This window comes from Mytilus edulis, chromosome 12, assembly GCF_963676685.1.
Source record: "Mytilus edulis chromosome 12, xbMytEdul2.2, whole genome shotgun sequence".
In the NCBI taxonomy this organism is placed as follows: domain Eukaryota; kingdom Metazoa; phylum Mollusca; class Bivalvia; order Mytilida; family Mytilidae; genus Mytilus; species Mytilus edulis.
Genome location: NC_092355.1, coordinates 46060391 through 46204569, shown reverse-complemented (window position 1 = coordinate 46204569; position 144179 = coordinate 46060391). Strand labels below are relative to the sequence as shown.

General features: G+C 33.2%; 2 protein-coding genes and 1 long non-coding RNA gene across 4 annotated transcripts; 1 reads left to right on the top strand and 2 right to left on the bottom strand.

The window, feature by feature from the left end:
- The first annotated feature begins 25490 nt into the window (after nucleotides 1–25490).
- On the top strand, nucleotides 25491–34692 carry LOC139498597 (uncharacterized). The gene is made up of 3 exons (XM_071287058.1): nucleotides 25491–26206; nucleotides 27774–27932; nucleotides 33786–34692. Exons 1-3 carry the CDS (start codon nucleotides 25786–25788, stop codon nucleotides 33950–33952), a joined length of 747 nt encoding a protein of 248 aa, XP_071143159.1. The 5' UTR covers nucleotides 25491–25785; the 3' UTR covers nucleotides 33953–34692.
- An 8758-nt stretch (nucleotides 34693–43450) lies between these two features.
- On the bottom strand, nucleotides 43451–49267 carry LOC139498596 (uncharacterized). Its single transcript, XR_011657970.1, has 3 exons — nucleotides 48820–49267; nucleotides 46252–46410; nucleotides 43451–44761 (listed from the first exon to the last, which is right to left on the bottom strand). It is a non-coding gene; the product is annotated as an uncharacterized lncRNA (long non-coding RNA).
- A 29461-nt stretch (nucleotides 49268–78728) lies between these two features.
- On the bottom strand, nucleotides 78729–143383 carry LOC139498595 (prolyl 4-hydroxylase subunit alpha-1-like). 2 transcript variants are annotated; one of them, XM_071287056.1, is made up of 12 exons: nucleotides 143047–143383; nucleotides 132275–132441; nucleotides 119658–119995; nucleotides 118913–118964; nucleotides 117275–117408; nucleotides 114143–114307; nucleotides 93689–93759; nucleotides 88570–88735; nucleotides 85797–85883; nucleotides 85485–85553; nucleotides 79998–80094; nucleotides 78729–79037 (listed from the first exon to the last, which is right to left on the bottom strand). In XM_071287056.1, exons 1-12 carry the CDS (start codon nucleotides 143232–143234, stop codon nucleotides 78973–78975), a joined length of 1599 nt encoding a protein of 532 aa, XP_071143157.1. In that variant the 5' UTR covers nucleotides 143235–143383; the 3' UTR covers nucleotides 78729–78972. The 2 variants fall into 2 exon arrangements, with proteins under 2 accessions (XP_071143157.1, XP_071143156.1); XM_071287055.1 differs by lacking the exon at nucleotides 93689–93759 and adding an exon at nucleotides 104638–104714 and having other exon boundaries at nucleotides 143047–143353.
- Between the last annotated feature and the right edge of the window lie 796 nt (nucleotides 143384–144179).

Genomic DNA, 144179 nt, shown 5'->3' with positions numbered 1-144179 from the left:
ACAACAAATACTATAGTCATGGCGTTACAACAAATACTATAGTCATGGCGTTACAACAAATACTATAGTCATGGCGTTACAACAAATACTATAGTCATGGCGTTACAACAAATACTATAGTCATGGTGTTACAACAAATACTATAGTCATGGTGTCATGGCGTTACAACAAATACTATAGTCATGGCGTTACAACAAATACTATAGTCATGGCGTTACAACTAATACTATAGTCATGGCGTTACAACAAATAGTCATGGCGTTACAACAAATACTATAGTCATGGCGTTACAACAAATACTATAGTCATGGCGTTACAACAAATACTATAGTCATGGCGTTACAACAAATACTATAGTCATGGCGTTACAACAAATACTATAGTCATGGCGTTACAACAAATACTATAGTCATGGTGTTACAACAAATACTATAGTCATGGTGTTACAACTAATACTATAGTCATGGTGTTACAACTAATACTATAGTCATGGCGTTACAACAAATACTATAGTCATGGCGTTACAACAAATGCTATAGTCATGGCGTTACAACAAATGCTATAGTCATGGCGTTACAACAAATGCTATAGTCATGGCGTTACAACAAATGCTATAGTCATGGCATTACAACAAATGCTATAGTCATGGCGTTACAACAAATGCTATAGTCATGGCGTTACAACAAATGCTATAGTCATGGCGTTACAACAAATGCTATAGTCATGGCGTTACAACAAATGCTATAGTCATGGCGTTACAACAAATGCTATAGTCATGGCGTTACAACAAATGCTATAGTCATGGCGTTACAACAAATGCTATAGTCATGGCGTTACAACAAATGCTATAGTCATGGTGTTACAACAAATACTATAGTCATGGTGTTACAACAAATGCTATAGTCATGGTGTTACAACAAATGCTATAGTCATGGTGTTACAACAAATACTATACTCCAAATGCTATAGTCATGGCGTTACAACAAATGCTATAGTCATGGTGTTACAACAAATACTATAGTCATGGTGTTACAACAAATGCTATAGTCATGGTGTTACAACAAATACTATAGTCAACAAATACTATAGTCATGGTGTTACAACAAATACTATAGTCATGGTGTTACAACTAATACTATAGTCATGGCGTTACAACTAATACTATAGTCATGGCGTTACAACTAATACTATAGTCATGGCGTTACAACAAATACTATAGTCATGGTGTTACAACAAATACTATAGTCATGGCGTTACAACAAATACTATAGTCATGGCGTTACAACAAATACTATAGTCATGGCGTTACAACAAATACTATAGTCATGGCGTTACAACAAATACTATAGTCATGGCGTTACAACAAATACTATAGTCATGGCGTTACAACAAATACTATAGTCATGGCGTTACAACAAATACTATAGTCATGGCGTTACAACAAATACTATAGTCATGGTGTTACAACTAATACTATAGTCATGGCGTTACAACTAATACTATAGTCATGGTGTTACAACTAATACTATAGTCATGGTGTTACAACTAATACTATAGTCATGGTGTTACAACTAATACTATAGTCATGGTGTTACAACTAATACTATAGTCATGGTGTTACAACTAATACTATAGTCATGGTGTTACAACTAATACTATAGTCATGGTGTTACAACTAATACTATAGTCATGGTGTTACAACTAATACTATAGTCATGGCGTTACATTTGTATTCTCCATTTCTTGTCTCTCTCGTATAGATATCTATAATTGTTGAACAATCAATTGAATTTATTAATCGATTAAAAATATAAAATCATATTTTAATAAAAAAAAATCTTTTAAATAATTTCAACCAAAGCATGGGAGTCAAGGGCATGTGGAAAGTTTTTAGAAACAATTTTATATTATTCTCCTACTTTGTATAAGCTTGCCCTAAAAATAGCCTGATACAAATTTTGAGTGTGTAGCCACTCCAAATTAAAGATGGCTAACACCACTAGACACAGTTTAAAATAAAACTAGAGGATATATCATTACCATTACTCATTACTCAGTCACGTCTCAGTCATTACAGCTGAACGGACGTGCTGGGTCAGCTCTCCTTTACCCACTATCTTCGAGGAGGGTTTACTGATAGATGGATCAACGACTTACCACTTTAGATTACAGAAACCAATCCAACGCTGTACAGAGTCGGAATACGCCAGACCCATTATGGATGGGGAAGTGTTATGTCGGCTGACGTCCGAGGGTGTTGAATAATGGACCATCATTTCACTGTCTCACGACTTTGGTCCTGATAATACTACGTCCGAGACTCATCATCTATCAGTACTGACTACTCAATCATCGAGGTCATCTGGCCCTGAAAGCAGCCGTTGTGAAGTAAAGAAACATAAAAATAGTACAACAAAAAAAAACTTGAGAAAACCGACATGGCGTCCTCGCTGTTCCTGACCCACCGCAGAAAATATGTAAAAACTCACTAAACGCCTTCGGGCACCGAGTCGACCGTGCGAGGTCTGATAAGCCAGTCAAGGTGGTTAAACACTTCCATCATCATGGGATATACATAAACAAAGCTTTTTCTCATAAGATGTTTTGCATATTTAAACACAGTGTATCTGGGATGATCCTACATGTGATTTTGATATTTTGAATACCACACTAATTCTACAACAGTGGAGCATAAATCCATGCATACTAGAAACATACAGTTTTTCAATAACAAGATCGCACAATAAAATCCAAAGTGTGCGCCTAAGATATTCCTCTTCTTATTTTATGTTCTGGTGTGTTTTAATGTGTATCCAAAAAGATAAATTGTAACTAGAGTGCAATAGTAGTTCACCTTGGCTGTATTTGACAAAACCTATCTGAATTATGGTTTCTCAATGCTCTTCGGATTGGTAATTTATTTGGCATTTTACCATTTTGATTTGAGTAATTTGAAGACGAAAATATAAAATTAGGTTTAACAGCTGCTGAAATTTCCATTGACAAATACACATTTAAAGTTTAAAAAGACAGAATTTGTTCTTCCTTAAGCTCCAGTCCCACTAGACCACGATCGCACCACGCTCACTGCGATCTAAATTAAATTCAGATCGTGGTGAGGTCGCGGTATGAGCGGCATGAACATACAAATTTCCGTTGCTTTCACGATGCTACTACGTCCTCATTACGCTTCTACAACGATACCGCTACGATTTTACGACATTCTCACTGCGCTTATTCTGCGACCTCACTACGCTTATCAAGATCTTTCTACGCTCATCACGTTCTTACTACGACCATACCACGAGTTAACCGATTGCAACACGATCTTACCACGCTTCTACTGCGATTATAGCACGTTCTTACCACGATTATACTTCGTTCATACCGCGATCTTTCTACGTTTTCAGCAATAACGTCAACATCGTGTTCCATATTATTAATACAGTTCCATTCCTTCTATTTCTGATTAATACGTAGATTTCTCTGAAACAAAACAGCCATGCCATCAAAATCTACTAGAACACGTGGGCGTGGTGGTAGGAGTTGATGATAGGCAAATTGAGCTCTGATAGTAACGAATCCTGATCCAGCAGAGATGTCGGACCGACCAATCCAACCTAAATTACAACCTATTGCTGGTCCATCAAGCTCAAATGACGATAATTTAGTGAACGAAAGCAGAGATGACACAGATGTGTCAATAGATATAGGGAGATGTGGTATGAGTGCCAATGAGACAATTCTCCATCCAAGTCACAATTTATAAAAGTAAACCATTATAGGTCAAGGTACGGTCTTCAACATGGAGCCTAGGCTCACATCGAACAGCAAGCTATATAATACCCCAGTCCCACTAGGCCACGATCGCACTACGATCTGTGAAAAAAATGCAAATTTTGTTGATCGCGGTACGATCGTGTAGGTCGCAGTAAGGTCGTACCACGGTCGTGGTGGGGTCTTCAAGATCGCGAAGAGCGTGACCAACTTTGAACATGTTCAAAACAATCGTGGTGCGGTCGTGGCGAAATTAGGTCGTAGTAGAAGCGTAGTGAGGGCGCACTAAGATCGTAGTAAGATCGCGAAGGTCGCTGTACAATCGTAGCGAGAGCGTAGCGAAAGCGTGATTCTATTCGGAGAGATTGCGCTACGATCTCACAACGTTATTACGACCTTACTACGACCATCAAGTTCTCACCGCGACCCAACTATGCTTCAACTACGACTTTACCACGTTTAGATCACGCTGTTCACGACCATAGTACGATTCTAGCACGCCCTTGCCGTCCTCATCACGCTCTTCTCACAACCTTACAACGTTCACACTACGACCATCATTTTTATTGTCATTTTCACATAAAATATATAAAAAAAACTCCCTAGATTTTGTTTGTCTGAATGTATTCATCCATTTGCTCTAACGGCTCAACCATGCTTCTCGTTTTTATATAGATTAGACCGTTGTTTTTTCCCGTTTAAATGGTTTAACATTAGTATTTTTGGGGCCCTTTATAGTGTGCTGTTCAGTGTGAGCCAAGGCTCCGTATTGAAGGCCGTACCTTGGCCTATAATGGTTTATTTTTATAGATTTTTACGTTGATGGAGAGTTGTCTCATTGACACTCATACCACATCTTCCTATATACATTGACACATCTGTGTCATCTCTGCTATCGTTCACTAAAATATCGTCATTTGAGCAATAGGTGTGATTTAGGTTTGATTGGTCGTCGTTCCGACATCTCTTCATGACAAGTATTATACTACTTATGTGTATAGTATTAGTTTAATTGAAGTCTGGAGCTGGCATGTCAGTTAACTGCTAGTAGTCTGTTGTTATTTATGTATTATTATCATTTTGTTTATTTTCTTTAGTCACATCTTCTCACATCAGACTCGGACTTCTCTTGAACTGAATTTTAATGTGCGTATTGTTATGCGTTTGCTTTTCTTCATTGGCTAGAGGTATAGGGAGAGGGTTGAGATCTCACATGTTTAACCCCACTATTTTTGCGCCTGTCCCAAGTCATGAGCCTCTGGCCTTTGTTAGTCTTGTACTATTTTTAATTTTAGTTTCTTGAGTACTATTTGGAGTTTAGTATGGCGTTCATACTTTGCTCCCTCTGCCTCTACATCAACCCTACCACCACGCCCACGTGTTCTAGTAGATGTTGGTGGCATGACTGTATTGTTTCCGAGAAATCTCCGTTTTAATCAGAAATAGAAGGAATGGAACTATATTGATATGAAACACGATATTGACGGTATTGCTGAGAACGTAGTAAGATCGCGGTATGAACGTAGTATAATCGTGGTAAGAACGTGCTATAATCGCAGTATGATCGTGTTGCAATCGGATATGGTCGTAGTGAGAACGTTCAGAGCGTAGAAAGATCTTTATAAGCGTAGTGAGGTCGCAGAATAAGCGCGGTGAGAACGTGGTTTTAATCGTAGCGGGATCGTTGTAGAAGCGTGATTAGGACGTAGTAGCATCGTGAAAGCAACGAAAATTAACATTTTCATGCCGCTCATACCGCTACCTCACCACGATCTGAATTTAATTTAGATCGCGGTGAGCGTGGTGCGATCGTGGTCTAGTGGGACTGGGGCTTAAAGGACCCCAAAAAATTACTGGTGTAAAACCATTCAAACGGGAAAACCAACGGTCTAATCTATATAAAAACGAGAAGCATGGTTGAGCCGTTAGACAAAATGGACAAGAAGTACTAATTACATACAGAGAAACAAAACCTGGAGTGATTTGATATATTTTATGTGAAAATGACAATGAGAATGATGGTCGTAGTATGAACGTAGTGAGGTCGTAAGAAGAGCCTGATGAGGACGGCAAGGGCGTGCTAGAATCGTACTGTGGTCTTGAATAGCGTGGTGTAAACGTGGTGACGCAACGTTAGATATTGGTACTACCTCGAAAAATGGCGTTCAGGAAATATTTGACGGGAAATTTTTATAGAAATGCTGAAATAAGTATTTCAAATTATACATGAAAATAAAGATTGATTCTTAAATTTTCACATTATGATAGAGAATGAATAAAAATATAATATTCATAGGCTTAGGAAGACATAGATTATCCGAAAAAGGTTTACTTAGCGTTGTCCCATGTTCGAAAGATAAAACTCGAATAATTCCCGAAATGTTCACGCAAATTTTCGAAATTTTGCATAAACATTCTATGACGTGATATATTTCAGTATTGGTTAACATGGCTGTCTCCATTTAAAATTTTCATACATATTTTCAAAAGAATATGATGTACGGAAATGTCCCTTCGAAAATTTAATTTGGAAACTTGAAACATTTTCAGTTCAAAAATAAAATTTTGACAGATAATTCTTTAAATTGTAAGTACGATCGTTTTGTACTAAGTGTTAGCTCATAAAATTCGAATTGAAAAATAAATTGAGCTACGTATTCAATTCAAAACAATAGATTTGCAATGTCTTGCGGAAATGTCCGAGTGAAACTGTCATGCCTTCACAAAACTTTTACGGCCAAAAAAACAAAGATTTGATTTCGTGAAGATTATTTTTCGGCTTTGATAACTATACCAATAAAAAGTACTTTTAAAGTTAAAGTTGGTACACCAAAAAGCATTAAGATTACAGGGTTATCTATAAAAAATACGGATTAATGAAAATGTCTTGCAAGTTTGTCCGTTATCATAATTTGACGTCGCAACAAGCGTAATATGCTAGGGACGGCATGAACTGCATTCGCGTGCTCCTTCCTCCACTAAATATAAATGTCCTGCTTTCAACAAAACGAAATGATGCACACATTACAAAAATACACATCTATAAGACGATCAAAAAGTAAGAAAACTTCAGTATCATAAGTATAAGCTATTGTATGTCACTGCTTGAATAAAATCATACTCGGGTTGAATATATAATGCAGCAATATTCCTCCAAAAACACATATATTACTAGCAGTAAAATTGAATATCCTATGTTAATTATAAAATCATATTTGATTATATTCTCACGGCATTTAAATACTTGTGTGTTATACTTTGCATTTCGGCGCGGGACGTTTGCGCTTTTTCATAGGACATTTGCGCTTTTATTTTTGGACACTTGCGCTTCAAATCATAGGACATTTGAGCTTTTTAAAAATGGACATTTGCGCTTTTTACATAGGACATTTGCGCTTTTGCAGTATTCGGTTTTTATGACTATCCTCCTCTTTTATCCGGGCAGTTGACCTGGCAGAGTTAAAAGTTTAAAAATCATTTTATAGCACATTTCTTAGCACATTGATATATGTTAAAAAGTTTATATACAGCTAAAACTTGTAAAAGAAAACATTCTAAAGACATGAAAACACGCTTGACTTAAAAAAAAATAGCTCTTGTTATCTGTTTTGACTGGTATTTCGCCCATATTTTTCAAATAAATGATCATGTTTCTCAATTCTGGAGTGACTGTTCACTAATATAACAAATCGTAATGTAATTCACCGACAGTGAATATTTATTTGAACAATAATACTTGATATATTTATATATATATAAATGAATAAATGATTTGGAAAATACATTGAAGGTATAAAAAGTCATGAGAATTCCGAATGCAATTAGGTTATATCCGGGCACTCTGGTTCTAAACTTTGGTTCCATCTGGGTATTCTGGTTCTGAACATTGGTTCTTTGGTTCGGAACCATGGTAACTGGTTCAACATCCGGGTTGTTTGGTTAAGGCAACCCAACTTCTTGGTTCTATCTGGGTTCTATTCTAGATCGTTCTAATGTTCCCGTTGAACATAACAGAAGATAACAGAAGATAACCGCAAGTCTCCGATTAATAAAAAGGTAAAGTAGGTCAAAGACGCTATAATAATTTTATAACATTAAACATTTTAGCATCGACGGTAAAGGATCTTCTCATTTTAAATATTTTGATAAGAAAACTAGATAAAAATAAAGCATCGTATAGATTTTAAAAACAAACCGAAGTATACAGTACATCGAACATCCTTTTATTTTTTTATTTCCAATAATTACAACATATACATGACATACATACAATATAATACATATAAGATAAATACAATGTCATTTTTATAAATAAATCTTAATTGGAAATATTTTACATTTTCTATTGAAAAGATAAAGAAATAAAAAATTAAAAAATTAAAAATAAATAAATAAATAAATAACGAAGGAAAAACAAAACATAAAAAACAAAAACAAAACACAAAAGGATTATCCAGTTACATCCCTATCTATATTTTAAATATCAAATAATTATGTTGAACAAAAATTGAAAATTTACGAGACATATTTCTTTCGTAACAGCTATCAACACTGATCAAGTACATAACACGACAATAATATTTTCTTTAAAAAAGATTATAATTAAGTAGTCATAATTTATTGTAACAACAACAAAAAAGACATTAGCTGGTATTCAATAACAGTTTTTCAAAAACATTCCATACATTGTCAAATTCAGTTATCTTTTTATTTTTTACAGCTATCATACTCTCTAATTTATACATATCTTTCAGTTTTATTATAATTGCTTGCAATGAGAGATTCTTTTTAAAGCATCTAGAATTATACACATATTGTTTAATATAAAGAAAAATCATGTTATATGGGTTGTTGGGAAATATCTTGGATAAGTCTCCAAAAAGAAAGTTTAATTTATTTATTGGGAGACTTATTCCACCGGAAAGGAACCAGTTATCAACATCCTGTAGAAAAAATCTTGTACAGTATTGCAATTCCAAAATAGATGTTCTATAGACTCATTATCTGATTTACGAAATGTACATAAAGGATCATCAGTCAATTTTATTTTAACTAAATACTGATTTGTGGCAATAATGCAATGGTTAATCCTATATTGCAACCACTGTAATTTACTATTTTTAGTAACAGCAAAAGGCAGTCTGAAAATCTTTTTCCAGTTCAGATTCTGTTCACCTAAAATTTTAACCCACTTAAGCTGTCCAGTAGGAATAACATTATTTCTTGTCAGTACAGAATACATATCTTTTGATCCTTTACAATGTTTTAAAAATATTTGTAGACATGATGGTATAAAAGGACAAACTAATTTGTAAGATCCTTTAGGGAAAGATTTTGATGCCTCTTTCACTGCCGAAATAACACTGTAAAATTTAAGAAAATCTGTGTTAATGTTATATTTTTGCTTAAATTGGTCAAATGAAATATACGATCCATTTTCGTCAACTATATCATTTACAAATCTAATACCACTATTGGACCATTCTTGATAAATTACTGATTTATGACCAATCTTAATATTATTATTCAGCCATAGTGGATTTGATAAAAATGAATCATAAGTAAAATTTCTTTCTTTTTGAATAATCATTTCCCAGGATCTTAGTACATCTTTCCAAAAATGATTGTTAACTGTCATATACAGTTGTCTAATATAATCAACACCACAACTAAACAACTTTCTTTTATCTATATTTGACATGAAAATATTTTGCCATTTACTATCTCTCTGCAAAAGCCTCCTAATCCATGTTGATTTAAGTGCTGTAATGAACATATTCAAATCAAGCATTTTCAAACCTCCCTCCAAATAATCTTTGATTAGAATATCCTTCTTAACTCTATGTATAGGTGAGTTCCATATGTATGAATAAATAAGTTCATTTATTCTCTTAATAATATCATCTGAAGGATTTGGCAGAGAGATAATGAGATGGTTTACAATAGGCAGGACTAGAGTTTTAATCACAGTTATTCTACCTATAACAGTTAGATTCCTTTTAGACCATTGATTTAAAGTATTTTTAATCTGTACAATTCTTTCAGAATAATTTATCTTAACAATTTTTTCAAGATCTACATCAAAATTGATTCCTAGTAATTTATACGAAGTTTCACCCCAGGACAGATTTCTGTTAGGGCATAAAGTATCTGTACTATATTTTTTGCTCCCAAACCAAATAACTTGTGTTTTTGTGAAGTTAATATTCAGTCCAGATATTTTTGCAAACCAGTCTAATTCTAATAATGATTCTTGTAAAGATTTTTCACTCCCATCCAAAATCAAAGAGGTGTCATCAGCAAACTGTGACAATTTATGCTCAACCCGTGTGACCTCTATACCACTAATGTCACTATTTCCCCTTATTTTCAATGCCAGAATCTCAACACATAAAATAAAAAGATATGGAGACAGGGGGTCCCCTTGTCTACAACCTCTTCCTATTGTAAAAAAATCTGAAAGGTTCCCCCCCTGGATGACAGCAGAGTTGATATTATTGTAAAAAACTTTAACCCAATTGATGATAGAATCGCCAAAATTGAAAAATTTCAAAACATTTATCAAAAAGTCCCATGATATTGAATCGAAAGCTTTTTCGAAATCAATCAAAAGTAATAACCCTGGTATTTCATGTTCCTCTGTGTACTGTAATATATCATAAATGAGTCTTATATTTTCCCCAATATACCTTCCACTAATAAAACCAGTCTGATCAAAATTTATCAATTTATCAAGGACACTCTTAAATCTGTTTGCAATAGCTGCTGATCCAATTTTATACACAATATTCAGTAAAGATATAGGGCGCCAGTTTTTTAAAAAGTGGCGGGGTTTATTCCCTTTTGGTAAACAAGTAATAATCCCTTGTTTTTGTGTAACAGATAGTTTCCCTGTTTTTGCACCATAATTTAAAGAATTTACAATAAAAATTTGAAGATCCTTCCAAAAAAATTTATAGAACTCTGCTGAAAAACCATCCGTTCCAGGAGTTTTGTTGTTTTTCATTTTTTTCAATGCTTCTCCGGCTTCTTTAACAGTAATTATACCTTCCAAGCTTTCTTTTTCCTGAGACGAAAGTATAGAAACACTTAAATTTTTTAAGTCTTTTTTAAGATCACTTAAAGTACTTTTAGTATCCCTTTTTTTATAAAGATTGTCATAAAAATATTTAACTTCATTCAAAATATCTTTTTGTTTTGTTATAATTTCCCCATTTTCTTTCTCTACTTTGGGAATAATTTTGCTCATAAAATTTCGTGATTCTAAGCCACAGAAATAATTAGTAGGTTTTTCCCCTTCCTGTATCCATTGGACACGGGATCTTACTAATTTCCCATCCTTTTATTTGATTCAGTCGTTTTGTTTTGTTTTGTTTTTCTTTTACTCATCCCTTATTTACGTAAATATGTCTAGACAGTGGCGGATCCAGAACTTTTCTTAAGGGGGGCCCGCTCCAGTCATACTTCAATGATTCCCTATATAATCAACCAAATCCCCCCCCTGGATCCGCCTATGCTAGAAGTTTTAAAACCACCCAATTAGGACATGTTGTTTATATGGCTAACGATATGTGCATCTAACCACTTGACCAGTTGACGACTTGCATATATATTTGATTGCACATTGATTATCAAGTTCGACTGAATTTTATTTAATGGCTTTTTAATAATGTCAGATTTGAAAGAAATACATGTGAAGTATATGTAACAAATCTTTTTGTTCAAAACAGAATGTTAAAAGACATATAAAGGAAAGCGATGATCAATGAGTTGGTAAGCTTTAATTAGTTGGAAAAAAAGTTATAAAATATAATAAAATGTATAATTATGTACAATAAAGGAGTAGGTTCAGTAAGGCCCCTTTTTGGCCCCAAAATATAACAGTTTTACAAAACTGTTAAAGTGTATATCTTTAGTTATACATTGGAAAGTAAAATGCTTCTGCTACATACATATGGGCTGTTTTTGACAATACAATGCACAAATATTGTGTACTAGCATCATTAAGTCATGCTAAATTACTGAAATCTTCCCAATTTTAGCATTTTAGTTAAATTTTAGACGGTTTCCGTGTTAAATGAAAGTGGCCGCATTCGTGGTCATTCTTAATATTGAAATATAAGTTGTATTTTATGATAATACATAACATATATAAAGGTTGTGGATGAACACGGATGCGGCCACTTTCATTTTTGACATTTTTGGGCATATTTGATAGATAATTCATATTTCAGCAAGAATCGGAGCGTTTTTAATGAGTAAATCAGTTAAAATCTTTCCCATAAACTTATTGAATCAACTGAAATAGACACTTAAGTGTTTAAAAAGTGTATAAAATCTTTCGTCAGATGAACTTGAAATTTGAGGCCAAAATCAGCCCTTACCGGACCTACTCCTTTGTCAAATTTGATACTCGTTCAGTCATTGTGAAGGGCATGCATATACTCATTCGGCCAAAAATAAAGAAATCAAAATTAAGATTGAATATTTTTATAATAAAATAATGTGTACATGTGTTAATGACAGTGCTAGTGGGATGTGTATCACCAGCACAATAGTCAGAACTTCTGCGTTGGCGCCATGATTAAGGGGCATAAAAAATTACACTAGCCCGTCTGTCCCGAACGTCCCATAAATACGGGTTCCGCTCTCCTATCTTTAGTTTGCCTCAACCAAATACTACGAAACTTATACACAATATACATGATACATAAAAGAAGCTGGTGCATGAGTGCCAATGTGAACTCTCCACAAGAGACTAAATGACACAGAAATTAACAATTATACAATGTAGCCTAGGTCTTCAACAATGAGCAAGGTTCATACCGCAAAGTCAGCTATTAAAGGCACCGACATGACAATGTAAAACAATTCAAACATGAAAATAAACGGTCTAATTTATGTACAAAAAAAACAAGATAGGCACGTGCATATAAAATAAGGCAGGGTTAAACATGTTAGCGGGATCCTAGCCCTCCCCCTTATGGTGGCATGAGTGCCAATGAGAACTCTCCACAAAAGACCAGATGACACAAACACTAACAACTATAGGTCATAAACAGCTTTCAACAATGAGAAAAGTCAATACCGCATATAGTCAGCAATAAAAGGCACTGAAATGACATTGTAAAACAATATTCAAACGAGAAAATAAACAAACAAATTTATGTACAAAAAATGAAGGAAAAACAAGTATGTAACACATAAAAAACGACATTCATTGAATTACAGGCTCCTGACTTACCACAGGCACAAACATACCGGATAAGGCGGGGTTGAACATGTAAGCGGGATCCCCACCTCAAAACAATTTGAAATTTTTAAGTGTCACTTTTAACGTTCAAAAACCTTTAAAAACATATGAAGTGCTGACTCTTTCGTTTCTTTCTCTTAAATAAGTCTGACTCAATCAAATGTTAGGAACCTTATACGCGATTCACATTACCCCATAACACAGATCTATTAAGTTCGATATTGGGTCTCGATGGCGTCACTGTTCATGAGTTTTTAGATGTAAAAAGTTGTGGTACGAGTACAAATGATACAAATGTCAACCCGGATCCTTGAGATAAGAAAACTGCTAAATCTATTGTTTCCGTTCTTTAACTTTAATTTGCCTCAACCAAATGTTTTGAAACTTAGTCACAATGCTTATGGTCACAAAACGGTCAAAATTACGCGAATCCTGCATCTATATGTGGAAGTTTACTCATTTTTTTCACAAGCAGGGGCATCTGTGGTTAATGGACACATTCTACATTTTTTCAGTAATCAGCTTATTTACTTCTATTGAAATCTTCTTTAAATAGACATCACTTGCACATTTTTTTCAGAATCTCGGTGCAGATTGGTATTACAGTGATATTTCAAGTTAAATGTGACCAACTTAACAAAGTGTTTCACTAGATTGAGCTCTCTGTCTAAGTGTACTTTAAAGGTTCTTAGCATTGAGTTCAGTTTATTGATATGCGTATACCTTCTGTGTGAATTTTTATGATGTAAAAGCAGACTATCCATACCTACATGTCCATGAAATGAAATGTAAGGTAAAATGATTGAAACATTTTGCATTATCTATCACAACTGGCAGCACACGATGCTACTGAAGCAGTAAATTTTCTTTCTTGATATTCACGGAAATTAAAGGATCTAGTTTCATCTGAACCAGACATTCTTACAAATTGAGAATGGAAATGTGGAATGTGTAAAAGAGACAGTTATCATGTCAAAAGAGCAGAAAGCAGTCAAAGGCCACTAATTGGTCCTAATAGCTGACTATGCGGTATGGGATTTGCTCATTGTTGAAGGCCGTACGGTGACCTATCCTATAGTTGTTAATGTCTGTGTCATTTTGGTCTTTTTGTGGATAGTTGTCTCATTGGCAATCATACCACATCTTCTTTTTTATATCTTCAACAAAGCGAGAAAATCCCTCGCCCAGAGGCGGGATTCAGATGGCCCTTAACAAAATGTGTTCCAGTTCAAACTCCAAATAATAAAATAAACTTACAATTAAAACATACAAGACTAACAAAAACCAGAGACTCCTGACTTGCCGTCAAGGTAATCATACCAGAAGACACATTCAATATGCAAAGGTCAAGAGTCAGAAAGTCATAGTCTGGTCAAGAGATCCTTGTCAAAAAAAACACAAAGCGGATTTTGAGAAAAGGGTCATCGTGGTACACAAAACTAACAATATATCTATATATCTAATATATCTAAGAAGATGTGGTACGAGTGCCAATCATACAGTTAATTCTCCATTTAATTCAAACAAAATATACAAGTTTTACATTGAGGGCAAAGGTCAAGCTCTTGCACTAAAGCTCATCATGGTACACGTAACAATGTCTTATGTCATGATGCACTGCACATGCAAAATAACTAAAAAATCCTAGGGCAGAGACAGAAACACAAGACATATAACTAAACTCAATGGAATGGTACATGTATTCCAGGTCACTACAATTGCCTTCAACACAGAATATAAACTCTCGCAACAATGCAAAGTTAATCCCGTCTTTCACTAAAGTTTGAGCAGGATTCTTTGCAACGATTATCTTACCACATACAATTTAGAATCAAGTCGTGCAGTTATGTCAATAAATTAAAACGGTAAGATTAGACATTAAAACACTAAAAACTAGGGTTTACCATTAATTTTTAACCCAACCACATGATAGTACTATGGTAAACTTATGGAAACACATGATACAGACGAGTCATGAAATTGAATATTTGAAATAGTACGACCAGAACAATTCAAGACAAAGTTGTAAACAAAAGAAAGTAATGATACATATCGAATTTTTAATCCCAATGCACAAATTATGAACCGTAGTTTTCATTCAATTTATTTATCTAAAATGTACGCTTGGGTTTAACAATGGAAAATAACACTGTATATTTATATAAACGACCAATCTTGTTATATATAAATATACTAAATAAATAAATGATTTGGAAAATACATTGAAGGTATAAAAAGTCATGAGAATTCCGAATGCAATTATGTTATATCCGGGCACTCTGGTTCTAAACCTTGGTTCCATCTGGGTTTTCTGGTTCTGAACCTTGGTTCTTTGGTTCGAAACCATGGTAACTGGTTCAACATCCGGGTTGTTTGGTTAAGGCAACCCAACTTCTTGGTTCCATCTGGGTTCTATTCTAGATCATTCTTATGTTCCCGTTGAACATAACAGAAGATAACCGCAAGTCTCCGAATAAAAAGGTAAAGTAGGTCAAAGACGCTAAAATTATTTTATAACATTAAACATTTTAGCATCGACGGTAAAGGAAGCCATAAGGTATTTATCTTCTCATTTTAATTATTTTGATAAGGAAACTAGATAAAAATAAAGCATCGTATAGATTTTTTAAAACAAACCGAAGTATACAGTACACCGTCCGAACATCCTTTAATTTAATTCAGTCGTTTTGTTTTCTTTATTTTTTCCTTTACTCATCCCTTATTTACGTAAATATGTCTAGACAGTGGCGTATCCAGAACTTTTCCTAAGGGGGCCCCGCGCCAGTCATGCTTCAATGATTCCCTATATAATCAACCAAATTTTTCCCACGAAAAAAGGGGGGGCGCCTCCCCCCTGGATCCGTCTATGCTAGAAGTTTTAAAACCACGCAATTAGGACATGTTGTTTATATGGCTAACGATATGTACATTTAGCCACTCTTGCATATATATTTGATTGCATATTTATTATCAAGTTCGACTGAATTTTATTTAATGGCTTTTTAATAATGTCAGATTTGAAAGAAATACATGTGGAGAATATGTAACAAATCTTTTTGTTCAAAACAGAATGTTAAAAGACATATAAAGGAAAGTGATGATTAATAAGTTGGTAAGCTTTAATTAGTTGGAAAAAAGTTATAAAATATAGTAAAATGTATAATTATGTACAATAAATATGTCAAATTTGATACCCATTCAGTCATTGTGAAGGGCATGCATATAATCATTTGGCCAAAAATAAAGAAATTTAAAATAAGATTGAATATTTTTATAATAAAATTATGTGTACATGTGTTAATGACAGTGCTAGTGGGATATGTATCACCAGCACAATAGTCAGAACTTCTGTGTTGGTGCCATGATTTAGGGGCATAAAGAGTAACACTAGTCCGTATGTCCCGAACGTCTCATAAAAAACGGGTTCCGCTCTCCTAATTTTAGTTTGTCTCAACCAAATACTACAAAACTTATACACACTATATAAAAGAAGCTGGTGCATGAGAGCCAATGAGAACTCTCCACAAGAGACTAAATGACACAGAAATTAACAATTATTCGATGTAGCCTAGGTCACCACACGGTCTTCAACAAATGAGCAAGGTTAATACCGCAAAGTCAGCTATTAAAGTCACCGACATGACAATGTAAAACAATTCAAACGAGAAAACAAACGGTCTAATTTATGTACAAAAAATAAACGAAAAACAAGATAGGCACAAGCATATAAAATAAGACGGGGTTAAACATGTTAGCGGGATCCCAACCCTCCCCCTTATGTGGCATGAGTGCCAATGAAAACTTCCACAAACGACCAGATGACACAAACACTAACAACTATAGGTCATATTCAGCTTTCAACAATGAGCAAAGTCAATACCGTATATAGTCAGCAATAAAGGCACTGCAATGACATTGTAAAACAATATTCAAACGAGAAAATAAAAGAACAAATTTATGTGCAAAAAATGAACGAAAAACAAGTGTGTAACACTTAAAAAACGACATTCACTGAATTACAGACTCCTGACTTACCACAGGCACATACATCCCGAATAAGGCGGGGTTGAACATGTAAGCAGGATCCCCACCTCAACACAATATCAAATTTAAAATTTTTAAGTGTCACTTTAACCGTTCAAGAGTTATCATGTCCCTTTAAAAACATAAGAAGTGCTGACTCTTTTGTTTCCTTTCTCTTAAATAAGTCTTACTCAATCAAATGTTAGGAACCTTATACGCGATTCACATTACCCCATAACACAGATCTATTAAGTTCGATATTGGGTCCCGATGGCGTCACTGTTCATGAGTTTTTAGATGTAAAAAGTTGTGGTACGAGTACCAATGATACAAATGTCAACCCGGAGCCTTGAGATAGGAAAACTGCTAAATCTATTGTTTCCGTTCTTTAGTTTTAATTTGCCTCAACCAAATGTTTTGAAACTTATTCACAATGCTTATGGTCACAAAACGGTCAAAATTACGCGAATCCTGCATCTATATGCGGAAGTTTACTCATGTTTTTCACAAGCAGGGCCATTTGTGGTTAATAGACATATTCTACATTTATTTCAGTAATCAGCTTATTTACTTCCATTGAATTCTTCTTTAAATAGACTGAACTTGCACATTTTTTCAGGATCTCGGTGCAGTTTGGTAACAGACAGTGATATTTCAAGTTAAATGTGACCAACTTAAAAAAGTGTTTCACTAGATTGAGCTCTCTGTCTAAATGTACTTTAAAGGTTCTTAGCATTGAGTTCAGTTTATTGTTATGCGTATACTTCTGTGTGAATTTTTATGATGTAAAAGCAGACTATCCATACCTACATGTCCATGAAATGAAATCTAAGGTAAAATGATTGAAACATTTTGCATCATCTATCACACGATGCTACTGAAGCAGTAAATTGTCTCACTTGATATTCACTAAAATTAAAGGATTTAGTTTCATCTGAACCAATTGAAGCATTCTTAAAAATTTAGAATGGAAATGTGGAATGTGTAAGAGACAGTAACCATGTCAAAAGAGCAGAAACCAGTCAAAGGCCACTAATGGGTCCTCATAGCTTACTATGCGGTATGGGCTTTGCTCATTGTTGAAGGCCGTAAGGTGACCTATAGTTGTTAATGTTTGTGTCATTTTGGTCTTTTGTGGATAGTTGTCTCATTGGCAATCATACCACATCTTTTTTTTTATATCTTCAACAAAGCGAGAAAATCCCTCGCCCATAGTTCAGATGGCCCTTAACAGTACCAATTCAAACTCCAAATCATAAACTAAACTTACAATTAAAAACATACAAGACAAACAAAAACCAGAGACTCCTGACTTGACGTCAAGGTAATCATAGTACCAAGAGACACATTCAATATGCAAAGATCAAGAGTCAAATAGTCATAGTCTGGTCAAGAGATCCTTGTCAAAAAAACAAACACAAAGCGGATTTTGAGAAAAGGGTCATCGTGGTACACAAAACTAACAATATATCTATATATCTATATATCTAATATATCTAAGAAGATGTGGTACGAGTGCCAATCATACCGTTAATTCTCCATTTAATTCAAACAAAATATACAAGTTTTACATTGAGGGCAAAGGTCAAGCTCACATGAAGTTTCTCGTGCCAATAGACTCATCATCTTATGACAATAAAATTGAGAATGGAAATGGGGAATGTGTCAAAGAGACAACAACCCGACCAAAATAAAAAAACACAACAGCAGAAGGTCACCAACAGGTCTTTAATGTAGCGAGAAATTCCCGCACCCGGAGGCGTCCTTCAGCTGGCCCCTAAACAAATATATACTAGTTCAGTGATAATGAACGCCATACTAATTTCCAAATTGTACACAAGAAACTAAAATTTAAATAATACAAGACTAACAAAGGCCAGAGGCTCCTGACTTGGGACAGGCGCAAAAAATGCGGCGGGGTTAAACATGTTTGTGAGATCTCAACCCTCCCCCTATACCTCTAACCAGTGTAGAAAAGTAAAAGCATAACAATACGCACATTAAAATTCAGTTCAAGAGAAGTCCGAGTCTGATGTCAGAAGATGTAACCAAAGAAAATAAACAAAATGACAATAATACATAAATAACAACAGACTACTAGCAGTTAACTGACATGCCAGCTCCAGACTTCAATTAAACTGACTGAAAGATTATGATTTCATCATATGAACATCAGGCACAATCCTTCCCGTAAGGGGTTTAGTATCATACCATCATAACATATATGAGAAGAACTAATACATCTACATGCCACATGTTCAGAAGCAAGGTCAATTGAAAATTATATTTTGAGGTCAAGGTAATATACCGAGGAACACACTGCAACATGATGACACACCCAACGTGCATACATGTAGGTCAGGAGTCAAAGTCTGATCAAATGTTCCATTTTAAAAAATACACACAGCAGTCTTGCACGAAAGCTCATCATGGTACACGTAACAATGTCTTATGTCATGATGCACTACACATGCAAAATATTGAAAACCTAGGACAGAGACAGAAACACAAGACATATAACTAAACTCAATTGAATGGTACTTGTATTGCAGGTCACTACAATTGCATTCAACAAAGAATATAAATTCTCGCAACAATGCAAAGTTAAACCCGTCTTTCACTAAAGTTTGAGCAGGATTCTTTGCAATATATGCTTGCGTTAAACAATGGAAATTAACACTGTATATTTATATAAACTATCAATCTTGTAATAATAATAAATAAATATCAAGTTACATTTAATTCTCATTTTTAAACCTATTTTTCTTGAATTTAAAAGCAACAAAAGCTTCTGAAAAAATGACAATGATGATCAAACAACATTCAAACATGTAGATAAAGTTATTGAGACAAAAAGAGCTGACAAACATGAAACCATAATCAGTGAAACAATTATTCATTATTATGCATTTGAAATTCACCTAACCAATAACCAATGAAAATTCCGCAATATTGTCTCAAAAAGCTGAATAAACTATTTTTTCGTAAAGCATTTCTAGCTGTGTGATACGAAAAATGTATCTTTTTGCGAGAAATAGATAACATGCCTCACAATAAAAATAAAACATATTTTCTAAATTAATTAAACAACCCATTAAGGGACCACATCAACAGATTAATGTAGGATAAACATGTAATTCACAGTGTTGGGTGGGGGTCACACAGATCTATTTCGTCTACCTAATACTCAAGTTAATACAAACAGAGGACACCATTTATCGATGAGGAACCCTCAATGGTTACTGGGAAATGCACATATGGTCACTCGTGGTCTCCTCCCAGCAGGCAGTTAAATCATTACCAGAGTGTGACACCAGTTTAGATGGATTGCATGTGCATATATGTAGCCTTGTCAAGTTAAAATCTATATATGATATCTTGCGTAAAGAGATTGGCATGCTATCTACACACTACGAACCCTTGCTACAACTCTTAGAATGAACCGCATGTTGTGCGCAAGTCTTAGTTTATTGTTCCTGTCCAAATTATCCTCCTATTCTAGAGGCAGTCACAATTTACAGTTTTTGTGAGGGTTCCGCGTAAGAAGCTTCTGTCCAAGTTTGGTAAAAATCCCGGATAGTTAAACATGTTTTATGAGATCTCAACCCCCCCCCCCCCCCATCTATACCACTAGGCGGTGTAGAAAAATACAAACACACAAAATTAACCACAGTAAAACTCAGTTTAAAAGAAGTCCGAGTACGATGCTAATTAGAATAGGTAACAAAAGAAACTAAACATAATGACAAAGTTACATGCAATACCATGCAATGCGTATCTAATAACTTTAATAAAAAGTAATGACAACTTTATGCCATATTTATATACCGCTTCGGCTTTCCAAAAGTAAGTTCCACTCAAAGGTTGAAACGAACAGCATTCTTTTAAAATTCAAATCACATTTGTAGAACTATAAACAGATAATAACTTGATTAGTTTGTCAAATTAAACTAAAACGTTTTAAAAAGTTCAGCCGTCTTTTTGTCTGATGTCTGTGCCATTGGTTTGTTTTTGGTGTATTCAAATCTAATTCTATGATAAAAAAATTCAAAATTAAATATTATCTAGTTTTGTCTTTCTGAAGCCTTTTACGAACCGTTGTTAAATATTGCTCTGTTCAAAATTATAAAATATTTCAATATAATGATTGATCGTTTAGTTTTGCCTATAATTGTATTTTATACACATGTGGTTTTTGAAGGTGAAGACTTGGAAAATTATTTTCTGTAATATGATGCAAAGTACTTTGTTGAATGTGAACTGAAATTACATGGAGATATATGTACTTTTAGCTTACACAATGCTGTCTTTGGTTTACCGATGTGATTGTTCCTTTCTCTATTTTGATTATTCCCTCCAGATAGCTTTTACTATTTGCTTAAGTACTTTAGTATGTAAATGCCTTCTAAATTTCCTTTGAACTTCCAAAATTAATTTGATTTGATCGAGATAGAAAAAGTGAACCTTATTTTGCTCTGCAGTTGTAAGGTATAAAACACATTACAAAGTAACTTGATAACATCTGCGATTCGATCTTTAAATCGGCTTCAATTAAATCAAACCACCTTAAAAGATGTATACGTGTTATTACCTTTATTGTTTGCATATGAGATCAATCGGTGTTTGTTATTAGGAAAATAATCGTCATAAAAGATATCAATGGGTGGGGGATTTAAAAGGCAATATGCACAAAATCTTGTTTGGTTATAACTGCGTCACAACTACAATTGTTGAATTCATAATGTATGAGCTTTATCATTTTTAAAACTTGAGTGACGCACATATATGTGAAAACACCATAAAATAGATAATTAGGTAGGTTTGCGAAAAGAAAGATTTTTTTTATAGAATTTCTCTCTTTGTACGGTTAGACGATCAGAAGTGGTAAAAGTTTCATGTTAGACAGCTGTAGGGACATAAGCGCTATTATAAAATGCACATAATAAACATTGATTTTATAGTATTTGTCTCGCCTGCAACGGAAAACACATAATGCGAGACACGAACACGTAGCTAACAATCCGGCGGCAGAGGCAACTATTTGTATACAGATTTATATTTCAGATTTTTTTACAGATACCTTATGCTACGATGTTTTTGTCTGTCATTTGTCCATTGTCCTTGTTGTATTGGTCAATTGTGCATTCTAATGCAACAACGTTTGTAACGTTCAATTTGATTGGATAACGTCACTTTCTTACATGGCATCAATTGGCATCAATTGACAATTGATGCTATGGGAAGTACGCGCAAGCGCAGACGGCATATGACAGATTTTAAATACATTTTTTAACGTTGTTTTCTGTCAGTTTCATTAGAATGGAGATAACAATATTGTATTTAAGCTCCGACGGCATCAATTTTGGATTTGATGCTCGCAAATACCCGTTTACTGTCTCCGCTAACGCGTCGCCAGTAAACTTAATTTGCGACCATCAAATCCCCAATTGATGCCGTCGGAGCTTAAAATACAATACAGTTATCTCCTAAATATAATAATCTAGCAGTTATTTATCGATTGTTTGGGGTTTCATCGTACAAACTTAGAACACGTGCAGTTTGTACATTCTTTGTATAGTTTATTCATCTTCATATAAACCTGAATCAATACGCCAATATAAGGTGCTAGATTCTAAATATTGCTTTGAAATTCACAAAAACTCTTTACATCTTACAACTTGAATTCATTTTTATTTGAATGCTTTTACTTTCTACTGTATTGCCCTTCATAACAAACATTCGATTTTCTAACTACATTTTAAAATACGATTATGAAAATCAGTATGTATAGACCTAAATGATACAAAAACTTTCTTCGTTTATTAATATTAGGATGATCTTATTGAGTAACGGATGTAGATTACATGTACTTTAAACATATAAACTTATTTCAATAGAGACGGCACGTTTTTCTGGTATATCGTTTGTCCATAACATAAGCTTGACGTCTTGAAAGCTGAATAAAATGGCAACAAATCAAGGTAATGACAATAATCAGTTTAATCGCTACATTAGTTAGTGGCCTGAATTATTGTACTATGATATCCAGTGCAAGGGAATTGAAACTGATATTCTAGTTTTGATCTACCATTGAAATCATATTTTTGTTTCCCGAATCAAGGATTTTAGTCAAATCCTTACATGAATTAAGAAATAACATGGGGTTCAGCTTGAAATAACAGGGGGTTCAGCTTGAAATAACAGGGGGTTCAGCTTGAAATAACAGGGGTTCAGCTTGAAATAACAGGGGGTTTCAGCTTGAAATAACAAGGGGTTCAGCTTGAAATAACAGGGGGTTCAGCTTGAAATAACAAGGGGTTCAGCTTGAAATAACAGGGGGTTCAGCTTGAAATAACAGGGGGTTCAGCTTGAAATAACAAGGGGTTCAGCTTGAAATAACAGGGGGTTCAGCTTGAAATAACAGGGGGTTCAGCTTGAAATAACAAGGGGTTCAGCTTGAAATAATAGGGGGTTCAGCTTGAAATGGTTTAGCTTGGAAATGAAGGGAAATCATTAAATAACAGGGGGTTCAGCTTGAAAATGAAGGGAAATCATTAAAAAAATATGATAATTCGTTTGAAGACATAACAATAATTTTATTCTCACAATATCTATATCATGTCGCGGTTTTTGGACATTCATGCCTATGTACAATATCTTTATAATTTTAATCGCATTTATCATGCATTATATAAATCCCACATAGTGGAGAGGTTGATAGAGCAGATTCAGATGCTACTTCGATAAAACATTGACAGCCAAGTAATAAAATCTGAATCAACACGTACAACTTAAGCATTGTCTTCAATACATTGAAGTTAATCCAATTCATTGTCCTTTAAATTATCGATTTTTGATTGGTCTGGACGAGAGGGTGACATTAAAAAAAAATATATCTTGCTCAGCTATGGGATAGAGTAAATGTCGCCCTCGAGCTCGTATTAGCCAATTAAAATCTGGCATTTTAACATGAAGTATAATAATACCAAATAACGCACATTTAGTTTGCCCCAGTGACTTAATTTTAAAGGCTTGGCTGAATATTTTTCAATTTTTTTTTTCCTTTCTTGATCTACTCTTGTGTAGCTTAGTGTTGACAGCAGTAATGGTGTGTTTGTGTGAGATATAAGTTAGTAGACAAACAAAAGGAGGTACTTGTATTTGGACTTTGCTTTCTTATTTACGCAAAATCTTTAAATTCATGTTTCTTAAGTATGCAATATAATGATTAATAATAACATTAAATCTTCACTGTCTGTTTATTTAACTACTATAAATTTTCCAGAACAAAAGTCGTGATTCAATAGTCAATAGTGTACTTACGAATAATTGCAAAATAAATATTGAGTGAAGAATTCTGTTTGGGAGGAAGAAACTTGTTTCATTATCACTGATTCCTTCTATACAATGAACTTCTTCTATATGCTCTTTAAAATATCAAAAAGAAGATGTGGTATGATTGCCAATGAGACAACTATCCACAAAAGTCCAAAATGACACAGACATTAACAACTATAGGTCACCGTACGGTGGTGTACGCATGGGTTTGTTGCCTTTTTTTAGTTCAAACACTTAATCTCTTGAACGAATAGAGTAGCAACCATCTTTATATATGTGTTATCGACATAAACTTATTGTTTTACTACTTAGGTTGATTGGTCATTTTATTAATGCCTCACTTGAAGTCAATATGTTTTAAAGTTTGATTCAGTACATCGCAAGAATCTAACACAGTTCGCATAAGTGACTATGGTCTTGAAATAGAAAATGGTAGTTACATTAAAATTCCCCGAGAACATGTGCATACCTACAAATTCATCGAAGATGAATCTATTTTAATTCTGAATTTTAAGGTTAACCAGAACATCGGACAAAATCAACTTAAGATATACAACTAGTTGATGAACATTCCATTCATTTCCCTGATGAACAGAAATTGTTTTATATATTTAACCACGCCTTCTTTTGACACATTGAAATTATGGTCTTCCAGATCACTAGAACTGCGCATAGGCATAGGTTTCATCGTAACATGGCTATTGAATATTGTTATACTATTATTGTAAATCTATCACATATCTTTGTTTCTGTTTCGTTGTTATTTTGTTTATGTTTCATGACAATAAAGTTGATATGAAATAACTTGAATTATTATATTATCAAAAATTGATCAAAAATCTTTAATTTTGTTATTTTCACGAAATCATTTTAAACTGATTTTGATAACATTATGTTAAAGTTTGACATTCATTTATTTTGATGTTTAAATAATACATTCATACTCGAAATGAATGGAGTTCATTCTGTGACGCATATGAATCATAGCTTTACTATATCTTTTGATGAATGTAATGAATAGGAACTATTATATTCAATACATTTCACTGTTCACTTTACTGAATAAACTGTAGTATGAAAGGATAGGTAAAACGAAAAATGTTTTGAATACTCACACGACCACTAACAAGTAAAATCTAATTTGATTTATTTATCCTCTTTGGAGATACATTTTCACGTTACCTTTAATAACCAATCGATAAATATTTCCAAAACCTATTATGATTATCCAATATTGAATAAAAGTTTGGTTCTATTTCTTATTATAATTGCTTCCAAATGGAGAAATTGCACCGATATTACTGTTGATATGAATTCTACTATGTTCCATCGGCACTCTGTGTGAAAACGTGTACAGTCTTAATTTAGCGAAAGGAATAGTCCGAAGAGAAAGAATGTCAAAAAACAGAATTGGACAGAATTCAATGGAAACAATCTGGCAGAAATCTCGATGGAGGGAAGCGGTGGATAAGCTTAAAAATAGTAGCTTCACCAATTTCAGTCTTAAAAACGGTTATCCGACACAACCACCATCATATCGTGAATACGATTCCCCATCATTGCCACATCAAAGGGAAGACGACAGTCAATTGTTAAATACTAACAAAAGAATGAAGGATGTAAGTTGCTGTTTAAAAGCTACAAACTATATCATAGGGATATTCCTATTGATATCGCTTATCCTGTCTACTGTTGGTACAACAACGTCATATTGGCTCGATACTGGTACCCTTAATGTTGGATTATTCAAGGTCTGTACAAAATCTTCAACCTGTGACCCTGTTTCATCCTTTACGGAATCTGCGTTCGCAACAAGTAAGTTTCATGATACAATTCATTTCTAAGTTATATATAAGTTGTTTCGTATAAAAAGGATGAAAACATGATCCATACGAGTGTCAACAAATTCGAGATCTCATTTAAACACAACGCAAATTTTGCTTATGTCATCGAGCTGACGAACAAACAAATCAAAATATAGAATAAACAAAAAAGTAACGAGATGCGTTGGTGTCAAGGAGACTCAATATTTAATATGAAACAGATGCTACCTAATAAGCTTCATATTTTGTTGGTGCATTTGTGTTCGATTTAAAATCTCGAAAAATGTACTAAGGTAGCAATACATAGTTAGTAATTTAGTTTCGCATTATGGCCATGGTGAAAATTTTAAATAGGAAAGTTTTTGTACAATAAAATTGATTTTTTAGATAATTGAAGAATAATAAAGCCTTCTAAATGGGTTTATATGAACATTTATATTGTTTTAAATAGCATGTTTCATAGGTCATTTTTCTGTTTGACAGTCCGTATTTTCCTATCCGTACCGCCCCTAGGTCCAGAAATTATTGTAATGTTTTTCAACAAAGATTTGACGCTCGATCTTTTCCATTCAATTTTATGGAAAAACGAGCAGAAATGCTTTTTTTTTATTGAACCTCTTTATAGATATAAGTCTATGATTTCAGGAAAGGTTTCCCTCTATTAGATTGAAATTTTTCTTTGACCAAATTTTGAAGACTTTTGTGACATGGTCACACCCCCACCCCACCCCAATTTTTGCAATATTTTGTTTTCAAATAAATGCAGATTGTTGCCTTGGTTACACCAAAAAAAAAGATTATATTTCACCATTATAACTATTGGAAATCAAATCTATGGAAGATTCTCTTTCCATAAATATAAACATGCATAACACAAATAGTAAGCCTTATTTGTCAGAGAGGAAGGGAAAGAGGGTGTCTAAAAATTATGAGTGTCAAGTTTTTTCCTAACTGTTACCTAAAACTGAAAAGGGAATTATAAGCCAGCTTGTTGTTAACATGAGAGAGGGATAATAAGTCATACTACTGGCGAGTTAGTAAGTTATGGCGTACTGAATTATAATCCTGGTACCTTTGATAACTATTTATGATGATGAACACAAACTAAAATATTTTTTCTCTTCATTGATAGGAATAGAAACGGTTTTTGGAAGGCCATATAATTTACCTCAATTTAGAATAGACTCTTAAATTTTTATATATATATTTTTTTATTTGAACGATTGATTGGAAAAGATCGTGCATTTTTACATGAGAGGTCTTTAACTATTGGTTTCCAAATCTGATCTGGTGTGGTTGATGACAAGGTCAAGTTTGATATGGACGATTTTCTTTTATGCCGTGAAGAAGTTATGCTCCTTGAATGATTGGGAAATGACATTTTGACAGCCTCTTATTTAGAATTTTCAATATGTATTGTACATTCCTCGCAGATGCAACGAATCTGAATTTAAAGTTAAAATATTACATTAATTTTGTACTGAACAGGAAAGCAATTAATGCAAGTTGACGAAAAGCAAACAACAAGAAATGCTAGTTTTTATTCCATTTCATTACAGCGCCTAACACATGGAGAATAGTAACTGGTTTGGACATATCAGGATGTTGTATGTTGCTGCTGTGTCTTATATTCTATTGTATATTTGTTCATTGCACTGTTTTGGATTATCGGAAAGTCAGTTGTGGTGTATTATTGTGTATATTTGTGATGCTGAGTGGTAAGTAAAAACGAATAATGTTTACTTATCAAATAATACGAGAAAAAATAGAAACACTTTCCTCTTAGATTAATGCATGTTTGACGAACGAAAAGATAGCAAATAAAATTCATTTGTAACATATAGAATATTAGTTACATACAGAACATGTAATAAGAGAACACTGGTACAATTGAATACCATCTGTTAAGAGTCTTGGTTACTTGGTAAAGTCTCAATCCATGACCATGTGTGTGCAGCTGATAAGTTTCATTTGAACTAATTGGTTAATGCATATACATAGTAACATTCTTCGTTTCCCACTATCAAACACTTGTATGGTCTGTTTCAAATGTACCCACTTTCGTAAAATATTTGGAACTGTAGACGTTTTATTTACACAAACTTACATTGCCTCTATTCCAACAGTTCTAATACTAACCATTTGAAAGCCCTTTCGTTTTCTTAGCAAATGACGATCTTTCCAAGTCTTTTGTTTAACCATACAAACATCGAATGAAGCCGTATTCCGAATGTGCCTGTAGAATATTCAGATATGTTCCGAAAGGTTGCAATTAGGAAAGACTACAAAAGCCACTAATGTATGTGAGTTAACAACAACAAAGGTTCACGCTTAATATATTTCATAGGAATATTATTTATATGAAACCAGCTTTCATATTACCCTTTTAATTGACTACATTGTACATTGAACAGTAGTAGTTTCGCCCCGTTTCGCCAACATGATTTATTAAAGTGTAAACCTAGAAATTTTCCGGGTTTTCCTAAATTGCAGATTATGGGAAGAACAATAGATATTGCAAAGTATGTTGTTTTAGTCATTAGAGTCTAATTAGGTGACAGGTGACTTAACATGTGGAAATTAAAGAAAAATCATTATTTAAATAAAATTTATATAAAAAAAAATGTAGTGTTTTGTTGTTGTTTGATAAACAAACGGTTTAAAAGAAAATGTAGTTAAAGCATTTAATAGTAACCAACACTTTCAACTTTAGCTTCAACGATTTAATTAATTTCATTATTTAAATAAAAAATTTAAATAAAAAAGAATGTCCTAGAACAACAAATCATTAAGAAGAAGGATGGCATAGTAAACTGAAGAATTAGTCAATGCACCTCACCAGAGATCTTCAGAATGATAAAGTTGTTGAGACAAGAAGAACGCGCTCTGACACTCATCAATACTCTTATTGATGATCTGTTTTACTATGATATTATTACGTGAGTATTTCTGTATTGGCCTGAGGCGAAGCCGAAGGCCAATACAGCTGGCCGAGGACCAATAACAAGGCCAATACAGAAATACACGTAATAGTATCTTTATTAATTAACTACAGTGTTACAATAATTTTTTTTAATTTCATTTCACAAGAGATAAACATTTTTATCTTGAAGTGGAACTATCCAAATCTCAGTTCCTTCTTAATAAGATGCAATATTTAATGATGATCTTCTTCTTCTTCTTCTTCCAATACAGTGCAGTCCTCTAGTTGAGTATTATCGCACTATTGCCCATGCTGGGTGTGACAACAAAGGTGCAAGAAAATATTTACAGGTGCAAGTTAAAAACAGTCTGATGGTGCGATTAAGGGATACTGCAGCTCAGTACCCCTTGCTTGAAAGCATTTAGTGAGGTACTGTCCACCAAAGGTTGTGGGAGGCTGTTCCATATCCTTATGCTGTCTGGGAAGAAGGAATGCCTGTAAGTTGAAGTTCTGGCATACGGTACGAGAAATCGTGTTGTGTGTCCTCTTGCTACGGATGATGTAGTGTGTAGCTCTTGCGTTGGTATTGCTACGAGGCCATTTACTATTCTGTACATCATTACTGCTTTGCAGTTGGCCCTCCTCTCGGCTAGTGGTTGCCACTGTAGAGTTTTTGGCATTGATGTTACACTGCTGGTTTGTTGGTAGTTGTTCAATACAAACCGGGCTGATCTTCTTTGCACACTTTCTAATTTCTGTATGTTAAGGTTAGTGAACGGGTCCCAGACTGAGCATGCATACTCAAGCAATGGTCTTACTAGCGTTGTGTAGCATATAGCTTTTGTTTGTTGGGGACAGTGCTGAAGATTTCTTTGGAGTCAACCAGTTCTAAATTGTGCCCATGAATGTTGTAGCTTGTTAGATGTGGTTTGCGCTTGTTGGTAACGCGTAGCAGTTGGCATTTGCTGGGATGGAATTCCATTTGCCAATCAGATTCCCACCTGAGCAAGTTGTTCATGTCTTCTTGCAGTAGCTTCGAGTCTGCATCATTTTGGATCCTTCTGTACAGTACGCAGTCATCAGCAAAATTGATCTGGTTCCGTTTCCATTTGTCTTCAGCATTTTCTCATCTGATGATTGTTTTACCCTTTCCAGTCACTATAAAGTGTTACAACTTAAATTTAGACGCAACACATAAATAGTAATTGAAAAGGTACTGTCATTGCATGTGTTATACAGAAACAAATTGAATAAATGTTTTTAAAAAATAATGAAGGAGTTGAAAATGATGAAACTATCCATAAGCCAAATTACCACAGAACGAAGATTTGCACAATTGCAAAATGCCTGGTTCGGGTTTAAAATTAATGTCAGTTTACAAACATGAGAAGCGAAAATATACAGAAAATCGATTTGTACCATCGTAAAATTATGAGGTCTTCAAGATATGAACTTTGTGATACTCGTTCCCCAAACCTGAAATAATTCCATCGTCTGCTTTCAAAATGCTTTTTAAATGAACGTTACCGTCTTTTGCCTGAAATAGATGCCATACTGAAAGTTTCAGCATGTTTATGGTGAGTAAATGAAAACTGCATCTTCCAAACAACAGTTTACTAAACAGTTTGTGTTTATCGTGATTTTCGATCTAAAAACTAGAGGCGTCCCGAAATCCTGTATTGGCCGGATCAGAACTCGGCCGATACAGAAAAAAATCTGTATTGGCCGAGTTATTCTGTATTGGCCGAGTTGACACCTTATATTGCATAGGCAGTTTTCATCATATTAAGTCCGATAACAATGTAGTTAATTAATTGTTAATAGTTGTTTTTGGTTTTGAACTTGCTGTTAGTAACTGCGAGGGATCTCAGATCTGTACTTAGTATCAATTTTTCGTGGGGATGTATAAGTACAAGTCCACATCAACTGTTTTTGTAAGATGCATTTCTATTCCATTCCATCTGATAAGTTTAGCCTTTTTCAACTGAGTTTTATAGTTTGTTCATATGTTGACTGTACTGTTTAATCCAGTAATAAAGAAAAAAAAGTTTTACAAGTCAAACACGTGCTTATGATTGACGACATACGCAATCAGTATCCCCCTTTTTTTAAACGAGAACCAAATAAGACGTTAATCTGAACATTATTCATGCAGTATAACACGACCACAGCAATTATCGCTAATATCGTTACAAGTTTAAAAGTCAATACATGAATATTAACTGCAACTTGATAATATCTGAAGATTTTTTTTTATCGTAATTCCGAATTCCTTCCGTAGTTTACAATGAAATTGATACATCCAGTCTTCCAAAAATCACTTGTCTCAGATATTTTCCCCATATATACCTTAATATAACGTTTTTTTTTAATTAACTACACTGTTATTTGACTTAATAGCATATATTTCAGGCTTAAGACGGTCACATTCATTTAAATAGCATTTTGAAAGCAGACGATGGAATTGACTCAGGTTTTGGGGACGAGTACGGAGTAGATCATCACAAAGTTCATTTCTTGACGACCTGATATTTAATTTCACGATGGTACATAATTTCACTGTTTACTTTTGCTTCTGCTTCTCATGTTTTGTTAACTGTCATTCAATTTTAATCCCGAACCAGGCATATGCATTCTGTGATTGTGCAAATCTGCGTTCTTTGGTAATTTGCCCCCTATGGATAGTTGTATCATTTTGAACTCCAACATTTTTTTTTTTAAATATTTCAATTTGTTTCTTCATAACACATGCAATGGCAGTACCTTTCCAATTACTATTTATGTGTTGCGTCTAAATTTAAGTTGTAACACTTTATAGTGACTGAAACATTCATCCGATAAGAAAATGCTGAAGACGCATGGAAAAGGCACCAGATCATTTGATATTGCATCTTATAAAAAGAAACTGAGATTCGATACATGTACATTTTGTAGTTCCACTTCAAGGTAAAAATGTTTATCTCTTGTAATATGAAATAAAAAAAAAAGTGTATCACTGTAGTTAATTAATAAAGTTACCATTACGTGTATTACTGTATTGGCCTTCGGCTTCGCCTCAGGCCAATACAGAAATACTTACGTAATAATGTCATATTATTATACCTCAGTTATCATTTCCTATAATATGAGGCAGGCATTACCTGTGAAAGGGGACGAAGTCTGTATGATATTTAACTTCAAGATCTGTTAAAAAAAGAAACGGAAATACCGTAACGCTTCCTGTTTTGGTTCTATTATAAGGGATTTTAGTTGTGACGTTATTTAAGTAATGACGTTATAGTCAATGTAAACAAAGAAATGCTATCATCAGGTAAAGTTTTTCATATTAAAGAAATATTAAAAATGAAATTGGTATTGTGTTCCTTCCTATATATTTTACTAGACTGAAAAATATATATTTTACTCAAAGTCTCTTGATAAACGAGACCGAAAGAAGGAAGTAGATTTCAGCGCAAATGCGGGAAAATAAAAAAAAGTCTGAAGAAAAAAAGATAACGATTTTGCATTCATTAGTAGATTTAACGTAAGAATGATTTTTTGAAGGAAATTTTTTTTTTTTTTTTTTACCACCGTAATAGGGGAGCATCGTCCCCTTATAAATTAAGTTCACAATATTTTGACTGTTTTTGTCAAATTGCAAGCGTTGAACTATTGGACCGGTCAATAGTTTCCAACTATTGGACTTCTATTAAACTATTTGCCCGCAAGCGTCATTATATTTCGTGGAATTCCCAAAGAGCTACGGGATTGTAAGATTTTCAAAATACCGCGGGAGTAACGATGTTGCGTTTTACCTATTCAATATAGGGTTGACAGCAGTGTAAGGCGTAGCCTTATTTTTCTATAATAATTATGGACAACGTTATGGTTGGGTTTCTGTTTATTTTATAGTTCGATAGTTGAGTTATCACAGCCATTTGTTGTCTGTGTCCATATAATTAAAGACTTACTAACTGGATATTTTTGGAATAGTAAGTTTATTGTCCCCTCAGCTTCGCCTCATAACTATGATGCTGCAAATCGTAGATTCCAGTTTTGACCTTGACAGTGAAAAATAAATATCCAACCGATTTTTAAGCCCTATTCAATTACCAATTTAGCTAGTAAACGAAATGGGAACCACAAGGACAGCACGCCATTTCTTGGAGCAATACAGGCTTGCCATTGGAATTGCTACAATGACAATTAATAAAAATATTTGTTATTCTTTATCATGTATATTAAAATAAATAAAATAAGCAATATATCAGCCTGTTCACCATTCCTTACATGGAAATGAACGAATAAAATGTTTTTTATTAAGGATTTTCTTTTCCCAGGAGTAGATTATTTACTGCACAACTTTTTTGGAATTTTGGGTCCTCAATGCTCTTCAACTTTGTACTTGTTTGGATTTTCAATTGTTTTGATATGAGCGTCACTGATGAGTCTTATGTCATGGTGAAAGTTCCTCTATCTTTCAATTTTTATCCATGGAGATCCATTTCAAAATTAAAGGAAAAAATACTATTTGTGTAACTGTTTTGTTACATTCTATTTTATCAATTGTTTTTAGGGTGTTAAAAGTTGTAATAAACAATTCCGGTCCCCAAGATTTATCGTCTTTTTATGCAGCCTTTATGTAGACTTGTACTTTTTATCTTTTCAGCTGGAGCAATTCTAAGTGGAATGGCAGTTATGGTGTTGTACTATTTTGACATTGATAAAACATACTCATTGGACTGGTCTTTCTATGTAGCGGCGTCTGGTGGTGGCCTTGCTTTCATAACTTTCTGTATTATGATTGTTTATATATTTGTACTGGCGTTAGAATGATATTTCCTTAAAAGATCATATTATGGTATACCATTAATTGATCATCAATTCTATGTTTAATAATACTAAAACAAAAATGATATTCAATCTTTACAACATTAAAGTTCAAACTGGAGCGACGAAAAACAGCACATAACTCTTTTTATGTTGATGAATATGATTGTCCTTGATTATTTGTCTCGAAAGTAATGAATATAACTTAACCCCCTTTATGACAAATATGTATCTTGTCTATATCTTACATCCCTTTTACACTCACTCAAAACCACCAATGAAGTTGTTCCAATCACGACAACCTAATTGATATCTCATGCAAAAGAAACCAATTCTTTTCAAATATTTATAATGACCCTGTAGTGAAAAAGTAATCCCCGCCATAAAAACAAAACAAACCTATTCGTTTCACATTGCGATCTAGTTTAGCCCCTGTCAAAGAATTGGGAAACTAGATCATACCTTCATGTACTCTCCCAGTCTATTCTTACAATTTGCGTCCTGATTCCAGAGTCGGATAACTTCGATTGAAAACCCAACATATTTACTCACTTAACATGTATCCATTTCAAATTGATTAACAAATCAATTAAGCACGAGTAAACGAAATGGGAACCACAAGGACAGCACGCCATTTCTGGGAGCAATACAGGCTTGCCATTGGAGTTGCTACAAATGACAATTAATAAAAATATTTGTTATTCTTTATCATGTATATCAAAATAAATAAAATAAGCAATATATCAGCCTGTTCACCATTCCTTACATGGACATGAACGAATAAAATGTTTTTTTTTATTAAGGATTTTCTTTTCCCAGGAGTAGTTTACCTTAGCCGGTTTTTAGCACAACTTTTTGGAATTTTTCGAAAAATTCAAAGTTTTGTAAACAGGAAATTTATAAAAATTACCACATTATTGATATTCATGTCAACACCGAAATGTTGACTACTGGGCTGGTGATACCCTCGGGGACGAAACGTCCATCAGCAGTGGCATCGACCCAGTAGTGTAGATAGTTATCAAAGGTACCAGGATTATAATTTAGTACGCCAGACGCGAGTTTCGTCTACATAAGACTCATCAGTGACGCTCATACCAAAATATTTATAAAGCCAAACAAGTACAAAATTGAAGAGCATTTAGGATCCAAAATTCCAAAACGTTGTGCCAAATACGGCTCAGGTAATCTATGTCTGGGATAAAAAAATCCTTAGTTTCTTTCGAAAAATTCAAAGTTTTGTAAACAGGAAATTTATAAAAATGACCACATTATTGATATTCAGGTCAACACCGAAATGTTGACGAAACGTCCACCAGCAGTGGCATCGAATAACACAAATTACTTTCTCGAAGGTGACGGCGGGTCAATTGATAGAAATATAGAATTGCTACAACAAAATACATGCACGTGTCATTGATGGATACCTCATAGCCTTTGTTTTTCTATTATGCATAAATACAATTTAAAAGTTTCAGGCTAGCTGTAGGATCATCAACACTTATATAAGCTATACTATTGATTATTTATACACAATAATTGTTTGTCTAAATGTCATTTGTAATTAAATATCTAAACGTCTTAATCAAAAGTAAAATAACCGAGGGAAATTCAAAACGGAAATTAAATTGAGAACGGAAATGGGGAATGTGTCAAAGCGACAATAACCCGACCAAAGAGAAGACAACAGCCGAAGGCCACAAATGAGTCTTCAATGTAGCGAGAAAATCCCGCACCTGAATTCGTCCTTCAGCTGGCCCCTTAACAAATATGTATACTAGTTCAGTGATAATGGACGTCATACTAAACTCCGAATTATACACAAGAAACTAAAAATCACAAACCTAACAAAGGCCAGAGGCGCCTGTCTTGGGACATGTGCAAAATTGCGGCGGGGTTAAACATGTTTATGAGATCTCAACCCTCCCCGATATCTCCAGCCAATGCATAGAAAAGTAAACGCATAACAATACGCACATTGAAATTCAGTTCAAGAGAAGTCTGAGTCCGATGTCAGAAGATGTAACAAAAGAAAATAAACAAAATGACAATAATACATAAATAACAAGACTACTAGCAGTTAACTGACATGCCAGCTCCAGATCTCAATTAAACTGTTGTTATTTATGTATTATTGTCATTTTATTTATTTTCTTTTGTTACATCTTTTGACATCAGACTCGGACTTCTCTTGAACTGAATTTTAATGTGCGTATTGTTATTGTTTTACTTTTCTACATTGGCTAGAGGTATAGGGGGAGGGTTGAGATCTCATAAACATGTTTAACCCCGCCGCAATTTTGCGCCTGTCCCAAGTCAGGAGCCTCTGGCCTTTGTTAGTCTTGTATGATTTTTAAATTTTAGTTTCTTGTGCATAATTCGGAGTTTAGTATGACGTCCATTATCACTGTACTATTATGCATATTTTAGGGGCCAGCTGAAGGACACCTACGGGTGCGGGAATTCTCGCTACATTGAAGACCCATTGGTTGCCTTCGGCTGTTGTTTGCTCTATGGTCGGGTGGTTGTCGCTTTGACATATTCACCATTTCCTTTCTCAATTTTATGATTGAAAACTTATGTCTTCATCATATGAATATCAGGCACAATTCCTCCCGTTAGGGGTTTAGTATCATACTATCATAAAATATATGAGAAGAACATAACCCGTGTCATGCCAACAACTGTTTTTTTTAAATAAATGTGTTTAGTTCCGATGCAAAGACCCTATAAGTGAGTCAATATTAAAGCCAAAATATGCAATCTTTAATGATCTGACAACAGTATCGTAACTATATCCCTTCTTGATAAGTCTGTTTAAAGGTTTTGTAAGTTTTTGAGGTGATTACTGACATTATTGTGCTTTGGAAAGTCTAATATAAAATGCCAAAAATCAAACACATCTAACGAATGAAAACAATTGTCATATTTCTGCTTTGGAACAGAGTGTAGACAATAGTGTATTAAACCTGGTTTAATATTTAATAGCTAGTCAAACATTTTACTTGTATGACAGTCGCATAGAATTTTATTATATTGACAACGATATGTGAACAAAACAAACGGACATAATATCAATAGGTAATAGGTCATAATTGGCGTACAGCAGTCAACATTTGGATATTATCTGGAACGGGGACCCAAATAATTGCCCCATTGAAACGCATTGAAAATCATAGTAAATAAATTGGGTCCTGTTCAATTAATGATTTTGATAACCACCTTGGGACTTCAGGTTCATGTCAGGCATTTGTTTTGAAGTGTCTAAGTACAATCTCAGTGCCTCATGACCGGCATTCCGTTGCAAAATTTTGTTTTTATTGACAACAGGGTCAGTTTGTCTACTTCCGGGGAAGAATAAAGGCTAGAATTTAGGCAATTTACTTTATGTACTGACGCCAGAATACATTTAAATCAATCAAAGTTTTTACAGAAATTCAAACTAGAAAGCCTACCCTTTCAAATAAATCTACAGTCAGTTACAGAACTAGTGTAATAATAACACTACACAATTTTAAACATACGTTATATATTTTTTTTAAGAACTACATTCGTGGGTACCGGACTGGTTGCCGTAACTGGGATCCTATTCCATCTTAATCACTATAAAACAAATAACTGTTTCAACAAAATAAAACATAATGGCATATAGACAAAGTACATAAGAAAAATGAAAGACAAGAACTTGCAATTGACCATAGTACAATAATACTATGCAATATGCATATTGGACGAATAAAGTGAACATGTAGAATTTCACCAAATCTGGTTTATTCTAGTTTTAATGAAATTACTCAAATATAAAGATACATAAATATTTCATGAACATCCTTGGCCTTTACAATGATGACTCAGCATACATTCACATTTTACAACCCTATAGTATATTCATATTATGTAATGGCGTGTCAAACGTTGCAATATTCACAAAAAATGAAATATGTGTTGAAAATGTTAAACAATTGTAAATTTGTTCGTAAAACGAAAATATGTTCATAAAAAAGAAATAAATATTCAAAAATTCAAAATATGTGTTTTTAAAATGATATATATATGCATAAAACAAAAGACAATGGTTCATTAAAACAAACATTTTTTCTTAAAAATGTATATATTTTCATAAAAAACAAATAATTGTTCATACAAGTAAAATAATTGTTCATTGTAGTACAATAAGTGTTCTTAAAAGTAAAATATATGTTCATAACAGTAAAATAATTGTTCATAAACGTAATATAATTGTTCTTTAAAGTAAAATTACATGTATATTTTTATGAACATATAATGGTTAAGCAGTGCTTACATTTACTCTTCGCAGTTTTTGAAACTCATAGATTCTGTTAACACTAAAATTAGCTTTTTTGTGACCGCAGGATAAAACATATAGCTAGATTTACCAAAAACACCTCAATAGTGTGTTCTAACTTAAATTTGTACTAAAGTTTCCAAATTGCTTAAAACAGCCGAATAATTCCGGAAATTTGAGTCTCCAGGAGCAAAAAACTTAAAAAAAATACCTACCCCCTGGATCATTAAACAGATAATTAACTTGTAAATGCTATGATTTTATCATTTTAAAGGTCTTTTGTATAGAAAACAATAAATGTGCTTGGAAAATCTGCAAAAATCATGTAAGCAGTCATTTTCTATAAAACTTTTAGCATGAATTCATACATCAGACTGGTATCTTTATATATACAACTTTTGTAAATGTGGTTTGTTTAAACACTTCTAGTTCATGTATTAGCGAAATTATGTTAAATACATGGTTAGAGATGATACAGGTTAGAGATGATACAGGTTATAGATGATACAGGTTAGAGATGATACAGGTTAGAGATGATACTGGTAAAATATATCGTTTTCGCGATTTCGCCTTTCATATTCTATAGGGCGAAAACGCGAAATCGCGAAAAGGCGAAATCGCGAAGTCGAAAACGAGAAATTTTTTTGGATTCGAGCGTCACTGATGAGTCTTTTGTAGACGAAACGCGCGTCTGGCGTAATTACAAAATTTAGTCCTGGTATCTATGATGAGTTTATTTACTGTTTCAACAGCCATCAGTGTTTCATGTGTGTATTCTTAAACAATGTATCACTCTCTACTGTCCTTGTATATTATTCTATATTCTGCGTTTTCATCCAGATTCTCGTGTATACCATGAGGGTCCGGATTGGGGGTATTGTTTATTGCTGTATTCTTTAAATTGTTATGTCATTTTTTTCTACATTTTATTTATCTTACTAATTATTCTTTCTTTATTTTTCATATTTTGTCATCCCAATATATTTTACTTACTGATGTTTAGTTACATTACGACGTTTATCTCTAATTTATATACTGGTTACCAATTTTGACAAATTTGTGTCATTCATGGCAATTAAACAGAATCAACATGATATATGCGATCATTCTTGGATGAAATTAATATTACTTTAATATTACACTTTTTGAAACCATTTTTATCAATTTTCAATTTCATGTGTTGTTTCCGTATATGTTATGTTTCATTGCTCGTGTGTTGTTTTCGTATATTTTAGCCGCTCGTCTTGAGCCTACTCATTTGATCCGATAACACCCCATATAGCAATAAAATTATACTTTTATTGCCATTCATAACTCTTAACAGACCATTTAACAGACCGGGTTTTATACATCCGACCCATTAACAGACCAGGTTTTAAATAAAGATTGATTTATGTCACCAAAATACAGATTTTCGTGTAGATTTTTCACACTATGATATCAATATGGTTAACAAACATAATATAATGCCTTTGTTTTTCGATGTTCAAAATATTGAATGCAAGTAAATTTAACCAATGTGTCATTGTGTGTACATTTTATGTGTGTAAAATGTGTATAAATTTATTGATGAGTAACCCGTCTTTTCATTTTATAGATCGTACATCGAAGCTAGAAAAATTATAATTACACCACTGAATTCAGTACATTGAATTGTTTTGTTAGACATGAATACTTTTTATGATGAAAATATATTTAGAAAGTTATACAAAGAAACATGCTGAACTTTCAATGATTTTCTCGATAACATCTGATTAACAGACTTTAGCCAACCCGATTAACAGACCAACCACCGATATAGCCGCGTACTCAATATAGATTAACCGACCAATCTCTCGGTTAGCCGAGTGTCGGCCGTGTTGTTTCTAAATTGTCATAATTATATTTCAATATAATATAGTGTAACAATTGTATAGGTATGTCTTTTCTAAGCTATACATCATTGAAATTCACTGAATTATGAAGGGTGGCATGAAGGAATTAAATTTTAAGACACACACTCTTTTGCAGCCAAAGACAATATTTAAGGTTCCAAAAAAGCTAGATTTCTAAATGAATTCAAGGGGAAATTATATGAATGCGTCTTTGTAAAAGCGTACTAATTCAACCAAGCCACACGTCGTAGTAATAATTTTTACATATAACAGAAACTATTTGGAAAATACATCTGGACACAATACATTGATTCAATCCTAGTGCGTGTATCCTGTGAATCCTAAAGGTAAGTAATGGTATTGGTTGGCATATCAATTCTGATGATTAAAACTGTAACCAATCTGGTATATACGGGAAATCACATGACTAACTGTTATGCGACATCATCATTGTTGTGGATTAAAATAGACGAATCAGTGAAATACGCGAGTCTACAGAAAGCGAACACACTAGATTTATTAAACTTGACATTAAACAGATTTCGTTAACTTTTAATGCTTACATTTAGCGTTTTTAACATATGCAGGTGGTTACTGTTATTGCATTCATACGACGTTGAACAATTGTCCAAATAAATGTTATCTGTTTCAACTCAATATAATTGAAGATTTTTTTCTATCATCTTTTAGTTGAAAAGAAATTTAACAACCAAATTATGCATAATCAGCCATATGAGCGTACAGTATCTTAAATAAATACCATTTTTCATAATGATGGGGTTTACATTTTTTTAATTTATATTTTTTTACTGATTCAAAGCAGCGTGTAAAAGAACATTTCTTGGCCCGCTCGGGTTATCAATTGACTGGGTCAGATTATGTGTACGTTCGTCTGTAACGCCCACTTGTCAGTCGTATGTGTAAAAATTAAATCACAAAAATACTGAACTCAGATGAAAAATCAAATCGTAAAGTCCCTAATCACATGGCAAAATCAAATGACAAAACACATCAAAAACGAATGGACACTAACTGTCATAATTCTGACTTGGTACAGGCATTTTCAAATGTAGAAAATGGTGTTATACACTTTTAAACTGAGGCGTTCTAAACGCAATCAAATAATACGAATAAATAGCAGAGGACTTAAACTTGTGTGTCGATTGAAATGTTGAATACTTAAACTTTCTTATCGTTATCGTGCATCTGCATACTAGATAAGTATATTTTACTCTATTCTATTTAAATCGCCATTAGAAGGCCTCTGACAGACTGAGGGAGCGAAAATCACTGTTATCGATAGCCAATGACAATAACGTTAAAGATAAATGATTCAGTATTGTTACCAACAAAAGTATGGCTGTTGTCTACCCTGTTATGAAAATGATTCTATATCCCACAACTTCTTTTATTCTTTTATTGATCATAAACAAAAAAAAACTTACGAAAGTACACGACATTATACAATTTTTGTCTTTGATGTATTATTACCTTTTTTGAAGAAAAAATAAATGATATTCATTTCGCCCAAGTAGCAATTTTTGCAACGTTCGTATTTATTGTATCAAGAACAAATTATTTAGTAATAAACGAAGACAGCAAACAGTGTCATTTTTTGGGGTAAATATTTTCTGTCTTTCTTTGTTTTGTTTGTTTGTTTGTTTGCTTGTTTTTATTTAATTGTTTGCAGGTGTTTTTTTGTGTGGATGAGTTGGTTAATTTCTGATTTATTGTTTTTAATTTGTGCATTTATATGCTTCCCTCCTATGATGGTTTATTTCTTCAAAACATGAACAAATCTGGTCATTAGCTTACTATATACTGACTGTATAATAACTGTAAACTTTTCATTCTTCCTTTTTTATCATCTACATAGGTACACTCATAAAACATTGTTTCTTCACATATTAAACAGTGGTATCAAATAAAATAGACAAAGCACAAAATCATTTCAGTAATTGATTTCTATGGTTTATTTCCTTTCGAATGATATGCAGAACATGGATATTTGTTGTATAGGATAAGAGCTTGAATTTGAATAGCACGCCATCCAACCAATATTTCCAAAGAGACACCAATATTGTGCGCAACGTCAGACATATTTGTGTAGTTGGAAATATGCAGACTTTTTAATTGGACGTTGGAAGAAGAATTTCAATTTTTTTTAAATATTTTTCTCCGCGGTGAATATCGGTGTACAAATAGTATTTTAAAACCTTTTAACGAATAAATGCAATGGAGAATTTTTACCTCTCGTTAAATTTCGTGACCTCTTATTCATTTACTTGTTTCATTAATTTGCTTAAATTACCATTGTAAACTTATATTGTAATGACTGCAATATAAAGAGTTTAAAACACCATCAAATTATAAGAGATTCCATAGAAGATATCTCATGCAATCGGTTCAGGAGACAATTAATAGTGCATTGACTTGACATATCAACGATATAAGGATCAGGCTTAGAAAAGGGGAAATACGAGGCTTTGTCGAGCTTTTTCCACGTTTCGGGCCGAATCCTTGTATCGTTGATATGTCAAGTCAATGCACTATTATTGTCTTTATACTGCAATCTAAAAAAAAAAAACACATTTTCAAATGTTGTTTAATGTGTTAATGTTATTATTTGATTTAAATATCGGGAAACTTCCCCCTTTTATAAAAAGTAAATAAATATACAACACAATGAAATATACATTACCTGTTGAAACCCGCAATTGATGGTGAACGAATTTGTTTGAAAATGAACTCAAATATCAACAATAAGCATAAAACATAATGATTTATAGTTTGCAAACCAAAAGTATTAACAAGTGAAATACGTTTTTTTCTCTCTAGAAATTACAAAAGAAATAAGTTTGAGTTGTTGTATACATTGGAAACAAGAACAGGTTGGATAGGTCGAATGAATAATTAATCATAATTTCGGCAATTTCTATTTAGATATTCATGAGGAAAAGTGATATCAGGTTAGTGACTGTATATGACATATACAATAACTGTTTAGTGTCTTTAAATATCAGCTTTATTTGTACGAGGCTAGGAAACAAGGTGTTTGCGAGCTTTTAGCGAGCTATTACACCTGTTTCGAGCCGACCACAAATACAGCTGATATTTAAAGACACTAAACAGTTATTGTCTTTATCCTGCAATTAATTCTGTATATTATTTGTGTTTTGAAAGACACAAAAACACATGTTTTGCATTTATTTTCGATTTGAAATCCCTTGAGGCCCGTGTAGTAATACGATACAGTATTCACACGTTCAGCTGAAGACGGGTTCGCATAAAAAGAATCTCAAATGGTCAACAATAATACATCGCTCAAGGTGTATAATTATCTATTTTAACATAACAACTAATTTACAGTAAAAACAAATAACAAAACATTGTCCAACTTGAAACAGAAGTGTACGAATTTTTCACCATTCACTACGTTTCAGACTCGACATTCACCAAACATGCATGCTGAAATTGACATGGTTGTTTTTGTTACAAAATCATACACATTCAAGTTTTGAAATCGATAGTTGTCATCGCAGAAAAGACTGCTGTTCATGTGTGTATGTTATCAGAAAATTGGTGTGATTCTTATTGCTCTAAAGAAATGTTTAAAAACAAACAGAACGTAAAAAAGTAATCGTTAATTCGCCATTGATACGTCGTTAGAATGCGACTGCAATACACATTCTGTCTGAGGTCACGAAGGTTCATACATGATACTCAGTCCGGCAGTGGGCGGTATACAGATACAGCATAGCGATACCTGTAGGGCTGTATCTGTATAGTAGAACACCCAATTGCAGGATAAATAGAAATATACGGTCAACGCATTTTGACTGCTAAAATAGAATTAGCTGTTTGATGTGTTATATCTTTTGATTTTTCCATTAAGGGGCTTTCTTTCCGTTTTGAATTTTCCTCGGAGTTCGGTATTTTTGTGATTTTACCTTTTTATCCCGTAAACATTTTTACTGATCTATTTCGTCTTTTTTCTGAAATACTGCAATTAATTCATCAAATAAACTCATCATAGATACCAGGATTAAATTTTTTATTTACGCCAGACGCGCGTATCGTCTACAAAAAACTCATCAGTGACACTCGATTTAAAAAGCCAAATAAAGAACTAAGTTGAAGAGCATTTGGGACCAAAATTCCTAAAAGTTTTGCCAAATACAGCTAAGGTAATCTATTCCTGAGGTAAAAAAGCTAAAATGTGTTGTCTTTATAATTATATGTTTACACGGCCTACATAACCAATATTTATAGATGGATTATTGTACTGAAAATACCCTTTCCCTAACATGCATTAAATTTAATTTAGTAGTATTGTAAATGTCAACATTTCCTGAAGAACATCTTGAGGTGAATCGTAGATTTGTTGTTTGGCTCCTTTATCGATCGATTAATATCGCATTCTAAAAAAATACACGTAATATAACTAATGGTAAACAGCCAGATAGAGATGAATTATAAACATAATAGACGTTACAAGAGCAAGTATTCCCCCTACTCCACATAAGTAAAATGTCCATCCCACGTAATTGAAAGCCTGACTGGCTGTTGTTTTTGTCAGCGCAGACTCTACTGCAACTCCTATCATAAGTCCATTTACTGATAAGATGAAGAAAGCTGAAAAATTTAATGGTCTATATAATTATCACCTTTTATTATGGCTAAAAAAATGTAAGATAACAAAATGATCAAAGATGTAAATTAAAACAAATGTAGAAATTAAACAAATATGTTGTGCTAAAAGAACAAAAATAAAGAAATTAGCTTTTTTACTCATGTGTTGTCTGTAACCTTACACACAAGCGTATACACGTTATACGGGATTGCCTTCCTCTAACTCATGTGCTGTCTGTAACCCTACACACAAGCGTATACACGTTATACGGGATTGCCTTCCTCTAACTCATGTGTTATCTGTAACCTTATACACAAGTGTAATATATACGTTATACGGGTTGCCTTCCTCTTGCCTCCGATGTATCTTTATGTTAAGAGGATATTTCTAAATGTTTATTTACTGTACACATACCAAAACGTGCATACATGTATCATAACTATCGAAATTGAGTAAATCTTTTTTTCCACTCTAACTCATGGAGATAAATGAAATTCTTCATATAAATAATAATGCTTATTTTTTTACTTTTTTTTTTTTTTTACGTCAGACGAACAATGTTTGCGTGCTATGATCGTATAGAAGTGTATGAGCGTTTACTATCGCTTTGTATTCAACCCTTGATAAATAGAGTCAGAGGCATTTCATGTCCATGTATTGTTTTGTTCCCCATATGTTCCCAGACATGTTTTGTTCCCAGACATGTTTCTTTGAGAAGACTTCATAAGTATGATTTACTTGTGTCTAATCCATTTTGATTTAATTCAGCAAATAAAATATGTTTAAACTAAACATGTTTTGTTCTCCATATGTTCCCAGACATGGTTTGTCGTTACTCATATCTGTATATGTTTTTTGTTCCACATATGTTCCCAGACAGGGTTTGTTGTTACTCATATCTGTGTATGTTTTTTGTTCCCCATATGTTCCCAGACATGTTTTGTTCCCCATATGTTCCTAGACAGGGTTTGTCGTTACTCATATCTGTGTATGTTTTTTGTTCCCCATATGTTCCCGGACAGGGTTTGTCGTTACTCATATGTGTGTATGTTTTTTGTTCCCCATATGTTCCCAGACAGGGTTTGTCATTACATATATCTGTTTATGTTTTTGTTCCCCATATGTTCCCAGACAGGGTTTGTCGTTACTCATATCTGTTTATTTTTTTTGTTCCCCATATGTTCTCAGACATGGTTGGTTGTTAATCATATCTGTGTATGTTTTTTGTTCCCCATATGTTCCCAGACATGGTTGGTCGTTACTTATATCTGTGTATGTTTTTTTTTTCCCCATATGTTCTGTGTATGTTTTTGTTCCCCATTTGTTCCCAGACATTGTTGGTCGTTACTCATATCTGTGTATGATTTGTTCCCCATATGTTATCAGACATGGTTGGTCATTTCTCATGCCAGTGTAGTGTTTTGTTCACCTTAGGTTACTAAACATGGTGGTTTGTCAAAAAAGCCATTCTATATCATATATTATTACTTACACCCAAGTAACAAGAATATAACTAAAACCACTCCTACGATGATTTTCTGTGTTGTAATGACTTTATAGCAGGGGTAGATGAACACACAAATCTCAGATATTAGCATAAACAATGCTCCAAAACATGCGAGGAAAATCATCGTGTACCAAAACGTTAAACCTGCAATACAAACTTTAATTCATTATAATTGACGAATTTTATTGATTTGTTTTTAATACTTTGCATAATTACTTATATATCAAGCATATGTGGACAACTTAGCCATATTCAACTATTGTTTAAGTTACACTTAAGCATGACTTGTTTATATATGTGTTATATGCATTCCTTAAATAGAAATCAACTGATGATCAATTCCTGAATTCAATCAATGTCGGTTAGAGGATGCATGAACACTTTGGTAATTATCACAAAGTTAAGTATTCTAATCTATTTTCGTTTTATTTTAAGATTTATAAGGTCAATCCAATAGACTAATTCCGTTTAAGTGCACAGAGTGTTTCCAAATTAATTCTTTATGGTAAGATTTCTATTCAGGAACAGTATAGCCGGGGGAGAAATATCCCCAAAAAAATCCGCATATTTTTAAGATCAATAGTCTTTCTCTCTATGTCTTAAGGATACAATTTAGCTGGTATGTGTCAACTTGTTTAATTAAAAGATACATTATGTATAAAAACTACATGCTATTTATAGTTTAAATGTATACAGTGTATACAAGGTTTTATTTCAACTGAAAATTTTCTTGGTACCCTTTTTATAAATGTTTGACCATTTCTCAGAAGATATCTGAGAATAATAGAGATGATTCAATACTAGTATCAAAACGATAACCAGATCCTAACACAAATAATAGAAACCGATTTATAATGTACCATACACAGACAACAACAAGGCGTTTTGAAAATCATGACAAGGTATCAGCGGTCTATTGTTATAGATCACAACATCATTAAAAATGAAATATTAATAAGAACATGTGGTATGATTGCCCATGAAACAACTCTCAACAAGAAACCTAATGATACAGACATTAACAGCTACAGATCACCGTACGGCCTTCAAAAATAAGCAAACCCCATACCGCACAGTCAGTTATAAAAGGCCCCGAAATCAACGCAATACAGATAAAAACACCAACCACTGAATTACAGACACACATAATTGGTTTTTCAATCGGTCAGTGTTGTTTAGAAAATATGGCAGGTAATTAAAAAGTTCGTGTTTTGAAGCCGAAGTTTAACGATTGTCACCTGTTTGTCAACAATCAACAAAAAAGCATGGATATCTAGCACGTGTTTAAAATGTACAATCAGATAATACTTTATTTTAAGGACATCCATGCGTATTGCGATCACCGGATTTTTACGAGAAGGGTCACACTGAGGTCACTTTGCATACGGAAAATATGTCGGGGAATTCCTTCCTAGAAGGAAGCAATTAAAATAAAGTAAACTTCTTCTAAATATGAACAAATTAAAGAATTTTCTTCAGAAAAAAGTATATGTACATAAGTTTTATAATGAAAACTATCCATTGAGTAATAAAAAAAACCATCTGTATTAATTTTTTTAATTTGAGGTTTCTTATGACTTTAAAATCTAAATCCTCACAACAGACACGAAAATGAACAATTAAATAGTTAACGAAAAATGGTTCCTTTTGTCGTGTATAGTTTTCGGTGTAAAACATTTTCTATTTTTTGGCCATGATTATTCTGTATTCTTTATATTCTAATCACCCATCATTCTCTATTATAATTTTCCATATGTTTCTCTTCTTTATTCTCTGCCATTTATTTTGTACATTTTGCCTATTCTTTATTCTTTAAACCCCGGACGGATATTATTCTATAGTTCCAATCAACAATCGGCAAAGGAGAACAACTTGTATTAAGTGCAGAGAAGCAGAATGAAATCGGTGATTGGTTTACAGACTTATCTTACTTCAAAAAAGCGAACAATTCATACGACGCAAATTCCCCTCAAAATGGTACGAGTGACAAATATCCATTTGCGATGTAAAGAAAATTCAAATATAGCATAAAAGTTAAGGAATGAGAAGCAGGCTTAATGGAGGGTTGAGATCTCACAAACATGTTTAACCCCGCCGCATTTTTGCGCCTGTCCCAAGTCAGGAGCCTCTGGCCTTCGTTAGCCTTGTATTATTTTAATTTTAGTTTCTTGTGTACAATTTGGAAATTAGTATGGCGTTCATTATCACTGGACTAGTATATATTTGTTTAGGGGCCAGCTGAGGGACGCCTCCGGGTGCGGGAATTTCTCGCTACATTGAAGACCTGTTGGTGACCCTCTGCTGCTGTTTTTTATTTGGTCGGGTTGTTGTCTCTTTGACACATTCCCCATTTCCATTCTCAATTTTATTAATACGTAGTGAATGCATGGCTGGTACGTTTCTTTATCTATATGTTTTAAATGATCGATACTATTCTATTTCCCTTCCGTACATGTATCTGCTTATAGAAATTATTGTCTTCCTCCTTTGTGACGTGTTGTTAATTCTGTTAAGAAAACCCCGTATTTGTATCAGTAGTTTACAAGTACTTACTGTTGTTTGTATAGTTCGAAAAATATGACACTGAGGTGAAACACTGTGTAAACATGGTACTGTTACACACTTGGAATAACCCATAATTAGTCTCTCCCAAAATGATCCAGTATGGCAATCCTATACCAACACATATCATAACTAACGCTATAGTCAGAAATAACGGAACTAATATTCCAAGAACCTTGGCGCCATTCGAATATGCATAAGTTCCATACATTTTCTACAGTATTTTGAATTATTGGCTATAGATTTACTTTATGTCACTGTGACTCGATTCTCGAAATTTAGTCCAAAATAGTTGAGAATATTCTATCTCCATTACTATTCAATAATGTCACAATTGACAAGTTCTGTTTGATAATAATATAATGATATATATATATATATATATAATATAAATATATGGAGTATTCAATGGTGATGTCATTCCTTCTGACTATCGAATGTTATAATAGAATGTTTTAAATTTCCAAATTTCAATAAATGGATTTTGTGTATTGAAAGTCGTTCTAAAAAGTTAAACCCAACGTATGCATGTCTAATGAAGCGAATACACCATAACAAAACGTTATTGTCACTATTAGTTTGTAGATGGTGATGCTTCAATGGACTCAGTTAAAAAGTTGTTTGATTTATTCGGCCTTTTGATATATATATCTTATGAATTAATGTAAGGTGTATACTCAGAAGAAAGTGTGCAGATCATCTTAGGAGGAGGTACCTCTTGGGGCAAACCTGAATTCAAAGTCAAACGTATTTCAAACTATATCTGATTTGCAAAAAAATATATCATGGTAGGTAAAGTGACCGGCTAGGATCGTGGATTTCGAGTGAATCGGTCCTTTTTTTCGAGTGATAAAACTGCGATAAGATCAATTAGCTCCTATTTCGTAATAGACAACTTTCGAGTTCAAAGCATTTCCGCTAAAAACTCTGGTTTAAGTGAACATCATTTGTTCGTTTAGGGGCATCGTCACTTCCGTTCCAATGTTGAGCGAGTGCTTGCCAAGAAATTGCCTCCGTTGAAATTCTGCAAACACCCCATAGAGCAAATTACATGGATGATTAATATTGACCATTTGGTATATGGCTGTGTTCTAAGCAACACGTACATGAAGGTCATAAATTAATTCCTTCAATGAAATCAAATCTTTAGCTACTAATGACTGCCGTAGGGGGTCGACCGGAATTTTTAGCGAGGATTTCTTGGCATGGAGTAACAGATAGAAAACTCAGGGTTAGAATTCATAGAACAGAAAAGGGGCAGTGGCAAATATTTCATGTATATTTTGAACACGGAGAGAATTTACCTGTACCTTTTGCCAAAAAAAATCTTTCTTTTTCTTATTTGTGCCTTCCGACTTTATGTTTTGAATTGTAGTTTCACTTTCCATATTCGGTATTTATTCAAATGTAAGCTCCACATGGTAAAAATCACGTGATGCAGGAATATAATATCTTTTATAATATTCTTTTCGGGCGGAGACTCCAAGCAAACAACATGAATGTGTATGGCACTGTAGATTTTCGTATTAAATAAAGAAAGTTGCCGGTCCGGTACATGAATAGATTGGTTAGAAAGCAAGGTTTCAATTTTAATTAGATTCGAAAGCTTAATTCGAGGGTTGAAAGTAGAGAGCACAAATAAAAGTGAGGGGGGGGGGTTCCACAGGGAATATTTGTATCTTATGAACTCTATATTTGAATGGGTTATTTTTTTATGTAATTAAAAAAGAGAAAAACAAATATAGGACAAATTGTGATTGGTCTTTCTTCCTTTCTCATGGTTAGAAAACTTGTATGCTATATTGCACGAATTATTCGGCAAATTAAATTGATAATCAGTACTGCTGTCATTAGGGAATTGTAATTAAGTACTTACAACTGCAAATATTAATTCTATGTTATCCTGCACAATGACGATCACTTGATGAACGTTAACAGTGCAGGTACACAGGCGATCCTCTCTATCCGGTAAATGACGCGCATAATTGACGAGTTTTTCACGGTGACGGATGAACTCGAAAGTGGTCTATTATACTAGTTTTTTTTACATGACTACACATCTTATTTTGATTACTATGCATGTTTTGAGAAACAAGGAAGCACAGTTTCCATGTATTTAACCAAATTTCATCAGTGTTTTCTATTGTCCGTTTTTTTTCCCTAGAGCACTGTGAAAGCGACCTTGTTTTTCAACAATGGTCCAGGTTTTTAAAGAAAATTTTAAAAGGAAAAAGGTATTTTTGACATTAAAATCCTGACTTTTTCTGGTTTATATCTGTAATTAAGTGAAAGACACTATCATTTATTTCCAACAAATCACCAATGCAAATTTTCTGTTCGGGAACCTTTGCAGTGTTAAATTAGAAATTATTATAAAATTTGACTCAAAAGACTCATCAGTGACGCACGAATCCAAAAAAGTTGAAAAGGCCAAATACAGTACGAAGTTGAAGAGCATTGAGGACAAAAATTCTTAACAGTTTTGCCAAATGCAGGTAAGCTAATCTATGCCTGAGGTAGAAAAGCCTTAGTATTTAAAAAAAACAATAATCAAAAATTTGTAAACAGTAAATTTATAAATATAACCATATCAATGACAATTCATGTCAGCGCAAAAAGTACTGACTACTGGGCTTGCGATACCCTCGGGGAAATAAATCTCTACCAGCAGTGGCATTGACCCAGTGGTTGTAAATAAACTCATCATAGATACCAGGACTAAATTTAGTAAATTTAAAAGAGCATTGAGGACAAAAATTCCTAAAAGTTTTGCCAAATGCAGCTAAGGTAATCTATGCCTGAGGTAGAAAAGTCTTAGTATTTCAAAAAAATCAAATATTTGTAAACAGTGAATTTATAAATATAACCATATCAATGACAATTCATGTCAGCGCAAAAAGTACTGACTACTGGGCTTGTGATAACCTCAGGGACATAAATCTCCACCAGCAGTGGCATCGACCCAGTGGTTGTAAATAAACTCATCATAGATACCAGGACTAAATTTAGTATATACGCCAGACGCGCGTTTCGTCTACAAAAGACTCATCAGTGACGCACGAATCCAAAAAAGTTGAAAAGGCCAAATAAAGTACGAAGTTGAAGAGCATTGACGACCAAAATTCCTAACAGTTTTGCCAAATACAGCTAAGGTAATCTATGCCTGAGGTAGAAAAGCCTTAGTATTTCAAAAAATCAAACATTTGTAAACAGTAAATTTATAAATATAACCATATCAATGACAATTCATGTCAGCGCAAAAAGTACTGACTACTAGGCTTGTGATACCCTCGGGGAAATAAATATCCACCAGCAGTGGCATCGACCCAGTGGTTGTAAATAAACTCATCATAGATACCAGGACTAAATTTAGTATATACGCCAGACGCGCGTTTCGTCTACAAAAGACTCATCAGTGACGCACGAATCCAAAAAAGTTGAAAAGGCCAAATAAAGTACGAAGTTGAAGAGCATTGGCGACCAAAATTCCTAAAATTTTTGCCAAATACAGCTAAGGTAATCTATGCCTGAGGTAGAAAAGCCTTAGTATTTAAAAAAAAAATCAAAAATTTGTAAACAGTAAATTTATAAATATAACCATATCAATGACAATTCATGTCTGCGTAAAAAGTTCTGACTACTGGGCTTGTGATACCCTTGGGGAAATAAATCTCCACCAGCAGTGGCATCGACCCAGTGGTTGTAAATAAACTCATCATAGATACCAGGACTAAATTTAGTATATACGCCAGACGCGCGTTTCGTCTACAAAAGACTCATCAGTGACGCTCCAAACCAAAATAATTGAAAAGGCCAAATAAAGTACGAAGTTGAAGAGCATTGAGGACAAAAATTCCTAAAAGTTTTGCCAAATGCAGCTAAGGTAATCTATGCCTGAGGTAGAAAAGTCTTAGTATTTCAAAAAAATCAAATATTTGTAAACAGTGAATTTATAAATATAACCATATCAATGACAATTCATGTCAGCGCAAAAAGTACTGACTACTGGGCTTGTGATACCATCGGGGAAATAAATCTCCACCAGCAGTGACATCGACCCAGTGGTTGTTAATAAACTCATCATAGATACCAGGACTAAATTTAGTATATACGCCAGACGCGCGTTTCGTCTACAAAAGACTCATCAGTGACGCTCGAATCCAAAAAAGTTGAAAAGGCCAAATAAAGTACGAAGTTGAAGAGCATTGACGACCAAAATTCCTAAAAGTTTTGCCAAATACAGCTAAGGTAATCTATGCCTGAGGTAGAAAAGTCTTAGTATTTCAAAAAAATCAAAAATTTGTAAACAGTAAATTTATAAATATAACCATATCAATGACAATTCATGTCAGCGCAAAAAGTACTGACTACTGGGCTTGTGATACCCTCGGGGAAATAAAAACACACTATAAAATATCCATTGAAAAGGCTTAACTCAATCAAAAGATATGGCTACTATTTTATTTGTCATTTTGTAAATAAAGGCAGCAGTAGTATACTGCTGTTCGAAAGTCATAAATCGATTGAGTGAAAACAAATCCGGGTTACAAACTAAAACTGAACATCAACAATAAGAGGAAAACAACGAAACAACAGAAATACAGAAATGCAACAAACACACAATAAGTCGTGCTTCGATTCATTACGTGATTTTTGTAAGATCATATATCATGTTACTGACACTTTGTTATGTTATCTATCGGATTTTGTATAATAAAGTTAATCGGAAGAGTTGATTTTGTACACGGAAGTGGATGAAAATATATGATTGTTCATCGCTTTAATACTCTGACGTTTCATTTCATATTGAAACGTATGTATATATATGTTTACAATTGAGTTACACAATCGTGATTTAAAACAGGGACAGTCAACTAGATTCAATCCCTCTTTGTTTTATTGTTTAGAGATAAATATTAAAACAACAAGAGGTCTTGGATCATACTTCTTTATAAAATTATCATTTTTAATTACAAATATTTAAGCATTAGAATTCATTCAGCATTCAGGAAATATTCATCTTACATTTCTGTAAATGATCACAAATAAAAGTATAATATCAAAAACCAATTGATAAGACAACAATTGAAGTTCTTTCCATTTGAAAGTATACATTTTGACATGGAAATATTAAAATCCTGTTTCAAATGTTTCCAGTGTCAAATGATAGCCTAGTGTACGTTGATTCCAAAAACATATTGCATTTGGTTTCTTTACACTTTTGAAATAAATAAAGGAACTAATTTTTTACTTTCGGTTTGAAAAATACTTCTAGAATTATGTGATAGTTTGCTTGACAGTGGTTCCACAAATGTTCTATCCAGGTGAGAAAACTCCTAGTAAAGTTGATTACACAACTTATCACAACGAACAAACTGTCTGAACTCTCCCGGCAAACATGTTTGCACTCAATGGTATCTATAATACCCGGTACGGTGACGAACAAGAAAAGGTAGGTTTCTGTTCATTAATTCGTTATTTGCACGATATCGAATGTCCTTTATCAAGTCAGGATTATGTCTGTTGTTACCAAACAGTCCGTTTCTATTTTTTTTTTAGTGCTGTGTAAACAGAAAAATATTCTGTCCTTTGAATGTGTTGAATCTCGCTCACTCAGCATGTCATCGTCATCTGATTACGTCATTATTACCGACCTTGATTGCCAGGTAGAGCAACTGATGTTTGAAAAAACCCACAAAAAAAAGAAGAAAAACTTTAAATTAAAGAATGTAAGTAGAAAAAAAAGTACCCCATCACGATGTTTCTATATGCATTTATGAAAGATGCATATTGATCAAGATTAGCGACACTTTTTTTTACATTCCCTAGTTTAAGATGGACGACTTCACACGAAAATCTATGATAAACGGGACGATTTCAACTTCCCAATTATCAATTTCCCATTTCTTAGCAGTAACATACCCTCTGCCCCTTCGTATGGTGTTTACATATCACAATTGATACGTTATTCACGTGCTTGTTCACACTATACGGACTTCATATACAGGAGTGTGCTCCTTACGCAGAAACTGCTCCAACAAAGTTATGAGGAGGACAGATTAAAATTGACACTCCGTAAATTTTATGGACACCATCACGATTTGGTGGATCCATACGATGTTTCGTTGACCAAACTAGCTAAGGACATTTTTACCACATGGTAGATTGTGTTTTGTCATAATGTCGTCTAATCTATTAATTACCAAACGTGACTTATTCCCGATTGTGACTGTTTTGCCGAGTGTGAACTCACATTACTATAAGACGTGGTACGGTACTTATACATCCCAAATTCATGTATTTAGTTTAAATGTTTAATGTTATATTTGTAATTCTCATCGGATTTTGTCAAATGTGTTGACGTCTTTTCTATTATATTTCTGTGTTATGGTAAAGAAAATTAATCACCGCCTTCATTTATCAGATTTGATTTCGTTCAAAGTAATCAGTACGATATTTTACGTTTGAAGTTAGATTCATAACAAACCTGACATAGTTTTATAATATAGTTAATTGCTACCTCAGTTTTATATTAATAAGAATTAAAATGTGCTTTGTTATTAAATGCAATATCAGTATTTAGTTCAAATATATAATCTTAAATTAATCCTAATTCTAATGACGTCATTTTTTCGTCATTTTTCATTTTTTGATGCTCTGTTTTACTAATTCTAATGACGTCATTTTTTCGTCATTTTTCAGTTTCAAATAGGACGTCACTTGGCGTAGAGGTTTAAACGTATTCGGATGTGTCTACTTTTGTGTTTCAAATGTCTGGTTATGTAAATGTATTTCAGTTGTTTCCTGTAATTAGTTAATACTTCAGCTTTATCATGTACATCTTTTGAATATTCATTTTATTAAATTTACTGTTTGCAAAAGTATAAATTACTCTAAATTATAGGGATTTTCTGGTAACTTAACGGAAAACCCTTGCCGTTTTTGGCACAACCTTTTTGATCTTTTGGTCCTCGATGCTGTTCAACTTTGTACTCGTTTCGGCTTTCAAACTTTTGTATCTGTGCGTCACACATAGGTCTTGTGTGGACAAAATACACTTCTGGCGTATTAAAATTTTAAACTTGTTGCCTTTTGTTGGCTGTTGTTCGTGTGATTCTTTGTCAATTGTGTTCTCCAATTTATTTATATTGTAGTCCTGTGTTGTCATTTTGATGTTATATTTCATATGGCCATAAAAGTGCGAGGTTTGGCATGCCACAAAACCAGGTTCAACCCACCATTTTTTCCTTTAAAAATGCCCTGTACCAAGTCAGGAATATGGTCATTGTTATATTATAGTTCGTTTCTGTGTGTATTACATTATAACGTTGTGTCGTTTGTTTTCTCTTATTTTTGAGTGTAAATTCACATTGCGATAAGACGTGTCACGGTACTTGTCTATCCCAAATTCATGTATTTGGTTTTGATGTTATATATATATGTTATATTTGTTATTCTCGTGGGATTTTGTCTATATGTGTTACATTTTAGTGTTATGTCGTTGTTCTCCTCTTATATTTAATGCGTTTCCCTCGGTTTTAGTTTGTTATCCCGATTTTGTTTTTTGTCCATGGATTTATGAGTTTTGAACAGCGGTATACTACTGTTGCCTTTATTTAAGTAAAATCGAATATTGTCTTGAAGTATAACTTGAACTGTAAGACTTTTTACGGACAAAAACTTTAAGTCAAACATTGACCTAACTTGAAATCAATATTTAACCCAGTCTTTTGTTTCAATTTTAACCTCATTGGTTGATATCTTTGGCGGAAGTACATGTGATACATCCTCATTCTTTCAATATCCAAGCTGTGGGAAGGTCGTGCTCCACGTTTTGTCGGCAAAATAACTATATTCTTTAACTTTTACTTACATTTGCCTTGGTGGCTTTAAGACCTTGATGGTCATTTATATATGCCTTGGTGGCAAAAGATCTAGGTGGTCATTTATATATGCCTTGGTGGCAATAGACCTAGGTGGTCATTTTTATATGCCTTGGTGGCAATAGACCTAGGTGGTCATTTTTATGATTTTTTACATTTGCCTTGATGGCAACAATGAATTAAAAATACTAGCCTTGGGGGCGTCAAGACCTTGGTGGTCATTTATATTTGCCTTGGCGGCTTCTTGATAGAACTAGATGGTAATGTTTGACCTTGGTGGCAAAAATGTTTTGGGATTTAGACCTTGGGTAGTTATTATCAACCCAGGTGGTCAGATATTTGTTATGCCGTGCGCCGGTTAAACGCAGGGCAAAGTGCTATCGCTATACAAAATATATGTGGAAGTGGGGGCTCTGGCCATTTTGGAAAATTGTAGTTGAAAGGAGAATAATAAATTGTTTATAGGGTAAATAGTTTCTTTTGTTACTTTTGACTGTGTTGTGGACTTTTCATTTATTTTTACATCGTACATACTGATAAAAATGCTATTTAAAGACTTTGTTAGAAAAGAATAGAATTATTGAGAAAGTGGAATAATTTAGTGTGACATGTCACTTGATATTCATGTTTTTTATCGGAGTGATGTGTATTGAATTATAAGGTGTCTTCGTCGAGGTCCGCGTTCAGCGGTCTGTTTGATTGTACATAGAATTGAATAGAATGTTTTTGTTTTCAGATGGTGTTACCTACAGCTTTGACAGGGTGACGAACGAAGGAGAAGTAATATGACATTGCACGATGATTCATGTCAATGAGTTCGAACAACCTTTTTAAAAGGAAAGGATTTTTTCTAATCAGAATATGGTGAGAACAAATTGCAATTGAAGTAATGTTTTGATTTCTGAAAATAGGAAAATAATGAATGCGAAAAATATTGATACTACACTAAATTATGTATGTCTGTGTTGAGAAAGGCAGAAGATGCCAATATGGCACGGTACTAAAAAAAAAAATAAAAAAAAAAAAAAATCTGTGCTGGAAGCAGCTTTATGTTAAATGAACCTATTTAAAAGTAATGCTAATAATTTTTCCGTAATTTCATGATGTTTTCTATTGATTGTGTATTTAATTTCATTGATGTGTTGAAATATGTCACAAAAATCTTTTTGTCATGGGAGATTAAATAATGGTTGCAATATTTTTGTTTTGTTTTGTTTTATCTAAATTAATAAATAAATATAATGTTGAATGATTTTGTATACTAGTACAAATGTATACTTAAATTTTATGTATGGTTAAATTTTTTAATTTAAATTTCTTTGTCTACAGTTCGAGGGACACTGATTCCCTAGTGGTTTTCCACGTGGATTGTAGGCAAAGGGATTTTTCCTTTTCAAAGTGTGACTAATGCTGTCTTTAGTACAAATAAACAATTTGTTATTGGTAAATATATTTTCAGCAGACATGTGAAGAATCGAGTGGAAATACAATTGTCAATGTTCCTGATTATGAAGTAAAGAGCGTGTTTGATTCAACAACAGTAAAGAAAGAGACAAGCCAGCATAGTTTACACTTGGAGGTTAAGTCCTTTTGCTTACAAGCTTTCCACATGCTGAAGATGTTATTAGAATAATGACAATGTTCATTTTGATATGAGTTCATTGCCTTAACTCAACTTTTAAAAGTCCGTATGTGGTCAAATTCATGAGAATTTATTGAATTATGAACGATTTATAAAGAACTGTTTACATGCATCTTTAAATGTTTACAAGTGTTTTAACGTAATTTTAAAAGGAATAATATTTAATAAAAGTGTTGAATTTGTTTTGAGTATTGGGAATACTATTCCTTAAGGAAAAGCCTTGCTAGTGGTGTATTTTGAGATTGGCCTGCAAATATGCTGTATGGACTATAGAGTTTTCTATGCCCATAACTTAACATGAACTTGATGCAAGATTATATCAATCACTGAGGATATGTGTATAACCTCATTGGTTGATATCTTTGGCGGAAGTACATGTGATACATCCTCATTCTTTCAATATCCAAGTGGTGGTTGGTGTTTGGGTTGATGAGGTTCTTGATAAGTTCCCCCCTCTCCCACCCATAAGTACCAAAATGTGGATATGTTTTTATATTTATATTTCAATATTGGTATTACATGTATGCATTTTGGGTTGATGAGCACGAGACAACATTAGAAAAACATGAGCATTAACATGGGATCATGTTGACAAAACAAACCTTCGCTTTTTCGATTTTCAAGGGAAAGGTCAATTAGGGCAAGTGTATTGGCATGTTTGTGTTTGATTTTTCATTACAATGGTAAAAATAAGATTATATATCTCTGATGACAAAAATTTTGATTATAATGCTTCATTTTATGAGCTCCAGAGTAGTTTTATAACTGAAAAACAACTGTGCACTATATCCAGTGAGCTCTTCTGCATTGCATTGTGAATGGTAGTCCACATTTTGGTTTCTGAAACGTTAAGATATTATCTTGTATTCGGGTCTTTCCTCTAGAGTTTTCTATGCCCATAACTTAACATGAACTGGATGCAAGATTATATCAATCACTGAGGATATGTGTAGATCGAGACCTGTAACTTTCTGCTTAATTTGCCGTTCCAGTTTTCGTCATACTTTGAAAAACAAAAACAAAATTACACATAAACACGACCGGCACTCGACTAACCGAGAGATTGTTCGGTTAATCTATATTGAGTATGCGGCTATATCGGCGGTTGGTCTGTCAATCGGGTTGGCTAAAGTCTGTTAAAATGGTGTTATCGAGAAAATCATTGCAAGTTCAGTAATTTTCATTGTATAACTTTTTAAACATATTTTTATCATAAAAATTATTCATGTCCGACAAAACAGTTCAATGTACTCCAGTGGTGTAATTATTTTTTTTCTAGCTTCGATAAACGATCTATAAAATGAAAAGCACGTGCTAATTTTTGTTAAAAGATTTTTGTTGTTTTCTGTTATAGATAAATTCACTACATCATAACTGTTTTCTCGGACCTATATTTGTTTCATGTCTGTCTTGTTATATCACGTCGTCGTTTGTCGGGCTGTTCAATATAGTTATTATAAGAATTCTTCGACTGTTTTATAAATTGTTTATATATTCCGGTCTGTGTCATTTTGGTCTTTGTGGATAGTTGTCTCATTGGCAATCATATCACATCTTCTTTTTTATACTACTCATCAATAAATTTTTACACATTTTACACAAACAAAATGTACACAAAATGACACGTTAGTTGAATTTACTTGCATGCAATATTTTGAACATCGAAAAAAAAAGACAGGCATTATGTTTGTTAACCATATTAATATCATTGTGTGAAAAATCTACACGAAAATCTGTATTTTGGTGACATTAATCAATTTTAATTTAAAACCTGGTCTGTTAACAGGTCGGATGTATAAAACAGTCTGTTAACTGGTCTGTTAAGAGTTATGAATGGCAATAAAAGTATAATTTTATTGCTTTATGGGGTGTTCATAATGATCAAATGGGTAGGCTCAAGTCGAGCGGCTAAAATATATGGAAACAACCAATGAACAATGAAATATTTAGACAATGGAAATTGAAAATTGATAAAAATGGTTTCAAAAATTGTAATATTAATTTCATCCAATAATGGTCGCATATATCATGTGGATTCTGGATAATTGTCATGAATGTCATTAGTTTTTGATCTACATTGGTAACCAGTATATAAATCAGAGATAAACGTCGTAATGTAACTAAACATCGGTAGGTAAAATATATTGGGATGCTAGAATATAAAGAATAGAGAAATAAAAATGAGTAAGATAAATAAAATGTAGAGAAAAGTGGCATAACAATTTAAAGAAAACAGAAATAAACAATACCCCCAATCCGGACCCTTATGGTATACACGAGAATCTGGATTTAGACGCAGAATATAGAATAATCGATAAGGACAGTAGAGAGTGATGCACGCTTAAAAAGAGAGAAAAAAAAAATAATTGTTTAAGAATACGGACATGAAACACCCCTGGGTTTTGAAACAGTAACGGATTGAGATGTACTGAAATTTTTTTGTATTTACATTCTTTAATTTATGCTAAAAGTTTACATGCGGACACTGCAGTTCTCCTCTGCGCTTATGCAAAAACGGTACTTAACGGAATAAAATGAATCTAAACTTAAGATAACCAAATGTAGCTGTATTCGCTCCTTTCCATTTACTTCTTAAGAATTATTTGTAAACAGCATATGATTAAGTAATAGAAGAAAAGAACCAATGTGATGATGCTGACAAATTAGGGTTTAATGTCCAGTGACAATATCATGTGCATATGAGAACGATAACACGTTGTATGTACCCTGTGTTGTATTAGAAAGACACTTTCAATCGGATTTTAGAACGTGCTACTTTGAACAGACACAAAAATAAAGGCTGACTGAAAACGTTAATAAGAAATTCATGCATATCCCAGCGGCCAATCCATATCACGCTATATTGAAGTGACAAACCTTTCAATAAAATGCAAAGAAAGTCAAAATAAAAGTGCTCTTACTAGAAGGATACTGTTGCGCCGTATTGTCATTTATTATTTACTCAAGTACATCTCATTCTTAACTTTTTCAATGGGAAAATAAAAAGGTAGCACAACTATTGTTGTGGCCTAATAACTCTTAACTGACACAATTTTAATGGTCAAACCCATTAACAGACTTTATTCCCATAATTTTCACTAAACCGTAGTAATATTCACGTTATACTACAATTATGAAATATCTACTAATGTCAATTTATTTTTTAGAACCGAAGCACTATTTTCTGTTCTTTAAATGATATCTAAAATTGTTTGTTTCGCCTTTTATTAAAACAATTGCTATGCGTATAAGCATAAATACTACATACCTGCCCGACGCCTTTCAGTTTTGCTGAAAACTGCGCAGACTATGAAATGTTTTTACAGGTGGAAAATTTTCTATGATAGATTTCATTTTATCAGACACTTTTCTTTTTTTTATTTGGTTCTTATAATATGCCAACAGAGTTTGACATTAACTTGTGCGTTTTACTCTTAAATCTAGGTCCACACTGCCGATCGATCTAGATCAACTCGATGATCCCGATTGCCCAAATTTCCACGACCAAGCTCAACCAAATCCTTGATCGGGCCTGTTTACGACTTCTACCCGACCACCATCTGACTGTACCCGACCTTAACTCGACCATTCACGACTCCATAAGCTAGGGTCAAACATTCACGATTTTTACCGCCGTCCTTAACAGGACCATTCCCAATTAAAATTTGTCAAAAGTCTGATCAAGATCCTGTGAATCGTGGATGGAAATGCAAACTTTAATTAAAATTTGTAAAAAATAATATTTTAATCACGACAACAATCAGACATTGTCCAGGAAGCGTCGATATTCAACCGTTTCCAAACGAATTTGTCCCGACAATTCCGTTCTCAATCCGATTCTAATCCAATTTATATCTTTCGATTGGTAAAACTCCACTGAGTCTGTCACGACTGCGTCCCGATTCTACAGAATATAATCCGACAGAGATCCGACAGTGACCAGACAGTACACCGACGCTGACGGAAGTTATCCGTTAAAAAACTGTCGTCATATTTGGGATGATCAGGTACTGTCGGAACGTTATCCTATCACAGTCCGCTCTATCGCATTCCAAACGGCTTTGTCTGGTCTCAGTCGTATTGTTTTCTTTAATTGTCGGGACCCTGACGTGGGTATCATTGACGAATTTCGGAACTGTTCCGGAAAGGTTTCGGCAAAGACGGTTCGCAATCGAAAAGATCTGGATGCAATCTGGACTCCATCGGCAGAAAAACAGCAATGAAAAATTTCCGTAGATCATTCCCGTTCCACAGGACACCGCTCAGAAAACACAGGACATTGTTAGTATTTTGATCCGATACAGCAGAATCTGTTACGAGATAGTCACGCTTGTAATCCGACTAGACACAATCGGATGAGTTTCCCCGAATTTTATGGGATGCACCTAACTGTCGGGGTGCTTCTTCGCCGAACTTTCCGGGCCATTCCCGACCCGTAGGAATATGTTACGAACTGAAACGACTGCGTCCAGATAATGATAGGACATTCCAGATAATTGAGGATAGTAATCCGACTTTTTCACTTTTCGTGTCTGATCGCTGTCTGATCTCAAATGGGAGCAATAATCGCCAATGTGTGAACGCCGCGTTAATGACTCCATCACAACTCCATCCAGACAACAAAATTAATACTTATTCGATAATTCATCCTGATCGTATATGGGTCGTAGGAATAATCGGGAAATGGTCGGGTATGCACATTTTTAGTATCAAAACGTCCGCATTTTCTTATTGCCCGCCGCTTCGGAGTAGGCATTAAGTGTTACCCTTGTCCGTCCATACGCACGTACGTCCCAACATGACCCTTTATAATGTTATATATGCTAGCTGGGGCAATATCAGTGTCCCATTCCGTTTATTTAGTTATATTCAGTAGAAGGTCCAAGGAAAATCATACATTTAAAATATCTTCATAATAATAAAGCAATTGGATTTGTGGGCAAGGTGCATCTCCACTAGCCAAAGATTACGATCCACTTCCCTCCTCTCCACCCTTGGCAGATTATGCCAACCTTTGTGATAACATTGTTGCGCCATATATCGGTAATTAAAGTCACGCCCATTCCGAATACATTATTCTTGACCAATGGTAGTACTTGAACTCTTCAATTCGGAGGTAAAAACACGGTACCATCTAGATTATACACACTTGGTAAAGCAGGAAACGAAAATATACGTTGTCATTCATGCATTTGTACAAGAAACATACATTAGTTTTCTGGTTTGAATTGTTTTACAGTGTCTAATCAGGGCCTTTTATAGCTGACTATGCGGTATGGGCTTTGCTCATTGTTGAAGGCCGTAGGGTGACCTATATTCGTTCATGTCTGTGTCATTTTGGTCTTTTGTTGATAGTTGTCTCATTGGCAATCATACCACATCTTCTTTTTTATATTTGAACTTCTATAAGTCGATTAAAAAACATTCAAATTGTCACAAAAATATAGTCGTGTGTAAAGACTTGTAAGGCGCTTTTTGATTTGATGCACTGAATTTCGACTGCAACCAATGAAAATCATTACCTTGTGTCTCCAAAATTATATGTAAGTCCGCCAAGGATGGAGAGGAGGGAAGAGGATTGTAACACTTGGCTAGCGAAGATGGGACAAGGTGGTAAGAGCTCAGAGAGACAGGTTAATAGCTGCGACGGAGCTTGCAGAGTGCATAGAAGACGAACAAGATGGTGTAGACAGAAACGGGCACAGAGAAATCTGGCTGACACGACGACCACTGCAGGGAAGTATGATAGACTTGTAATAACTCAACAAAGAGGAATCCAATGCTTATAAAAACTTTCTCATAGTGGACACTGATATGTAATGGTAGTTTTATTGCTCTTTAATTTTTGAAATGAAACCACAAATTGAGATTTGTCACTGGATTAGTACTTATGTTAGATAGCAATAAACATAAACTTTGCCCTCCCCATTTCCTTGCTTTCTTACAAATAAAGCGCACTGTTTGTCAAATATATGTGCATAAGTATTTAATCAGTATTTTTCATAGATTTGATACCCAGTAGTTGAATGGTTAAAGATCATTATTTTCTTTTTTTTTCTGTATGGCAACAACCCGTATGTATTTGCCAAAAATATTGCAAAAAGAGGGCAAAGATGTCGCATATTTTCCCAAATTTGACCCAAAGTAGAATTTTGATCCCCTGGAGTAATACCTTTCCTGACACAGTTTACAATTTACATATATCCACAAATGTATCAAGAGATCAAGAGTGCAATTCTTTCTAACCAAAGTTTTGTAAACGTTGTGTGCCGTTTGTTATAGTTTGTTAAACGTTACATTAGTAGAAACAAATGCATTGTTGTGTGAGAGGGGATTGAAAATTTGAGTAATTTTAGACAATGTTTTGAGTTATGAAAAGCAAGTACACGTTCAGATAATTGATTTAAATGACAAAGTTAGGAAAAATCCATCGTTTGAACTAACAAACGACGAACGACGAACTGTAGACGCATTTGCAGCGAATGTATAGTTTGTCAAAGTTTATGCAAACTTGAAAAAGTATGTCAAAAATAAATGATCAAAACGTGTGCTCGCTGAACAGTTTGTATCGTTACTGATAGAAAGAAATTCGCACCAAATAAAAAATATATGTCTTTCGTCTCATTTTTGTGTGAAATTAAGTCAAAAAGTTTACATGGAAAAAAAAATAACTGTAAGATGACCTATAGTTGTTTTTGATAATGTCTGAGTCATTTGGGGTTCTATGAAAAGCTGCCTCATTGGCCATTGTACCACATCTTCTTTTTTTATGCTACAAAAATTTCGGCACAAACGGAAAATACGGATAGACAAAACAGAAAAATAAACATAAAACAGGTAAAATATAATCTTGATGTTCTTATAAACCAACTTTGAAAGATAACTTAGTCATCAGCAGTCTACAATGAATAGTATTGAACAATTACTTTAATGTTTGAAAAATCCGCCAGTGCCAAATTGCAGGATTTTCTTCCCTTCCAGAACATCTGAGATCATCCCAGGTTTTGTTGGGTAACGTGTTGCTAAGTTTTTAGTTTTCTATGTTATGTGGACTGCTGTTTGTCTTCTCGTCAGTAACCGTTTTCCGCTATGGCTGTGTCGGTTTGTTTTCGACATTTGAGTTTGATTGTTCCTTTGGTGTCTTTTGCCTTTCTTTAAAAATGTTCCCTCTCCTTGCAAAAGTAAAGAAACGTTCTGTACATGGACGAATTTTTGTACAGTTCAAAAAATAATGTTGCCAAAATATTTTTGGGGAAGCAGAGTTATAAGAGTTAATCAGATCTGCACACAAGATTAGAGAATTGTGTAGCAGTCATGTGTTCTCGTGTATGGCCGAGTAGAGATCGAAGAGTGGTCGAATGTGGTCGCGAAGGGATCGGGTATTGGTCGAGTTGGTCTTGGTAAAAGAAATATACGAGTCGCAGTGATCTGGAAGCGATCGGGCTTTGGTCGAGTTAATCTGGAAATGATCTGACATAAGTCGAGCAAAGATCGAAGTGATCGAGTACTGATCGGTAAAATTTTTGTATTCCGACCAAACTCGATCTCTACACGATCCTTTCCCGATCAATTCGATCGCTACTCGATGAATTCTTGATCTCTTCTCGATCCTTACTCGAATGTCTTTGACATGTCAAAAACTCTCGGGTAGAAAGTCAGATCGATGACGAGCAAGGTAGACTATCCCGAACATTATTGTCGATTGAGTCAGACCAGTCTCCCGATCATGTAATGTGGATTGATCGAACTTGGTCGAGTTGATCTGATCGGCAGTGTGAACCTAGCTTAAGCTCTTGATCCATTTGTAGATATATGTAAATTGTAAACTGTGTCAGGAAAGGTATCACTCCAGGGGATCGAAACTCAACTTGGGTAAATATGTGACATCTTTGCCCTCTTTTTGCAATATTGTTTTGCAAATACATACGGGTTGTTCCCATACAGCAAAAAAGAAAATAATTATCTTTAACCATTCAACAACTGGATATCAAATCTATGAAAAATACTGATTACATACTTATGCACATATATTTGACAAACAGTGCGCTTTATTTGTAAGAAAGCAAGGAAATGGGGAGGGCTAAGTTTATGTTTATTGCTATCTAACATAAGTACTAATCCAGTGACAAATCTGATTTTGTGGTGTCATTTCCAAAAATTAAAGAGCAATAAAACTACCATTACATATCAGTGTCCACTATGAGAAAGTTTTTTTAAGCATTGGGTTCCTCTTTGTTGAGTTAGCACAAGTCTCTAATACTGCCCATGCAGTGGTCGTCATGTCAGCCAGATTTTTCTGCGCCCGTTGCTGTCTACACTATCTTGTTCGTCTTCTATGCACTCTACAAGCTCCGTCACAGCTTAACCTGTCTCTCTTACATTCCATTTCACTCCTCTCCATCCTTGGCGGACTAAAATATAATTTTGGAGACACAAGGTAATGATTTTCATTGGTTGCAGTCGAAACTCAGTCCATCCAATCAAAAAGCGCATATAACATGATCACGTGTAAATGTAGAAAGTTTACCACGTACTTATTGTGCAACTGTTACAAGTCTTTACATACGACTATATTTAGTGACAATTTGAATGTTTTTAAATAGACTTATAGAAGTTCAAATGTATGTTTCTTGCACAAATGCATGAATGACAACGTATATTTTCGTTTCCTGCTTTACCAAGTATGTATAATCTAGACGCTACCGTGTTTTTACCTCCAAATTGAAGAGTTCAAGTGCTACCATTGGTCAAGAATAATGTATTCGGAATGGGCGTGACTTTAATTTACCGATAGATGGCGCAACAATGTTATCACAAAGGTTGGCTTAATCTGCCAAAGGTGGAGAGGACGGAAGTGGATCGAAACTAGGTTAGCGAAGATGCACCTTGCCCACAAATCCAATTGCTTGATTATTATGAAGATATTTTAAATGTATGATTTTCATCGGACCTTCTACTGAATATAACTAAATAAACGGAAAATGTGTCCATGGGACACTAATAATGCCCCACGGTACGAACAAGGGTAACACTTAATGCCCACTCCGAAGCGGCAGGGAATAAAAAAAAATCGGACGTTTTTATACTAAAAATGTGCATACCCGACCAATTCCCGATTATCCCTACGACCCATATACGATCAGGTCGATCTGGTCTGGTCGAGATCAGGCTGAGCTCGTGAATAGTTTACTTGGTCTAGCTAGTCGAGTAAAGATCGTGTAAAGATCGTGAATTGATCGGAATTATCGTAAAAATATAAATTTTGTTGTCGGAATGGAGTTGTGATGGAGTCATTAAGGAGTCGAGTTAAGGTCGTGTACAGTCAGATGGTGGTCGGGGAGAAGTCGTAAACAGGCCCGATCAAGAATTTGGTTGAGCTTGGTCGTGGACATTTAGGCAATCGGAATCATCGAGTTGATCTGATCGGCAGTGTGAACCTAGCTTAAGGTGGCTCGGCCCTTTACCAATGCGCATATTTTAACGCATGTTTCTTACGACGAGTGCCTTGGAAACGGTCGCTTTAAGGGGTCTTCTCAAAAATAGCTTTGACGACCTTGGAACGCGGGCGTGTATGAAAGCACCCTTGACGATGTAAACAAGTGAAGTGAGACTAAACGTTCTTCAAAACAGGAAATACGAACGGTCAGAAATTCACAGTGCTTTCTTCAGTTTTCGCATAAAAGTTTAAAAGGAGAAAAATATACATGATTTAAGCATAACAAAAGAATATATAAATACTGAAAGTCACATGTATGACGTCGACGGTATTTGGTGCCGCTTCGCTCCCAAAACGCATTCTCATCTTACACGGTCGCCTCTTGGGTCCGTTCGTACCATATTTTGAATTCACTTAAATACCAGTTGAATTAAATGATGTCGTGGATATTTATTTTTGAAAATGTTTTGCCAATGAGGCAATGATTAACTGTAAACAAATGATAGCCATGTAAACAACGTCATGTCAACTTTCAAAAACAGGTAAACTTGTGACCCGTATTAGAGACATATATGTGTATATATGTCTCTGCCCGTATGGTATGGTTTAAAACATCGGGGCGGGTTTGTTATGATATAATCCGTTTGGCGTTTTATAACAGTTTGTTTCTGTCATAAATATATTTAAAACTTGAATTATCTTTATTTCCAAGTATTTTTAGGAGTTTATTCCCGAGTATGCGATATATTTTTCCACTGCAAAATTTTGATAATTATAGTTATACCAAAACAAATTTGAACATGCCAATTTTCTAACAGACTTAATACTTAACATTTTCATTTAAAGATATGTTTACCTGCACGAAAATCATCTGATAATTTTTCTCGTATCACAATTCCATGATTTCCGGAACACTAGACTTAGTCCTATAATCTAAGACATCGGGACCAATGTTTTCTATTTTTATGATACTTTTCTATTACTTATTTTGTGAATTGTTATTTTGTTGATTTGCAATTTTCTGTTGTATCTATCAATATGTCAACCGAGTTCATATTAAAAAAAAAGAAATATCAGCATTAAAACTAAAATAATTGAATCAGAGCACTGAATGTTATTAAAATAGACTAATGGATCCAGCAACGATCAATCGGGCAGATCTAGCCATTTTAAAAGGGGGTTCCCAACCCAGGACAAAAAGGGGGTGTTCCAACTATATTTCCCCATTCAAAGGCATTGATCGTCCAAAAAAAGGGGGGAACCCGGAACCCTCCCCCTGGGTCCATCACTGTCAAAAGTAACCGGGACTGGCCTAGTATTCCGACCTTATATATCGGTCTATGATATAATTCCTAAATACTGCATGCTTTGCGGAGAACCGCAAAACTTTTGGTTTCACCATGTCGACATTTTGCTAGGACATACACCCGCAGCGTGCCGGCCAATCTCAAACACTACTTAAGATTTTATATATAAAAAAAATCTATACTACTACTAGGTTCAGGAAAAGTTTGGATTGTAATTTAAAAGCTACGCCCTGAAGAACGCTATATTAGCCGGTGATGTTGGCAAACTTTAACTTTAATCTTAATTTTTGAAATGCTTTTTTAAAAGGTAAGCTAACAAGGAAAGTTTTCTTGATTAAAACAAATGATCACAAATATAGTTGAGTGATGTCAATGCGGCAAAAAATGTGAATGACAATTTTGTTTGTGAACACTGATTTGATCTTACCGTGGCAAAGAAATGCATAGCATAACTAATCATCGATCTATACGTGATGATAAAAGGAGATAATGTTTTTTTTTATTTATAATATTGAATTTTAAATATGAACTTTGGTGGATAGTTGTTTCATTGGCAATCATACCACATCTGCTTATTTTCATATTGTATGGTTAACATAGAAATATGACTAATCTGACAGATGACCTCTTGATTATACAGGGTGTTCAAACAGCTGGATGTATACATACGAAGCCTCGTAGGGTAAAAAGGGGGAATTTTGCCTACACATGCACCAAGCGTAATTGTCCATTCATTTTTTTTATGGCAGTCCATATATCTAGCTCCCGTCTTACTTTGCATAACTTTCATAATTGATACTTATCTGCATGTTCTCATCCGTATTATGCTTGAAATACTTGCCAGTGATCATTCAGTATGCACAACTTTAATTTTCACTATGTGCAGTCATATAAAAAAAAACGTAATTTCTGGGACTTTTGTTTGTTTGACTATGTGGTATATCAGTTTATAGTAATTGTTGAAGTCTGTACGGGGACATAATTGTTATCTTCTATGTAAATTGGTCTCTGGTGAAGTCGCCTCATAAACAATGACACCCCATCTTCCTATTTTTATACCCTACGCAAGGAAGTGGCGCAGGGTATAACATTTTTGACCCGTCCCTCCGTCCATCAGCCAGTCTATCAGTCCTGTTTCTTGTCATCACAACTCCTCTCAAACCGCCCAACAAAATTTCAGGAAACCTTTTTAGATAATAAGGACATACTATGCAGATGTGCATATCGAAAGGAAATTACGATTCAAACTTTTTCTAGGAGTTATGCCCCTTTGAACTTATTTGCTTCAATATACTACTTCAAGTTTGTCATCGCATCTCCTCTCAAACCGCACAATAGAATTTTATGAAACCTTTTTAGATAAGGACATACTATTTAGATATACATATTTTTTTTCTAGGAGTAAGGCCCCTTTGAACCTATTTGCTTCAATATACTACTGCAACAGTTTGTCATTGCATCTCCTCTCAAACCGCACAACAGAATTTCATAAAACCTTTTTAGATAATAAGGACATACCATGTAGATGTGCATATCGACAGGAAATTACGAATTATTTTTCTAGGAGTTATGCCCCTTTGAACTTATTTGCTGCAGTATACTACTGCAAACAGCTTGTCATCGAAACTCCTCTGAAACCACATATTCAACAGAATTTCATGAAACTTTGTAGATAATAAGGACATACTATGTAGATGTGCATATCGACAGGAAATTATCGTGATTTAATTTTTTTTTCTTATTAATATACCATTTTTTTTTCTTAGTTATTTTATTTCTCTAGTGGCAATGTGGGGACTGACTGCCAAAGCGGGGTTGGCTTCAGTTATTTGCAATATAATCCACCAATGAGCCCCACCCTATGTCGGACTCTGTAACAATCATCCCATCAACCAAATATTTTGAAACATATTTAGAATTCAAGAAACAGACAAGTCCATGAAAATGAGGTTAAGTTCAGATAAACCCTGCAAGACAGACATATTTGTTATTCATTTATTATTTTGTACATAAATCACCCATTAGTTTTCTCATTTTAAATGTTTTAAATTGTTCATTTATCATTTCAAGACCTTTAAAACCAACTATGCAGAATATGTTTTACTCATTGTTGAAGTCCATATGGTGACCTACAGGTATAGTTATTTCTGTGTTATTTGGTCTAGATCTGTTGTGTCTCATTTACAATCATATCACATCCTCTTATTTGATATTTTAATTTGTAATAAGACATTTAATAATCATTTTAAACACCAAATATACATGAAGATGACCTATTGATTACACAATATTGACTACTACATGTACCTATTAGTATTTATTATTTTTGAGTATATGTCCGACATGCTGACGACGGACAGTCAATGGTATACCATAATATGTCCTGAAAACTGGTGTAAAAAAAAGGCTCAACTAAATCAAATTTTTGAAACATGATTGATTTTATTCCTCTAATATCTATGAGATCAAATTTATAAAACATCTATTAATATAATTAATTTCAATGTACTAGTATACATGTAAGAATTGTTGCCATTTATACATGTACAATCATTAGCTGATCAGCTCTATATTTTCTTTATTTTTATTCTCTTTCACTGTTTTATTTATAAGAGTAGACTCATATATATGATCTGTATTCATCATTGGGACAGGTAGCTATATATATATAGGTGAAGTAGGTCCTTTTGATTTGATTTTTTTAAAGGATTTTGACAGCACTAAAGCATATACATGTAGTTCCAATTTATAGTTGATCTTAGCTCCTTAAGTGGATTGTGGCAACATATATTGCATATATACATGTAGAATGTTGTTCTTAGGTTTCAGCACTTTACGCATAGTTTCCGGTTGCAAGACTAGAATATGATACTGGCTTCTCATGAAATTCTGTCAGTTCTTTGCCAATAGTTACCAAGTAAAGTTGAACATTACAAGCTCACTCCTTCCATTTGCAATGTACATGTACAAATGTACTTGCAGCCTGAAATTAAATATCGGAGTAATTCTGTCAGAAAATCAACAATTATTGACATTCAAAAGCATATAGATGTAGACTAGTTCATAATGGTAATGTGTCCATGGGACACAGATGAGCAGCCGCTTGCATATAAAGGATGAAAAGGGTGACACCACCCAAATTTGTACTTGATCTGAGTGTTGTTGTAGTAAGCATTGCACATAAGTTTCAGAACATTTGGATGAAGCAAACTTGTGTTAAAGAAAGGAACAAAATTTCAGCATTTTTTTTAATATGTAAAGGGGCATAACTCTAGAAAAGTAAAAGCGACCCCACCAAAAATTCAAACTTCATGTGTGTTTGTTGGTACAATGTAGTAAGCATATATATATGCATTAATTGTGTATTAGTTTCATAACATTGGTATGGGCAAACTGAAGTTGGAGAACAGAAACCAAATTTGGGAGGTACATGCAAGTTTGATAATTTGGCTTTAAAATTAGAAAGATCATATCATAAGGAACATGTGTACTAAGTTTCAAGTTGATTGGACTTCAACTTCATCAAAAACTACCTTGACCAAAAACTTTAACCTGAAGCGGGACAGACGGACGAACGAACGACCAGACGAACGAACGAACAGACGGACGGACGAACGAACGAACGAACGAACGGACGCACAGACCAGAAAACATAATGCCCCTCTACTATCGTAGGTGGGGCATAAAAATTGGTTTTCAAAGGTTGTAAAAATTACCACCAGTAATGCAAGTCTAAGATAGCAATTTATATTGTTCGGCCTTTTTTCACCCTTTCAAATAAACCCAACATCAAGTAAATCCCTCATAAGTTAATTTACTTTTCTCTTTATTTCGTTGGTAACAGGAACGTACGTTTCTGATATATCACTATATAAAAGTCTATCCTGTTACCTTTTTGTCTATCCTGTTACCGATATCAGTATTGCACCTGCAGATGCTTAATTGGGAAGATTAAGACGTTATAACCTTAAGATGAGTTCAAACAATGAAATATTTCATTCGTTTTCCACCTACATGTTAAGATAAAAAATTTAACGACGTTTTTGTCTATAATTGTCTATCCTGTTACTGTAACCATAGCAACCATAGTAACAGGATAGACAAATTTCTTCGTTTTTGATTGCTGTTGTGAAATAACTACTCCCTTTGGTGAAGTGAATATGGTTTTCTATTGTGTATTTGGTTTCCAACACGTTATTGCACTTTTTACAACCATACTGTTAGTGTAATTAATCAAAATGGTTGGTAACAGCATAGACATGAAAAAAAGTACGCTCTATTTTTTTCACTGAATGTCTTGAAATTTCTTTTCTCTACACTGTCGTTCAAGAAACGAGGCGTTTTAAATGTAAAGATTACTTTGCATTTTTGAAATCAACACTGACTGATTCAATATTCATAGGGAGAATAATTTAACGACTGATTTAAGTAGCGGTAACAGGAAAGACATGAACCTCCTGTACGCTGATTGAATTTAGTTTGTAGATAATCTGTTACATACAATGATAAAGAAGCTACGATTTTTCGTTAAAATTATAATTAATGTTTTTAAAAAGTCCCTTTTACAGATATCAAGGCGATCAGAAAATCGGAAAAAAATCATTTGAAATGTGTTTTTCTGACAATGTACGCACACAAATACCCCCAAAATCGGACTTAAATGCAGTTTAATCTTATCAAAATAGATGTAAGGTGTGTTTATTAATAATGTTCTGAATCACAAATCCGACAAGCTTTCATTTAAATCATTACAACTGAAATTTCCATTAGAAATAAAAAATTTCGCATGGGTGTACTGAAAATTCGACATTTTTTGAAAATGACCCATATATGACCCTAGTCCGAGATTTCTCTGACGTCCAACGGCTGTTTTGCCAGACAAGCTGGGGCTAATCTCGGACTAATATGAACCTAACTTGGCTACGAAATAAGTTATTAAAAATGATGATTAAAAAAGACTAATTCATTGACACTAACCATTGCTAACGGTAGCGTAAAAATGACAGTAGATGTCATCCCTTCTTCTTCGGCCGTTTGCACACGGATATTTTGCAAAACTGGCCAGACATGTTTACAACTTGTCTGTAAAAGGTAAAATAAACACATAAATAAGACACCAGCTATAACGATCTATAATATTAAACATGGAACAGAAATTGAGCCCGTGCAAGGTTTCAGCCGCAGTGATTTTCAACAGTAGCGAGTATTTTGAGACAACCCCCAAGTTTGTATTTTTCGTTATAAAGATAACATTTGGCTGCCTTATATATCGAAATCTATGTTTTCTTAAGTAATAACTCTACCTTCATCGTTGTATATTCGCCACAATGTCTGTTATGCATGTACATGGTCGTATTCATCAATATAGTATGCAGCTCGGCAATGGCGACCTTGAAATTCCTCTGGTCCGATTATGGCGCCAAATTAGAGGGAAGCAACTCGCGCCAGACAAAATTACCGTATTTCACCAAAATAATCAAAATTTCACTTTTTGATAACAAACAGTAATACGATAACCACATTTAAATTCAGCAATCGTTTATTGATATAATTACAAACATTATTTTATCAAAGCCATCAATAAAGAATTCACAATTAAGTAATTAATGGAGTGCAATGAAATTAGACCTTATGGGGTAGAGGGGTTAAACAAAAGCTCGTAACTTTTTTAAAAGCCTGGTGACCCCCATTTTATTTTACCTGAAAATGTTCGAAAAGTTCGTAGCTTTGACATATCTGTTTTTAAAAAAAATCTACCGGGGAAATTTTACGAAAAATCGATTAAACCAATATTTTTTGCCTTAAACTAAAATTAGAAAATGCAAAACTAAGACATTAATCTGAAAATAAAAGGATTTTTAAGTCAAAAACAACCAAGGGAAAGGTTTACATTTCAAATTCTAATGTTTTTTCACATAAAAATCATACTGACTTGGTTTTAAAAGTCTTTGAATTTGATGTAACGGTTATTGTTGGAAGGGTGGGCATGTTTGGAAATAGGGTCAAAATCGCACATTTCGCTTCAATTTGAGGAGAAAACGAGCCTGGTGACCCCCTTTTTTCTTTGCATTTTTGGATTCAGCATAAAAAAATCTACAGAATATGTGAAAATAAAAAAATTCTACCGGGGGTCACTATTGGGGTGAGCCACCTTAAACAGACGTATAACCAACCCGATTAACAGACCAACCGTCTATTTAGCAACATAGCCAATATAGATTAACCTTACAATCTCTCGGTTAGCCGAGTGTCGGCCGTGATGAAGGAATAATTTAGCATTCCAATGTTGAAATTGACATTTCTTTGCAATTTATCAACATTTCAGCATGGTCGGGTATAGAGTGTACAATATACTATAGAGCTGACAATTGCTATCATGATTTCTTTAATTAATTGATAGATTGACCTTTATTGAATGTGTCTGGCACAAATGATCACTAATACCTATTCACGGGAAATAACCGTTACTACAATCTCGTTCTCCTTTCTTCGATCGTCCTGAATATGCATGTAATATTTGCTATTGAACGCGCAGAGGATATCAGTCAATCTATCAATAAAGCCTTTTCTCGATACTTCAACGGATGAGATCTGAAACCGAACTTGTACTAACCATGATAAACATGGAGGTGTATCTAGTGGTTAAGGATCTACTTACCCTTCCGGTGCACCTGCGATCACCTCTATGTTTTGGGGGCTTTATGTTTCTTAGTATTATATTTTGTGTAGTGAATTCGTCTTTTTGTCGTCTTCGTATTTTGTAATGACTGGTGAGTTTATCTTCGACTTGCGAGTTTCGAATATTCCTTTACACAGATCTGAATTTTTTCTATTAAATTTTAAAAGGTTTATGAAATTAATGTATCCTAAACATAGCATATTAGTTCGTTTGCGTCTATCATAGATAGATAAGTGATAATCATGCGAACCTCATACTATATAAATTTTCCTTATTATTTGGACATTTATAATAGATGGAGAGAAGCATATTAAGTTGCATAATTTATGAAAAATTTGTAACATTTTGTTTTAAGATATAAAGGTGTATTACTAATATTTATTTCATTTGGTAAACTGTTCCATTTTTGAGAACCAGAATATGTAAATGTTTTTTTCAAAAAAGAAATTTGGCTTTAGATTATTTAATATATTGGATACCTAAACTACATAAGTGTCCTTACAAACAACAGTTTATTGCTGGGTCTTCCAAGTGCTCCACGAAACCTCTTTCTAAATTATTAACATATATTTTATCAGCAATCAAAGACGGTTATTTGAAACTGCGTATTCTTGAGGTGGTGTGAATCAGATGTGGATACTTAAAAATTCCAAAGATCTTTTAGAGTACATACAATCTAACTCTCTTTCATCTTGTAATAGTATTAAAACATTTGACTTTTCTACACTTTACACAAGTATTCCACATTCCAAACTAGATAACAAATTGAAAGAGTTTGTATTGCTTTGTTTCATAAAAAAAATCTGGCCAACGTAGATACAAGTATCTCGTCTTTGGGAGGGATAAATCCTACTTTGTAAAGGATCACTCTGATTCAAACAAAAAATTCTGTGAAACTGACATTATCAAAATGCTTGATTTCTTGATTGACAACATATTTGTTACGTTCGAAGGACGTGTTTTTCAACAGACTGTCGGCATTTCAATGGGAACAAATTGTGCCCCTCTTCTTGCCGACTTGTTTCGTTATTATTATGAGGCTGACATCATACAGCAACTTCTTAGGAAGAAAGATAAGAAGTTAGCAATATCCCATAACTCTACTTTCTTTCACTAAATAATTCAAAATTTGGTGACTATGTTGAACGCATCTATCCCATCGAACTAAAGATAAAGGATACAACATATACAGTTAAGTAGGCCTCATATCTTGACTTACATCTAGAAATTGACAATGAGTGTCGGTTTTCATTTCTAAGTAGCAACATTCCAGCCGCCATCACGAGTTGGTTGACCGTTATGGAATAACCGTTTCACAAATGATATCGGATATGTTCCTTACGTCTTAACTACCATCCCCTTCCCTTTGATGAATGTCACCTACCGAATTAGACTATTTACCGGATTTGTTATAAGCAACACGACGGGTGCCACATGTAAAGCAGAATCTGCTTACCCTTCCGGAGCACCTGAGATCACCCCTAGTTTTTGGTGAGTTCGTGTTGTTTATTCTTTAGTTTACTATGTTGTGTCATGTGTACTATTGTTTGTCTGTTTGTCTTTTTCATTTTTAGCCATGGCGTTGTCAGTTTATTTTCGATTTATGAGTTTGACTGACCCTCTGGTATTTTTCGTCCCTCTTTTAATACTTTTTCATCTGTAGGACATAAATTACATTTTTATTATTAGTAAGTGAAAGTTTTCTTGTAAATAGTTATGAACAATTTCATTAAATGATTTAAAAATAATACGCCTTTTAATATTGAATACGTTTTTTTCTACATTTTACCAGTTTAAACTATTAAATAATAAACTGGATGATTTCATTATGTCAGCTTCTACTATAACTTTTGCAGATTTTTTAAATAACTTATTAAGTTTATTTGTTTCACTTTCATAACAACTACCCCATATCTTTGTACATATTGTAACAATAATCAAACAATTGCAGAATATAAGCATCAAACTAAATAATACGTATATGCATAGATAAATACTTTCCTGTCTTTTGTAATAAGTTGATTCTATTTGATATTGAACATGACATTGTATCTCTTTGCTCATTCCATTGATTTTGTTGTTGAGACATTAAACGTATTTTAGCTATCAAAGGTATGAGGATTATAATTTAGTACGCCAGACGCGCGTTTCGTCTACACAAGACTCATCAGTAAAGCTCATATCAATGCTTTACATCTGTGATAATTGATTGTCCGATATTCTGTTGATACAATATACCCAGGATATCAGTATGCTATGGTATTCATAGGGTCATGCTTTCTAATACTGTTTATGACGCCTCTACACTAAATCCGTTGGATGTGTACTAACTAGAACTATAGTCTGTGAATGCGTACTTGATTCACCTGTTGTAAGTGTGCCAATAATTTCTATGTTTAACAGGATCATGAAATTCTCATATTTGTTAAATGTACCCCGTTTTAAAAAGATTACTCGATTCGCACTCTCCACAGACTGATGTATATATATACCCATTAATAATAAACAATTGATAGGTTCTACTATCCGTTATTTATGTATGTGAATAGCTGCCATTTATGTAGACAAAATTTAATGACAACTTATACAAATGTTTAAAATTAACAGGTAATATTTGGTAATAAACAAATTATCGTACTTCATATTTAATGTGTCCAATTAAAATACACGAAGTTCTGACACGACACGTGCAGATTTTTTTGTATTATACAAAAAATCTGCACGTGTCGTGTCAGAACTTCGACATATCGACGAAAAACAAAACAAGACAAACAAGTTCATATCAGACGATAGGTGGTCATTAATATTACTATTATCAGCTGTCTTTAATGAAATGAAACTTGGAATTTCCGAAATAAAATCTCTTTTTAATCTGTCCTGAGTAGATCATCATAAAAATGTCAACTTGACAGTCTACATAATTGTAATTTGCTTACTGATGCTTCATAAAGACTAGTTACTGTTACGTGTTAAGATCGCAAAGCCTCTAAAGCATTTCAAATAGAATATTTACTGTTACGGGTTAAGATCGCAAGGTCTACATATAGAATAGTTACTGTTACGGGTTGAGATCACAAGGTCTACATATAGAATAGTTACTTTTACGGTTTAAGATCGCAAAGCCTCTGAAGCATTTCAAATAGAATAGTTATTGTTACAGGTTGAGATCCCAAGGTCTACATATAAAATAGTTACTGTTACGGGTTAAGATCGCAAGGTCTTTGAAGCATCTGGCCACCTTCACGTATCCATTTGTTACCAACTGAAACATACATAAAAATAGTCATTCATTCATTCGAGTCTTTATGTTTTTGTAAAGTTTCCACGTGTAAATAAATTGCAAATCTAATATTTAGAAAAATAATAGTTATGATTACAAATATTCTGACGTAATTCCAAGTTTGACAGTTTCTGCGCATATTTCACTTCTCTGTAATGTTTGCCGACGTCGCGACACATCTTATTTTACTAACATTTTTGTGGTAAATATTTTTTGCTTGTTTCATACATTTATGAAGCCGTTATTTATGTGGTGTAAAATTTAACTGTGAATAGATTTGGTTTTATTCAACTTATATCATGATACAAAAAAGAAAATATTAACTGTTTAATGTTTCGAACGTATCCAATTTATTGAAATCTTCTATATTTCTTACAAATATGATATTCCTCTACGACTTTCTCACAATGCATATCGTTTACAATAGAAACAATATTTTTCGTTAAGTGTAGTTTTTTTTTCTTTCTTGCATATTTTATTTCAAGCATTAAACTAGCCATGCATTTGTGTGTTGTAAAATTTGATCGAAAATATATTGTATTATTCAAATAGACATATATAAGCAAACAGAATTTATCAAAACAAGTTGCACTTTGCATTCATTAATAAATTGGGAGCAAGGTCGGTTTTTTTTTTGAAATACGGAAACAATAATTTAGTTCTCCATTACAGCCTGACGTCATGAAGAAATCCAAACCGGAGAATTACGGTAATAAGTTGTTTAAATGATATTTTTGGCTGTACATCTACGTCATAGGGTCTCTTGTTGATAGTTGTCTCATTAGAAATCATATAACATATCATCTTTCTTTTTTATTATTTAAACAATATATCTAGAATTTCCTTCCGTGTAAACGAATACGAGGATATCTATTTCCAGCATTATATCAAAGTTCGTGAAAATCATTTACTAGTACCAGTACTTGATTATGAATAGCTTACTCCATTTAGAACCAATAACAACAGGACATCCTGCGTGTAATACTCTTTGGTCATTTTCTCCACTTGGAAGTAAGTTATACCAGAAAGCAGCTGAGCCCTAGAAATAAAATGATCGACTTACCTCACATGATATTGACATGTTCAGTTCACGCCCTACTGACTTTATATTTAAAATGTTAACGTTTGTCTTCAAAGTTTAATTAGTTTAAACACCTGCACTGGTGGTAAGCGGATGGACGTAACGTAAAGTTACGGTTAGCCGAAAATGGGAGACAACTCTAGAGATAAATTCTTTTCCAATTTTCGTTGCTCCAAAGAGTTGTCTAGAGCTATGGTTACAGTGCAGTTAGTGTTGTCTCGATATTCAAATAGCATGAGTTCGAATCCCGGTGATCTTTGCGAGGAAAGGAAGAAAAAATTGCTTTCGCAGATTTGCAGATTTTGCATTGTTGTGCTAATATTCAGAGTAGTTATATATTTATATATATACACACCATTGAACTGTATAAAAAAGATGCAATGTACGACAATAAAGCTACATACAGGCTTTTTATTCACGCGACATCCTCAAATATCCAATATATAGTCTTGTCGATTTGTGAAACAATTGTTCAGAAGGTGGTAAAAGCATCAAACTTTGCAGAGTTTTAGGTCATGGTAAACATTTATAGCTATGGACCCATTTCTAAAAATCAAAATTGCGGCTCGTGGCGGCCATTTTTAAATGGCTTCCTGAAAATAAATAACAAAATCAGAAAAAAATTGTGAAAAAATGGATTTACCACTTGTTATAAAACTTGGTATATTTTTCACTTATAATAAGGACTATAATTTGAGGACATCAGGAATTGAATTACTGGCGGCCACCTTGAATAGTGGACATTTTAAAAACAAAAATTTTAAATAAATTTATTTGCTATTATATTTTATTTTATTATTTGCATTTAAACTAATGAATTGATATATTTAAAGCTAGCTAATCAAATCATTTTTGTAAGACTGTTGCTATGTGTATTTGGTATTCACCATGTGGTCAAATAAGCCCTAATGCAGAATTTCTTGTACTTACAGTTTTACCATCTTGAATGGTGGCCATTTTAAAAACTAAATTTTTAAATAAATTTATTTGCTGTTATATTTTATTTTATTATTTGCATTTAAACAAATGAATTGATATATTTAAAGCTAGCTAATAAAATTATTCTTGTAAGATGTTGCTATTTGTATTTGGTATTCACCGTGTGGTCAAATAAGCCCTAATGCATAATTTCTTGTACTTAAAATAGAAAATAACATATAGATATATGACCACACTATGTCGAAAAAGAGCAAACTTGTAGATATTGAAAACACTGGAAACACTGGAAAACTTGAACAAATAGACTGGAAAAGATGTATGATAAGTCAAGAGAGAACACATGACGACTTACAATGCCCAGCAGATAACAAAGAACAGACATTAATATCGGAGCTGGTTATGAGTCCTTTGATGCTATTTTACAAAGATGCTGTGCATTGAATTGGTTTCCCTCATCACTCAACTTGGAAAAGTTTAATGAAGGCCACGGAATTTCAGAGAGCCTCCGCTATATATATATTTGGGGATGGTAATTCATGAAGAAACAAGGAAACGAGACCTTGTAGATAAACTATACAATTTAGGACTCAGTATATCGTTGCTCCCTTAGATCTGCTTATACTGACCATTCTTGTCTACGATACATACATATCAGAACACATTTAAATTATTTATATTATCATGCATGCATGCAACATTTGGTAGTCTACAAGACACACAAGGAAATCATCGAAGGATTACAAAAATGCATGTAACTAATATTTCTGATTTGCAGGTGGTTTAATAATATACGTCGGGAGATAGAAGACACAAAAACATGATATTAGTTCAGTTTTACCATTGTTTCAAGACTAAGCAAAATCCACTGCAATCATTCGCCACTCGATGACAATTATTAAAGAGTGTATGTGTTTCTTGAACCCAGGACAAATAACAGTCAGGGCATGTGATCAACCTCTATATGCCCTTGCTAAAAACATCCAATGGAATTGGCCTGCAAGATATGGGGAAATATATATTGTAGTCATGTTTAATGGTCTTTATATTGAAAATGCTGCTTTGAGAACATTTGGAGATTGGCTAAAAATAGTGAATGCTTTGAGTCAGTCAAACGTTCCATCCGCGGGAACAGCAGAATCATTCCTCAAAGTATCACATGTGACCCGAACTCGACATGCCCATCAAATGACTGCTTGTTCCTTACATATTCTAATGCATAAAGCCTACAGACAATTTTAGATACAGTTGATGATCAAGAAGAAAACATTATCAGCTTCGAAGAGTGGGAAGAAATGAGAGAAATTGACAGCCCTTCGTTTCATTTCTGGTCACTTACATTGATGCTGGGAATCGTCATTCTTATATTTGTTCGATCTCTCCGAGAAGGGAATTTCAACCTGTATATAACCTCTCTTAATATGCTGCTATCTTGGTTTTTCGCTTTAGATTACCATAATTACGCTCGATAACGTCCTATTTATGTTCGGGATGTGTTGGCATTGGACCCAATTGCACCCAGTATTGCTTCAGAATTTGAGACCGGACATTTCGGTGTTTACAAAATGCACAACACATTATCTGCTATAGCTTTTGAGCAAATTAACAAGGTGGTAAAGGGTGAAGGTGGAGTTATTGGACTAACGGAGAATGCGTCTCCACTTCTTCGCTGGATGGTGTGTGGCCCAGAAAAGGCTCGCGCGGTCAATGAATATGAGTTACCACAAGAACTGATTAAGCATGAACAAAATAAGGTCCAGATGTTAGACACTATGAACAGGTTGAAAGTAAGCAGAAGGCCTTTTTGAAACAAGTTATAACATTGACAGCTACAATAGATGAAATGGGAAAATCATTTTTGGAGGAATCAGAAGATCTTTCAGTCTTGGACACACGTGACATAATAAATCCAAAAGTTGCAAACACAGTTAGAAATATTGAAGAAATAGGGAATAATAAGTATAATGAGTATGTGAGGGAACGTCTTGACAAGAGGACAACACCACTTTCCGATCCAACTAAACAAAACCAATTACACCTCTTCAGTCGCCCGGAATTAAGAAGTGATTCTCAAAGCAGAATTGTTCTTTATTTTCCCAGCTGTATGTGTTTTGCCAGGTTCACGATAGTGATCTTGATGAGTTTTGTGTCATGAAAACCACGCAAACCTACCTTCACTGTTCCAGTTTGGTCAGTTGAGACTTAGTTCCAAGTCAGATTTATTGGTGCCATTAGAGAAAATATGCGTAATTGTAACTGAGAGTCCTGATTTAGATGCCATTATTCTAGACGGAGCTGTTATTGTCAACATACTGAAGCCTAGGTTTTGCAAAACCTTAAAAGATTACTCTAAGCAAGTTCTCCTTCCTCACATTAATAATTACTTGAAGTCATGCAGTCAGAAAGATGTTATATGGGATGAAACCGTCAGGACAGCTTGAATGCATCAATTCGTGGTAAGCGTGGAAAAGGTATAAGACGATGTTTGCAGGCAAATTCTACTATTCCTGGTAATCGGGAGTCATTTCTAAGAATTGACGATAACAAGAGAGTTATTTGCCACTCTAGCGGAACATCTATTGACGCTCAGCACAAGTGTCATACAACAGTAGTTTCAACAAAGGGAAGAGAAGCAACAGACCAGATAAGAATAACGGCGACATATCACCGTGTAATCATGAAGAGGTGGACACTCGTATTACATGTTGCAGAATCGGTGAAAAGTGGAATGCAAACAAATATGATGAGAACCGTTGACACCGACGTTGTTGTAATTGCATCATCAGCAATGCACAAATTGAACATAACATCTTTATGGATGGCATATGGATGGCATTTGGAGTTGGAAAAAACTTCAGGCACATCCCTGTCCATGAAATTGCTCTGTTTATGGGGCCGTCAATGTCCAATGCACTACTGTTCCTCAATGCATTTAGTGGTTGTGACCAAGTATCGTCGTTTTCGAATCGTGGAAAGAAAACTGCATGGGAAACATGGTCATCCTTTGATGCGGTGACTGAAGATTTCTAAATATTGAGTGATAAACCCAATGAAGATTGTGTTACTGAATCTGCTTTTAACATTGAGCGTTGTGTCGTCTTAATGTATGACAGGACCAGCAAGTGATTGGATGCAGCAGGGAAAGATCTATTCACGAGAAAAGGACGATCTATTGAAAATATTTCTCCAAGCTCTGCCGCATTTCACCAACACATTAAGAGAGCTGCTTAAATGCAGTATTTTGTTGGGGACAAGCTCTTGTTAAACGCCAAGAAACACCATCCCCTTCCAGCTGGGGTTGGAAACGGATCAAAGAAGGGGTATGGGAACGATTCTGGATATCGCTACATCAAGCGTCAGAATCCTGTGCTGATCTGATAAAATGTGGATGTAAAAGTGAAAATGGTTCACGAGGACGATGTAAATTTGTAAAGGCATCATTAAGTTGTACTGCTCTATGTAAATGTGGAGGACAATATGAAAGGGATTAAAATACAGTGACCGCTATTAAGTGATTTGACTACTCATTTATTTTGTGATATTTATGTTGTCATTGAGAACATATAAGCAGTTGATTTCGTTATGACATGAATTATTGTATGATATAATACTTCTTATGCACACAATGCCAATGGGGTTTTTTTGAAAGTTTTTTCAGAAACTTTTTAGTAGACAATAATAACCAAACGATTTATTTTTGTCGATTTTGATTTTGAAGGTCGACCTACTTTGGCTTACAAATTTCAATATTTTTCAAAATGGACTCACATAAATAGGAGCATAACTAATTTTAATCAATCTTGTTCAACTCAGATAAGTATTATCACTTTATTTACAAAGTATTTTATCCAACGTCCGTCATTTTAAAATTGGCCTTCATTACCGCAAATGTCAACTACCAGAATGGGTTCATAGCTGAAAATATTGTCCACGACCTATACTAGTACTATAGTACTATGCAAAATTTCATGCTTATACCACAATCTGAGCAATTTTGCTTAAAATCTGCCATACCTACATATATCAAGCATCCCACTACAAGACCATTAGTGAGTGTTTATCCTTATTTCATGCTGGTTTTTTTCACTATGTAATACAAAAGTATTCACCAAAGAATTGATTAAAAAAGTAGATGTAGGCAATTAACAATAAAAAATGATTTTTTTTCTTATTTTCATGTACTTGGAAGTAAATTATACAAGCGTTGGATTTGTTGCAAATTCCTCGGGTATTACTTAGGATTACTTGAAATAATTACTTGGGCTTACCTATATGACTACTTGGATTGTCATACAATCCTTGAGACTTACAAGGATGCTATAAGAAAAATGACATTTACAAGCCAAAGCTATGTTTTTTTGTTAATATTATTGCTTAACGCAAAATAAAGTTGCCGTGACTGATCGGCTTACCTTTTTAACTGGAACTCTGGCATTTATACTTGGAAATACTGTGGCGCCACCTACTTTAACGTCATTTAACTGAAAACATGTAAAACAAAATATAATATACACATTTATGAGATGATTATTATCTTCATTTTGTAAAACAGAAAACTCCTGAATTTTTATGACCATTTTAGAATGAATCAAATTGAATGTTTAATTTCTAGTATCGTACGTAAAAAAATGAATACTACCTTCTTTTACTACCTTACATTTCAACATGGCGTCTTAAGTATGGGAACATTTAAAACTTTTATACATCGATTTGTAAAAACTTACATAGAACATCCAGGTTGCTATTCTGTCACCAGTTCCTATCAATTCCAAAGGGTCGTTTTTATTTGGCGGACCCCATAAAGGTTTTTCCTGAAATAAGTATAGGCTGATCACGTTACTCTATTAAATATTATAAGCAGAAAGAATTTACAATCAATGAATTACAGACTCCTGATTGGGACAGACACACAAAGAACCAAATCGGGGCTTAACATGATTGTAGGCGCCTAACCCTTCCAAAACCAAGGATAGTAATGTCACAGCACAAGATAAGAACAAAACATAAAAATCAGGTGTAAGGAGCTGAACGCATCAGATCGATAGAAAGCTCAAACACAACTGACAAAACATAACTAGAACAAAGTAACGATCTTAGAGTACTTGCAGTTACAGAAAGCTAGTTCCAAACAAATAACAACCGTTATGCAATCATGTATTCAAGACAAAGATCAATCCGTACATACCCAAGGGATTGATTATAAATATGTCATGAACAGTCTAGGATAATTCGACCTTGTATAATGCAGAAATACAAGTACATGTTTATATTAGCTGTTATAAACCAGTTATATATATGTGAGTACCAAAAAGAACGATGCTATTGTTTTTAATTTAAGTTAACGTTAAAGTCATAAGAAACTAGTGATCGCTAAAAAAATAATGTTTTTCCAATTCTTGAACCAATGCATACACATATCATAAACTTAGTCTTCTGTGCACGATTTTAGGGAATGGTCATTATTTATCAGCTGAGGGGGTCGGTTCAAATTTTCACATCAAAAAGTTTTGTTGGCAACCCCCCATATTTTTTATGAACCACATAATGACCCCCCTTTAAATGATGTTTCATAAGTATGACCCCCCCCTTTCCCACTAAAAAAAATACCCTATTAATTAACAGTGGGTAAATAATTATGAGAAGAATGTGGACATTGACACTATCTGTTACCGAGTATGCATGGCAGAAAGAGATTTTCCCTGATTGCAGTCATTTTCTTTGATTTTGTACTGATTTTTTATAGTACATTCTTATAAGTTCTATTATTTCGTATAAGTAGCTTGAACTTATTAATTTGATAAAGATAATTTAGTTTGTCTGCATGTTCACAGTTATTTTTAACTGATATTCTCTAAATATTTTCAAATATTTTTATTGGATAAAGCACAAAAACTATATGGTAGTTTTATATTCCCTTGATGTTCATCATGACCTTCCATGTTCTTTGTTTTGAAGCTGATAAAACTGATTTTAGTTAATATTTTTCAGTTTAATTCTACTTTTGAGAAAATCCGCCTGAATACATATCACATCAATTTTTGTTTGGATTTTTTTCTGAAACATGAATTTCTGACATGCAAGAAGAAAAAAAGGGTAAAGTAAGCATTTAAATGGAAAAATATAGATCGCAATTTAACTCCAATGTTCGTGTACAAAATGTCTCAATACATTTAATATCTTTATCAAGTTTATTAAAATTTTAAAGTTTTATAAACGTTTTCATGGATTTTAATTTTCTAATCATATAGTTCAACTTTTCACATCAAAAAGTTTTGTTGGCAACCCCCCATATTTTACTTTAATATCGTCAACAATTTATATACTTGACAGACATAAAAACTATAATTATGTGACCCCCCCCCCCCCCACCAGTAAAACAAAAATTCTGATGGCAACCCCCCCCCCCCCCCCCCAGCTGTGTGATATTTTTGGTAATGACCCCCCCTAAAATGCACCGACTCCCTCAGCTGATAAATAATGACTGTTCCCTTATCATTTTTTTTCGCATAAATTTCGTATAATCGTCAATTTTTTATTCAATCGGTCAGTGTTGTTGTGTAAATATGGCAGGTAATTAAAGTTCGTGTTTTGAAGCAGAAGTTGAACGATAGTCACCTGTTTGTCAACAATAAACACACAAAAAAACATGGCTATTGTGCACGTGCTTAACATGTACAATCAGATAACAGTTTATTTTAAGAACATACATGCGTATTGCGATCACTGCATTTTTACGAGAATGGGTCACACTGAGGTTACTTTGCATACGGAAAATATGTCGGGGAATTGCTTACTGGAAGGAATTAAAATAAAGTAAACTTCTTCTAAATATAAACAAATTAAATAATTTTCTACAGAAAAAAGTATATGTACATAAGTTTTATAATGAAAACTATCCATTGAGTTATAAAAAAACATGTGCATTATTTTTTTTAATTTAATTTGAGGTTTCTTATGACTTTAAGTTCAAGTAATTTTACGTTTAGTTATAATTTATTATTATACTTCCTGTAAGAATGCCTTTCTATAGTAATTTTGTAATTTTAGTAAAATTGCTCTATTTTTACATAGTTTTTAAAAGAAATATATAGCGTTAACTGTGCCGTGCGAAAATAATATTCCATGCTGTTGTAACAGACTATTGATTTTCACGTCAATCATTTCCAATTTCACGTGCAAAGGCGGAGCTTAGTTGCTTTGACAGACAAGTGGGTTGGATTTATAAGCCTGATAATTGATTAACTACTACAATTGAACATATGAGTAGATATCATTAAAACTTTTCTGACATTTCAAGAGACTTTAAATTACAGTATTTTATGTTAGAAATGGGGCATAACAAAGATTTCTTTGGTATTCTGGCGGCTACATCTGCCGCGACAGACCTGTGTTGATGATCAGAAAATAATAAATTATACGTCGCATCATATTCTAGCTCTAAATAAATTTCGGCTAAATCAGTTCAGAGAAATCGATAACTATATCTATTCAACTTACAAATGCATCATGATGTGGGTGATACATTCCTCCTATTCCATAATTAACTATTTGATAAGCTTCTGTATTGCTGAAACGTGGCGAGGACTTTGTGGCTAAGCCTGTAAGTAAGCCAACTCTGTGGGTCGTTTTTTCAACTATACCAGGTCCATCATACAACCAGGCTCTGAAATTAGATAAAAAAAATCCAAGTTTATAGCAATTCACAGTCAATCATACTTATTAAACACCATAAGATATCAGACCTCATATACGCGAATCAGTAAATGTTATAAAAGAAGAAACGTGAATATCAAGAAATATTTATATCGTAATGACTCAGTACAGCTTAAATGGACTAATTATTTAAGGTCCGAAAACAAACCCATTAGATTCTTTAACTGCTAATACAACTATAAAATGAACCATTCAGATTTAAAAAAAAATAGGCCCTCTTTTACTTTAAGGGGTCCTATACTTTAGAGTTAATATTAATTCGTGGTTATGATTAGGTAAGGGGATGTTTTAGGTTAGGGTTAGGTTTTAGGGTTAGGACTTGTGGTAGGTTTATGTATGGGTTAGGGTCAGGTTGGGGTTAAAAATAATTTAGTATAATTCTTTATGGGTTGATACCCCTAAAGTAAAAGAAGGCTAAAAAATAAAACGCTCTTAATTATCAACTTCGTACTTTATTTGGCCTTTTAACATTTTTTGATTCGAGCATCACTGATGAGTCTTTTGTAGACGAAACGCGCGTCTGGCGAATATAGAAAATTTAATCCTGGCTTCTATGATGAGTTTATTTACTTAATTGTTATAAAAAGAGCTTCATGGTAATTTTCGACTGCTAGTTTTGACAGAAACATAGTAATACCTATAAAGCCACAGCTAATGACATGATTCATGTTGAAATTAATACAATGAACTTCGTATATCAAGAATATAAAGAAGTATATTAAGAAGTAAATGACGTGTACGCGTCAACATAAAATACACACGAGCATATCATGACTTCTATTATAATTAAAAACCAATTGTTCAGAGAACAATTGAAGGTCTTTCCATCAAAACAATGTATTTTGATATGAAAAGTTGTGAAACTAAGTTTAAAATGTCATTTCAATTGTCAAATGATAGCTCCTAGTAAGCTGATTCCAAAAATATATTGGTTCCATACATTTTTTTTTAAATAAGGGAGATAATTTGTTACTTCCGGTTTGAAAAAATGTTACTTCCGATTATATTTAAACATTTACTTGACACTGATTCCAAAAATATCTGGTTCTATATACTTTTATATTAATAAAGTACAAAAAAATAGCTATTTCCGGTTTACAAAAGGTCACTTCCGGTTGTTTTTTACAAGGTTAAATGGTTTGATACCTTTTTCTAAAAGTTGTATATCTTTATCATGTATACATATAGAATAAAAGCAAAGGTCAAAATCTAGAACGTCAAATTAAGCTATGACCTTGAGATCAATTTCAAGGTCATAAACCAAGGACCTCAAATCAAAAGACCATAGGTCTTAATTATATTTAGTTAATGAGTTATATCACCAAACGCGTATTTTTAAATACAAGAGGGGAGAAAACTCCCTTTTGCATTCAACGTACGCTTGCAATCAAAATTTACATCTTACGACATGTCGCAACTAACAATTTAGTAAAAATTATTTGTTGATATCTTTGGATATAAGTGAAAATAAGCCAAATTCAAATATTAGAATATGACCTTGACCTTTGACCTTGACCTAATTTTCATTTTTTGGGACCAAGGACCTCAAATCAAAAGATCCTAGGTCTCTATCACTTATGATTTATAAGATAGAAATTCATATCACTTATATCAGATGCATAAGGGGAAATAACTCTCATATGGAGCGGTCATATCGCTTCGGTCAAAATAGGACAAATCATGCGAAGGATATAACGAGCAATTTTGTAGAATAAATTTGTCATAATCTTTTACGGTTGCGAAGGAGATGCGCTAACAAGGAAAACAGTGTTTGGGGAGATAACTCCTACAAAGAAAAGTATTCGTTTACGCAGGGTAAATTTCAAAAGCGCATAAACTGTTCGATATCATATACCAAATATCTAAGCGACATATTGCGAAACAAATGTTTATCGCAAGAACAAAATTAGGCGGAAGAAAAAAAAAAAAAAAATAATCAGAAGAAAAACAATAGGTCTTTCCACAGAAAAGTGGAAAGACCTAATTATAGGTTTCATGACGAGTGAGAAATGGGTATCACTTGATATCAAACTGACTCATTGAATTTCTATATAATAATGAGTTTATTATTACTATTTAAATTAGATAGCGAAAGTTGTTATCTACCAGTACAAAATTCTCACGATTTGTCCAACATATTTCTCTTATGTCAGTACACTTATTAGTTCAAATTAAAAAATCGGCAAATCGTTGATCTAGTTTTTTGCACATAAAAAAAGATGGAAAGTGTCAGTTGTTATATTTTCTGATATATTATTGAAGAAATCACATACTAGCAGTTATAATGTTCGTTGTTATGGACGAAATATACATCGTCTTAACCGTTGAAAAGTATTATAACCAATTAATAGCAAATTGAAAGTCTCATGATGCTAGAGAAGCAAACATAATTAACACAGTTTTAGTATCATTAATCGGAGCGTGATATATTGCCATGCAAGAAAAAGATAAAAGGCAACAACCATATTAAGATAATCAGGGATGTCTTCTTTAGCTCAGAAATTAACAAGAGATAATGAACCTACTCAATATCCTGATCTTAATCTCATTTGCTTTTATACGTTTCATAAGTGTTTTTGTTATTCCGTTGTTTTCTTCTTATAGTTGATGTGCTTCCCTCGGTTTGCTTTTTGACCCAGATTTGTTTTCGCTTAATCGATTTATGGTTATTGGACAGCGGTATGCTACATAGAAATGAGAACATTGAATCCAATATGTCATAAAAAGAAGTGTTCAGTACATTCATTCTGAACGCTAACGAACCATTGCAATAATTATACGAGCTTCGTTGTGGACATACTGCAAGGCAATAATTCTGCCCCTATTCAATAAACCCTCATTTTCAAGCTACTAGATGTGTTAGGTGATGTTTTTACGAAGGAGCATACATTTACAAGCCAATAATTGTTGTAAATGCGGCTGCGATTCCGTCTTATTCTCGACTCCTAGGAGTCGAGATTAAGAATTGAACGATGGACAGTTTGTGCGTGCATTTTTCTTGCTACCTGATTGGAAGATATTACGAGACGTGAATAATCAAAGTTTATTGATTGGTTAGGACAATCCAAACCAAGTAAATGTCCTTCAATCCCGTAGAGTATCGGATTTGTCCTCTCTATTTTAGCAATTAGATTTTACACAGGTAACCTTTATCTATAAATAGTCGAATCTGTTGGAGTAAACAACAACGTTAAACGATACTACTTCATAGCGTGTTTCCTCACGTGGTAAAATTTGTTGATTGATGCACGTGGCTATTCTAGTAAATGAATTAATCTACAAAGCGAGAGCACTTTCCATTTTCATTAGCTAAGAGTCGAATAGCCCTTTTTGAAAGGCTAACGCTTGTTGACATGTATTCACCATATCAAGTGTAGTCCCTTAATTTGAAAGTTTAACAGGAAGTCTTTTCATTGACATAACCCACATCTTATTGATAACATTTTTTCCCTGTAGAATTTTACACCATTGTATACTCTGGTCAAGTTTACGGTTTACTATTCAAAGCGTATTCAACCAACGTACCTTTAGAGAATCAGGTAGACATTTAACAACGTTATGAATGTATTTATTGTAAATGACACAAGGCTACGGGCTTTGATCTCTGGAGTTTCCAAAAATCTACTACCTTCGCAAGACCGACATTGCAATTGTGCCTTCCGTCGCTAATGTTGGCTAATAAGGTGCCGATTAAAGATACTTTTGATATACAGGGATATAAAATCCCCTTTTCTTGTTTGTTTTAAGTGTATATTTATTTCCATTTATTTTATTTAAAACAAAATGAAATATTCAGGGAATGTTCCGTTTGTTTTTAAAAATTCAATACAAATATTTACTGAGTATATAACTTAAATTTTCATAATCTTTGATCAGTTTGAATTCGTCAAATGTTTTCTTGTTGCATCTGGAAAGCTTTTCTCACATTCTCATTCATGTTTGTATTATGTATCACTGAATCCTTCAATATATGTTTATATAAGGATTCCTGAATTTCTCATTCTATGTGTTTTGGCCCTAAATTGGTCAATTTTCGATTTTAGCAGACACTGAAGATATCAAATCTTGGTTGATGTCAAGATGAAAAGAAATGCTACTTAGCATATACCAAAACAAGGTATGGGTACATTTGATCTGTTTCAATCAGCCAAAAGTTCTCATTCATTTCAAATTCTCATGCCATGTACTTAAGCGCTACGCTATTCTAAGTTTTGATTACAGCAGACAATGTCAGTCACATGTTGGTTAGTATCAGTACGAATTCTTCAAGTCGGGTCAATAATTCATCAGTCTGCTTCACAGATATATAAGTAAATTATATTCAATTCATAAATTCAAATCAAATTATTCTGCATTACAATTCAGACGTCATATTTAATAAGCATAATTTTCAATGGTTTCTACTATTAAAATAAAGTCTTCTTTCTTAAAACCATTAATTTTTTCCTTATTTCTTGTAGTATCCGGGTAATCGTCTCCTTTAAAAAAACTAATATAATTTCGCATATTTGTTTTAGGATTTTCCATTAATACCAACAAATAATGAACAACTACCCTTGTTGAAGCATATTTACATCTTAATAAAACATGTATGTAGAGAGAGATACACTTAGACAAATAAGCCACTGAGGATAATTTTGAATCTCTAAAATTGTAAAATCTCCAGTAAAACCTATCGTTAATCACTCAAAATTCACAAATGACGGATATTTAATAACCTTTTTAATGCAATTCACAAGCATAAACACAAGCATAAACAAGACAGAATCCACATAGAAAGGATATTTACTATAATAAATTGAAACAGCTTTCTACTGAACACGAAATGAGAAAACATATTACTGCGTTTTCCAAATTAGAAGATATCAATACCATTAAAGATGAATGTCTTATTTTTACTCACGTTTGACTAATTCGTATTGAGTCAGCTACCGTTCTATAATTCCCTGTGCGGACAACAGTTGATCTTGTGAACTATTTAGAAAAGAACATTCACTTTAGTACTTATGTTTTTAAATTGGGTCAGGTATCGTCAACAGAGAATGTAAAGGAATTGTCTTATTAGGGGGAATATTGAAAATACGCAACAAATATACAGTTACAGGACAAATATGCAGTTACAGGAAAAATATACAGTTACAGGACAAATATACAGTTACAGGACAAATATACACTTACAGTACAAATATACAGTTACAGAAAAATATACAGTTACAGGACAAATATACAGTTACAGGACAAATATACAGTTGCAGGACAAATATACAGTTACAGACCAATATACAGTTACAGGACAAATATACAGTTACAGGACAAATAAACAGTTACAGGACAAATATACAGTTACAGACAAATATACAGTTACATGACAAATATACAGTTACAGGACAAATATACAGTTACAGGACAAATATACAGTTACAGACAAATATACAGTTACAGGACAAATATACAGTTACAGGACAAATATACAGTTACAGGACAAACATACAGTTACAGGACAAATATACAGTTACAAGACAAATATACAGTTACAGGACAAATATACAGTTACAGGACAAATATACAGTTACAGGTCAAATATACAGTACAAATATACAGTTACAGGACAAATATACAGTTACAGGACAAATATACAGTTACAGGACAAATATACAGTTACAGGACAAATATACACTTACAGGACAAATATACAGTTACAGGACAAATATACAGTTACAGGACAAATATACAGTTACAGGACAAACATACAGTTACAGGACAAATATACAGTTACAGGACAAATATACAGTTACAGGACAAACATACAGTTACAGAACAAATATACAGTTACAGGAAAAATATACAGTTACAGAACAAATATACAGTTACAGACAAATATACAGTTACAGGACAAATATACAGTTACAGGACAAATATACAGTTACAGGACAAATATACAGTTACAGACAAATATACAGTTACAGGACAAATATACAGGACAAATATACAGTTACAGGACAAATATACAGTTACAGGACAAACATACAGTTACAGGACAAATATACAGTTACAGGACAAATATACAGTTACAGACAAATATACAGTTACAGGACAAATATACAGTTACAGGACAAATATACAGTTACAGGACAAATATACAGTTACAGACAAATATACAGTTACATGACAAATATACAGTTACAGGACAAATATACAGTTACAGGACAAACATACAGTTACAGGACAAATATACAGTTACAAGACAAATATACAGTTACAGGACAAATATACAGTTACAGGACAAATATACAGTTACAGGTCAAATATACAGTTACAGGACAAACATACAGTTACAGAACAAATATACAGTTACAGACAAATATACAGTTACAGGACAAATATACAGTTACAGGACAAATATACAGTTACAGGACAAACATACAGTTACAGGACAAATATACAGTTACAAGACAAATATACAGTTACAGACAAATATACAGTTACAGGACAAATATACAGTTACAGGACAAATATACAGTTACAGGACAAACATACAGTTACAGGACAAATATACAGTTACAAGACAAATATACAGTTACAGACAAATATACAGTTACAGGACAAATATACAGTTACAGGACAAATATACAGTTACAGGACAAACATACAGTTACAGGACAAATATACAGTTACAAGACAAATATACAGTTACAGACAAATATACAGTTACAGACAAATATACAGTTACAGGACAAATATACAGTTACAGACAAATATACAGTCACAGGATATACAGTTACAGGACAAATATACAGTTACAGGACAAATATACAGTTACAGGACAAATATACAGTTACAGGACAAATATACAGTTACAGGACAAATATACAGTTACAGGACAAACATACAGTTACAGAACAAATATACAGTAACAGACAAATATACAGTTACAGGACAAATATACAGTTACAGGACAAATATACAGTTACAGGACAAATATACAGTTACAGACAAATATACAGTTACAGGACAAATATACAGTACAAATATACAGTTACAGGACAAATATACAGTTACAGGACAAATATACAGTTACAGTTACAGGACAAATATACAGTTACAGACAAATATAAAGTACAAATATACAGTTACAGGACAAATATACAGTTACAGGACAAACATTTGAATGATTTTTTCTTTGTAATCTGTCCTTCGATTATGTTTTAAAAATTGCTTTGCGTAGTTAAACCATCTCCAATAAAGTGAAATTCCTTATTTCTTCATAATAATTCTTCTGCTTTTTCGGGAAATATTGTAAAAACACGCCCTGTACATAGATTTTGAAGATCATCCTACTGGTAATTTAATCAGAAACTGTCTATCTTACGTTGGTACCGGACCATGTCATAACACCAAAATTGTTAAAATGCACTTCCCTTATCAAAAGATAAAAAAAAAGATTTCAATGACCCACTAGCCATTAAATTTCACAACATTCATATTTCTATGTGTTAATAGTTATCAAAAGTACCAGGATTATAATTTTATACGCCAGACGCGCGTTTCGTCTACATAAGACTCATCAGTGACGCTCAGATCAAAACAGTTAAAAAGCCAAACAAATACAAAGTTGGAAGAGCATTGAGGACCCAAAATTCCAAAACGTTGTGCCAAATACGGCTAAGGTAATCTACTCCTGGGGTAAGAAAATCCTTAGTTGTTCAAAAAATTCAAAGTTTTGTAAACAGAAAAATTATAAAAAATGACCATATAATTGATATTCATGTCAACACCGAAGTGCTGACTACTGGGCTGGAGATACCCTCGGGGACGAAACGTCAACCAGCAGTGGCATCGACCCAGTGGTGTAAATAGTTATCAAAAGTACCAGGATTATAATTTTATACGCCAGACGCGCGTTTCGTCTACATAAGACTCATCAGTGACGCTCAGATCAAAACAGTTAAAAAGCCAAACAAATACAAAGCTGGAAGAGCATTGAGGACCCAAAATTACACATGGATAATTATGATTTGTCAAACAGTAAACAAGTGCACTTTCTGATCAATTAGTTTCAACCGTCCTGTTTCACATGCCAATCAATAATCTAGTTTCAACAAATACAAAAAAAAACCTAAAAAAAAACTCTCCCTCCAAAAACAAAAGCCAACAAAAAACAAAACAAAACCAATAAGGCCCAAAGAACCGCCAAAACTTAAGTTTATAATTGTAGTTCACAAAATGTACCAGTACAAGGGATTGTATGCGCCACTTTACTTACATTTCATATTGTTGTCTTAAAACTATCGTATTCCCAGTTTATTGTTTTGAAAGGTTAAAAGAAAGGGGTCATTATGACCAGATTTTGGTCCAAGTAGATACAGGTTCTGAAGACTACTTCAAATTTTGCGCATACTTTAGGAACATGCACTTATTCAAAAACAAAAATGAATGGTGCAATTAAGGAATTACGATTTTTTATACTTTCTTGTGTTACTGTTTTGAATCGAACGTAAAGCATATGTCTAAGTTCAACGGAACGCTATATCTTTGCTGAGTTTTTAAACCAACTCCTATGAATACGAGCTTTAGGGCAAGAAAAAAAGGAGAAAACAACCCATACATAGAAAGTAAAATTACAAGAGTTCCAAATGGTGAAGTTGAAATCATCCCTTCGTAAATTTTACGAACACCATCACGAGTTGGTTGACCGTTATGGAATAACCGTTTCATAAATGATATCGGATATGTTCCTTACGTCGTAACTACAACCCCCTTCCCTTTCATGAATATGACCTACCGAATTAGACTATTTACCGGATTTGTAATCACATAAGCAACACGACGGGTGCCACATGTATAAATTTAAATGAAAATGCACAGACAAGCGCGATCAATCGCATAATAACGATTTTTCTATGTGTGCTTAATTCATATCCTGAATTTCAAAAACAAGTAAATCATGCTTTTTGCTTATTATTTTTTGTTGAGCGGAATCAGTCTACCTTGTTTCACTTTCAATAATAACATCTTTTTTTTTCGATAACTGAACATGTTTAGCACATACATAACCCATATCCAGCTAAGGGTAACATTAATGGCTACAACAAAACGTGGTCGAATGATTGAATTACAACAAAACTAATTACGTGTAGTAAACTGGGATGAAAAAAATGCACAATTGAAAGGACAATTCATTAAACCACTTAAATTAAGAGCAATTAACGAAACATGGACAACAACCACGAATCTCCTGGGTTGGGACAGTAGCGCTATCAACATTTTTTCTGAACATTCAATCCTCCAACTAACTTGATAGATAAAATGATAGTGACCAACAGTAGGCACCCATAACAGACATAACAAATTGATAAAAATAACTGTATACCGACCTGACAGAACTGGTACATAAGTAATGCTTTATCTAGCTACATTTAGAATCATTCGTTACATTTTTCACATTTATTATTAGACTTATTTACTATTTGTGATTGATAGCTTTATTCAAAAGAAGCCTTATCCAATGGTCATTCTAATTCCGGAACAATTGTTGCAGAGAAATAAGTGTATTGCATGATATGCAGTACGAATGAAGCCATAGATATATGCAACATTGTTTATAATATATAAGTCTGTGTTTAATTTGCACTTTTCAAAAAATTGTGCAGAATTTATTTTTGTTTCAAATGAAGAAAACCTTGGCAAGACTAAGGATTCATTCTGTTTAATACTACAGACAAAATTTCAAATATCATTACATTGCATATGAGATACATATAATCACTAAAGAACAGCATTGTCGTCATAATAAGGTCCTTTTTTGCTCATTAATACCTCCTACAAATGTCACTTTTTTAATTAATGGCTCTAAATCAAAATGTTGGGATAATCTTTGAAAGAAATGTGATAATAAATGAGTAAATGAAGTTTTCAAGCTGAATACATTATCATAATAAAATAAGCTGACTGCATGGAGTCTTCACGTAAAACTTTAATTTACGCCGCGCTTCAGAGATGGACATACAAAGCTTCCTTTAAGTAAATAATTCGTTGTTACTGCTTCAAGAATAAATTCATTTACTACTAACTGTAAATCTATTAAAGTATAAATTAAGGAAAAGTTTCCTTTTACAGGAATATATAAGAAAAAATAAGAAAAATTAGAAAAAGGTTCCCAAAAAAATTGAGTATGATTATTTTCTTTCTACTTGTATACATAATAGAAGCAACACCTGAGTATGGCCTTTTCTGTCTACTAATATTCATAGTAGATGCAATGTTCTCATCAAATGAGTTTTTTGAGACTCAAATCACTTAGAATATTTCCTTTTTATGATATTACATGCTTCCCTTTATGTAGATAATTTCATTTACTCATTACTGTATATTAATGTGACGTACTATCATTTTGTGATTTTACACTTTAACACAAATAGAGTTTACAAAACAAATAAACGTGTTTTAAAAAAGACTTTCGTTTGATCTGAAAGGTAAGGGTGTTGCTTTTAAGGAAATTGATTTTACCCTCAGTCGATCAGGAACCATGAAAACCCATGTCCACCAAATTTTAGTCAGATCATTGATTAGACATTCTGCAATTTACGATCATTACAAATAATCAACATTTGTGGACTGGTACAGCAGCACCCTACAATCAAACTCTTTCCATAGGCCTATAGATATAGGAAGATGTGGTGTGAGTGCCAATGAGACAACTCTCCATACAAATAACAATTTAAAAAGTAAACCATTATAGGTTAAAGTACGGCCTTCAACACGGAGCCTTAGCTCACACCGAACAACAAGCTATAAAGGGCCCCAAAATTACTAGTGTAAAATCATTCAAACGGGAAAACCAACGGTCTAATCTATATAAACAAAACGAGAAACGAGAAACACGTATATATTACATAAACAAACGACAACTACTGTACATCAGTATAAAACAGGTTATTATTAAGTTAATTTTATATTTGTGTCATTCCTATATCAAATCTGGAATATGAAAATCATTTCACATTGCCAATCAGTGTTTATGTGATTTGGAGAAATTAGTTCTGAAATAAGGATGGGTCAGTTGAAAATGTATACAGACCTAGCTGTTACTTTATATTTAACAATGTTTAAGTTTTATTTGGTTCAACAGTACTTAGTTTTTTCTATCTCGGTGTCCAGATTTTAATAATCCCTCTGTTATATGAAAGGTGACATCTCAATAGAATGTCCTTAAAATTCGTTTCGTGACTGGGCAGTGTCTACCTTTTGTATGAAATGACAGATGATTAATAAGCCTGATTTAAAGTTTGATTTCTATGTCTCTAACATTTGGGAGCATGTCAGGTCCAAAATTAAGCTTACATTTAGATTTTGTACAAATAGTGTATCAGCTTTGTTACTGTTCTGATGCAAGTGTTTTCAATGTTGGCGAAGTTAAAACACGTACAATTTCTTCTTCCGGTTTGTTTGAAAAATCAAATTTTCTAGGTCTCTTTTCCCCCTCGAAATGTAAATAGTATATCGTTGAACTCTCGAGACTGCAAGAATCCGAACTAACCTACCATTTGGGACAAATCATAAAACAATTTAAGTCAAGACGATTGATTATCCGAAATATCACAGAACCTTTTGGTAAAGCTCAAGAAAAAAGATAGAAAATCCCTGAGGAAATACAAAGAAAGGACGAATCATACACTTTGAATTCTGCTTTTTATCACGTCTAATTTGAGTCTGACAAATATTTCATCGACTAATCACAAGCACTGGCGTCGTATTGAAAAAGACAAATTCTCAAAAAGATGTTTTATTATCTACTCTGGAACCTCGTGTTCTCAATTCATATTGTTTGTTTTATTGCTTTTACATAAACTAGGAGGTTTATACATTTAAAACCAGTGTGATTTATTTCATAATCGAAATTAGTATGAACAGGAGAACTGCAAAGTCACACCGGTACCGTGGAACATATTTGGACAGATGATATCACCTAAACAGTTTGTGACTAACCACAGAGTGAGTTAATTTTGTATAATTTAGTGATGCGTTCTATTGTTGTACTAGAAGAACTTTAAGGTGCAAAATTTGTCTCGCATTCAACAAACTGTGTTATTATTTATATTTCACATTTCGTACATTATAACATGTATTCAACACATTATTGAATAGATTCATTTTTATTTTCAGCCTTTATCCATTTGTTAGATTGGTTTTTCAATTAAAGTAACAGTACCTGATAAACTTATTCTGTTTGAGTTCAATCGTCGGTTTTACTTAAAATGCTCGAGATATTACTTTACCAAGTATGCAACTCGCCTGTTATGTCTTATATATTTTGCCACTCCCTGAAATTTTCATCCCGGAACGGGAATTGAACCAGGAACGAAGTAACTGTTTCTGCGACAGTACGCAACACAGCTTGTGTGTCCTAGGCAGCAAACACAACCGTTGCCCAAGGTTTGCTTTTATCGGACTATCTGTTGGTTGAATAACATCATGGATTAAGATTATACAGCACAGGCGAATACGTGGACAAACAAAAAGAGGCAAAGAATCCTGCATTGATAAACGTGACAAGTAATGCCATAAGTTTGAGGTCATTTGCCTAAATATGGTATTCCACAGTTTTTTTTTGAAAAACAGCAACGCCTCTAAATGAGCCCTTAAACTGCTAGTTATAATATAAAAGCAATTAAACGCAAGAAAAATTCGGAAAGCAGAAGCTCAAACGTCTTGTTTAGCAAAGCAAAGAGGAAGCAACAGAGTTCATGACATTCCTGACATTTAACATGCCATCATTAACACCTGCTACCAAGCATTGCTGATACTGCGTCACTGGAAGATACTTTTTCCCCAGATATTAGAACAAACGTGAATTAGTAAAAAAAAATGGGAGTTTAAGAGGAGATATCTTATGCACACCAATAAATTAATCCAATAACATAAATAACCAGATTAAGTTTACGTGAGGGCCTTTTCCTCCGTAATACAAACTTTAACCACCAGGCTGAATCCTTTCAAAAATGGAGAGCCAATTCCAAGAATGTCATTGATGTGTTAAAAGTTTCTAAAACTATGGATTTATTTACCCTCTATGGTCCGTAGGGGGTCAGTAGTTAACCGTATAACCAATTTATCGCACGGTGGACTTTTTCTACTGCGTTGTGAAAAATAAACAATGAAACACAACATTAATAGATGAAGTCACTATTAACGCGTCATGAACCCCCTATGAAATTTACTAACCCCCTACAGTCTCATAGGGGGTCACCACGTGACGGCGTCAAACCAATCATAACGTGATATTTTACCCGCGGTGCGATAAATCAACTGATTAGGTGGTTCAGAACGGAGCCTGCAGGACATTTAATGAGCATTAGGACATCAAACGCTAAATCCTAAAAATGCTAAAACAAAACAATGTTTGCTACAAGTGCTGTGTGTCAACCACACAATAAAAGTCGGGTATTGCAATGCGTGCATCTGATGTAGTGAGTTTGGAATAAAGACACCCACCGCTCTACTCATCTCTATTGTGCAACTACTAGCAAGGTCAAAATTCTGTTATTAAGATCTGTGCCATCCAAAGGTAGTTTTCAGATTATGCATGTAGTACTACCTGGAGTTCACAGAGTGAAAATAAATACTTGTAACTTTTACAATTGGCAACTATCCCGAACCAAAGTCCAAAAGTCAACATGAATCCACTTTGGACAAGCCATTAGTTAGCCGTATCGTCAAATATGACATACGTCATATTGAAATAGAACCAATGGTCCTATCTGTACTTCATCAAATAATAACACATTTTGTCCGAGTCTTCTATGACAAATATCCCACATCTAAGTTGACACTTTACAGAGAGACCCAGTCAAAGCTCTCGTCTGCCTTCCAAGAGGACCATCTTAAACCGTCAAAGATGGTTCCTACCGTCGCAGCAACAATAATTGAAAACTTCCACAGATCATAGAGATCCCGTAGGAGACACAATTCTTCTAAAGGACAAGACACTGCAGAATCAAGTTTCCCGTGGGATAGGAAATGTCTCAAGTTAAGTTTACAGCCGACATTTATCACGCTACCAGTAGTACTGGACCTGATTCTTGAACATATACAGTGTAAATAGTGAAACTATGGATCGATATAATCATTTGATTTTATATTCATATTCGATTTACTTATTGGATATTGATTTCAGAAGGGGTGCTATCTGTTAACAATTTCTTTTTTGGAAAAACTAAGGATTTTCTTATCCAAGAAATAGACTACCTTAACCGTATTTGGCACAACTCTTTGGGGAATTTTGGGTCCTTAATGCTCTTAAACTTTGTACATGTTTGGCATAATAACAATTCTGATCTGAGCTTCACTGATGAGTCTTATGTAGACGAAACGCGCGTCTGGCGTATTAAATAATAATCCTTACCGTTTATCCGTGTATATTGGCAATTTTAAAGATCAACAATTGCAAATTAATCTTGCATTCAATGCTATCATTTGTTTTTGACATTTGTACATTATAACTTTTATTCATCACAGTTTAAAATTGCATTTGTATTTTCAGATTTAGATTGATTCTGAGATAAATTATCAACACCTGCTCATCTAATTTTACTTAAGCCCAATCGTTAGTTATATCTTATGGTACGGTACGACCCTTTCATATTAACTTTTATTATGACGTACCTCTGAAGAAAGTAAAAAGGAAATTTTACCGTTATAACATCGTTCGGCAAAATAACATAATTACATATATTTATAAAAGATATCCTATTCAGAAAAGTATGAAATAGTGAGAAAAAAATGTACATCTCTGATCGGACAAAATAGGAAATGCCATTTTGATCTCATTTTCAATAAATTCAAATTGTGAGCAAAGCTTCTTGTCACGGATCGTGTTTAAATATCTATTCAGTCATTTCAATGCTTCATAGTCTAAACACTTTAATAGTTTGACACAGAAATAAACAAACTGTATTTACATAAGTGAATGGATTGATGTTTTGAAGTAATAAATTACAAAAGTATTAAAAAGGGTTTTATTGTCTCAACTAAAAACTCCTCAAAGATACCAATATTATAATTTGGTACACCATAAGGACGTGTTGTCTATATGAAACTCAACACTAGTACTTAAATCAAAATAGTCAATTTACAGAAAATGAATACATTCATACTATTTTATGCGAAAACAAAAATGTTAGCTTCTCAGCTGGAGATACAATCCGAAACTGAACGTCTAATGACGGTGGTATTAATAAAACGTGACAATATTGTACGTACATGTAGGATACACGATTATGATACAAGTTATGTCTTGTATATGTTATGCAATGTTTGGTTGAAAAAAGAAGGGGGAATGGTTGCTTGTTATATTTTTTTAAGTCAGACGTAAGTATGGAATATAGATATAAGAAGATGTGGTATGAGTGCCAATGAGACAACTCTCCATCTAAGTCACACTTTGTAAAAGTAAACCATTAAAGATTAAACTACGGTCGTCATCACGGAGTACCAAGCTATAAAGGGCCCAAAAATGACAAATATAAAAACCATTGAAACGGGAAAACCAACGGTCTACTCTATATAAAAAAAGTAACGAGAAACACGTAAGAACCACATCAACAAACAACATCTACTGAACATCAGATTCCTGACTAAACTGTACTGTTATTGAATATTTTTGTTGCTGTGCTTGTCGACATTTGGAATTTGATTATAACGGTTCATCGTGACGTCATGACTTTACTTAATTTAACTTTCAACTATAGTTTAGCATCCAGAAAAAGTTCACAAAGACCTTAATTGTACACCAATACTGATTCATCAGTATGATAAATAAAAAGAATGAAAAAGCAACTGTAGACTGATACTCACGTCTGACTGATTCTGACTGTATCAGCACCAGGGATAATTCTGTCACTGCTCTCTGAGATAACACTCGATCGCACAAACTATTGTGAAAAATCAATGTTCGAAGACATTTATTTGGTAACTGTTAGAAACAACTTGTTTTTTAATTAGCTCATACCTGTACGTGGTAAATTTCCAAAATTAAGAGTAAGTCATTTTGTTGAAGTGGTTTAAGTAAAGTATAGAAATCATACAGTAATAGCGCAGAAGAAAACAAGGTCAATGTCGCCTTCAACAGAATTTTTAAAAGTTACATATAACAATTTTGACAGGCTAACTCACTTATGAATGAATTTCAGTCCTAAGGACATACGATACAGTTTTGATCATAAGGAGATTTTGTGACATGATTAAAGCTAGTTGCAGGAACATAACATGCATTTGTCTAAACATAAAATGCAGTGGTTAAAACATTTTATGCATTGGCCGAAAAATAATATGCAGTTGTTACAACAATATACAAGGTTTTGTTGATAAAGGTGATAAATAGAAATAGGCATGATAATAATTGATAATGGTAATGGTGGTCATAAAAATTTGACGAACCTGTTGTTCATTGGTTGTCGTTTGTTGATGTGGTTCATTAGTTTTTCTCGTTTTTAATATAGATCAGACCGTTGGTTTTCTTATTTGAATTATTTAACACTAATCATTGTTAGGCCCTTTACAGCTTGTGAACCAAGGCTTCTTGTTGAAGGCTAAACTTTTTTTTCACTTATTTCTTAATAGTAAATTTTGTCGGAAATTGTCATAAGAAATTTGTATGGCTTAATATGGTAGATGTAGACCGACATTCGCCGTGTACCTTTATGCGATAGTTCCTCAAAGTGATGCCAGTCTGACGTCAAATTTCTAAATCATTATATAGTGTGCTTATCCTCTTTTAGATGTCGAATATATATATATTTTTACCATTTGTTCAGTTTTCTCTTTTTCTTTCATTTATTTCATGCGGACTTAATGTACTATTATTCTATATTAAACATTACAAATAACAAGGACTCATGTGAAAAAAAGGATAAAACACCCAGTCTCAAAGAATGAATTAAACATAATTATATTAAAAAATAAAATAAACACGAGACTACAATCTACAGCATATGCTATGAAAAGTATTAATACACGATGATCCACTCAATTTACAACTAATATGTTAAAAAGGATATGCGGATATGAGAGAATGAGACATATAATGACAAAGATAACTGTACAACACTAGAGTCATACAGTCGGCAACCATAGACAGCTATCTATACAACTTATAATATATATATTTATCTAAGGAAAATAAAGAGTCAGACAGATTATCTGTGAATGTATTCGATGCCAAGGGCATTTTAAAATTCTTTTCATCTTACTTCAATTAGCAGTTTCATCAGATATGACATTTGACAACGTCTGACGAGAATCCCAATGTGGTATATGAAAATATAAAAAATAACTCAAATCCCCAGACTATAGGTTGCATTTGTGTAAATATAGACAATTCAATTTCCTATAGGAACTCCCTTTGCAGCTATAACTGCGACACTTTTATTATAAAGATTCGTGATTTTTTTTTTATCCTAGAATTGAAAGTTGATATGCACTACTATTTTATTCAAAGGTCAAAACATAGAGCTGTGTTGCATATTTTCAATATTTGTATGCCCTGAACTTGTTAGAGTTCAAACTTGTAATAAGATTATTTTCTTCCCCTTCCTTTGCATTTTTGTCTACTTCAGAATTCCGTTTCCGCCTCAATTATATGTTGTTATACTGGTAAAAGTACCAAATGATGTCTCTATGAGATGAAACATAGAGATCATATCTTCGAACCAGTATTTCAATAAATCAATTATCTATGAATATTATATAAATAAACTCATCATAGATACCAGGATTAAATTTTATATTAACGCCAGACACGCGTTTAGTCTGCAAAAGACTCATAAGGGACGCTCGAATCAAAAAATGCTTAAAAGGCCAAATAGAGTAGGAAGTTGAAGAGCATTGAAGACCAAACAATTCTTAAAAGTTTTGCCAAATAAGCTACGGTAATCTTTTCCTCAGGTAGAACAGTTAATTTATTATTATGAACATATCAAGGATAACTCAAGACTTTGACACAGAAGTGCTAACTACTGGGTTGGTGATATCTCACCAAAAGAGGCGTGGTTTGAGAATATGTTGTGTTATTAAAATCAATTTAAAATTTATTGTCACACAGATCAACTGAATTGGTCTGTGACAATATGGTCAACCCCAGTATAATGTTATTTTAGGTTATTGTCTTTGCAAAGAATCGTATAAAATACATCATTTTGAATTTGTTAAAATTACCTGTAAACCATCCTTTATTCATAAATTTTTGTTACCAACTTTTTTATTAACTTTACTGAATAGCATTTTAGATCATTTGTTAAATACAACTTTTAAAAGTCGTGTTGCCTTTGCCAAGACATGGGCGTCTATCTAACTATAGAAAAAAATCGGGCGTCTATTTAAAATCTTACTCCATAATTATGTTACAATGGACATCAATTTGAGGAAATGGCGTCAATTTGAACATATATACCAAATGTTATGCTGCTTACTTTGAAAATATTTTATTTTCTTAAATATGCAAAATTGATGAGACACAAGTTAATCAAACTTATATACTCTTCTCTCTTCTATGCTGATTCTGCAACAGACAAAGACATTTTGGCTCGGATAAGCTTTCCAAAGGTGAAAAATCTATCAAAGGTCAAGGTGAAATGGATTCAGTTTGGTACGAATATTCAAGGATATCGATTGATATCAGTATGTTCGATGCTCTACCTTGTAAAATGACAAAAGTTTCTGGCCCGAAAAGGTTAAGGATCTGGATGGGTAAACTGACCAGGGAATAATGTACACAAAGTGTAGAAAGAAGGCAAAAAAAACTAAAGAATAGAGAAAAATAGGCATATTTTGTTTTTAAGGAATATTGAATTATGGCTAGGTGCTTAAGGGATTAAGGTCTTATACATAGCTAATTACATACAGTAAGTACATATATATGTAAATTGCAATTTAAACTGAATATCGACTTAAGTCGTGTGAGTATTAAAGTGTTCCGACAACTGCTGAAGCCCGTCCCGCTGTGTTAAAGACACATTGGTGGCCTTGGTTTGTTAACTTATTTATAGTCGGGTAACGGTTGGTGTCTCTCAAGTTTAGTATATATCCAGTTTAAATAAAAATGAAAGTATTAACATATTTCATATCCAGGTCAATGTTTATCCCCCTAAATATCTATAATTCGAGATTTCTGCATTCTACCTGTTTTTGTCAGAACTTTACTATTCTATCTCAACACTTCCATCCAGTTGACACGGGAAATGTATAGTGCTGTATCTCCACAGCAAGTCAACATCAATGGTTAAGAAATTATCTCATCAGATCGAAAAAATTACAAAAATCATTAACAAAAACATACGTACGGATCTGAGAGTACTCACAGTTACTAAAAGCTAGTAAAAAACCAGAAACAACTATACAAATTAGTACACATTTAAAACCAATAGGTTAAGTGTATATATAAAGACGGCATTAATAGTTAGAAAAACATGACCTAAATATATATATCAACAGCTTATAGGATATTAAATGTTCTTATATTGATAACATAATAGTAAGTTTATTTTAGTCTACTGGAAAAAATACTAATCTACCGTTAAACAAACAATCGAAGATCTTAAGAATTGTTAAATTATTTTTTTTTAGAATCTAATCATTAAAGAACCGATAGGTTGACTTGTATATATTCTTTAAATAACGTGTGCAGTAAACAACATCTTCATTAATTTTCGAAGCCGCCTTGGTGGTCTCGTAGCAGCCGGTTCGCACAAAGTGCGGGATGTTGTCGGTTCAAACCCCGACCGGGTTAAACAAAAAACTTAAGATTAAGTATCTGCTTCTTCTCCACTAATCAGGTGGCATTTAGGATTAAGGACAAAGATTGGTCGGATAGGAGTATAAATAATATGTGCAAGTAAGGTGACATGTCTTCCTGTGGATTGTTACTTTGTGAACTAGTACGTTAATGAGCCGCCTCTGTGGGGCTTATATTATATAACATTATCATGTATCACCCTGAACGTACACACTAGTTTTCTGCTGGACGTAAAACAGCTACTCATCATGATTATAAAGTTGTGTTAAGGATTTAAATTATCAGATTTTTGATGTTGTAAATTTTGTTAATACTGTACTGTTCTGAAAAAAAAATGATCCTAGACTGAATAGGTCTAATTAACCGCAAGCTTTGTTTCAGAACTTTTCTGAATTTACTGCAATTAATAAGTTAACCAATTTACTAAACGACTGAACATAACTTAATAATTAATTGTTGAGTCTTTTAAAGTGAGTTAAGATCAAAATTAACATGATCGTGATTAATGGTTCACTTCAAAATTGGTTTACTTGAAAAAGTTACATGAATGAAATCTAAGTGTAGATTTTGTGCTCCCAAAATCGAGGAAGAGGTATAATGATTTGATTGCAAAATAGATGACATACTAGATCCTCGAATGGATACAGTGTTTTTAGTTGGACATCGTAAAGACTAACGAATTAGTACGAGTGTTGGTAGTCAAACGTGTGTTGATTTATCTGTTCCAACTTCACATACTTTATTATTTGTATGTACCAAAGGTCAAAATACTCATAAAATTCAGAAAAAATATTTTCCAGTGTTGAGTTTAGACCAGTCAAGATAACTAAAAAAAAAACTCAGTTCTGAGTTTATGTATAACTTATAATATAATAAGTTATACATAAAAACATCGCTAACAAGCACATGTGTTCATTGATTTTAACGTGTTATGAAATTGCGGTCATCGTTTTCCATAAAAGTGAAGATAAACATATAATTCATACAAAGGGTTTTATTCTTCTAAAGAATTAATCCAGAATTCACCTCTGAAAAGATTACTGATAAAAAATGATATATTTTATGCTACAGGGTGATATGCTGATCTCTTATTTTTTTTTATAATTGATCTGTAAGATTACCTTTCAAATTTATCTAGCCTTTCATTGATCAATTAACATTGAGTTGATCGTTTTCATTCAACAGAACTACAGTCAGGTTTTCTTTGTGTCATTAACTATTTCGACATTTTATGTGAATTAGTAATAACCATGGGATCTTCCGTTTATCTTAGCCAATCAGATTTGTCAGAATTGGCTAAGTTTCAAGAACTAGGAAACTCTCTTCATGATAACGTAACCAAATAATGAAATCTTTATAAAACTTATTTTGTTTTAACAGATGCTTATCACGGTAGGTATAGTGTCCGGCTAGGATCGTGGTTTTTCGAGTGATTTGATCGGGCTTTTTCGAGGGTGACCACTTTTTTTTCGAGTGAATATGAACAAAAATGTAAACAAACGGACTTTCTTTCTAACAAAACGTGATATAGACGCTTGAGTTTCATATACAAAGTTAAATTATGTATGATAGTATTAAATATAGAAAGATATTACTAGTCCGACATTATTTTTCGTTAAAAAAAAGTTAAAATAAGCCTTAAAATGCTTTAATTCTAAAATACAGAATAAAGCCATTTTTTGCTCACATAACACTGATAATGTTTAAGGAAATGCATACATGAAATCTATATTTCCTTAGAAATACAGACACTTTACAAAAATTCTTGTTTGTGCATTGAAAACGACAATTTAAGACTAAATGCATTTCTTTATGTTCGGGTTTTTTCGAGAGCAGGCCGGGCTTTATCGATTGTGTCTGATTTTTTTCGAGTGATTATACAAATTTCCTATAGCTTAAAATGCTATATGTCAGTGTATTTATGTTTAAAACAATAAACAAAGGTTCAAATTAATTACTTTTCCAGGCATGAACCAATGCATTCGTCAGTTTGATAATGGTGTTCTAACACTTACATGTTAAAAACATTCGTCCATTTGTATGTCATATCTTATAACATACATGTGCAGTATATACTCGTGATGTCAACAATATCATGTAAGCATAGAAAATTTGGATTGAGACGTACATACAGATAGTTTGTATTCCTAATGAGCTATTCATTTTATTGTTGATTATGTATAAACTATAATTCAAATGTTTTTTTGTCAATTAGAATAGAAATTGGGCGGATTGAGTGTGTCTGTGTTTGTTTGTTTTCTTCATTTTTTTCTTTGTGGATTTTTTTTGGTCTTGGGGTGGGGGGGGGTAGAATGTGTTTTATTACATAGAATTTTTCTGATTCTTCTCTGTTGTCCAGTACTGACTGAGGTTTCTTACTCCGTTTTTTAATAAAGAGCTGCGCCATCCTGCCACGTTTTCAAAATTCATTTCTCTTATGCATGGTTGTGTCTTATTATCTGTTTCTTGCATGAATACAAACTTCTCGTACCATACTACAAGAGTGTGATATGAAAAAGCCCGGTACGAAAATCTGCGTTGATTTGATCTGCTTATACATCATCATAAGACGATATTACGGCATTTCATCTGGCTATTCGTCAGGTCATTGATGACCTTCAAAGGTTATGACGATGTACATTTCGTGTGCAAAATACTAGAACAACGATTCGTGGAATTTCTAATTTAACTCAATGAGAGTGTTGACCATATTACGACAACTAGGTTTTATAACTTGTGAGAATTGGATATAGCTTAATATCAACTCTCGTTATTTTATTCAAATAGTAATAATAAACTCGTAAAAGGCTTGTTTATTACTATATTGAAATACACATTTAGCTCAATAGGCCCAAAGGGGTCAAGTGAGATTTTGTCATCACGTGTGTGTCATTGTCTGTTAACGTTTACAAAAATATTCTCCTCTGAAACTACTTGACCAAGTTCATTATAGATAGAGGTAACTGTAAACAGCAAGAATATTCAGTAAAGTAAGATCTACAAACAAGTCAACATCACCAAAACAGAGAATTGTTTCATGAATTCTATTCTTATCTTTAATGTTGAAGAGTGTCCTTTGTTTAAAATGCACTGCAGCAGATAGACCAAGGTGAGTGACACAGGCTCTATATATACTCAAGTTTGTATAATAAAATCCCATAACTCGGAAACGTTAAATCTAAAATTTATAAAATTCGAAAGGGAGGATACATTGAGATAGACAGAAAATTCACCGAAGTTTCATGTAAATCGGTTACAGCGTTTTTGAGTTTTTGTCCGACATGTTGACAATGGACGGATGGACAACGGGGTACCATAATACGTTCCGTATAAAAATTACATGGTTCAACACACAAAAAATTATTTACTTTGACAACAAAAGTACCATGAAATGAAGTTGAAAAAATTATGATTACCCTTTACTATGTTCTAAAGACCTTTAAAAGGATTCAATAATTTCTATTTTAATACTGGGAAGTTGTGGTAGAACGTTTTCCGAATAGAAAATTGGCATTAAATTCAAAAAGGTTAATTTTTATCAATGAGTTATATGTTTTTGTGATTTATTGAGAATATATGATATTTTCATTCATTTAATTACAGGTATAAAGTAGAAAAGTCATTGTTTAAAGTCTAGAATACCTTTTTTCTTATTCAAATTTTCTGTAAAAAACCCAGACCATAAGTCTAAAAACTCGGACGATTTCACAGTTGCTCTCGAAAAAGCCCGGACAATAATAAACACTGAAATTTTTGGTTAAATACAAGGAAATTGTGCTTCTTTGTTGATATAGATATGTATAGTATTCAATATTAGATGGGTAGTAATGTAAAAACTATTATAATTACGAAATAGCAGTTATTTGAACTTATCGCATGTTTGATCACTCGAAAAAGCCCGAACTACACTCGAAAAAAATGGACCAAATCACTCGAAAAACCACGATCCTAGCCGGACACTATACCTACCGTGCTTATAGTCATTTAAAAGAGAAAGTACGAATTTAACATAAGCTCAATGATACTTTTAAATGGTATGAGAGCTTTACAGTATCAGAACTTATCTAAACTATTGATTTAGACTAGTGTTAGCGGTATTTTATGAGATAAGAGAGTTTTCATCTCTATGTCAAAGGTATTATAATCAGGCTGTATTTCTTTGTATGTTCGATCGGTTTATTTTATTTTGGTTTCAGAATAATTAGTAGAATGGCACAAACTTTGAATCTAACAGGATCAGGCTCGTTATATAGTTATTTTTTGCACTATTGACAATGCATTTTTAAATTTTCTAAACATTGAAATGCAGTTTAACCTTAGAGTTCGGAATTTTTATGTATTTACCCTTATTGAATTGCAGTTTAACCTTGGAGTTCAGAGTTTTTATCGATTTACCCTTATTGAATTGCAGTTTAACCTTGGAGTTCGGAGTTTTATGGATTTACCCTTATTGAATTGCAGCTTAACCTTGGAGTTCGGAGTTTTTATGGATTTACCCTTATTGAATTGCAGTTTAACCTTGGAGTTCGGAATTTTTATGGATTTACCCTTATTGAATTGCAGTTTAACCTTGGAGTTCAGAGTTTTTATGGATTTACCCTTACTGAATTGCAGTTTAACCTTGGAGTTCGGAGTTTTATGGATTTACCCTTATTGAATTGCAGTTTAACCTTGGAGTTCGGAGTTTTTATGGATTTACCCTTATTGAATTGCAATTTAACCTTGGAGTTCGGAATTTTTATGGATTTACCCTTATTGAATTGCAGTTTAACCTTGGAGTTCGGAATTTTTATGGATTTACCCTTATTGAATTGCAGTTTAACCTTTGAGTTCGGAGTTTTTATTGATTTACCCGTATTGAATTGCAGTTTATCCTTTGAGTTCGGATTTTTATGGATTTACCCTTATTGAATTGCAGTTTGACCTTGGAGTTCGGAATTTTTATGGATTTACCCTTATTGAATTGCAGTTTAACCTTGGAGTTCGGAATTTTTATGGATTTACCCTTATTGAATTGCAGTTTAACTTTGGAGTTCGGAGTTTTTATGGATTTACCCTTATTGAATTGCAGTTTAACCTGGGAGTTCGGAGTTTTTATGGATTTACCCTTATTGAATTGCAGTTTAACCTTGGAGTTCGGAGTTTTTATGTATCTACCCTTATTGAAATGCAGTTTAACCTTGGAGTTCGGAATTTTTGTAATACCTTTTAAATTCTTAATATGAATAAACACTGTTCCCATATTGAATAGGCTTTTCCACGAAAAATATATGTTTTACTGAACACTGTGATCAGATAAAACATTTATACCAATCTATCTATGGGAAATCAATGTTTATGTTTGATGAATGACAACATAATATTTGGACCAAAAACAGCATGACTATATCATTAATACATTCAACATAATCCTTAATATGGTTATATCAATGATACGTGTATTTCTAACACTGAATATAAATGTTTACAATGTATTTATATAAGTATGTCGGATAGAATTGACGAGAATTATTGATAATGCTTAAAAGTGAGAAGAACAAAATTTAAATCTCATTCACTAATAATAAATACCTTTTTGCTGCCTTCTTGTCGAAGAAAGGCTGCTTCCGTCTCTGATATAACATCATGAAATAAGAGTATCTTTGGCTGGAGATTTGCAATCTCTACCTTTGCATTATAGTATGGTATAGATGTAACACTTGAAAAGCAATACAGTTTGGAATATTCTTGTGGAGACTACAATGTAATATAGCAAAGCAATTATCAAAACTGTATTTCAATAATCTTTTTTGATTCTATTAAAATCAAATGATTCCAATGACAATAACATTGTACATCAAAGTGAAAATTAAGTGGTTCATTTAGCTATTGATCGGGTACAATGCAGGGTCCATATTTATAGAACGAATTTCATAACAGTGTCGTCGCCCGTAAAACGTTTGTTAGTTGTAACTTGTGTGTCAACGGCTATGATTGTATGCTTACTCAGTCTATCGACAAAACAACATAATAATTTCAAATTTCCTATATACACAATATTTTACATTTTACCAAAACAATAACGTAAATGCATATTTTACAAGGTTTATTAAATCCAAATACCTTTTTTCTTTCCAATAATTTCCAATAATTTGCAAGTACGAAAAAGAAGTATTATATTTTATGTCTATATATTGTGTTTCAACAACTTTTGAAAGTGGATTATGTATTTGTTCTAAAATAAATTTTTTGACCAGATCAAAGTTAAAAGATAACATGATTCGACAACTGCAATTGTTAAATCACTTAAAATGACGTCCGGAAAAAAATGAATAATCAACACTTGCATAGTAACTTTTAAAGCAAATTAAGTCCATTTTTTCTGAAAGAACGTGCGATATCATATAAGAAAAATTTATTGTCAGAACATAAGAAAAACACAAGTAAAGAAGTTTAAGTATTCAATATAAATCAAATCACAAAGGTAATTCCTTATTAGCATTTCGAATTATTTTATTTAGGCGTTGATCGAGAACCTTTGTAGACCTCATAGTTTAAAAATGCTATAATAAGTACGTCGTGAGCAGTAGGCATTACAGATGAAGAAATAGTTTATAAATTTTGAAATTATTAAGAAACTAAGGTTTCAACTCCCTCAGGCAAAGTTGACTTTAGATGAATTTGATTATCAATTTTATGTATTTTAGTCATATAGCTCTTCAACAATTTCGGTATTTATACATCATCGGATTTCAAATGTTTGGCTTAGGGCGTTTCTGATGAAGGTAAATTCAGAAAAGCGCTTCGGACGCATGAAACTATTAAACGTGTTGTTTTCAATTTTTTACGGAACATAATGACTAAAGTCATCTGGTTGCCATTACAAATTGATTGATTGATATCGTCGCATATTTAGAATTACTGAAGACATTTTAATCTTGTCATGCACTCTTATAAGTTAACATTCTTTCCGGAATTTTCATTTCCTGGCTATAACATTTACTTTTTTTCTTAAAATATTGCATCGTTACACGAAGTAAAAAACACCCATTAAAAATAGTTTCCTGTAAAATCTTTCCGTATGGAGTTTTTAATACAAGACACGCATTTAAGGTGTAACACCTCTATTTCGCGAACGGTTAGAAATCTCACAACAGAAGGTAAAACATACTTAACACAAAATAGTTCCTATGCTATTCCTATGAATTACTAAGGCTATTCTACCTCAGGAATAGATTACCTTAGCAGTATTTAGCAAAACGTTTATATGAATTTTTGGTTCACAATGCTCTTCAACTTTGCACTTTGTTTAGCTTTTTAACTTTTTTTTATTCAAGCGTCACTGATGAGTCTTCTGTAGACTAAACGCACGTCTGGCGCATATATACAATTTCAATCCTGGTATCTATCATGAATTTTTTATGCATGGTTGTAACTTTCAAACTACCAAGAATAATTTCTTAATTTTGGTATCAAATGAAAGTTGAATGACTGGTGATCATTGTAGAACACATTTTCACATATAATTTTAAATAAAAAATGCTTGAAATTTAAAAAGGAGGGTACATGTTGCAGATCTGAAGTACCTGTTTTGGTAAGTTCCTTTTAAGATACCATTAAAGGTATGTTGATATTTTTTCAGTACAATACTCCATAAGGTGTAGCTTTTACAAGTTATGATTGTCACTTTATTTGAAATTTTAAAAAAAGCTGTATCTGCTAGAAATTTTGGAATTTAACATGGAAAACAAGAGACCATAAATTTGTGGTGTACTTCTTTAACATTTTTCATTTTTTATTCATTTATATGGATGACAATTTTTCATAAACATTTTTTTTCTCGAAATTAATATAACGTGATGGGTACTTTATCAGATATTCACTGTTTTCATAAATGTATTAATATTTTTTATGAATCGAATTTAAACGTTCTTAAAACCGGTTCATGGACTTGAGGAGCTACATTTGTGTAACTGTGTCTTTCTAATAAAAAATTCATTAAATTAAAAAAACTAATCTCCAATTACAAAATAGGATGCTATTTGTCATCATGGATTTTCCAATTGTCAGGTCTTGAACATGTCTGAAGAAGATTGTCTAAGTCAAAGTTTTGTGCCCACTCAAATAATATAAATTATATCACTGTCGAAGCAAAACCATATGAGTTTCAATAGATTGATGGGGTTACCTATAGACATCATACATTGCCAATGGTTTCTGAATTAATTTTTTTTTAATATTTGTTTTGTTATTTTTTTTTAAATCATTTTTTTTACATTTCACAGTAAACACTTCTTAATAATGTACCTGTTTTTTTTTTATTTTTTTTTTTTATTTTCGGTAGGTAGAGTCGACGTATGTGTATTTTCTTTGTTTGAACATTTTTGGAAGATGTACTTTCAATAAAATTGAGAATGAAAGTGTATTGTGTCAGAGAGACACCAACCCGTCCAACTAGCATGAACAACTAACCAATGGGTATTCCACACAGCGAGAAAATTCTGCATCTGGAGGTGGGCTTCAGCAACAAAAATGTGTACTAGTTTATTGAAAATGGACGTTACGACACTCAACGTCTAAACAAATAAATGAAAAATTAAAAAAAAACATACAAGACTATAAACGGCCAGAGTCTCCAGATTCGGACAGGCGCAAACATTCGGCGGGGTTGAACATGAGTTAACCCCCACACTTTCCTCTAGCCAATGTTCAGCCAATACATACTTTTCTATTCTCTCTGCATAACTGTTTATAATGATTATCATATTCCTCTTTTGTCAGTGCTATGTTTTGTTTCTCATCTGTTTCATTGATACTGTTTTTATAAAATTCATACTCTTGGTCGACTTCAGAGTGTCCTAAATGAAAATAGATATATTGAATACTTATGAAACTATAACATTTCTATCAATTACAGTATAATGCTACTACATCAGATTTTTTGTTAATATTTTATTTATTTTGTTTCATCAGTTACAATGTAGACCTTAGATGTTTTTGTTATTGATTTAATGTTCTTTTTGGTCATGTAGATTCTCTAGTAGACATACACATCTATCTATCATATTTTCCTCTGGTTTTGATATATCCCGATGATGGTAAATTTAAAAAGCATATTGGAAGCGCCAAATGTATGATATGTTACTTTCGTTTACTTTCGCTTAGTCAATAAACTCTTGATAAACTATTCCCGGGTGTATCAAGCCATGTAGCGGGTTCCTCGCCATTGGCATATTTTATAATGCGAATTGAATGTGATCGTTGATAGCTAATAAGTGATCATGAACATAAAGCCCGATTGTAAATGGGTTGAATCTAAAAAAAATTAAAAAACTTTTGTCAAAACATTTCCGCATATATTCATACTTTTATGTCTTTCATAAGATCAGCTTTTAGCGTAACTGATTATTAAAGAACCAAATTTGTTAAGTTTCTTTTATATCTGCTAGCGCTCGGTCTACAAGCCTTGATGGTGAACTGTGAGTCTGAAATGCCATATCTATTTTAATATTTAGTGCTTCATCCACTAACACCCATAGGCTAATTCTCGCGGTTTAAATGTGTTATGATGTCTCACCTAAACTTGGCAATCAGTTTGCGTTTTGAATCTTAGTTTGTAGCTTGAAATATCATAAAAAAAGTTCAAAGAGATATGACGTATTGCTTAACGATTTGAAACGGAAATATCTCTCAGCTCTTCAGAGGATTTTGTTTGTTTGCAAGCACTGTTATTTTCCGCTGATCAATAAATGGACGCAGACGTTTTATGTTTAGACGTTATTTTCAGGCCCATATGGATAATGATTGTCTTTTACAACTTTCCCCACTTTCTGAAACAGCCCAAAAACCTACAACACAGTTAACCATTTTTTCTAACTTTCATTATGATTCAATGATCGTTTATTTTGTCTTCTTTCTTTATAGACATAAGACCATCGTAGCTTTTAAGTATTTTATCATAAAGTGAATACAAAATTGAAAATTCATTAAACCTGTATGTAATGTTATTTCTTAAGTTCTGAACCTGATTAATCCATCAGCTCGAAAAAGTATGTTCAGTAGATTTTTTTGTCCTATCACAGTGTTCAGTATACAAAACGGCATCCTAAATTCCGGAATATAAATACTAACGTTTCACCTAAAGGGTACTTCTATCATCTCTTTTGGTATTACTATAGTATAGTATCATCATTATCAGTACTTTTTATTATATACGCGTACTATTATATAATGCTTTTCATTGCTACACGTATTTTGAATATCAGTCCTCCCAGTTCTATTCACTATTACTAGTATATTATCATATTTACTTTCCAAATTACATAAAGTTTTATATTCTATTGCAAATATTCATAGTCTTACCAGACTGTGTTAATTGTAACAAAATTTCTGCTGCTTTTTTATGCATACCAGCCTACAATATAAACTAAAAATTATTGCATATACTTTTATTGATTACTTTTCATTCATTATGTTAGAATTATGAGCCGAAATCATATCGTACTATATACAGTATATGTTAAATAGTTGAATTCTTATGCAAATTTACACTTTTTCTTGTATGTCGATATCATTTGTAGTGTTTGTTATTTATGTACAGACATTAAATAAAATTCATACAGTTTCTTTGTTGAATATCCCTTCACTAAATAGGCTTCTGATAAAGAATTTCCAACAAAATATTGTATCTTTGAATTTTAGCTTTGTTCCTCATTTGTTATAATTCCAATGAAAAAAGTTCCCTTTGTTCAAGAGCGATATAGATTTATGAGAGTAAGAATATATAGCTACGTGTATCATAGTTAAGAACGGCTTGCTAATTTGCATCAGCAGGTTAAAATTATATATTCAAATTAACAAGTGATACTTAAAATCTTTCAAATTTCTTAATATAAATCCTTGAATGTGTTTGATATCAACTTATCTGTTAACAAATATCACAAAGTCACAAGATAGCTTCAAGTTACCAGTCAACTTTGTACTATTGTTATTTAATGTGTGGCCCCAACTTTTTTTTTAAAGTTATTGTACAAATCATAATAAGTCAATGCGTATCTGTTGCAAAAATTCTTTTAAAAACTAGATTGTTAACATATGAAATTCTAACCTGATTGTATATAGCGGCCAAAAATCTATGGATAGCCAATTCATTGATATTTTCGTCTTGATATGAAGTGAACGGGAGCCTGCGCAGTAGAGCTTCACACCATAGCCTCGCCTCGTTTAGCAAATTATTGTCTATGGCGATTCTTATAATCTTCAGTACTTGTGATGGATTTAGCGGTTGACAATGGTCATCAAAAAGAACACCATTGATAGCTTTGTCAATGTTAAAATAATAAAAAGTTCGGAGTCGTAATAACGCTTGTGCTGATGCCTTTACATCGTATTCCCCTGGCCAGTGAACGATGTTCGTATTAACTATTTGATATGTTGTATTTAAATCTGAAAAATAAGAATATTTGTTGGAACTCAATTTCATTTGATATATGTCGATCATTTTAATTGAGGTCTTAAGTTAGAATGTCAGTAATTGCTGGTCATTTGTGAATCTTATCATTAACATTTTGATTAGATTCATCTGTTTCCTTTTCTTACATAGGACTTATTTTAACTGTGAGTATTGATATGTGTATGTTCAATTAACATTTACTAGAGGTAATATGTTGCAAACTCACAAAACGCATTAAACGTCGCTGTATTTTTGCGTCTATTATAAGTCAGGAACCTCTAGACTTTATTGATATTGTATGTTTGTAAGACAACAAATTAGCTTCCCGGTCATAGTGCAAGGCGATTTGGTGCCACGATATCTCAGTAGCATGAGTTCGAATCCCGGCCAGAAAAGAACAAAAATTTGCTTCCGAAATTAAGAGATCTTACATTGTTGGGTTCTCATTTAGACAAATTACATATAACTATATCTTTTAAAAAATAATAAGGAAAAATAATGACAGGAATGAACATGTATGTTACAAAGAAAACACAATATAATAGGGAAAAATATTACAATAAATATAAGAAAATGTGGTATGAGTGCCAATGAGACAACTCGCACATCAAAGTCACAATTTGTTAAAGTAAACCATTATAGATCAAAGTACGGTATTCAATACGGAGCATTGGCTCACACCGAACAGCAAGCTATAATGGGCTCAAAAAGGACATGTGTTAAACCATCCAAACGGGAAAAATCAACGGTCTAATCTATATAAAAACCGAGAAACGAGAAACACGTATGAATCATATCAACAATCTACCGAACATCATATTCCTGACTTAGGACAGATACAAACAAATGCAGAGGGTTTATACGTTTTAATAAGTACCAACTTTCGCATTCATCTGAAACAATAGTGTAACATAACAACACACTATGAAATATCAATTGAAATGGCTTATCTCAACCAAAAGACATATTAACACAAGTGGATATACACTCAAGGGATAAATTTGACCTATGACAAAATGTTAATACAAAATCAACAAGTGAAACTGCGAGCTACTGCTCACTGATGATACCCCCGCCGCAAGTGGATAATATTAATAGTGTAAAAATATGCAAGTGTTCGGTAAACAGGAAGTTGTCGAGTGATGAATCTGAAAACGCATCACACGGTATAGCTGACTTATATAAATCCTGAAACCAAATTTCAGAAATCCTTGTATTGTAGTTCCTGAGAAAAATGCGACGAAAAATATTCATGGGACGGACGGACTGAATGACGGACTGACGGACTGACGGAAGGACAGACAGAGGTAAATCGGTATACCCCCCTTTTTTTTTTTAAAGCGGGGGTATAATAAAATAAGGGGTTATATGTTACATGTTACCATTTCAGAAAAAAACAAAATCGAACAAAATACCGCAAAATAGAATAATGTAAACAGGTAAATGAAAATAATTTTATTGTACGGTATACAGTATAAACGGAGAACGGAAATATGTTTTACCCAAAATATAAGTTTGTTGTTCATAGTTTATACAACAGACGTGAAAATTTAAAATCATGCCAAACACTTATATATCCGAAAATAGAGAGAAGAGATTCCCTAATCAAGTAAACATTCAATAACAAAAAAGCATTACAAATTGTATCAACAGGTCAAATTAACAAAAACGTACGATTTGAGAGTACTCACAATAACCGAAAGCATATTTAAAAGCCATAAATAATTAATAATATAAAAAATCATGCATCAGAGACTAAAATCAACTAAAACACATCCAAGGTTCAAGTATTTTAACGTCATGGACAGTCAAGAAGACACGTTCCTGGTTCGATTCCCGTTTGGGATGAAAATTTCAGGAACTCAATTTTCGGCTCTCCCTTGACACCATTTGCGAGTATGGTCTTGAGGAAACGATGATAGTCCGTCGGATGGGGACGATAAATGGCTGACCCGTGTAAAGAGAGAGCCATATCTCTTGCACGTTAAAGACACCCTTGTAGATTTCGAAAAAGAGTAGGCTAATGCCGCTACAAGGCAGCACTCGCACCCGCAAAGTGGAAAGGGATTAATATAAGTTGCAAAACTATTTCCCAATCCACTATAAATAAATATGTTTAAACTAAGAAGACACGACTTGTGCAATGCCAGAAATAAAAGTATCGACAGGTAGTAGATTATTCAGAAGTTGAAGAAAATTAACATGGATGTGTATTTATAATTTCATACATCCCGTTTGAAAAAAACAAATTTAGTGATGTTTTAATTTGCTGATGACTAAATCGATATAAGTGCCAATGTAAACTAAATTCAAAGATATAATTACAACATAGGTAAGATAACCTTTACTTATATGTTTGTTTAACGGTTCGATGAGTTTACACGGATCACATAGTGATTTCCGAGCTTTAAGTACAAAGTTACCGTAAAATTTAGAATGTGAAATACAATTTTTAATAAGTTTTAAGCCACATTTACTAATCAATACTTGTATCTATGAAAGAATTCAGTAAAAGTTTTAAGCAATTTATGGCAACGATATCACTGACTTAATAATTTACCAGTGATGCATTTATTACATTCGTTAAAGTATATGACATCACTACACACATGGGCATAACGAACTAGTTGGGATATATAAATATCGTATGCTTGAGACAAAGGAAAATTAACAATAGGGAATGACAAATCGTATCTTTCGTCGTAAAGTTTAGTATTGAGTTTCCCTTTAGAAATTGAAATGTCTAAATCTAGTACAGGACAACTACTGCTGGAATGAGATATAATTCAAGTGTTAGTTGAATACCCTTAATAATTTTATTCTCCTGATAGTTGAGTGTCTAGAATCAAAGCTGTCTTCTGTATGCAAGAACTTTCCGGCCTACTGCGAATCATAATACATCAACAGTTCCTTAATACTTACTTAACCGAGCATTTTAGCCATTTAGACTCAAACACTGCATCAAGTGTTTTACAATATTTCTCTACTCATTATATACATTTTAAATGTTAAAACGTGAAGCCTGTCCAGAGATTTTTATATTTGAAATTTAGCTATTGAAAGTTAAGATATATCGTTATACACGATAAAGCGATGGAATATGTTTTTCGTGTGATTTTTTAGACGAAATTTAAACAAAGTTTATCCATCCTTTTTGTTTTCAAAGATTTGTTGAACGTTTTTTACTTGTGACGTCATGGACCTTTTTTGACTGACATTAATTTAGAAAATACAGAAGAAATCAACGTCATAATTGATTCGATTAATCATTCAAACTATATGAATCTGTTTCAAGGCATACCATTTATTTGGATACCAAATTTAATGAATAGCACAAACATTGACACATGACTTTTCAATGCCTACAGTTTTATATCTAAATAAATGTATAAAGTAAAGATGAATTTTCCACATTTGTTCCTTATTTTTCGAAAAGAGGTCAAGCCAGCTTTATATGGAATTTTTTCCAGCAGAATTAATCATCAGGTAAGTATATTGTACAATTATGAATATACCATAGTATACAGTCTAATCACTATGGTTTTACAGCCTCGTGTAATCCCAAAAGTGTTACCTGTTATCTGTGTTGGGTTTTATCAGCTTTATAAACACGAATGGCATTAAATGCCAGACCTACACTGGCTTGTTCAAATAATAGTAACAATGTCAAGCTTTAATTTTCATCATATTAATACATTTTATTTCAAAGACCGAAACTTACACATGCACTTTCCAATCTCATATAATCTCATCCAGCTCATTAAATTATAATTAACCAAAATGAAAGCACTCCTTAACAAAGGTTATGTTTGCTTAATCGTTTATTTAAAAGTAACTGACAATGAACATGTGATTTCAAGAGTTTAAATTCCTTAAAGGGGACCTATTAAATAAACTATTGAATGAATTTTGGTTTCAATATTTTGGACTCGATCATCACTGAAGAGACATTTATTGTCGGAATATGCAGTTGATGAACTTTAATTAATTACAGTTATTAATATTATACACTTAACAAATCCAGTGTCCTTATATGAATCTGATTTTACTATTACCGTATTTCTTATTTTAGAATAAAAGATATATTCAGCAGGAAAATTGAGTACATGAGTGTCAGACAGTTGGATTTCTTTATATAGACCTATATAATAGGTTCTTTAGTACATCAGTGTCAGACAGTTGGATTTCTTTATATAGACCTATATAATAGGTTCTTTTTATCAACTTTGTAAATTCAGTACACATTATTTCTGTTTAGGCAAAAGACATTCAAGAGCCATCAGCAACGATTTTGCAATATTAGCTGTAATAAAGCACAATTTACTTGATTTCAAATGGTAAGGATAATTGAATGTGAAATAATCCTTCGTTATTAAGGATGTATTCTTGAAATCTCGTTCTTGAATTATTTCTAAAATATGTGATACAAGTGGAAAATGAATTTAAAAAAAAAAAGTTATAATCAAACTTTACTTTGTGAAAAATTGGGTATTTCCAATGAGTAGTTTTTGGGTAATCAATTTTTTTAATTTTATTACCAATCAAGTCAGTCTTTTTAGCCAAAATTTCGAGAAAATGGGTGAGGGATACAAAAACAATGATTTTACCAGAACTTGTACACCCCACATCCCTTTTTTCTTTTCAAATGTCTTAGATATGTGTTTTTTCAATCATTTATGACTTAGAAGTTGAAAAAATATGCAATTTGTACTTAAAACGGAGAAAAATCACAAAAAAATTTACAAAATTGACAACTGTTACATGGTAAATTTGGCACAAAAAAGCATCAAAATATGATAAAACTTTCTTATATTAACACCTACCTTTAGTTTTTTTTTAATTAGAATTTATTCAGATTGGTCCCCTTCATCTTTATTGAAAGTATGACAAAAAGTTTAATTGTGGAATTGTGATTTTTTTTCATGATAATAGACCCAAAATATGTAAAAATTGATGAAAAATGGGAAAATCATCAAAATTGGTTACTTTCAAAGGGCCGTAGCATAAAAAGTGCACCACCACATATTTTTTACAGTCGTATAAACCCAAAAATCAGAATTAGAAAAAAAGTTTTTATTCTAGAAATTTTTGGCTTCTAGGAAGTGTACATCCTTAAAGTCAGCTTGAGTAAATTCCCCAATAATAAGCCAACATACATCGTTCATACATTATTGATTTGCAAGACCGCATTCAAACCATTAAAATGTTAAACATGGAAAGTTGCAATTTAGCTTAACAAGTTTGACAAAATGCGCATGTGAGTAGAAGGTTCAGTTATTGAAAATATGTCCTCTGAAATAGGGATAATAAGGTCGATGATACAGATTTACTACTTTTCGACCCGCCAAAAACCATTCTTATAAAGGTTACTGGATAAACGATGATGTGTATTCTAATTTATTTATTATCTTTAATACGACTTTAAACAGAAGAAGGATCGTTCATTTTAATATTTGTTCGTGCTTTTAAAGGTTATTTTTTTATCATCAGCTCGCAAATTTTAATTTTCTGTATGTTTTTTTCATACAACCGCAATGGTTGTTTTCATTTAAGGTAGCACAATACAAAGATTTTTCATCCCAAATCAGACGTCTTTAAACTGATGTAATTCCACTAATCTTTCTTTAAATTTTATAAACGAGGTACCAAAAGAAAGAAGAATGATTAATCTTTCACATTGTGATAATTTCATTATGACATAATTATTACATAATTAATTGTTATGTAATTAGTTGCTATATTGTGATGTCCATACTTGAATGAATTTAGCTTCTTTGTTATTCATAGCATCCCAAAATATGTTATAGATTCTTGCACAACACAGTTTGACCTCCAAAACCGTGTCTCAGATTTCCATAAGGATTTTCTTATTCCAGGCATAGATTACCTTAGCCGTATTTGGCACAACCTTTTGGAATTTTGGATCCTCAATGCTTTTCAACTTTGTACGTGTTTGGCTTTATAAATATTTCGATATGAGCGTCACTGATGAGTCTTATGTAGACGAAAGCGCGTCTGGCGTACTAAATAATGATCCTGGTACCTTTTATAACTAGTCGGCTTTTATCTGCTTTTTGGTCGGGTTGTTGTCTCTTTGACACATTCCCCATTTCCATTCTCAATTTTATCTTATTAATTTATAGCAATGTTGCCCCAACTCAATTTTATCTCATTAATTTATAGCAATGTTGTCCCGTATAGAATTGATGTTTCATGGCATTCATTCATTCATTTACAAAATTTGCTAGTTTGTCTTATTTTTGTTTCGTTGCCAAACAAAAAAGATATATAAGTTGTTGGTGGAGTAATAATAAAAGGTTGGTTGTTACGGCATTCTCAAGGTACTGATACTGCTACTAATGCACTGGTGCTTTTTCAATATTAGAATTGTAAAGTACTGAAATGCACAAACAATGTAATGCCTTTTGCAACATTATAGTACCTCGTCAGTACAATGCAGTACTAAGGACAGCGTCGATTAATTAAAAATGTAATCCATTAAATTACAGTAACTTTGATTACTTGATGTTATCCATTCCATTACGAGTACATCTAAATTCAAATGTTCAAGATTACATTATATAAAATTGAGAATGGAAATGGGGAATGTGCCAAAGAAACAACAACCCGACCATAGAAAAAACAATAGCAGAAGGTCACCAACAGGTCTTCAATGTAGCGAGAAATTCCCGCACCCGGAGGCGTCCTTCAACTGGCCCCTAAACAAATATATACTTTTTCAGTGATAATGAACGCCATACTAATTTCCATATTGTACACAAGAAACTAAAATTAAAATAATACAAGACTAACAAAGGCCAAAGGCTCCTGACTTGGGACAGGCGCAAAAATGCGGCGGGGTTAAACATGTTTGTGAGATCTCAACCCTCCCCCTATGCCTCTAGCCAATGTAGAAAAGTAAACGTATAACAATACGCACATTAAAATTCAGTTCAAGAGAAGTCCGAGTCTGATGTCAGAAGATGTAACCAAAGAAAATAAACAAAATGACAAGTGAATCAATATTAACGCCAAAATATGCAATCTTTAATGACCTGACAACAGTATCGTAACTACTAGTATATCCCTTCTTAATAAGTCTATTCAAAGGTTTTGTTAGTTTTTGAGGTGAATACTGACACCTTTGTGCTTTATAAAGAATATTTCCATAAAAAATTGGATGTGAAATACCTGAACGTATAAGAAGTCTGCATGTTGAGCTATATTTACGAATGATGTCCTTATACCGATGATAAAATTTAGTAAATGTTTTGACTAGTTTGTGATATCGAAAACCCTGGTGTAATAATTTTCAGTAATACATAAATTTCTCTCGTTAAAATCTAAAACATTGTTACATACACGAGCGAATCGTACAAGTTGAGATATATAAACACCGTAAGATGATGACAAGGGAACGTCACCATCTAAAAATGAATAATTAAAGATAGGAAATGAAAAATCATCTCTTTTCTCATAAATTTTAGTATTCAGCTTTCCGTTAGTGATATAGATATCAAGATCGAGGAAAGGGCAGTGGTCATTGTTAGTATTAGCTTTATTTAAAGTAAGTTCAACAGGATAAATTTCTTTAATATACATACTGAAGTCGTCATTATTGACAGCCAAAATATCATCCAAATATCTAAAAGTATTATTAAATTTGTTTATCAGATGTTGTTTCGATGGGTCTTTGTTTATATTTGTCATAAATTGTAACTCATAGCAATACAAAAACAGGTCCGCAATAAGTGGTGCACAGTTAGTCCCCATTGGAATTCCGATAATCTGACGATATACGGAATCCCAAAAGCGAACAAAAATGTTATCTAGTAAAAATTCAAGAGCAAAGCATGTCCAATTGACATAGTTTTTTTGTTTATTGCTACTAAAAAATGACCTAAAAGAGTTTGAACATATATATTCATATTCTGACTTTTTAAATGCCAATTTAATTAGGTGTGTGAATTTTTTCTTAATGAGAATGTGAGGCAATGTGGTATACAGGGTAGAAAAATCAAAACTTTGAACAGATTTAAAATCACCAATATAAGCATGCAATTTATCAAGTACTTTCAACGAGTTCTTGACACCCCAAAAGTAATTAATTCCACTATTTTCGAAGGCCTTATTTGAACAATTTATTATAACGTTTCTAATCATGATTACTGTAGATCAGTTATGATTACATTGTTAACTGTGGTATTGAAAATAACTTTTTTGAACATGTGATCTTCACATAAAAAAGGCTAAATTAAGTACAAATTTGTATTTTTAATATTTTGAATATTAACAGGTTATTTATAAGAACTTAGAAAAGGAGCACTGTTTTGTTTGTTTTATATGACGACATCATTTTGTTTGACAGATTTACTGGATGTTTGGAACTTCGAAGTTAATTATACAGAGTTAAATCTGCAATTAACTTTAACAGCTGGAGAACTTTCTGCAAACAAAGGGAACAAAATTCAAAAACAGAAATATAACATCTGAAGGGCACAAGCTCAAAATGAAACTTTTGGAAAGGTAAACTATTTTAATAAAACTGTTAAAAAGACACACATTTACACCTCTATATACTCTTAAACAAGGTTATACTTTAAAAAAAAACCCCTGAAATTATGGAATAATTAATAGGATCAATAATAATGAACCATGATCAACAATAGTGAACATTAGTTTGAGGTTGTTTTTTTTTATTTATGCTGTTTAAGTCCTAAAGTGTTATGCACTTGATAATAACTTTAAACATACAACTTTTGTTTTTTTAACATTAATTTTAAAAGCTGTAGCTAACACATAAAGCTATCAGCTCAGAAACTCAGATTATCTTTATCGAATGATTTATTTATATTGTGTCTGCATTGTTTATTTTCATTGTTTTATATATGTAAACTGTATATTATTTATAATGTTTTAAGCCATTGGCCCATATGGGGGTAAAGTGCTTTTCAATAAAGTATATAACTGACTATGCGGTATGGTCTTTGCTCATTGTTGAAGGCCGTACGGTGACCTATAGTTGTTACTGTCTGTGTCAATTTGGTCTTTTGTGGATAGTTGTCTCATTGGCAATCATACCAAATCTTCTTTTTTATAAGTAGTATATCGAATGCTGTAGTCTCAAACATGTTAAACGACCGTTATTGTATTTAATTGCCATACAACACGTTTTGAATATAAGGAAGTCTAAAAAAAAAAAAAAAAAGGAAATCACACCTGTAGTTACATTCTATTGTATATATTTGATGATCAGACAGTATGAGAAGAATACTTATCCATTTCAGAACGTACGGTACTTAGCAAGTTCAAGATAAAAAAACAATGTAAAGCCTTTTCTCGACATGATTGATACGTGTGTAATGAACTTATCCATGAAATAAACTTAACCCGGAAATTTACCTTTATCCCATTACTCTTTTAAAAGTTACGAGATATAAAAACTAGAGGCTCTAAAGAGCCTGTGTCGCTCACCTTGGTCTATGTGAATATTAAACAAAGGAAGCAGATGGATTCATGACAAAATTGTGTTTTAGTGATGGTGATGTGTTTGTAAATCTTACTTTACTGAACATTCTTGCTGCTTACAATTATCTCTATCTATAATGAACTTGGCCCAGTAGTTTCAGAGGAGAAGATTTTTGTAAAAGATAACTAAGATTTACGAAAAATGGTTCAAAATTGACTATAAAGGGCAATAACTCCTAAAGGGATCAACTGACCATTTCAGTCATGTTGACTTATTTGTAAATCTTACTTTGCTGAACATTATTGCTGTTTACAGTTTATTTCTATCTATAATAATATTCAAGATAATAACCAAAAAAAGCAAAATTTTCTTAAAATTACCAATTCAGGGGCAGCAACCCAACAACAGGTTGTCCGATTCATCTGAAAATTTCAGGGCAGATTGAAATTGACCTGATAATCAATTTTACTTCATGTCAGATTTGCTCTAAATGCTTTGGTTTTTGAGTTAAAAGCCAAAAACTGAATTTTGCCCCTATGTTCTATTTTTATCTGTGGCGGTCATCTTGGTTGATTGGCCAGGTCACGCCACACATTTTTAAAAATTGAATCACCAATGATGATTGTGGCCAAGTTTGGTTTAATATGGCCCAGTGGTTTCAGAGGAGAAGATTTTTGTAATAGATTACTAAGATTTACGAAAAATGGTTAAAAATTGACTATAAAGGGCAATAACTCCTGAAGGGGCCCCGGGTCAAATGACCATTTCAGTCATGTTCACTTATTTGTAAATCTTACTTTGCTGAACATTATTGCTGTTTACAGTTTATCTCTATCTATAATAATATTCAAGATAATAACCAAAAACAGCAAAATTTCTTAAAATTACCAATTCAGGGGCAGCAACCCAACAAAACGTTGTCCGATTCATCTGAAAATTTCAGGGCAGATAGATCTTGACCTGATAATCAATTTTACTTCATGTCAGATTTGCTCTAAATGCTTTGGTTTTTGAGTTATAAGCCAAAAACTGCATTTTACCCCTATGTTCTATTTTTAGCCATGGCGGCCATCTTGGTTGATTGGCCGGGTCACGCAACACATTTTTTAAACTAGTTACCCCAATGATGATTGTGGCCAAGTTTGGTTTAATTTGGCCCAGTAGTTTCAGAGGAGAAGATTTTTGTAAAAGTTAACGACGACGGACGACGATGACGACGACGACGACGACGGACGACGACGACGACGACGACGACGACGACGACGGACGACGGACGCCGGACGCCAAGTGATGAGAAAAGCTAATGAGGTGAGCTAAACATATTAGCATATGATTTGTTTTGGTTCACTCATTTGAAGGAATTTCGAACAACAGCTGCCTTTGACAAACTACCAAAGTTGCATATCTCCCTCCCGTCAATGCTCGGCCCAAAGCTATGGCTCACTTTATAGATATTAACCAAAAATTATTAACAATTTATTAGATTACAGCTTTATCTGACAAATTTAAAATAAAAAAAAAAGGTTTCGTGTTTAACGTCGACGATGGACGACAGACAACAAACGTGTAGGGACAGCAACAGCTTGCACTGGCTCTTTGGACCAGGTGAGCTACAAACTGCAGTTATGTAATTTGGAATGGATTCTATAATTGGGAGAGGGAACTGTTAACTTCAAATAATATTTTGAGCTTGACGTATTAAATTTCATTGTATGAAATGAAATACTTATAACAGACAGTAAAGAGTAAAAGAAACCAATAGTTACTTTTAAAACATGCATATGAGGATATATAATATAGATTTGTATACCAAAGTGACCAATCGAGTTTGTCGTAAAATACGAGAAATATAGAATATTGTTGTAATGATGCAGGGGCGGATCAATCCATTTTAAAAGGGGGGTTACAACTATATGTCCCCATTCAAATGCATTGAGCGGCCCAAAAATGGGGGGGTCCAATCCCCGGACCCCCCCCCCCCCCTTGGATCCGCCAATGATGATGCTTGATTATCGAAGAATTTGCCGGAATAACATGCAAGTTATATATAACTGAATTTAAACAAATAGTTAAAACTTGCTAAAATGTACTCGATTGTTCAGTTGCTTTGCTTAAAATTGGTAACATTCTTTTTAAAGTTGTTTGACAATTCGAAGTCATATCAAATCTCCTTAGTTTTATATTCGTAGTAGTATTAACATAATACTTTTGACAAGCATATTTTAATTACTCGATTAATGGTGTATTGTGTTTTTTTTTAATTTTATTTTTATTGAAAGTTTAAGCCGCTTAACTTGTGATCACCTTTCGAAAAGGTCACATACGGGATTGTGTCTAATATTTATCAAAATCAATCTGCTGAAAAACTTTTGATTTATGTTTGTTACTTGAGGAGAAACCATTGACTAATTGTATGTGAAAAATAATTTTAGAAAAAAAACCCTAAAACTTGGATATTAATTTTGTTTCTCCAGACAAAAACCCGCTGATGGTTAAATTTTTAAATGTTCCTTCATCATGCATTAGTGTATATCAGCTCTGCTCTATCTAATTATCATTTCATAATCTAAGTGCGCATATTACTAGTGAATATTATTGAAGGCTGGCCTCATGAATATTAACGCCGGCTGCTATCGACGGCTAGATCCACACTAGTGCGCATATTGTATAATGATGTGTTTTCTTTTGATGTTTTAAACTAAAGACAATAAGCTGCAATAGGAAATATCACAATATTGTAATAATTGTTTCAATAAACTTTCACATAACTGAAATCTCGTAACAAACTACAACTTAAACTTACATAGCGCAGCATCATCTAGTCTACATTCTGTACATAATATGTTACTGTAAACGACGGGCCATTTGTATACAAATCTTCCAAGCAGATGAAAGGAATTTATTGGATTTTCTGCATATCTTTGATTTTGACTGCTGTCTGTTACAGCTGATTCTAGATCATTTAATAATCTAAAAAAAAAAACGAGGTCAAAATCATAATATATTTTGTTTGTACATTATTGGTTTAAAAAATGAAACTACGAGGAAAATTCAGAACAGAAAGCCCGTAATAAAATGGCAAAACCAAAAGCTCAAACACATCAAACAAATGGATAACAACTGTCATATTATTGACTTGGTACAGGCATTACTTATGTAGAAAAACGGTGGTTTAAACCGGGTTTTATAGCTAGCTTAAACTCTAACTAGTATGCCAGTCGCATAAAATTCTATTAAATTGACAACGATGTGTGAACAAAACACAGTAATGATAGGTAGAAATGTCAAAAGTAGGGATACAGCAGTCAATATTATGTTATAATCGTAATCACTATGTAAACAAACAAATATGTAACAGAGAAACACAAAAAGGCACACAAAAAAATAACCATAGTGAGTGAGTACAATATGATATCACCATAAACAGACTAAACAGAAAAAGTCATATTCATAAAGACAAATAAAAGAATATTAAAGATGATAAACCCAGAATCTATACTTCAAGCCCATTGTGTATCACTTGTGAAGTTGATACGAAATATTTATCAACAAGGTATTGGTACCTTCTGATTATTATTTTTTTTAGAAAAAGGAAGAGTCGACGTTCTTTGACATACCCCTGGTTCATCAACTTTCTACTCAGACACGGGTGACGTTTAAAAAGGTCCGAGAAGCAGTTGCAAGCTCTTGAATACCGCATAAGATGGTAAATACATATCCCATATGCAGGTAAAGTTAGTATTTTGCAAAACACTGTAACCAGTATATAATGTATCACAAAACATTCATATATAACAAATACAAGTATTATTTTGATTTATTTCATGTCTGTGACTTCAAAAGACTAAATAACATATATTTGCGTGCATTTTTGATAATGATCCAGATACCAGTAATTGTGAACGCTAGACATGCGTTACATCTTTAAAAAAAAACCCAAAAACAAAACTCATCACTGACGCTAGCATCTAAATTTACAAGTTTGAGCTTTCAAAAAAGCTGTGGACTGCTTCACTGTATCCTACATGTAATTTAAAGTTATATGTGTGCATGTGGTTGTTGCTTTAGTATTGGACTAGTGTTTTTTTTTTAGTTATTGATTAATATGCCAGCTATGCTGGCACTTATGGTAGAAGCATCGTTTTGGGACAAAGAACGATAACTCTTTCTAGACGACCCATCTGAAAAGTTTCGTCACTCTCGTTAAATCTCGTACGATTTTTTTTTAATGGCGGCCAAATTTAACGTTTCAACGCGATCTTGTAAAAACGGGGCAGATCGGAAAAATTTCAATGTTTAATACGACATGAATTTCTATTTGTTTGCAAAAACAAGAATTCAGAAATTTTTGTAACTTGTGAAGCTTATTTAAATTTAATTGTACCACGGAAATTACCGAAGTGAGAACAACAACATCTGACGCCATGTTTCGTCTGCTTCAACATTCCATTATCAGTGAAGTAAAAACAAATTACCTAAAAATCACAGGTACTTCATTTAAAAGTCACACAATCTCAGTTAACGATAACATATTTAGTGTAAAAGTTCCGTCCAGGCATGGGAACACAGAAAAGAACTCCGCAAGCAATACATTTCGGATTTTTTTTTTATAAAGGCCATGCGGCATGAGGGGTAAACTACGGTGCACTGGTTGACCACGACTACTTATGTTCATCTGCCACATTATTCCCCAAATCAAGGAACAGTGATAATTATACTGTTGACTGGTTGTCACGGTTATTCATGGAGTCAATGGCGAATCCAGCATTTTTCATAAAAGGGGGGGGGGGGGCGCTGACGGGGTGCTCCAGTCATGCTTCAGGCTTCAGTGATTACCTATATAATCAACATTTTTTTCCAACGGACCCCCCCCCCCCCCCCCTCTGGATCCTATGGTAGCCCACAGACTAATTCAAAATTTAACAAAAGTTTAGAACACAAACAAATATTCAAATAATTCACAATCTTCTAATTCTGTACTTCTTTGGCAAAATCTCAACAAATCTTTTCTATGATTATGTCTCACCTTATACAGCATGTACAGTCCCAGGAGATGGAAACTGTTTTGTTTTCTCCCTCTTAGTTTATTCATAAAAGGAGATTTGAGTCTGAGTAGTACATTTAGAACTGACTACTGTATATATTGTATGCTCCCATATTGACCAAAATTGGATTTTATTGGAAGATGGATTTATTTTAACCCATGAGAATGAGAACTTTGATAGGTATATACAGGGCATGTTACTTGGAAGTATGTGGGCTACATCCTTTAAAATTCAAGCTGCAACAGTGGCCTGCATATTTTATGCATCAGTTTAAACCTGATCAAAACATTTTCACTCTACCAAGTACTTTATCGCTATATCACTATCAGGTTCACATTTCAACCTATTTAGCAATACACACTTATGGTTATATAACCTCACAGTACCAAAATTATACTCAGTAACCAAATTGCACCTATTCAGCAAAAAAACCCTTCAAAAATTTTACTAAGTTTGCTTTCGCCATGTGAAGTTATCTTATTATCATCTTTTTAAAATGAGCAAATTAAATTTGTTACCAGCATCCTTTTCTTAAAAAAAAATAGTTTAAAGTATTAAATAATGTCAAATTGTTTGAAATATTTGAAGAAATAAAACAAAATTTATGTTTATATTCCAGTTTTAAGGATTTGAAAGTAACCATACATGTAATGATGTATGGAATTTGGGTACTCACCTCATTACAGTATCATGGATTGTTTAGATGTAATTTCAAACCCATTTTTCAATGACTCTACATGGACTCAAAATTCAAATGGTGTATCTATATTGTAAACAAGGATAGTCTACAAAATTAGCATAGAATAAACTTTTGTCTGGTACATAAAAAAAGTTGGTAAAAAACTGAAAATTTAGGTGCAATTTGGGTATTCTCATGTTAGCAACTTCACAACAGAACTACAAATTTGTTTTCATGACCAAAACAAAAAAAAGTACAAACCTAAAAGCAATAAAATGCTTCGCCTTGCACAGCCTGATACAACCTCAGATGTATGTTTAGCATATTAAATATATTTATGTCAGTTAGAATCAAACATGTTTTAATTTTGGATCCTTTAAACTTCAATATGGACTAATTTAAAAACAGGTATCAGGTGAACCCACATATTTCTATTCAGCAGCAGTCTCTAACTACATATATCTCCTTAATTTCATATGATAGTAAGTCCTAAAAAATATTGAAAATGTGTACATTTAATTTTTTTTCTAGCTTCTCTCATGTGAAAGCAGTACCTTTTTTGTCACTATTTATGTGTTGCGTCTAAATAAGAATTGTAACACTTTATAGTGACTGAACAGGTTAAACAAATACTTCTCAAGAAACAGAAAAAGAAGAGAACTTAAAACAGCACCAGCCATGCCAGTATATGTATGAATAAAAACTCAGATCAGAATAGCATGGACAATATGTTAGTTCTAATGTACTTGTGAATATATTGTGAGGAAAGATATCAATAATTCTGCAGATAATGCAATTTTATCAAGTGTTTTGTACATTTTCTGAAGTGTTCATAATCAGTGAAACTTTCAAACAGGCTAAACTAAATTTTTATTACTGAAAGTTTCAAACAATGACAAGTGTTTTATTTACCAAATAACTCATGTGTTTCTGTGAGAACAAACAATCATGTGTAATTTTTGGAATTGAAGGGAAAGAAGATCCTTTTGCAGTGCACTTGAGCAGGTCAATTGTGAATATATACTTACTAAATATATTTTCTTCATCATGATACTCACATAGACATTATCAAGAAGTACATATCATTGGAAAAGTGCACAAATTACAGATAAAATATTAAATAAAAAATACCCTATTTTGAGTGCATCTCCTGCCAAATCACTATTTGTTGCATCTATATATAATACTAGACGAGTATAATCAATGTAAATAAGGTAATTTTTGGAAGAAAACCCCAAAATTTGGAAAAGAACCCTCCCCAATAATGTTGTACCAAAATCAATTCTAATCTTCCTTTTGTGTATTAAAGTTTCATAGAGATCCATTCACTTATACTCAAGTTATTGTCTAGAAACCAAATGTGTCTTCTTGAAAACAACTATGACACAAAAATATGACATGATTACTTTTGTATGCTTGTATTATAAAAAAAGAAGATGTGGTATGTTTGCCAATGAGACAACTATCCACAAAAGACAAAAATGACACAAACATTAACAACTATAGGTAACCGTACGGCCTTCAACAATGAGCAAAGCCCAAACCACATTGTCAGCTATAAAAGGTCCCGATAAGACAATGTAAAACAATTCAAACAAGAAAACTAACGGTCTTATTTATGTAAAAAAATGAAAGAAAAAACAAATATGTAACACATAAACAAACGACAACCACTGAATTACAGGCTCCTGACTTGGGACAGGCACATACAAAAATAATTGTATTTCCCATTTCCATTCTCAATTTTATTTTGCTGCCATTTAAAAACTTGAAAAGTAAGCTACATCCTGTACATGTAACAAAAAAAAATATATATGCAAAAAATAACATAAAACCGACTCTTAATTAGTACAAAAAATTGATGTAGAATTCACAAACTGACGATGATCAGAATTACAAATGTTTGTTTATTAGAGTCTGATTTTTTTTCACGAAAGCCCTTCAGCGCTATCAATTAAACTTATAATAGTCAAAATTTAACACTAGTTTAAAGGTATATCATAACAAATTGGCAAATACAGCCTTATTATCACCTTAAAAACTAGTTCAAATAATTATGACGTCTGGCAAGGCTATTTTAATTTTTTTTCTGGGACGCCTTCCTGCGATGTGGGATCAAAAAAAGTCAAAATCGAAAAATACCCACAGCAGACGGCATGATTATCTGGACTACTTAAAAACTACTGTGTACGGAGTTACATGTGCGGTTTGGGAAGTTTTATGTTTTTAGATATATAAAAGTTCAATTTATTTTGCATTTCTGAAAGATAAAATCATTTTTGGTCAATATCAAAATATTTTTTTTGTCGTATGCTTGAATAGATTTTTTATTCATCAATTTGGGAATCAGAATATTTTTTTCAGGAAAAATACCATTACCCCTCATGCCTTTTCAAGTTCAATGTTCGTTCCCTACACATTTTCCATCTGAACTTATAATTTTATTTTAGACATAAACAATATATTAATGTAGCCTAGGACATTCGTTCTGAACATGCATGAAATATTTGCCACTGGACGTTAAACAACCAACAACCTAATCTATATTTAGGACATTGTCTTAGTACAAAGCTGGCATTTAAGGTAGCGCCTTCCTCATATTATAAAATGGATTTACTTTAAGAGTATGTGTTATCATATACCCATTCTTGTTGCAGATTACCAAAGCAAATAAACACGTGTTAATAATTGATATTTTAGTAATAAATTTCAGTGTGCAATATATTCATAGTAAAACGAATATGAATTAATTACAGTTGATCGGAACTGAAATACACATAGTCAGTTTTCCGGCATGTGTTGCCTTATCCTGAGACGAGCATAGTCTAATAGTCTAATAAAAATATTTATTTTATTTAATCCAATTGCTGCTGCTGTATCTCAGCCACATCATATAGCAACCAATTGGAATCTATATGTGATTATTTTTAGATGGCGTGTATGTCAATTGAAACTAACGGTGTAACACAACTAATTTGGGGCCTGCCAGAAAGCACGTACCAGAAAGTAGTACATATTTAACAAAATAGTTCCTCACATGAGTGTCACTTCCAAAATGTGTAGAATATGTATGTATTTTTGGTATCAAATGAAAGCTGAATAACTGTTGATCATTGTAGAACACTTTTTGACTTATTTTGAAAATTTGAAAATTTGAAAAACTGCATCAAATTTTGCCAGTTTGTCAGATCTGAAGTACCTGTTTTGGTACATCCGAAGTTCCGGGAACCAGTTCTTTCTTATATGTCATTAAAGGTATGTTGATTTTTTTCACTTAAATGACTATAATTATACATGATATGTGAAAGGGAAACAAAGTAGTTTCGAAATCACTTCTCAACAAACTAGGTGTCTTATTTTCACCGGTGACATTGCTTTGTAAGAAAACACGAAATATGAGCTACAAACTCCATAATACATAGCACATAAATTTGTTTTGAAAATGGAGTTTAAAGTTTAACTCAACACAGTTGAAATATTTCTTGACTTGTAAAAAGAAGACTAAAATGAAAAATAGCACTAAAGGGATGATATCATTAGGGATGCAACTGAATATAAATGTAAGAAGTATATTTTTCAAGATCAAGAACAGTACCTGAAAGATCTTATAACGGGAAATCAATTAGTCTATTCCTATTTGAGTGAACAAACTGATTTTTATGGCATAAATTTCACAAAACTCAAGTGAATGTCGGCTACTCCCGATTTTTGACGTAAAGTTGTTTGTTATTGCTTCAATCATTCCATTTTTTTTATATTAAGTAAGAATTGTCATTAACACTAAAATGAGTATTCCTATAAGTGTGTGTTACATTTTGTACTTTCTGAATAGGAAACACTGAATTGTTTTATGGAGAGACAAAGATTCACGCCAGTTTATTTAACCTTCCTGCAAATTGATTGGCCAAACTCATCAAGAATGTTATATAACTCTAAAAGCAATGAATGATAATATACATTACATAACAATGTTTTATTTTTTTGCCTTTTAAACGATCTATCAACCAACCTGGCCTTCATTACTACGTTTTTGTAAGAGACGACACTTGGTGTGACTTCTAGAATAACTACATGTACTTAACAAACTAACAGTTATTTTTTCTGGTTTTTTTTCTGTATATACATTTATTTTTTTGTTATTTTTTTCTCCATGTTAAAGACGACTTTAATGTTAGACATGATCTGTCATCCATTACAAATGCATAATTCGTCAGTTATGCATGATGTTCTGAAATTTCCTTGTCACTAATATCGTCAACGTCACGTACATGTTCGAACGTTACCAGTCATTTTAAGGGACGACATCAAAAGATCGATGTAGGATAAAAAAAAACTTAAATCAAATAGTTTAGGGGTGGGGGGGGGGGGGGGGTTCAACATTGCTGCAAGTTTTGTTAATCCAAAATCGATTTTACCTATATAGGTAAATCAATTTTTCCCAAATTAAATTAAGAGGGGTGGGGGGGGGGGGGGGGGGGGCGGGGGTCAGTGAAAAAACTATGTGAATTAAGTTTTTTATCCTACATTGAACTTTTGTGCTGTCCCTAATTGTAACCTGTGATTCACGATTTAACACGGCTGTGTTTAACTATTTTACCGATTGCATTCTATAGGCAAAATACGTCTGCAACTAAATGAACTTCCCACAAACCAATTATGCTTAATTTATGATAACAAGGACAATATGTCATTATACGTTTAGACTAAAACAATATTAAGTTTTCTTTTTTGAAGTGCATTTTAAGTACGGTGTAGACATATGAGAGCCAGCAGATATTTTTCAGAAACCTTCTATCCGCAACGATCACACTCGTTCGTTGGACATCTTACAATTAGGTTTATTACATTGAGTTTTAAAATATTGTTTTTAAGGGTTAATTAAAATGAAAGAGGTCATACCATCCTACTGAGTACCGATATTCCACAATAGCAATACATTTTCACAATAAGATGTAATGCGCAGTTATTAAACAACAACTGTATAACTATAGACCTCACTATAGTACTAATCAGCAGTGAAAAAACTATGTGAATTAAGTTTTTTATCCTACATTGAACTTTTGTGCTGTCCCTAATTGTAACCTGTGATTCACGATTTAACACGGCTGTGTTTAACTATTTTACCGATTGCATTCTATAGGCAAAATACGTCTGCAACTAAATGAACTTCCCACAAACCAATTATGCTTAATTTATGATAAAAAGGACAATATGTCATTATACGTTTAGACTAAAACAATATTAAGTTTTCTTTTTTGAAGTGCATTTTAAGTACGGTGTAGACATATGAGAGCCAGCAGATATTTTTCAGAAACCTTCTATCCGCAACGATCACACTCGTTCGTTGGACATCTTACAATTAGGTTTATTACATTGAGTTTTAAAATATTGTTTTTAAGGGTTAATTAAAATGAAAGAGGTCATACCATCCTACTGAGTACCGATATTCCACAATAGCAATACATTTTCACAATAAGATGTAATGCGCAGTTATTAAACAACAACTGTATAACTATAGACCTCACTATAGTACTAATCAGCAATGACCATTAAAAATTAATAATATTGCTAAAGACTTAGTTGCTGTCCATTCGTTTGATGTGTTTTATCATTTGATTTTGCCATTTGATTAGGGACTTTCCATTTTGAATTTTCCTCGGAGTTCAGTATTTTTGTGATTTTACTTTTCCTGCGAGTGGCACTGATATAAGTGTATTTTTGTCTAATTTAATGATCCAGCAAAGGTCACAACAACATCAAAAACACATATTCTATGAAAAAATAGCATATTATATCAAAGGCCAATTTAAGACATGGGGAAATTTACTACTATAGGTCACTGTGTGGCCTTCTACAATGAAAAAAAAACCCACACCGCGTTGTCAGCTATAAAAGGCCCCGAAATGATAAAGTTCAAACAAATTTAAACGAGAAAACTAACCGCCTAATCTGTGTTCAAAATAATCAATGAAAAAAAAAAATACACAGCAACAAACTACAACCAAAAAATTACAGGCTCCTGACTTAGGACAGGCACTTACAGAATGTGGCTGGGTTAAACTCTTGAAGGCGCCAGCCCTCCCCTAACCCTGGAGAGTGGTGTTACAGTGCAACATGAGAACAAACTATCAAAAGCATCGAAAAAGGCTTAACTCATCAGATGAATACAAATAGAAATAATCATCTAACTAAAACAAAGAGTGGATGTGGATGGGTACTTATACATCCCCACAACAAACATTCTTCAAGTTCAGGTTTGAGAGTACTCGCAGCTACTGACAGTTAGTTCAAAGCCAATAACAACTCAAGAAAAGAATCACCCATCAAAGACTTAAATATCAATCAGTACACATCCAATATTTATTATCCATAGCTATAGGGTCGGTCGAGAACAAAACTTTAATTATCTTTTTTTGATATATAGGGTATCCAACCATGGCTCAAAATCATTACAGGCACAGAAAAAAAAAAACCACAAAAGGCAATGGAACATCATTGGTATTGCTGTTCACCATCTCAAAGTCACAGTGAAGGGGTTCACAGTAGAGCAAAAACGTACTGCAATTTTACGGTGGCCTCTAGAACCGGTTTAAGCGGAAATCTTTGCAAACTGACTATCACACAACAATATATTGAAGAAAAAAGCTATGAAGATCTATGAAGAAATATCAATAAAAACAATATAGCAAAGAATTCTGACATTTGATGTCTAAATTTGGCCCTGCAATCACACTGACAAAACTATATAAACATTTCGGAAACCAGGCGATACATCGAGATGCTAGTATGTGTTTGATAACTGGATGAAAAACAACGAGCGTATAGGGCATCTATATTTTGTTAAATTTCGCCGAGTAGTCTCAGAAGAGAATGTTTTTGTAAAAGTTTACGGACGACGACGACGGACGACAAGTTGTGAGAAAAATAAAAGAGATAAGGTTTGGAAAATTGTTGGCATGATACACATTTGTAGCAAAGTTTCTCGACAGATATAGCTAGTCATAGCAGTTTTGACCATTGCTCTTAGTAAAAAAGTTATAACATTATTTCAAATAGAAGTAGTCCTTAGCATTTTCGTCGAGTGTATCTAGGAAAATTCCAATAAAAAAAATAAAAAAATGTAACAAGAAATTGTGGTCATAGGAAATCCTGGCCTGCACTAAAAGCCCTTATTTAGAATATCACTTGAAAGATCACACAATGAGCATAGGTACCATATGCTCAAGTTGATTTTCCTACAACAACTTCATGGTAAACTTCCCTGACCAAACCTTATAAGGGACGGACGAGCGGACGGTCAAACAGAAAGAAAAACATAATGCACCCTTCTATCGGAGGAGGATATACAAATCATCACCAAAGAAACCAGTCTTTTTGATAATTACACCTTACGCCAGCTTTTTTTCTACCTAAGACTTATTTGCTCGAATCAAAACAGTAGTGAGGCCAAATTAGTAACGCAGTTTAAGATATTTCATTAAACGGTGTACCCAATCTTGGTCAAGGCATTTATGCATTGTAAGGTCTTGTATTCTTCAAGAGACTTACAAATCTATTATGTATATTCTAAAATTCTTTAAAAAAAAAGTCTGTGATAAAGGTAATTGCTTACAGTATAGGCCTATAAAAATAAATACACTTTGAGTATCTTGTACGCTTATTTAAAGTCATAGTTACATATTATATTGACAGGGCAATCTATAAACAACAGACAGTTGACAAAGGTTTTACAAATGATGATGATGAATGCATTCAATGAACAACATGTAAAATGTCAATTAAATAAAAAATAAATTCAAAGAAAGTATATTTGAATTAAAAAAACGGCAAACGATAAAAAATATTCCCTACCTTTGAAGTTCTAAAGATATTGATCTCTGATCTCTGATTTGGGCCCCAATGTATTTTTTAAATGCCCGGAGTAACTTCCCTTCTTCATTTGCCAAAATTGATAGTTTATATACAGACGTAAATATTTCGCCTTGTAGAATATGAAATAATAAACCACAAACGAATGAAAAATTCCACAAAAAAATCATTCCTCTGTCCAAAGGGCCTCAAGATTCAGCTGTTTTGTCGTGATGTGCATTTATACCAATTCGAATAAGTAAAGGCAGTTAAGTATGACAAATTAACAATATGTGATGGATTATTTAAATAGTGAACTTTTTGTAAGACGATTTAGTGTTTTATTAGCTGTTTGACTGTACCATCTGTGTACGCGTACATACCTGATTGATAACTTGTTGTATCCGTTGACGTGGATTAAGTCCATCAAATATAAAGTCGATATTGTCGTTTGAAGAATGTTGCGGAGTTTGTCAAAAGTTAAGCGCAAAAGGTACATACTTTTTGTTATAATTTAAACTGTTGTTAATTCACACGGCAAACTTATAAATTATGTCTGCATATATGTAATAAAAAGCTTGATTATAGCGTTACTCAAATATGGCCGTCTTTCGTTGTATCGAGATCGCAGAGAATAACATGCATTGGTTAAGTATTGTGTAATGATCGTGGAAGATCTGGTATTGAAGCATGAAGGAAACCTGAATGAGAAAATTCGTGCATGGTCAATAAATATCTATAGTTTTTTATATTCATAACGACAAATTGAAAAAAAATAAAGCTGTATGACATTATGATCAGTCTCTTAGAAAATCAATCAAAAAGGAAGACTGCTCTTCAACATTTCAATGACAGAATCAAATGTAAACGAACATATTTTTCTCATTATTTAAGTGACTAAATTACTATGATCTGACCAATGACGTTCTTGTTCATACTACTTTGTCGCTAGCAGAACTATAGAACATTAACGGGTGTTATACACTAGTTATGAATATAACAATAAGGAGACGTGTAATAATGAGACAACTACCCAACAAAGATTCAAACAAAGTTGATGTATGCAATTAAAGGCAATTGTAAGTCCTTCATCAATGAGAAATACCAGTACCGTATTGTTGGCTATATAAGGACCA

Excerpts from the sequence above, each read along its gene's own strand:
- LOC139498597 (XM_071287058.1), top strand. The coding sequence starts at position 25,786 with ATGTCAAAAAACAGAATTGGACAGAATTCAATGGAAACAATCTGGCAG. Across the intron at positions 26,207-27,773 it reads GGAATCTGCGTTCGCAACAA|CGCCTAACACATGGAGAATA; the intron begins GTAAGTTTCATG and ends ATTTCATTACAG. Across the intron at positions 27,933-33,785 it reads TATATTTGTGATGCTGAGTG|CTGGAGCAATTCTAAGTGGA; the intron begins GTAAGTAAAAAC and ends TTATCTTTTCAG.
- LOC139498595 (XM_071287055.1), bottom strand. The coding sequence starts at position 143,234 with ATGATTTTTTTGTGGAATTTTTCATTCGTTTGTGGTTTATTATTTCAT. Across the intron at positions 118,965-119,657 it reads TGGCCGCTATATACAATCAG|GCTGGTATGCATAAAAAAGC; the intron begins GTTAGAATTTCA and ends TTTATATTGTAG. Across the intron at positions 117,409-118,912 it reads GTTACAATTAACACAGTCTG|GACACTCTGAAGTCGACCAA; the intron begins GTAAGACTATGA and ends ATTTTCATTTAG.